At 44.9% G+C, this 121,896-nt stretch overlaps 3 protein-coding genes across 3 annotated transcripts; 1 reads left to right on the top strand and 2 right to left on the bottom strand.

Moving 5' to 3' along the window:
- Positions 1-23,674: 23,674 nt before the first annotated feature.
- On the bottom strand, positions 23,675-25,925 carry LOC124274660. The gene is made up of 4 exons (XM_046710015.1): positions 25,719-25,925; positions 24,482-24,610; positions 24,149-24,214; positions 23,675-23,781 (listed from the first exon to the last, which is right to left on the bottom strand). Exons 1-4 carry the CDS (start codon positions 25,900-25,902, stop codon positions 23,729-23,731), a joined length of 432 nt encoding a protein of 143 aa, XP_046565971.1. The 5' UTR covers positions 25,903-25,925; the 3' UTR covers positions 23,675-23,728.
- A 9,465-nt stretch (positions 25,926-35,390) lies between these two features.
- On the top strand, positions 35,391-50,067 carry LOC124274685 (sialin-like). Its single transcript, XM_046710050.1, has 10 exons — positions 35,391-35,400; positions 40,655-40,863; positions 42,020-42,257; positions 42,930-43,016; positions 46,077-46,204; positions 46,674-46,823; positions 47,461-47,593; positions 48,342-48,492; positions 49,384-49,474; positions 49,879-50,067. Exons 1-10 carry the CDS (start codon positions 35,391-35,393, stop codon positions 50,065-50,067), a joined length of 1,386 nt encoding a protein of 461 aa, XP_046566006.1.
- A 1,668-nt stretch (positions 50,068-51,735) lies between these two features.
- Positions 51,736-78,993, bottom strand: LOC124274683 (deoxyribonuclease-1-like). The gene is made up of 8 exons (XM_046710049.1): positions 78,941-78,993; positions 62,051-62,179; positions 60,873-60,950; positions 60,565-60,668; positions 59,710-59,828; positions 59,254-59,408; positions 53,792-53,882; positions 51,736-53,270 (listed from the first exon to the last, which is right to left on the bottom strand). The coding sequence occupies exons 1-8, from the start codon at positions 78,991-78,993 to the stop codon at positions 53,226-53,228; spliced, it is 774 nt and encodes a 257-aa protein (XP_046566005.1). The 3' UTR covers positions 51,736-53,225.
- Between the last annotated feature and the right edge of the window lie 42,903 nt (positions 78,994-121,896).

Below are 121,896 nucleotides of genomic sequence, written 5' to 3'. Positions count from 1 at the left end.
CGTTGTTCCTAATTTCAGAGACATAGCCATATTGGTCTAGTGAGATATAAGGTGCGGTGAGGGTCACATTGATCACCCATTTGGGTTCTATAAAGTGGTCGTGCAGACGGTACCGCACATAAACACCACCTCTTAATTGTAGGACGTATGAGCCACCTTCCTCACCAGGCTGATCGAATCCCTCCGTGTCCCCTAGGTCGTTAAGCGTAGCGTTGGGGCGGTGCCTAATCATTGCTATAATACTATTACGAGATAATTTCCAACTGGTTTTCTGATTATAGTTCAGGGGTGCACTTCACCCCCATGAAGTGTATGTTGTCGGGTAGGAAGATCTTGGTTAGTGATATCGTGTCTTCCACGGTCACGGTGACTCCCTGCAGACTGGTTTTGGAGTCGACACCCACCCGCACGTAAACGGTGCAAACGTGATACTGGTGTCTTTTCGCCCACCCGAGTTTGATCCCCTTCACGATTTCGACATCATCCCGCGATGGTTCCCCTAGGTAGACTTGGATGACCAGAGTGGCGTTCTCCGGTAGGCTCGTCAGGATGTTGACCACGCCTTCGAATTCAGACACCAACTGCAATGTCACGTCTTGCACTCCCGGTTTACTTGATAGCATGTGGGCTGCCATACTGGCGACTGGGCTGATGACTACGCTACGCCTCTGCGTCGGGATGTAAGCCACGAGCAGGGTTCCGTTGTTCACGACTTTGTTTAGGTAGTTGACTTTGTTCTCCGTGAACACGTAGGGGGAGCCGAGCCTAATATTGAGAAACCAGTCGCCTTTAGCGGGTAACAACACCCACTTGTCATCGTCGGTGAAGACGAGGGAATACTGCTTATTTTTGGTGATGGCCGTCACGTTGCTCTCAACATCTTCTAAGTCGAACAGTTTGCCCCCGAACGACGGGTATATTATCCATTTGTCATCACGGTGTTGACTAGGGTGTGCAGTGTTGACGGCGCTCTTGAGGTATCTACTATATCACTTAGGTTGCTAGTACCACCGATGGAGGGGACTTCAACGCGTTTGTAAATGTTGTTTTTCAGTTGCAAGGCGTACAATTTACTATCTACTCCGGGGTCGTCGAATCCACGTGTATCCCCGAGGTCGAAGATCCCCACATTGATGCATTTTTTCAACTTCATTCCGGGGCCTTGTGCGCTGGTCATTTTATGTGCAGCGTTATGCTGAGGTATCCTATATTCAGGGGATTATGATTTATATCTAACACCCGATATTATCAGCTCAGGGATGTTGCCTTGGGTTAACCTCTTATACTGCCAGCGGTGAAAACGGCTTCGGTTCTACCGTCGTTGTATTTCTCCGTTTTCACCGGCACTGCTCTCAGTATCGTGGAAGGGTGGCCCCTTAAATGTTGTCCGTTATTGCTCACCTGGCCGAGATGAATGCACAGCTCTCGGTACAGTACTAGGTCGGGTAACTTCATGCCTGTGACGGTAGTCGTTGGTTTTATCTCGTCAGGTGACATACCTAGTGTCCTCGCCAAAAGGCCGACCGAGCCTGAAGGAGTTTCTTCCGTTGTTGATTAACACCACTGTGCGTTTGAGTCGTTCATCTTGAGTTAGGCTCCCAGGGGCTGAAGACCTGGATTAAACCCAGCGAGCACTGCGCTGTAGTAGCCTTCAGTTATCTGGCTGCGAGTTCCACTGACGAACAGCTTATTGTTGCTGGTGTTGATGTTAGTCCATCGCGGTAGGTAGGTGATATCGCAGAGTCGCGACTTGAGTTGACCCGGCGTGTTATCGATCGGCGCGCGCGTCAGCTGAGCGGCCTGCGCCGCTCGTTATTCCTGGAAGTGTTATGTACATGTTAGAGTATATAAACTCATTATATAATAGTTTTAAAATGTACTCGGGGAGTGTTTTACCCTAAACTGGACATAGATTTCCCCACATGAAGATGCGTGGGTGGCTGATGGGATGTATTTGGCCCAGTTTATAGATGTGTTCAGCCGGTATAAGCTTTCTGTGACTAACGTCAAAGGGAGTCCACGCTTGGTTCAACAACCCGATGCAGTTCTGGCAGAATCAACTCAACTTCGCCGTGTGGTGCTACAATGGGGTGTGGTGTGGCATTAACTTGACACTTTCGGCGTGGACCGCTAAGTCAGTCTGTGTTCATGTTTCACGTGTACTACCAGGTCAGGCGGTATCCTCAAAGAGATCAGCCCCGCTCCCACAGGACAAAGTCGTGGGGCGCGGTAAACAACCAATGCGATGAGCGGGCCTCTGAACGTATTTTGCTTGAATTGAACTAAACCCGAAGGCCAGTTGGCATTTGCGGGACGAACCACAGGTTGGGTATCCCCATCGTTCTGGCATGCCCCGTGGATGCCAGCGAAGAAGATGAAAGAATGGGGTTTCAAGTCGTATCATCACCTCACAACGAACGAGGTGGGATGACCGTTACATGGCTTTTCAACAACAACAAAGGATTACCCGAGTCTGGAGAGGTTGAGCAGGGGGCAGCGGATGACTGTTGGGTGCGCCCAGGCATAAGCAGCGTTCCAACATCCTCGGTAAAGGGACTGCTACGGCGGCTCAAGAAACAGTTCGTTGTTAACGTTGAGGATACTATCAATTCTCAGTTGATCTCGAGTGCCTTTAAAGCTACCAGGCGTGTTGGAATCGCCAGGTCGAAAGTCGACTACGTCTTCGACGTGGGACTGTACATGGCTCGAAGTGATATGCAACTGAGAGTAAAAAAAGGCTGGTGGGCTACAACAACGAAATAGTCATAGCGGCGGCAGACCAAAAAGTTGAGGAGTCAATTTTGATAATCGGCGTCCCGGCGTCCCATCCATCGACGACCCGGTGAAGCGGGTATAGTGGCACCACCAGAGCCTAGGGTTCAACCAACACCCCTGTGGGGTCACCCCCACAATCAATCACCAGCACATCGACCGTAAAACAGCCCTGGTGGTTGGGCGGGGTTCTTGGTTTGGTTGGGAGCTCATTTGGTTAAAATTCCTTAGCGCTATGTACGCAAACCTGCCGCGGCGGCGATGGCTGCCCACAGGTTTTGACTGAGCCATGTGGCAGTTTTAGCCAGGCTCAGCAGCCGCGAGACGATGCTACCCAGGATGCGGGCAGGGCCTTGACCTTACCAGCCAGTTTAGCCAGAAGGCTCCCTAGGGATTTCAGGTGTTTTATCCAGGCTGACACCCCACCACTTGGTGGTGTGCGGTAGGTGTGGGGGTACCCTGTCAATGACACCACCAGGGTTGATATGATGAAGCCCAATGCAGTCAGAATGCTGGCGATGGTTATGCCTTGCTCTCGGAAGAGGATTCGGATCTGTCAGCTAAGCGTGGTGTCCTGGTAGAGGACTTCGATCAGCGGTTTCCGCACCACGGCTGATCTGGGATCGAAGCTGTTCTCGGAAGGAGGATGCCGTTTCCAGCCGGAGTATTCCTTTCCTCTTCCAAATTACGTATTTGTTCCTCGATGGTGGCTTTCAGAGACTCGTCCTCCAGTTTCACCGAGTTTGACCTTTTCATGGGCGATGTGGTCGTCTATATAAACTTCCAGTTTGGCTGTTGTCCACGAATGACCCACGAATGGTTTTGCATGGCCTTGTCCAGCCCCGCAGGTTCGAGCGGTAAAATTCGAACCGGTGTAAAGGTTTGTTATGGTAGGTGGCCAACAGCTTTCAATGTTATCAGTCATGTCTTGATCCGATGTGGCCCCCTGACGTCTTGCAGATCTTGAACAGGCCTCGGGGTGTAAGCTTAGGCCGTCGCCACGTAATCTATGAAGCCTAGTTCATCGCGGATAAAGTCACCCCATGGCGCTGCCGAGTGTTGATAAGGCAAGGGGTTCTCTCGTGCGCTTATTCATGAGATCGATCTCTGGGCGAGCCTTCAATCGCAGCGTGCCCTTACCATCAACAAAAACTTGGAATAGTCTCGCCCCACGGCTCAACGTAATTTTATCCCCTTTTAGCCATCTTAAAACCCGTTGACGGCCTGCTTCACGAGTTCGTTGCCTTGCGTGAATGTGGTGTCATCCTCCCGAATGCCTGGGCACTATCATCCACATATCATCCATCCGGGATGTCCTCATAACCGCCTTCAGCCATTATTTGAAGTATTAAAAACTTATATATTTCATTTTATATAACAATGTATGGTAGAAACTAGATCCTTTTCGAAGATCAAAGAGAGCCTCTAGGCGTCAGAGCCGTCACGTAAGTCGGTGACCATCACCAACAATCCCAGCAAGATAGACCAGAACCAAACGCTGCTGGTTAGATTCCCAAACCTTGGCGAGAATGACCTCATTGTACCAGGCGCGGTTCGACTGGCGTTCAACCTCACGCTTACCTCCAACAGCGATGAAGCGCGAGCTAGTCGCGGAGCGTGGAATTCGGGCCATCATCAAGAAAACCACCATCAAGATCAGTGGTAACGAGGTGCTGAGCATCGGCGACAGCGACATATTTTTATTGCTCAGGGGACCTCTGGAAGCGAGGAAGCAGCGATGTCAATGGCGTGTACCAGGGCATCAACCAAATCGACCCGGTCGGCGCGTGGGATCTGACTTCACGCCAAGACCAGTTAGACAAGATCCGCGGACGGTAAAAGGCCATCGCCCAAGCGTCACGGGGAACAGGTTCTCGCGATGCGCTTGACTTCGAGTTGCTCCACGGGACCGCAGCGTTTTACCAGGCGCGCTACTGGGTGAAATGGCGAATCACTGACTCCGTTTAGCGACTACAGCAAAGTAGATGCGTACGCGAGCGGTGATGAGGCCAGTTACACCATAGACAACATCTCTCTGGTCAGCCGGAGCTGGCCAGGCAGGTTGAAGCCAGTACTTTCGAGGAAGGTAGCCATCCTATACGATAGGGTCCTGAGGCATAGGCGATCAATCGGGATAAGGCGACGCAGCTGTGGAACATAAACCTAAACGTGCGTAGCGATCGATGAAAGGCAACCTGGTCGTCCCGTGGAGGATTACGAGCCGTTCGAAGGGACAGCGAAAAGTTTTTCAACCCGAGATTGAAAGGTGGAAGTGACCATCGGCGTGCCCAATCAGCTGTTCAGCGCCCGGTATGAGGCGCACCAGCAGTGGGATGAGATAATGAAACTACCGACCGGCACCAACACGTCATCAAGGACCTGGACCTATCCGCCCGTGCAGATCGGTGAGTACCTGACCACCAAATGCAGCGCTGTGGTTGGACATCGCGATCCGCGGATGATGATAAACTGCACGGTAGCGGTCGCCGCGCTCGACAACGGCGAGGGATAACAATCAGATCACCAAGAAGGCTCAACCGCTGGCAAGTTGAAATTATATCTATGCGTGATTATGGGCCAGCGCAGCTTATATATAGACAATGGGAGATTCGTGCAAAGCCATCTACTGAGGCCACTGCCTACTGATTTGCCCAGCGACCCACACTGCGCCATGGTTGTGTGGGCAGAACGGGCTATTGGGAGAACCGTTTTCATGTTGGATATGTTGGAGGGGTACTACAGGGATGTGTTGACAACATGCTCGTTATCATGTGCCCTACTCTGCAAATGAATAAAACTTACCGGGAAAAGACCTTGGGTGATGGCCGGACCGGAGGGCGTACACAGAAGTCGACCGGGGACGATCTGCAGGACTGGTTGAAAGCTTATCACGGGAAATTTAAAGGGGAGTCGACGCTGTTCATACTGGACGACTGCAGCGCTAATCGTGAGATAACAAAAAGAGACGTACTCATCGTACCTGGCCTTCTCCGGCCCGCACGCATCTAGCGTCTGGGTGCTAGCAGCGAAGTTCAACTTCGGTGTTGAAAGACCTCAGGGAGCAGAGCGGCGATGGGTGGCCTTATTTCCTGCAAAGGACGGGGATTCGTTCGAGGAGTGTTTGAGAGGTGAACGATGTGATGAGCAAATTAGAGCGAGAGCGGGTGAAGAAACAGCTTCGCTGAAACTAAACACGTAAGCTCGTGCTCAAGACCAAACTTCAACCCGTGGCCTATAGGGTGTTTTAAGCTTAGCAAATGCTTAGCAAATGTTAGCAAATGCTTAGCAAATGCTTAGCAAAGCAGCAAATGCTTAACAAAGCTTAGCAATGCTTAGCGTTTAGCACTTATCAGTTATAGTTATAGTTATGGTTGTTTTTGAAGTGTTAAGTGGTTGTGCAACAACCTTCATTTCTCTGTGTTACGCCTACACCGTATATTATATTGTTAAAACTAAAACTTGCTTGTTAAATTATAAGATGGAGTGTGATGAACTGCTTTCGAACAACTGTTGGTGCCACAATCACCACAGGTGAGTGACGATAGCGAGACTGGTGGCGTTGGCTGTTGGTGGCAAAATGCCAAACGTTACTTTGGAGACTACACTCGATAAAATTCACAAAATGTCAGCCAGAAGAAAATTGCGATAAGCTATGCTGGATAGATCTGAGTCTAGACTGGGGGCAGAGATGGCGAAAACTATAGGATCGGCTATGACCCGGATATACACTGGTATTGCGTCATGCTTCCTTCCATCCCGGACATGACTTTACCTGTGGGAGGCCGCTTGAGAAAGACCCTTTTTATTGAACCATTGCCTTGAGCTCTATCGGCTGCGTGCTGTACCACAAATCTACGGTATGTTTCTAGCCCGGTGGCGGGTGATTATCCACCAGACAAACATTTGCCAATTTAAGGAGGGAAAAATTATAATAATGAGTATAGATGGATGCTGCACGGGAGGAGACCACCACCCCAAACCCCCAGGGAGGGGCCCACAGCAACTGGTGAACCCTCCCGGGTGAACCCTCCTACAGTCACCAGGCAGAAGAATCCCTAAGAGAGTAGCTGCGGTAAAAAAGGTGGTGTCACCAACATAAAAGTATCACGGTGAACCCGACTCGACTCTTGTTGGTTTGCAGAGCCAGCTGCTGCGTGGCTATCTCATGGTTATATACGACACAGGGATCGAGAATTGGAGAAACCCCACAATTAGAGGTCAACCCACATATCATGTTATAAAATATATATTTGTATATCATATACATAATGTCTGAGGGAAAACGTTAGATCAGCGACGCATACCGCATACAGTGGTCGCCGAGTCTAGCCGTAGGTATGCGGCTCGGTTGACTAAAATGGTGCTTAAACAACCGACTATCAAGCTAGATTTCAACCTGCAGGATAATGGGTATGCTCATAATGAACCTTGGTATGGCGATGGCCACAAAAGGACATCCTAGTAAAACAAAGGGATACTACCTAGAAAATATTATGAAGTAAATATATATAGGATGGCTACGATTGCCATGATGGTCGGTGGGGCGTTAGTAAATGCCCTGGCATTTTCAGGGAGTAATTTCCTCTTCTCGAAACTACGAGAGTCACACGCGAGGCTGAGATTCAGGCAGAGCGTAAGAAGCATGACCTTGCCATGGAGAAATTACAATCGGCACAATCCGAGTACGCGAAAAAATTGTTCAGAGGATCGATTACGTTAACGAACAACTCAGATTAGTGAGAACCATGCCGTTAAAACATTCCACGATGGCCGATGGCCTTGGCGAGAATACTACCTACTAACAGGTAAGCAGCTGGAACCACTCAATAAACCCACACACTCGCTCAGTACTACACACCATCCAAGGGGCAAATGGACCCGTGAACTGGTCTTCATCAGCGCTGGGTATAGCGCGACTTCGTTGGTTGCAAAACAATTAGACTAAGTACTCATATAAATATACCAAAGATGAGACCTGCTCCGTGCCGATCACGAATACATACTTATTGGGAAGAAGAACCCTGTGGTAGGAGATGCAGGACTAAGGGTACTGTTGTTTCCACATGGGAAGCCCTAACTACGTGTTCTGTGTGTGGTATCGGGGTTAAAGGGCACTACTGTCTATGCAAAGCTCACGGGGCAAAGCGTGAGTCAGGCATCATCTCATCTACAGGAGAATAAAAGGCCTACATAAAGAACGTAGAAGCCTTCTCCAGGATAAGTCCCCAATTAGAGACTGTGCTGCACACCTAGGTATAACTATGTTTGTGGAAATTAGGCCAGGGAAAGTTACCTGAGAAGCTGGCAGATGGATGTGGGGAAAAGTATAGATATCAGTGTCCTCAAACCCATGATTGTTAGTGAACTATATATAGGGGTGCTCGTTTACAATCATGGTGAGAAGTAGTTTGATGTGCGTGGGCTGGAGCACACTTGGAATTACTTTGATGGGGCAGTAGATCGTGAGAGGAGATAGAATATACTTGTTGATGACTCGTTGCAAAATAATACAAAACACCCTACTATGCTGCGCATGTTCGAGATTGGGTCGAGGAATAATCGATAAGGCCTATCTAGATATTTACTAAAAGCGCTTCACTTTTTATCAGGTTCGCCCGGCAATTATGCCACGTTGACATCGATGAAACAGTTTAATGTGAATCGCCTATGATCTCTTTGGTGTTTGTAATAAAGGCTTGCCGGGCTTTTTGTATCCCCTGTTCTATGTACTTTTTTCTCGTCCTCGCTGATAGCAGACTTACGAGACTTGGATCGAATCTCTTGTTTCATTTTGTTATATTTTGTGAGTTCAGAGAGGATTGAACGAAACTCCTCCTCTGAGATCTTACTGTCAGTGAGTGCCGTGAAAATACGCCACTTACTGTGTTGCTTTGCTTCTGCCAGAACCCTGATCTCGTCGCCGTTTCCAACGCCTTTTACGATGCAGTCTGCGTGATGCAAACTTAAGCACCAACCCTAACACCCCTGTCACCCCAGCTGTTATTTCAATGCCTAGAACTATAGGTGCAGCCACGATGGTAGCTAACAACCCAACACCTGCCGCCCCTAGTCCCATGCTGGTTGCCATAAGGGCAGTATCAGTCCCATCCACGGCATTGAAAGCTCTATGGTACTTCTTATATAGTGCTTTCCGCGTGTCGCGGTCTTGTTCTAGTTGGTGTTTTACATCACGTAACTGTCTCAAACAGAATCCGTCAACGGTTTCCAGGGTCTTCGCTACTTCCTTTACGACTGGGTACAGCCCCATCCTGTGTGCCTATAATATATCTTATGAGATATTATTTAATTGGGCTTCAGTTAATAGTTGATCAACGTACCTAAGGCTTATAAAACTTAGATTCTCGTATGTGGAGATACGGGAAGGGTCAATAGGTAACTTCTGGTCTATATCAACATTATAGCAACCTTGTAATATGGGGGGTAGTAATCCCAGTTGGGGTTCCCCCAATCGTATAATGATACGGCAATATGCGAAATCTGGTGTGTCGGTGTCAACCCAACGCATTGTCACACCAGGTAAAGTTGCAAGTTTGGGGTGGGTCAAAGCCGTCCGAATCATCAAACTTACCCTTGTAAGCGACTTCTATGATGAGTGTGGATTCTGGGGCCATAGCCCTAACCCCTGCTATGGTATCGGGGTGGGTGGCTATTAACTGGGACCGCCTGGATGAAACTAACAGGTTGTCCCTCGGCCAATATGTTGAGTTAGAAACTGACATCCTTTCAGTTGGAATGAAAGACGTGATCAAGGTACCGTTGTTCCTAATTTCAGAGACATAGCCATATTGGTCTAGTGAGATATAAGGTGCGGTGAGGGTCACATTGATCACCCATTTGGGTTCTATAAAGTGGTCGTGCAGACGGTACCGCACATAAACACCACCTCTTAATTGTAGGACGTATGAGCCACCTTCCTCACCAGGCTGATCGAATCCCTCCGTGTCCCCTAGGTCGTTAAGCGTAGCGTTGGGGCGGTGCCTAATCATTGCTATAATACTATTACGAGATAATTTCCAACTGGTTTTCTGATTATAGTTCAGGGGTGCACTTCACCCCCATGAAGTGTATGTTGTCGGGTAGGAAGATCTTGGTTAGTGATATCGTGTCTTCCACGGTCACGGTGACTCCCTGCAGACTGGTTTTGGAGTCGACACCCACCCGCACGTAAACGGTGCAAACGTGATACTGGTGTCTTTTCGCCCACCCGAGTTTGATCCCCTTCACGATTTCGACATCATCCCGCGATGGTTCCCCTAGGTAGACTTGGATGACCAGAGTGGCGTTCTCCGGTAGGCTCGTCAGGATGTTGACCACGCCTTCGAATTCAGACACCAACTGCAATGTCACGTCTTGCACTCCCGGTTTACTTGATAGCATGTGGGCTGCCATACTGGCGACTGGGCTGATGACTACGCTACGCCTCTGCGTCGGGATGTAAGCCACGAGCAGGGTTCCGTTGTTCACGACTTTGTTTAGGTAGTTGACTTTGTTCTCCGTGAACACGTAGGGGGAGCCGAGCCTAATATTGAGAAACCAGTCGCCTTTAGCGGGTAACAACACCCACTTGTCATCGTCGGTGAAGACGAGGGAATACTGCTTATTTTTGGTGATGGCCGTCACGTTGCTCTCAACATCTTCTAAGTCGAACAGTTTGCCCCCGAACGACGGGTATATTATCCATTTGTCATCACCGGTGTTGACTAGGGTGTACCGAGTGTTGACGGCCGCTCTTGAGGTATCTACTATATCACTTAGGTTGCTAGTACCACCGATGGAGGGGACTTCAACGCGTTTGTAAATGTTGTTTTTCAGTTGCAAGGCGTACAATTTACTATCTACTCCGGGGTCGTCGAATCCACGTGTATCCCCGAGGTCGAAGATCCCCACATTGATGCATTTTTTCAACTTCATTCCGGGGCCTTGTGCGCTGGTCATTTTATGTGCAGCGTTATGCTGAGGTATCCTATATTCACGGGATTATGATTTATATCTAACACCGATATTATCAGCTCAGGGATGTTGCCTTGGGTTAACCTCTTATACTGCCGCGGTGAAAACGACTCGGTTCTACCGTCGTTGTATTTCTCCGTTTTCACCGGCACTGCTCTCAGTATCGTGGAAGGGTGGCCCCCTTAAATGTTGTCCGTTGTGCTCACCTGGCCGAGATGAATGCACAGCTCTCGGTACAGTACTAGGTCGGGTAACTTCATGCCTGTGACGGTAGTCGTTGGTTTTATCTCGTCAGGTGACATACCTAGTGTCCTCGCCAAAGGCCGACCGAGCCTGAAGGAGTTTCTTCCGTTGTTGATTAACACCACTGTGCCGTTTGAGTCGTTCATCTTGAGTTCGGCTCCCAGGGGCTTGAAGACCTCGTCGCTTAGCGAGCACACGCTGTAGTAGCCTTCAGTTATCTGGCTGCGAGTTCCACTGACGAACAGCTTATTGTTGCTGGTGTTGATGTTAGTCCATCGCGGTAGGTAGGTGATATCGCAGAGTGCGACTTCGAGTTGACCCGACGTGTTATCGATCGCGCGCATCAGCTGAACGGCCTCGCCGTTATTCCTGGAAGTGTTATGTACATGTTAGAGTATATAAACTCATTATATAATAGTTTTAAAATGTACTCCCCGGGAGTGTTTTACCCTAAACTGGACATAGATTTCCCCCACATGAAGATCGTGGTCGCTGATGGGATGTATTTCGACGCCCAGTTTATAGATGTGTTCAGCCGGTATAAGCTTTCTGTGACTAACGTCAAGGGAGTCCACGCTTGGTTCAACAACCCGATGCAGTTCTGGCAGAATCAACTCAACTTCGCCGTGTGCTGCGCTACAATGGGGTGTGGTGTGGCATTAACTGACACTCGGCGTGGACCGCTAAGTCAGTCTGTGTTCATGTTTCACGTGTACTACCAGGTCAGACGTATCCTCAAAGAGATCAGCGCCCCGCTCCCACAGGACAAGTCGTGGGACGCAGTAAACAACCAGTACGATAGACGGGCCTACGAACGTATTTGCAACGAATTCGAACTAAACCCGAAGACGGATTGGCATTTGCCGGGACCGAACCACAGGTTGGGTATCCCCATCGTTCACAACATGCCCCTCGTGGATGCCAGCGAGAAGATGAAAGAATGGGGTTTCAAGTCGTATCATCACCTCACAACGAACGAGTGGGATGACCGTTACATGGCTTTCAACAACAGCAAGGATTACCGAGTCTGGAGGATTGAGCAGGGGGCAGCGGATGACTGTTGGGTGCGCAGACGCAAACGCGTTCCAACATCCTCGGTAAGGGGACTGCTTACGACGCTCAGAAACAGTTCGTTGTTAACGTTGAGGATGCTATCAATTCTCCAGTTGATCTCCCGAGTGCCTTTAAACGCTACCAAGACGTGTTGGAATACGCCAGGTCGAAAGTCGACTACGTCTTCGACGTGGGACTGTACATGGCTCCGAGTGATATGCAACTGAGAGTAAAAAAAGTGGTGGGCTACAACAACGAAATAGTCATAGCCACGGCAGACCAAAAGTTGGGAGTCAATTTTGATGTCGACGTCCCCCGCGTCCCACCATCCACGACCGGTGAAACGGGTATAGTGGCACCACCCCCGGAGCCTAGGGTTCAACCAACACCCCCTGTGGGGTCACCCCCACAATCCAATCACCAGCACATCGACCGTAAAACAGCCCTGGTGGTTGGCGGGGTTGCGGTTTGGTTGGGGCTCATTTGGTTAAAAATTCCTTAGCCGCTATGTACACCAAACCTGCCACGGCGACGATGGCTGCCCACAGGTTTTGACTGAGCCATGTGGCAGTTTTAGCCAGAGCGCTCAGCAGCCACGAGACGATGCTACCCAGGATGCCGGGCAGGGCTTCGGCGGCCTTACCAGCCAGTTTAGCCAGGGCCTCCCCTAGGGATTTCAGGTGTTTTTTTATCCAGGCTTTGACACCCCCACCACTTGGTGGTGTGCCGGTAGGTGTGGGGGTACCCCCTGTCAATGACACCACCAGGGTTGATATGATGAAGCCCAATGCAGTCAGAATGCTGGCGATGGTTATGCCTTGCTCTCGGAAGAGGATTCGGATCCTGTCAGCTAGCGTGGTGTCCTGGTAGAGGACTCGATCAACGGTTTCCCGCACACGGCTGATCTGGGATCGAAGCTGTTCTCGGAAGGAGGATGCCGTTTCCAGCCGGGTATTCCTTTCCTCTTCCAAATTACGTATTTGTTCCTCGATGGTGGCTTTCAGAGACTCGTCCTCAGTTTCACCGAGTTTGACCTTTTCATGGGCGATGTGGTCGTCTATCGCTTCCAGTTTGGCGCTGTTGTCCACGAATGACCCACGAATGGTTTGCATGGCCTTGTCCAGCCCCCGCAGTTCCCGAACGGTAAATTCGAACCCGTGTAAGGTTTGTTATGGTAGGTGGCCAACAGCTTTTCAATGTTATCAGTCATGTCTTGATCCGATGTGGCGCCCCTGACGTCTTGCAGATCTTGAACAGCCTCCGGGGTAAGCTTAGGCCGTGCGCCACCGTAATCTATGAAGCCTAGTTCATCGCGGATAAAGTCACCCCCATGGCGACTGCCGAGTGTTGATAAGGCAAGGGGTTCTCTCGTGCGCTTATTCATGAGATCGATCTCTGGGCGAGCCTTCAATCACAGCGTGCCCTTACCATCAACAAAAAACTTGGAATAGTCTCGCCCCCACGGCTCAACGTAATTTTTATCCCCTTTTAAGCCATCTTAAAACCCGTTGACGGCCTGCTTCACGAGTTCGTTGCCTTGCGTGAATGTGGTGTCATCCTCCCCGAATGCCTGGGCACTATCATCCCACATATCATCCATCGGGATGTCCTCATAACCGCCTTCAGCCATTATTTAGTATTAAAACTTATATGTTTCATTTATATAACAATGTATGGTAGAAAACTAGATCCTTTTCGAAGATCAAGAGAGCCTCTAGGCGTCAGAGCCGTGCGTAAGTCGGTGACCATCACCAACAATCCCAGCAAGATAGACCAGAACCAAACGCTGCTGGTTAGATTCCCAAACCTTGGCGAGAATGACCTCATTGTACCAGGCACGGTTCGACTGGCGTTCAACCTCACGCTTACCTCCAACAACGACAAACGCGAGCTAGTGCGGAACGTAGGTCGGGCCATCATCAAGAAAACCACCATCAAGATCAGTGGTAACGAGGTGCTGAGCATCGACGACAGCGACATATTTTATTGCTACGGGGACCTCTGGAAAAGCGAGGGAGAACGCGTCAATGACGTGTACCAGGGCATCAGCAAATCGACCCGGTCGCGCGTGGGATACGGCTTCACGCAAGACCAGTTAGACAAGATCACGGACGGTAAAAAGGCCATCGCCCAAGCGTACGGGAACAGGTTCTGCGTGCCGCTTGACTTCGAGTTGCTCACGGGACACGCGCCGTTTTACCAGGCCGCACTGGGTGAAATGGCTTGAATACGAGCTCACGTTTAACGACTACAGCAAAGTAGTGCGTACGCCGAACGGTGATGAGGCCAGTTACACCATAGACAACATCTCTCTGGAGCCCGGAGCTGGCCAGGCAGGTTCGAAGCCAGTACTCGGGGAAGGTAGCCATCCTGTACGATAGGGTCCTGAGGCATAGAGCGATCAATCGGGATAAGAGCGACACGCTGTGGAACATAAACCTAAACGTGCCGGCGCGATCGATGAAAGGCAACCTGGTCGTCCCCGTGGAGGATTACGAGCCGTTCCGAAGGGACAGCGAAAAGTTTTTCAACCCCGAGATTGAAAAGGTGGAAGTGACCATCGAGGGCGTGCCCAATCAGCTGTTCAGCGCCGGTATGAGGGCGCACCAGCAGTGGGATGAGATAATGAAACTACCGACCCGGCACCAACACGTCATCAAGGACCTGGACCTATCCGCCGTGCAGATCGGTGAGTACCTGACCACCAAGTACGCGCTGTGGTTGGACATGCGATCCACGGATGATGATAACCTGCACGGTAGCGGTCGCCGCATCGACAACGGCAGCGAGGGGATAACAATCCAGATCACCAAGAAGGCTCAACCCGCTGGCAAGTTGAAATTATATCTGTACGTGATTATGGACGCGCAACTTCATATAGACAATGGGAGATTCGTGCAAGCCATCTACTAGGCCACTGCCTACTGATTTGCCCCGCGACCCACACTGCGCCATAGTGTGTGGGCAGACGGGCTGTGGGAAGACCGTTTTCATGTTGGATATGTTGGAGGGGTACTACAGGGATGTGTTCGACAACATCGTTATCATGTGCCCTACTCTGCAAATGAATAAAACTTACACGGAAAGACCTTGGGTGATGACGGACCCGGACGTACACAGAGTCGACCCGGGGACACGTCTGCAGGACTGGTTGAAAGCTTATCACGGGAAATTTAAAGGGGAGTCGACGCTGTTCATACTGGACGACTGCAGCGCTAATCGTGAGATAACAAAAAAGAGAGACATGCTATCGTACCTGGCCTTCTCCGGCCGGCACGCAAATCACAGCGTCTGGGTGCTAACGCAGAAGTTCAACTCGGTGTTGAAAGACCTCAGGGAGCAGACGCGATGGGTGGCCTTATTTCACTGCAAGGACAGGGATTCGTTCGAGGAGTGTTTGAGAGAGAACGATGTGATGAGCAAATTAGAACGGGAACGGGTGAAGAAACAGCTCGCTGAAACTAAACACGCTAAGCTCGTGCTCAAGACCGACCAACCCGTGGCCTATAGGGTGTTTTAGCTTAGCAAATGCTTAGCAAATGCTTAGCAAATGCTTAGCAAATGCTTAGCAAAGCTTAGCAAATGCTTAGCAAAGCTTAGCAATGCTTAGCGTTTAGCACTTATCAGTTATAGTTATAGTTATGGTTGTTTTTGAAGTGTTCGTCGTGTGCAACTTAACCTTCATTTCTCTGTGTTTCGCCTACACCGTATATTATATTGTTAAAACTAAAACTTGCTTGTTAAATTATAAGATGGAGTGTGATGAACTGCTCGAACAACTGTTGGTGCCACAATCACCACAGGTGAGTGACGACAAGCGAGAGAGACTGGTGGCGTTGTCTGTCGGTGGCAAAGCCAAACATTACTTTGGAGACTACACTCCCGATAAAATTCACAAAATGTCAGCCGAAGAAATCGATAAGCTGTACGCTAGATACGAGTCTAGACTCGGGGCAGAGATGACGAAAACTATAGGATCGGCTATGACCCAGATATACACTGGTATTGCGTCGTACTTCCTTCCCATCCCCCCGGAGCGCCGACTTTACCTGTGGGAGGCCCTTGAGAAAGACCCTTTTATTGAACACGCCTTGAGCTCTATCAGCTGCGTGCTGTACCACAAATACGGTATGTTTCTAGCCCCGGTGACGGCGGCGATTATCACGGCAAAACATTGCCAATTTAAGGAGGGGAAAAATTATAATAATAGTATAGATGGATGCTGCACAGGAGGAGACACCACCCCAAACCCCCAGGGAGGAGACCCCACCCCAACTGGAGGTGAACCCTCCCGAGGTGAACCCTCCTACAGTCACCAGGCAGAAGAACCCTAAGAGAGTAGCTGCCGGTAAAAAAAGGTGGTGTCACCAACATAAAAGTATCACGGTGAACCCGACTCGACTCTTGTTGGTTGCAGGCGTAACTGCTGCCGTGGCTATCTCATGGTTATATACACGACACAGGGATCCCGGGGAGCCCCCGGAGAAACCCCCACAATTAGAGGTCAACCCACATATCATGTTATAAAATATATATTTGTATATCATATACATAATGTCTGAGGGGAAAACGTTCGTCAACGACGCATACCACGCCACCGTGGTCGCCAGTCTAGCCGTAGGGTACGCTCGGTTGACCAAAATGGTGCTTAAACAACCGACTATCAAGCTAGATTTCAACCTGCAGGATATGGGTATGCTCATAATGAACCTTGGTATGGCGATGGCCACAAAGGACATCCTAGTAAAACAAGGGATACTACCTGAAAATATTATGAAGTAAATATAGGATGGCTACGATTGCCATGATGGTCGGTGGGGCGTTAGTAAATGCCCTGGCATTTTCCGGGAGTAATTTCCTCTTCTCGAAACTACGAGAGTCACACGCGGCTGAGATTCAGGCAGAGCGTAAGAGGCATGACCTTGCCATGGAGAAATTACAATCGGCACAATCCGAGTACGCGAAAAAAATTGTTCAGAGGATCGATTACATTAACGAACAACTCAGGCGTGAGAACCATGCCGTTAAAACATTCCACGATGTCGATGACGCAGCGAGAGAATACTACCTACTAACAGGTAAACAGCTGGAACCACTCAATAAACCCACACTCGCTCAGTACTACACACCATCCAAGGGGCAAATGGACCGTGAACTGGTCTTCATCGCGCTGGGTATAGCAGCGACTGCGTTGGTTGCAAAACAATTAGACTAAGTACTCATATAAGTATACCAAAGATGAGACCTGCTCCGTACCGATGCGAATACATACTTATTGGGAAGAAAGAACCCTGTGGTAGGAGATGCAGGACTAAGGGGTACTGTTGTTTCCACATGGGAAGCCCTAACTACACGTGTTCTGTGTGTGGTATCGGGGTTAAAGGGCACTACTGTCTATGCAAAGCTCACGGGGCAAACGTAGTCAGGCATCATCTCATCTACGAGAATAAAAAGGCCTACATAAAAGAACGTAGGCGCCTTCTCAGGATAAGTCCCCAATTAGAGACTGTGCACACCTAGGTATAACTATGTTTGTGGAAATTGAGCCCAGGGAAAGTTGCCTGAGAAGCTGGCAGATGGATGTGGGGAAAAGTATAGATATCAGTGTCCTCAAACCCATGATTGTTAGTGAACTATATAAGGGGTGCTCGTTTACAATCATGGTGAAAGTAGGGTTTGATGTGCCGTGGGCTGGGCACACTTGGAATTACTTTGATGGGGGGCGAGTAGATGCGCATGAGGAGATAGATATACTTGTTGATGACTCGTTGCAAATAATACAAAACACCCTACTATGCTGCGCATGTTCCGGGTGGGTCGAGGGAATAATCGATAAGGCCTATCTAGATATTTACTAAAGCGCTTCACTTTTTTTATCAAGGTTCGCCCTTGCCGGCGGCCCAATTAGAGATTGATATACCTAGGTGTGTACGCAACTATGACTACTATTCGTGAGCTCAAGCAGATCGCGAGGCAGAGGGGTGTGATTGGTTACTCTAGGATGAGGAAATCAGCCTTGTTGAGATTACTTAACATACAAGCACCTCCCACGGTAAAACGACTAAAAGCCCAAGCAAAAGAGCTTGGGTTCACGGGTTATTCCAACCTGGGGAGAGCCGGGTTAGTCGCATTGTTATCACATGACCCCGTACACCATCAGCTCCCCACTGTAAAACAATTAAAAGCTGAGGTACGCAATTTGGGGTTAGGCGGATATTCCCATATGAGGAAACCACAGCTTGTAGAACTATTACGGCAGAATAGAGCTATTGACCTACAGTTCATACCCACTGAGCGCGCTGTAGGCAACTATTTGAGAGGCTGGCGCATGCATGTTGATAGGAACATAGACATCACAGATATCAAGCCTCTGATAGCTGATAAAGTCGACCAGGAACTAAACAATCTGGGAAGTATAAAGTTTCAGATCACAGTGAAAATGTCACTCGATAAGAACGTGGGGGCTGGGGTCACTGAGTACATTCAGCCTTACTTCCGAGGTAAACAAGAAGTCGTCACGCATACAGAGACCATAGACGCATCAATTGATACCAGTTTTCAGCAGATACGAGAATACCTAGAACGCTACACACACTTGGGGTCCGGGTGGGTTGTTGATAAAATCGATAATGTCTATCTAGACATAGCTAACTACGTGCCGTTCAGAGGTGGGTCATACCTAGACTTGCCCCCCTACTATAAGAAAAAACATGCCATGGTCAACGTCAAGAATAGAGGAGACGATTGCCTGAGGGTAGCTATCAGGGCAGACTTGTATCCAGTTGACACTCATTCAGACAGGCTTTCTAGCTATCCCCAAGACGATGGGCTCAACTGGGATGGTATAGATGAACCAACCCCCATATCCCAGATCACCAAAGTAGAAAAACAGAATAACATAGCCATAAACGTCTTTGGGCAGGAAGGTAACACAACAATAGGGCACAGGGTCAGTCCAGTGTTGGGGGAGGAGGGTCGCCACGTTACCAATATATTCATGACCCAGCGAGGTGAAAAGTATCACTACATGCGGATAAAACATCTCAGCAGGCTATTGCACGACCAGTCGAAACACGTTGGGAAAAAACACTTTTGTGTGCGATGTTTGCACGGTTTCAGTCGAGCTGATTTATTAGAATCCCACCGGGAGGATTGCCAAGGTGTGGGGCAGACGGCCATACGAGTCGACATGCCTAAGGAAGATGACAATATCCTAAAATTCGGCAACCACAAGAACCAAATGTCTGTGCCTTATGTCATCTATGCCGACTTTGAAGCCTTGGTCAAACCAGTTGAGGTTGCCGGGGGTACGGCTGTTTGGGGGACCCCAACCACACAGAAAACACAAGAGCATGAGGCTTGTGGGTTTGGATACGTTGTCGTCCGGTGTGATGGGAAAACGAAAGCTCCCGTAGCTGAAAAGTTTCTAAAGTGTTTGCAGGAGGAAGAAAAAATTATTAGGAATGCACTGTATACAGTCGCTCCCATGCGTATGACCAAAGCTGACCGGCTAGCCCACGCCTGTAGCACTAACTGCCACGTGTGTGACTCACCACTTAACGGTGATTCGGTGAGAGATCACTGCCACGTCACTGGTAAGTATAGAGGCGCCGCTCACAGTGGGTGTAACCTCAAGCTTAGAATCAACCCCAAGACAATAAACATCCCCGTGGTCTTTCACAACTTGAGAGGGTACGACTCTCACTTTATTATGCAGGCCATCGCGAGGGTTGACGGCAACCTGACGTGCATCCCCAACAACATGGAGAGATACATTTCCTTCAGCTTGAATGGCCTGAGGTTCATCGACTCGGTTCAGTTCCTCCTGTCGTCACTCGACAGTCTTGTCAAGGCCAACGATACCTTCCCCATCACCGATCGATACACCGACGCCGAGACTCGACCCCTGCTGATGAGGAAAGGTGTGTACCCCTACGAGTACATGAATGGCTGGGCCAAGTTCGCCAAGACCAGACTACCCCCCATCAGAGAATTTTACAGCAACCTGACCGACTCGGCAATCACCCAAGACGATTACTCACACGCTATTAACGTATGGAATAAACTGGGATGTAAGAATCTGGGTGACTATCACGACCTATACTTGAGGACAGATGTACCGCTGTTAGCCGACGTGTTTGAGACGTTTAGGCGGACATGTTTCAAGCAGTATAAACTCGACCCCGCATGGTACTACACCAGCCCAGGTCTGTCGTGGGATGCCTTGCTGAAAAGTTAAGTTGGAATTGCTCACAGATTACGACATGCACCTATTCATTGAGAAAGGCTTGCGAGGTGGGATTTCCATGGCAACCAAACGATACGCGAAAGCAAATAATCAATACGTGAAGGGCTACGACCCGAGCAAGCCAACCAATCATATTCTCTACCTCGACGCCAACAACCTGTACGGCTGGGCCATGAGCCAGTATCTACCCACAGGGGGATTCGAATGGGAATCGCACGAGGTCGATGTTATGAGCATCGCACCAGATTCGAACAAAGGTTATATCCTCGAGGTGGACTTGGAATACCCCAAGGCATTACACACATCACACAACAGCTACCCCCTGGCCCCCGAACGTATGAGGGTTAACCCAGACTGGATGTCTGAGTACCAACATAACTTGTTAGGTGGGCGGGTGGCAGACGTTGAAAAACTCGTGCCCAACTTAATGAATAAGACCAAGTACATCGTTCACTATCGCAACCTTCAGCTGTACCTGTCGTTGGGTATGAGGCTGACCAAAATACACAGGGTGCTCGTGTTCAACCAGAGCCCATGGATGGAGCCATACATCAGAATGAACATGGACCTGTGAAAGCTTGCCACCAGTGACTTTGAGAAAAATCTCTACAAGCTCATGAACAACTCGGTGTTTGGTAAGACTATGGAGAACCTGAGGAAACGCGTGACCGTGAAGCTGGTTCGGTCGAATGAGGAAGACAAGCTCAGGAGGCTGATAGCCAGTCCGGCATTCAACCGTAGCAAGATATTCACCAACGACCTGGTTGCCCTACACATGAAGAAAAGCCACATAAAATTCAACCGGCCTGTTTACGTGGGGATGAGCATCCTCGATTTATCCAAACACCTGATGTACGACTTTTACTAAAACGAGCTGAAGAAACAGTACGACGACAGGTGTGAAGTGCTTTACACTGACACGGATTCCCTGCTGATGGAGATTCGAACCGAGGACGTGTATGAGGACATGAAAAAACGCCTCGATTTGTATGACACCAGTGACTACCCCAAGGGCCATGCCATACACAGCACGGTAAATAAAAACGTCCTAGGTAAGATGAAGGACGAGTGTGCTGGCACGTCCATAGCCGAGTACATAGGCTTGAGGCCTAAGATGTACTCCATCCTGAAGGCCGACAATGGTGAGATTCGGAAGGCGAAAGGTGTTAAGAAGTATGTGGTAAAACAACACATCAAACACGCCAGATTCAAGGAAGCCCTGTTCAAGACCCGTACCTTCAGGCATAAAATGAACACACTTAGAAGTGATGGGCATAGGATATATGGACTGACGATAAACAAGACGTCCCTGTCGCCGATGGACACTAAGCGTTGGATAGCTATTGATGGGATAAACACGTACGCGTACGGGCATGAGAAAATTGAACCAAGAACATAGGTGTATATAGGCGGCATGTCACGGAACCAGAGAAAGTTTGAGGCCATTTACTACAGCCCGCGTGGGTACTGGAAAGGAGCTAGCGCTGTACATAAGCTGGCTAAAATGGCGCGAGTACCCCGGAGGAGGCCAAAGCATGGCTTGAAAAACAAGCCCTGGGGCAGATCTATTTACCGGCACCACGCTACGTGCCTAGAAGGAAATTCTGCATTAACATACCCAATAGCGTTCACCAGGCCGACCTCCTATTCCTACCCCACGACAAGAGGTACAAGTATGCCTTAACCTTCGTGGATGTGGCCAGTCGCTACAAGGAAGCCGAACCCTTGACCGCGAAAGACTCGGCCCAGGTAGCCCGCGGATTCGAACGCATATACAAACGCAGTCCGCTGACGTGGCCAACAGAGCTGCAAGTTGACCCCGGGCGGGAGTTCATGGGTGTCGTGTCACACCTGTTAGACAATAACGATACAAAGGTCAGGCGTGGCACGGCCGGAGCCCATCGCAGCCAAGCCATAGAGATTCAATAGGACTTTGGCTGAGCGCTTATTCGGACATCAGTATGCGAGGGAGATGGCCAACCCGGGGAAGCGATCAACTGAATGGGTCGCGCGGCTACCTAAGGTGGTGTCGGCAATCAACCATGAAGCCACCCGTCTCACCGGCAAGAAACCGGCAGACGCTATCAAACTAAAATCAATAGTGGCAGAGTCGGCTGCTCCATTGCGTGGGAAAGAGAAACAGATACCAGACAGGGCCCTCGTGAGGTATCTATACCAGACGGGGGGAACACGAGGGCGATAGCCGTAAGCGAGCCACCGATCCTATATGGTCAGTCAAAACTTACAACATAGATAAAGTGGACATGAAAGCCGACGAGCCGCACAATAGTGCCACGTGTGGGCGGGAAATCAACGGGGCCTCAAAAGTAGTAGATGCAATGGTAGCAAGATCTAAGTGCCCGACAAAAGCCTTATTTGTGAAATAAGGCTTTGCAGAGGCTTTTTGTTGGACTAGGTTCAGGACTATCATTGTATATACTACTGTATGTTAGTGTTGATGAATGCATGTTAGTATGTGTAGTTCATTTTAATGTGGGCTAGTCTATGTTAGTATAGATGTATGTATGTTAGTGTGTGTTAGTGCATTTTAGTGTAGGCTAGTCTATGTTAGTATGGATGAATGTATGTTTTTGTGTGTTAGTGCATTTTAGTGTGGGTTAGTCTATGTTATAGTATCAGTAAGGAGAAGATATATGGATGAACAACTTCTTAATTTATTTTTGACAATCAGTTCCAATGTTTCGGTGTATATTCGGCGAAGTCATGTTGTCAGCTTTTAAGCTTGTTTAACCAAGGACCACACTCCTGGTATTTTGTTTCGTGTACGGTAACAATATTTAATGAATGTGGTATGTAGCGTGTATAATATCGTAACAATAGCGAGGGAAACTCAACGCACAGATCGGTGTTGAAAACATTGATTACATTTCGCCCATGTCATAACAACTTAAGGAAGTAATTGACGTATACCTTGCTATAGGACTTGGATATTTATATTGTTATTATATGGTGTGTCGCCCATTAGTGGACGCGGCCAAGGTGCAGTCCTTACACAGGGAACGAACGCTTTAACCACAAGGCTACCTCACCGCACCTTCTCGAAACAGAGTGAGTGAGTTGGGTTTTACGCTGCATTTAGTAAATATGCAGCAGTATCACGGCAGTAAACAGCAGAAATGGGCTTCACACAATGTACCCACATGGGGAATCGAACCGGGATCATCGATGTGACGAGCCAACGCCTTAACCACTGGACTAACCAACCGCAACTTCTCAAATTAAATCGAGCTGACATGAACATTGGTAAGGTGTCTTTTTGAAAGGTTTTTTTTTCAAACCACGACTCACCAAACAACGTGGGATGACATTTCACAGCACCTGCCTGCGAGGGTCGTAGACTAAATAGAGAGGACACAAAACATTAAATGTTTGCTGTGATGATTTATTTAAATCATTGAATCAACAAGTTGATCGTTAGCTTCATTCTGCGTCCTCTTCCACTGCAGTACTGTACTCTTCCTGCAATCCCGGATCTGAAAGGAGACAATGTACACCAATTAACGCAACCAGTTTCTCTGTTCAGAAAATAGATCGAATCAGTAAATTGTGTATTGGGTGGTCGTTTGGCACAGGGTCCGCTGAGCCTGGTTCGCTCTTTATTATGATCTTTATGATCCTTTATCCACTCCCCATTGAACCCACAACCCCTTCCCTCCTGGCCCACCTTCCTTTAATTCTCAACTACCTCTTTCACTCTGTAAGCAGCATTTAGAAGCTGGTATGATGAAGAGGAACGCTGTTTATGGATAGACAACTTCTTTGTTGCAGTAGGTGCGACGTTACGGTGTAGACCCTAACACCGTTATCTTTTACTCTAATCAAATTCCAACTTTCCATTACCTGAATCTATGGTCAGGAAGTCATCGATGCTTCTCGAGAACTCTTCCAGACTTACGTTCGAGTCTCCTGAAAATATGATTTGTCAATATGCATTCAAGACGTGATACGGATTTACCTTCTAATTTCCCCCTCTCACTAACAAACACACACACACACACACACACACCCAAAAAAAGAAAAAAAAAAAGAAAAACAATGTAAATAATAAATAAATAAATAAATATAAACTAAACAAAAAATTAAAAATTGATAATGACTTTAAAGATATAGATATTTATTTAAGTCTTAAAAAAGAATTGATAAGAGAAAGAATGAAAATATCGCATTTTTTACCATTTTCATCAGCAAGTGAAAGTAGATCCTCGGCTGCCCGTCTTTCCATTAATTTCTCAGCTTCTGATTGGTCAATGTTGCCATCCTTGTTCTGATCAAGATCATCGATACTACGCTTACCCAGGGCTCCTGTAATCAAAGAAAGGCATTTATCAACGGAATGCAGATCCACCGCATAACCCATGTTGGAATCATCTGACAAATACGTACACTTTGTACTCTTCGATGTAACTAAATTATTATTCCTTGGTCGTACGATGGTAACACGGTAGTTGCCTCCCATTTTCGCCCCAGGATCCGCTTTTCAATGAAGGGTCAAGGGAATATGACAGGCATACAGGTGCGTGCTGGGAGCATTACTACACGTGATCACATGACATTGTTTTATCTAGATATCACTACACTAGTGCTATTCACAAAACCCCAAGATATCTCCATCACATTTTACAAGAATATTTGATTACATTTGGAGGAATTAGCGCCTGCACTTTATTCTTAAAATATACTTCCATTATATTCGGATGTCCAGGGGGGCGACAGGGGTAACCTAGTTCATGGTTAAAGCGTTCGCTCGTCCTGTCGGAGACTCTGGTTCGATTCACTTTATGGGTACAACGTGTGAAGCCCAGTTCTGGTGTCCCCGCCATAATATTGCTGAATTATTGCTAAACACGGCGAAAACCTAACTCACTCACTTTGGGTATTCTGAGTGTCAGGATGGGGGAAATCTGAGTGGGTGTTGGCATGCGAAGAGTTTGCGGTTTGGGCATGAAACTGACTCAATGTAAACACATTGATACTGGATATCTATTTGTACAGCCTTGCTAAACTTTCCTAAGTAGGTTGTAAACTTTTCATTGACTTTCAGCAGTGCTACGGGGGCAAAGGAACTTTCTATGTTTGTGGATATGTAAAAGAAACTGCCCTTAAAAACATATAAAAAGATAAAGTAAAAAAAGAAAACAAATTTGGAGTTTCCTCTAAAAGGTACCTTAATATTTTGTCTTGTGGATAATGTTTTTAAAATGGTCTTGTCGTTAAACCTCTTGTAACTATTTTATCCGGTATTTATTTTAAAGGGGCGTTGGACCAAACGCATCGATTGTATGCATAACGTAGTTTTGGAATGAACAAGGAACTTTCATTGCGTTCATCATACTGTATGTAGCCTTATTGTTCTTCATGATTGTTACACTTTCCATTTCAACAAAATGTAGCTGGAAGTCTGACGACTCACCGATTACTGGGTTGATTATGCCTTTATGATCCCTGTAAAATCTGTAAATCCTTCCCGCGGTACGAAGAAGTCGACGACCCCTGAATCTGAACCACCTTCTTCTCCTCCTTCTCCTTCTTCTCCAGGCGTCGGAATCCGGCAACAGCACCAGGGCCACCAGCAGGAGGACAAGGAACATGCGCATCCTGATCAGCTGATATTATCTTCCTGGCATAAAGATCAATCTGCATATTACAAGTACAATCACCAGTGGAACAAACTAGAGAGAGAGAGAAGTGCTTCTCCTCAGTTTATCAACATGATTATTCCGATAGCTGATAACTTTGTAATATGTTTTATGAAAAACGCAAACGCGAGCGCTAAGGTGAACTTTCCACTGTGGTTAGTGGTTGAAAACCACGTTTCACGTAGGCCGGTGTAACATACCGAATCACCCCCTATAGGCCACTTCGGCCTAAGCCAGTCAATCCCGGCCAGGCCTTTCCCTCTCGAGTTACAGCGGGGAAGGTCCAGCCTTGGCCAGTTCTTTGAATGCACCTCTTATAATTCCAACCTCAGCCAGTTCTCCCCATCTTTCAGTTCCGGATCCCAACCAAGGCTGGGTCTTCCCCTCTTTTGATTCCAACCAAGGCTGGTTCTTCCCCCCTTTTGATTCCAACCAAGGCTGGCTCTTCCCCTCTTTTGATTCCAACCAAGGCTGGTTCTTCCCCTCTTTTGATTCCAACCAAGGCTGGTTCTTCCCCTCTTTTGAGTCCAACCAAGGCTGGTTCTCCCCCTCTTTTGATTCCAACTAATTTGCAAGGCCGGTTTTATACCTCTTTCAATCCCGTCTAAGGTTGGTTCTTCTCCTCTTTAGATTCCAACCAGGGCTAGCCCTTCCCCTAATTTGACTCCAACCAAGGCCGATTCCTCCCCAAACAACGAGAGAATGAAATATATGACCACCATTACTTCTGCTATCTATCATTGGTGGCAATAATGGCGTCATAACTGAACAATTTACATGCAACATATTTGAACATTTATCATTTATGCATTATTCGGGGGGTATAAAATGCATGTACATTCACGAAAATCAAAGACAGCGCAAATTCACATGTACATACATTGCATAACAGGGGCGGATACAGCTTTTTGAGAAGGGGGGGGGGGATGCACACTCTTGAGAAAGTTGGGGTGCACACTTCATTTTCACGAGAGAGTTTCAATGGTCATTTGATGAATGTAACGCCGCACACAGCAATATCTATATGATACTCAGCAATAGATGTATGGCAGAGGTAAGTAAATAATCGAGGCTCGACCAGACAATCCAGTGTCCATGACAATCCATGAGCATCTATCTATTTAACTGATTTTGCATTGGAATAGCTGTTACCATTCAATATAATTACGCAGTTAAATATCAAGAAGTTTGTAATTTTTGTCCAATTTTTTCAAACAATCGGACTCCGGTTAACACTACGCTTTATATAAACAAGTGATTTCTGCAGGTGTATAAGCAATAAATATATAAAATATGAGTCCAGATATTTCTTCTTGTCAAACATCCTTTATATCTGCACAAGATCTTTCGCCGTTCAACGGCTCTTCAGGTGTACAATGAAAGCTGAGTGTCGTCATAGTTATGTGTCGCCTAGTTTTCATACAAATATATAAATATATATGTATATATCTAACAAATCCTGCATCAGAAAATTTAACGAAAACAGTATCACAAAAACGCTACTTACCCAAAGCAGACAGATGAACAAGTATCTGCAGATTGGGGATACACAGGTTATATTTATACAGATTTACATGAAAAACGTGTGAAGAGAACAGTACGAACACCTCAAAACAACGATGATATCTTAGGGACAGTAGAACGTCCTCTGATTGGTGGATTTGTTGGGTATCTCTGTCATCACAGAACAGCCGGGAGAAGGATGTCAGGACTATTTTTGATGTATCGTCCTTGCAGGCGTGGTAACGGTTTGTGGTGTTAAAGCGTATTATGTTTGACCACACTTTCAACACTAGATTACGAGATATGAACTTTCCCATCCTGTATTGGTGACAACTTTGATGATAGTTACGCTTTGTTTTACGCAGTCGATAGTAACAGCTGTACTCGAGTGCATACTTTGTTATTGTGACAATAATAATAATTATGATAATAATCCAACCGCCTGGATGAATTCGGCTGGTCTTAAATGTGAAACTGAGAACTTTTTGTTTGCTTCTCACTTCCCACTCGCAATCCCCAAAGTGTGATTCTTAAACAAAATATCAATGTGAAATGTCGACTTTGCTATGAATATACAGGGACTGTGCACACCATGTCAGTGGATGCCCTTCCTTGGCACAGACAGCATATCATGGCTCGCTGCTTCTACCATCGTCTTCGCCAATCCTGGAGCTCCATCCACGGTACGACTCTGAACATGTCAAGGGCGTCATGGAAAATGATGTTTTTAAACTTCTTTGGAATAGGCCCATATACAGCCTCGGAAGAATTCCAGCTAACAAACCAGAACTTGTCCTTTTCATAAATGAATTTATTGACATCATTGAATTTTCTGTCCCGTTTGACAGCAACGCTTTTGGCAAGATTCATGACAAGCATGCTAAATATGCGGACCTCGCCTTCGCAATCCCAAGTACACATTCGTCAGGCTCCCCATTGTTCTGGGTGCACCTGGTTTGGTACCTCCTGATCTCTTGGCGCAGATCAGCAGAGTGCCCGGGTTCTCCACCGGGAGAACAGCCCTTCTGACACTCTGGGTAATGCAGAAGGCTGCAGTGTTGGGGAGCCTTCATATTCTCCGGAAAGTTCTTGGTGGGTTCGACTGAGCAGTGTTTCCTGGGAGAAGTCCCATTCGCTGTCTGGGCTGCGTGTAAGAGGGGGCAAGGGCCCTGAGCTGATGATGAGCCTTACCAGCCTGACTGTGCCAGGATCACCCGAACCCTCTCTGCTGCACACTATCTTTAACCTGTAAAACATACTATAAATCAAAATCGTCAGAAACGTTACCAAACCAGCAGTAAAACACGACATTGCTGTATTGCATTTTCAATGGGAGGATATTCATCGGTGTAAAATTAATGTTAAACCTTCACCTTTTGTAGAGATGTGTTTGGTTAATCTACACAGCATAAGTTAGGTTTGTGTTGGCTTTAACATGTCGACCTATATTCATTTTTAAAGGCGACTAACGGGATCGGGTGGTCAGGCTCGCTGACTTGGTTCACACATGTCATCGGTTCACAATTGCGTAGATCGATGTTCATGCTGTTGATCACTGGGTTGTCTGGTCCAGATTCGATTATTTACAGATCGTCGCCATATAGCTTGAATATTGCTGAGTGCGGCGTAAAACAAAACTCACTCACTCACCTAATGAAAATAAGTGATGACACATCTGAAGGCGTACGTAAGGCGTTAAGGAACCGGTTGTATCAATGCTAAATACTGGCTACATTTACCCATTAAGGGTTATTTGATTCTTAATTTTTGGGGGTATAAACGTGGATTGCACACTACTGTCATAAAGGGAATCTGAAACTTAAAGTTAAACGTTTACCTGCAAACAGTCAGTAAGAGAACTTGGTGCGAAACCAAAACCAAAAACAAAACAAACCAAGACACGTGCTGTAATTAACAGTGACTGAGTTCACAAATCAATACTTAAGTGGAACTAGGGGAGTATAACACAAGGGGTGGGACAAACTCAGAGGTAGTATAATAGAAGAGCCGTGATTAAAACAGAAAAATAACGTCAGTTCACCTTGTGACTGTACATAAAGAATTGCAGCATTAATAACAATATAAGTTTGATATTTAAATTTAATTTGATGTAGTTCAGTCACGTGACTCGGATAGTCACGGAAATCCTGCAATTTCATTTTCGGATAGAGCCATAGCAAATAAACATGATCTACATGTGTCGCTGGTTATTGAGTGTTCCATTATGACAACCGCTATTAGCAGACTGCAGTATCTGAAACTGTGTGTGTACTGCATAGTAGGGTGCACTCTGGATACACTAACGGGTGTGAAAAACGGAGTGGGGCGGAACGTGATCTGACACATGGCGGGGAAAACAACATTGGGTGTTTTGTTTGATTGCGATGTGCTGATAAATGCCTAACCCTGGATGCAACAGGTGCATGTGTGGTAACCGATGTTAAATGTTAGTTCATCCCCGTGGCCAGAGACAAACACGATTCCTGGGGAAAACACGCCAGCCCTAACCGATGTAATCAGCTGGAGCGTGAATCTCATATAGGCTATGTGTAACCAGCAATCACTGGTGAAATGGGTCCGACAATGCTGCGTATATACAACCATATATAACAATATTCGTAATCAGTGATGAAATGACTCTAACATATGCTATGTATGTATAATCAACCATATATAACAATCAACGTACTCAATGATGAAATGACTCTAACATATGATATTTATGTATAATCAACAATATATAACAATAAACGTAATCAGTGATGAAATGACTCTAACATATGCTATGTATGTATAATCAACAATATATAACAATAAACGTAATCAGTGATGAAATGACTCTAGCATATGCTATGTATGTATAATCAACCATATATAACAATAAACGTACTCAATGATGAAATAACTCTAACATATGCTATGTATGTATAATCAACAATATATAACAATAAACGTAATCAGTGATGAAATGACTCTAATATATGCTATATATGTATAATCAGCCATATATAACAATAAACGTAATCAGTGATGAAATGACTCTAATATATGCTATGTATGTATAATCAACAATGTATAACAATAAACGTAATCAGTGATGAAATGACTTTAACATATGCTATTTATGTATAATCAACAATATATAACAATACACGTAATCAGTGATGAAATTACTCTAACATATGCTATGTATGTATTATGAACACTCAATAACAATAAACGTAATCAGTGATGAAATGACTCTAACAATGATATTTATGTATAATCAACAATATTTAAAAATAAGCGTAATCAATGATGAAATGACTCTAACATATGCTATGTATGTATAATCAACCATATATAACAAGAAACGTACTCAATGATGAAATGACCCTAACATATGCTATGTATGTATAATCAACAATCTCTTACAATAAACGTAATCAGTGATGAAATGACTCTAATATATACTATGTATGTATAATCAACAATACATAACAATAAACGTAATCAGTGATGAAATGACTCTAACAATGATATTTATGTATAATCAACAATATATAACAATAAACGTAAAATAGTGATGAAATGACTCTAACATATCCTATGTATGTATAATCAACAATATATAACAATAAACGTAATCAGTGATGAAATGACTCTAATATATGCTATGCATGTATAATCAACAATATATAACAATAAACGTAATCAGTTATGAAATGTCTCTAACAATGATACTTATGTATAATCAACAATGTATAACAATAAACGTATTCAGTGATGAAATGACTAACATATGCTATGTATGTATAATGAACAATGTATAACAATAAACGGAATCAGTGATGACATGACTCTAACAAACCCAATGTATGTATAATCAACAATATATAACAATAAACGTAATCAGTGATGAAATGACTCTAACATATGCTATTTATGTATAATCAACAATATATAATAATAAACGTAATCAATGATGAAATGACTCTAACATATGCTATGTATGTATAATCAACCATATATAACAATAAACGTACTCAATGATGAAATAACTCTAACATATGCTATGTATGTATAATCAACAATATATAGCAATAAACGTAATCAGTGATGAAATGACTCTAATATATACTTTGTATGTATAATCAACAATATATAACAATAAACGTAATCAGTGATGAAATGACTCTAATATATGCTATATATGTATAATCAGCCATATATAACAATAAACGTAATCAGTGATGAAATGACTCTAATATATGCTATATATGTATAATCAGCCATATATAACAATAAACGTAATCAATGATGAAATGACTAACATATGCTATGTATGTATAATCAACAATATATAACAATAAACATAATCAGTAATGGAATGACTCTAATATATGCTATGTATGTATAATCAACAATACATAACAATAAACGTAATCAGTGATGAAATAACTCTAACAATGATATTTATGTATAATCAACAATATATAACAATAAACGTAAAATAGTGATGAAATGACTCTAAGATATGCTATGTATGTATAATCAACAATATATAACAATAAACGTAATCAGTGATGAAATGACTCTAACATATCCTATGTATGTATAATCAACCATATATAACAATAAACGTAATCAGTGATGAAATGACTCTAATATATGCTATGCATGTATAATCAACAATATATAACAATAAACGTAATCAGTGATGAAATGACTCTAACAATGATATTTATGTATAATCAACAATGTATAACAATAAACGTAATCAGTGATGAAATGACTCTAACTCATGCTAGGTATGTATTATGAACAATCAATAACAATAAACGTAATCAGTGATGAAATGACTCTAACAATGATATTTATGTATAATCAACAATCTATAACAATAAACGTAATCAATGATGAAATGACTCTAACATATGCTATGAATGTATTATGATCAATCAATAACAATAAACGTAATCAGTGATGAAATGACTCTAACATATGCTATGTATGTATAATCAACAATCTCTAACAATAAACGTAATGAGTGATGAAATGACTCTAACATATGCTATGTATGTATTATGAACAATCAATAACAATAAACGTAATCAGTGATGAAATGACTCTAACACTGATATTTATGTATAATCAACAATATATAACAATAAACGTAATCAATGATGAAATGACTCTAACATATGCTATGTATGTATAATGAACAATGTATAACAATAAACGTAATCAATGATGAAATGACTCTAACATATGCTATGTATGTATAATCAACCATATATAACAATAAACGTAATCAATGATGAAGTGACTCTAACATATGCTATGTATGTATTATGAAGAATCAATAACAATAAACGTAATCAATGATGAAATGACTCTAACATATGCTATGTATGTATAATCAACAATCTATAACAATAAACGTAATCAATGATGAAATGACTCTAGCATATGCTATGTATGTATAATCAACAATATATAACAATATACGTAATCAGTGATGAAATGACTCTAACCTATGCTATGTATGTATAATCAACAATATATAACAATAAACGTAATCAGTGATGAAATGACTCTAACATATGCTATGTATGTATAATCAACAATATATAACAATAAACGTAATCAGTGATGAAATGACTCTAACATATGCTATGTATGTATTATGAAGAATCAATAACAATAAACGTAATCAATGATGAAATGACTCTAACATATGCTATGTATGTATAATCAACAATCTATAACAATAAACGTAATCAATGATGAAATGACTCTAGCATATGCTATGTATGTATAATCAACAATATATAACAATATACGTAATCAGTGATGAAATGACTCTAACCTATGCTATGTATGTATAATCAACAATATATAACAATAAACGTAATCAGTGATGAAATAACTCTAACATTTGCTATGTATGTATAATCAACAATATATAACAATAAACGTAATCAGTGATGAAATGACTCTAACATATGCTATGTATGTATTATGAAGAATCAATAACAATAAACGTAATCAATGATGAAATGACTCTAACATATGCTATGTATGTATAATCAACAATCTATAACAATAAACGTAATCAATGATGAAATGACTCTAGCATATGCTATGTATGTATAATCAACAATATATAACAATATACGTAATCAGTGATGAAATGACTCTAACCTATGCTATGTATGTATAATCAACAATATATAACAATATACGTAATCAGTGATGAAATGACTCTAATATATGCTATGTATGTATAATCAACAATATATAACAATAAACGTAATCAATGATGAAATGACTCTAACCTATGCTATGTATGTATAATCAACAATATATAACAATATACGTAATCAGTGATGAAATAACTCTAACATATGCTATGTATGTATAATCAACAATCTATAACAATAAACGTAATCAATGATGAAATGACTCTAACCTATGCTATGTATGTATAATCAACAATATATAACAATATACGTAATCAGTGATGAAATGACTCTAACATATGCTATGTATGTAAAATCAACAATATATAACAATATACGTAATCAGTGATGAAATGACTCTAACATATGCTATGTATGTATAATCAACAATCTATAACAATAAACGTAATCAGTGATGAAATGACTCTAACATATGCTATGTATGTATAATCAACAATATATAACAATATACGTAATCAGTGATGAAATGACTCTAACATATGCTATGTATGTATAATCAACAATATATAACAATAAACGTAATCAGTGATGAAATAACTCTAACATATGCTATGTATGTTTAATCAACAATCTATAACAATAAACGTTATCAGTGATGAAATGACTCTAACAATGATATTTATGTATAATCAACAATATATAAAAATAAGCGTAATCAGTGATGAAATAACTCTAACATATGCTATGTATGTATTATGAACAATCAATAACAATAAACGTAATCAGTGATGAAATGACTCTAACAATGATGTTTATGTATAATCAACAATACATAACAATAAACGTAATCAATCATGAAATGACTCTAACATATGCTACGTATGTATAATCAACAATCTCTAACAATAAACGTAATCAGTGATGAAATGACTCCGACATATACCATGCTATGTAAAATTAGCAATACATAACATTAAACGTCTCTGACAATTCTATTCTATTCTGTGTATAATCGGCAATATCAACAGATGTAGTAATGTGTTGAAACTAAACTTGAATTCAGTCCGTAAAAGAATATATTGTGATACCAACAAAGGAATATGATACAATTAATAATTGTATTTTAAAGTTAAATATGTTTGGAGTTTACAAAGTAATACAAATCACTACCAAGGTATTCCGGTGACAGTACAAATTCAAATCAGCAACACAAAGCAGTTATAGTAAGACAACGGTTGCGATACCTGACTTCAACAACGTTCAATTTTCGAAATTAGGCTGAGCATCCAGGATAAGAATGATTTCAACACAACTGAGATGATAGGCAATAGTTACCTCCCCTTATATACATATATCCATTAAAGAACATTCGAAAGGAAAGCATCCCAAATAAATACTTAATTCGACCTTCGGTACAACAATTATTTCGCCTTGGCAACCACAAACTATCAAGATTAAAAATCATTTATGCTATACTTAAAATATGTCTCTTCAGACATCCTCTATCACAACGCAAATTTGTTAATCTAATGTCTTCATCAAATATAAATGTCTATTTTTATATAATGTTAGAAAAAAAATTAAATTCTGTTGTTTGTGTTTAAAACTCATGCAAAATATATATTTATGAATGTATTTTGGGCCAGTGGCCTTTTTACTGAATAAAATGTCTGTCTCTCTGTCTATCTGTCTGTCAAATAGGCCTATACACACTGGATCTAAGATGCCGCTGGTAACGCACGTTACCAGTATCCCAACATGGCGGCAGGTAAGATCGCTTGGCGATTATTCCCCTCGAATTAGCAGCCTTCCACGTGCATACGATCAACATTATTTAGCACACTGATAAACTTTGATGGTGGAAATGCATTCAATGCTCTGAATTTGCTTATTAATGCCTATGTGTTGAAGAATAAGCATTTTTAAAATCGCGCGAGAATGTCGGTAACTCAAACTCTGGATGTCGGTAACTTGCAATGAATGATGCTGGTAACACATACTGTCTTGCTTTAGTCGAGTTATATTAAACACAAAGGAGACACAAATATCAGTTGTTATGTTTTACACAGATGTGTACTGCTGCTACATTAACAGTATGAGCGATATTTTCTGTACACCGGAGAGTTGTTGCTTGTCTTGAAGCAGGTGTGTTTAATCACACTAGTTATGTGGCGTTTTATTGAACTTGAACGGATTTAGATGTGTTTGCCCATTGTTCATTACGCTGAAAGCTTTTTCTCTGTCCCTCCGCATTTCGGACATTTGACATGTTGATTTCGTTGCAATGTAGGCATTTAAAGTACATTTTACATGATGCATTTATTGGGTAGGCCTGAATATATAAAGCTAAATAGTCTGTCAACTTAACTTTAGGGACTGCATATTTTAGCAATATTTTTGTTGTTATTCGTTTCAGTGTAAAAGTGTTTACATGTACCCTCATGTTTCTCCGTGACCTCAGGAACCTATTATCAATATCACGGTGATCGCCTATTAAAAAAGTTACCTATATAACTATCTTTCTTTTATCCTGATTGTTTTGGTCAACTCAGTCTGGACACGGGTTCAATTGCTGTCTGACCGGTGACAGACACCTGCAGGTGCAAAATATGCACTCCCTAAAGTTAGGTTGACGTCTAGACATTTGTTTATTGATTGTTTCGAGGTGCATTTTCTGAAAATGGTGTCCTAAATCATATTTCATTCTGAGCATGCATTCATAACAACCCACATATACGTGGACACAATTTGAATGAAACACTCGCTCCCTACTGCTGAGTGGACGTGAGCAGCATCTACAGACACATAGTTTCCAGAAGTTGCTGACGACGAACCAATATGGCGCCGGATGTTGTCGAGCAACGAAAATGTGAGTGGAAATATCGTTAAAACATTTACTTTCTACGTATATTTAACTTTATTTTCAGTCTATTCTGAGTTTTTCTCATCTCTGATTTTTTGTGAAATACAAGAACCTGGTTAAGCATATGACCGACATACATCACGTCGTCTCAACCGCCAGTACTGCTGTAGCCAGGGAAACCCGTGTCGAGCCAACACCCCGCTCCCTGGCGAAGTCCTTCAGTCTTCATACAAATTGTGAACTCATCGTGGACGGTGTTCCCCTTATTACCAGCTTCAGGAGTGAGTCTCTCCCCCAGATACCTGTATGCTACATGTCTTTGATTGGGAGTTACATAAGTGTCACACGACCTCACTACGCCAGTACATGCATGGTTATGACTAGTGAAATATCACGGAAACCGTGTCAGTATTACAGCTTCTGTTTATGGTTCTTATATACGTGGGGCGGTGGGGTGGCCTAGTGGTTAAAGCGTTGGCTCGTCACGCCGAAAACCCGGGTTCGAATCCCCACATGGGTAGTGTGTGTGAAGCCCATTTCTGGTGTCCCCCGCCGTGATGTTGCTGGAATATTGCTAAAAGCGGCGTAAAACCAAACTCAGTCAGTCAGTCTTATATACGTTGTATAACGGGGATTAAACGCCACCATGAACATCACACCATACCAGAATAACGTGCTTAGAAATCCAAAGCTTCAAACGTCGCGGTTATTCCTTGTTTACAAATCCCTTTCCAACAGTGGTGATACAAGGTTATAAGTGCTGAAAGTCTCCTGACAAATCGGGTGCGTATGTCACAAAATTATGCAAAGGGAAGAAACTCACTTTATCATGTGGTACAAGTCAGGTAACGGGTGGATCGGGTGGTCAGGCTCGCTGACTTGGTTGACACATGTCATCGGTTCCCAGTTGCGCAGATTGATGCTCATGCTGTTGATCACTGGATTGTATGGGCCAGACTCGATTATTTACATACCGCCGGCATATAACTGGAATATTGCTGAGTGCGGCGTAAAACTAAACTCACACACTCACTACAAGTCAGGTTAAGCGAGTGAGTGTTTGAGTTTAGTTTTACACCGCGTTTAACAATATTCCAGCAATATCACGGCTGGGGGACACCAGAAATGGGCTTCACACATTGTACCCATGTGGGGATTGGAACCCCGGGCCTTCGGCGTGACGAGCGGACGAGTCAAGTTAAAGATTGCATAGGAATTGCAAATTTGGAAAAGCATTCCACACGTCTACAATACTACCTTAGAAATATGAATATTGTAACCTCGATCAAATAAGAAACATGAATACTGTAACCTCGATCAAACAACTTGAACAAGAGTCTATGAAGCTTTTTGAAATCACGGAAAGAGAATGTTGGATTGTACCTGGAAATCTGTGAATGGGAAGTGGTTATTGGACCATTAATATTCTAGATTACACCCGAAGGCTAGAGCGTAAGTTATACATGTATTAAGACAAAGATCTAAGGTACACCAATGGAACAGCGTTGGTATGCATTGCCGAAATGGCTTATCCCCCGAATCAACACGGATGTTATCTCATACCGTTGGGTACCCTAGTGTTTGCTCGTCGCGTAGAAGACCTAGGTACGAGTTCCCACACATGGGTACAACGTGTGAAGCCCATTTCTAGCGTCTCCCGTCGTGATATTGCTGGAAATATTGCTAAAGGCGGCGTAAAACCACACTAGTTCCCTTGCTCTGCGTCCTTGACCAGGGGCCCCAAGTTTAGACGGTTGAACAGGTGAAAGCTTTTGTTTAGTGCTGTTTCCACCCGTGTGGTAGGATATACTTAGCTACCGTCACAGTTAATAGTCATTCATAAACACATCTCCAAAATATAGTCGGAATCTAATTTGAATTGCCGGAAGAGAGGGCATTTCTGTGTGTAGAAAGCTCGCTTTGAAATATTCTTTCCCCAATGCTTTTGTCACCAAGGCTGTCATTAACAGAGAAGAGTTTTTGTTTGTTGGTAAAGGGTATCTGTCAGTTAAAGGTGACATTTTTACCCTTTACCGTTTTGAGGGATACTGGTGCTCTTCCAACTCTGATTTTAATATAGTGATTATGATTAGTCACTTTCTGAGGAGTCAGCAGCTCACTCTGAGGTTTTGTACGTGGGTTCATGTTGTTTACCAGTGTGCATCTCATCTCCATTTTGTGAATTTGAACCTGACCTGACTTGTGTCTATGTTGGTTAAGGTGGGGGTAGTAGAAACTCTCCCTCTCGAAGGTATTCTTATTGGGAATGATTTAGCAGATCCGGTTGTTTGTCATGAGCACTTCGGAAAGTACAAACATCTTAAAAGAGAAACTCCAGGTATTCTTCCTTCATGTGTTATAAGTAACTTATTACTCGTGCTGAGGTGGACTCATTTCATCTGAAAATAATTCCAGTTATGATTTTTCGCTGGCACGTTATGGATCATTTTCGTGAATGATTGAGAATACTCAAATTCTTGGCAGGGAGCAGGTGGTTCATTTGCAGGGAGAAGACCCAGAACGTAAAGTCCTGCCAACAGGACACTCTCCCCAGAAGACGCTGACAAGGTTCCATTTTGCTGTTATTTCAGGGATAGTGTTTTGATAAGGAAATGGAGCCGCCAGATGTACCTGTTGATAATGAATGGAGAGTTTTTTATCAGATTGTTTTCTGTCGACAATATGTTACTAGTTTGGTACATGAAACTCCTTTGGCAGGTCATTTTGGCGTGAACGTAACTTGTGTCCAATTATATTTGGCCTTATTTGTGGCATGATGTGCCATGTATGTCAAATGCTTGGCCAACCTAATCAAAAATTCCCAACGGCACCTTTGAAACCAAGTCCCGCTATTGAAGCGCCTCTCTGCAATGTCAGCATTGATTGTGCTGGTCTTTAGCCTGAACCAGTACATGTTTGCCATCACGTATGTCCACCGGCTATTCCTTTAGGAAAATTACGGCTGGGGGCTTTGGTGAAGTTCTTTACAATTGATTTTTGCCGCAGACGCTTCAAACAGTTACAGACTCACGTTTCATGTCAGGTGTACTCCAGCAGGCTATGCGTCAGTTAGACATAACTCAGGTTAAGTCTAGTGCATATCACACTGAATCTCAGGGCGCTTCGGAAAGACTAAATCAGTTTCATAAGGACATACTACGGACTGAGAGGGACTATGATGAAGACATTCATTTGTTGTTGTTTGATATTTAAGGGAGTCTTTAAAACACTTGGTTTTCTTTTTGGTTTGTTTAACGCCAAACTCTGCAGACCTAGCGTGCCAAGTGTGTTTTGGGACTACATCTGGACTTTATCAATATGTCAGTGTTTCAAGTTTGGGTTCAAAAACGCTCAAGTCAACTTCCAGCTCCTCAGCAACGACATAACCGGCAATCACGAGGGAGTTGGCGCCTACATCGACGTTACCATCACTCATTGCATGGAATAGGAGGGACACCTGAACAGTTCCGTACTTTTTTTGAAGCCAAGCCAAGGCTGAAATTTGTGAATTTGCACAGGCACATGATTCACAGGCCATGGCATAGAGCAAGTAGAGCTACAGCAAAGGTGGAATCTATTTCATAATTCCCCCTTCTCCCAAACAAAGAGGATCTTACCAGAGTTGTAGGAATGGCTGGTTACTACCGTAAATGTCGTCAAACATTTTCACTTGTGGCAACCCTTCGCACTAATTTCTTGGTGAAAGAGTCAAATTAGTCTAAGACATCAGGTTGCTTTTGAGAAGATCGAAGCAATCCTCGTGAATTTTCTGTTCTCCATGTACCGAAGTGGAAACACCTTTGGAACCAGCAGTAGATGCTAGAGGCATTGACCTGTTGCAGGAAGATGCGTCAGGCTTTGTTATTTGACAAACTTCACAGAAATTATTCTGAATACACTGAATAATAAACACACAATGTCCTTTGAAAACAGCTTTGGACCTGCATGTCATTATGCTTTTAGAACATCTAAAACGTTGATTGAAACATTGGTGTATTTTCGCGAATCGTGTTGTGTTTCCCGTAACATGTTCGTGAATGGATTATGTATTTAATAAGTTACACCCATTCCTTCAAGCTTCATGGCTAGGTCTGTGAATCTCTTTCGTGGTAAGATATTTGTAAGCAATTTCGTTCGAGTTCCATTATTTGTTGTACAGGTTGTCGGTCTGCGTTCCCCCAGAGATGGACGCTGGCCATCATGGGTTTTGGGGCCATGTTTTGGGTGTCTGCCATGCGGGACCAGCTGGGCATTGCCATCGTCTGTATGGTTAAGGGAGAGGGCGTTCTGACATATCCTTGGCACAACACCACATCGTCTCCTTCCAATTCAACTGTCTCCCATGAAACGGAGGCTGTGTATAAAGAGGTAATATAATAATAATATAATAGCTTATTTGTGTGTGAGTGAGTGAGTTCACTCAGCAATATTCCAGCTATATGGCGGCGGTCTGTAAATAATGGAGTCTGGACCAGACAATCCAGTGATCAACAGCATGAGCATCAATCAGCGCAATTGGGAACCGATGACCACCCGATCCCGTTAATCGCCCCTTAATAATATTTACTAAAAATCGTAGCATGGTAATTTTCATTGTTGTCGTCGGATTCCTCGTTATCGTTGTGATACGCGGTGTATTAGGACAGCCTCCAGCAACTTATGCTGGTCACACGAGGCGACTTAACGCGACTTTGTTGACTGCATGCCAGCGAGATCCGGATCGTGCCGATAATACAAATCACTTCATTGCCCTTGCCAGAATCGTTAATGTCCAGACCTAGTTAACATAGATGACAGATCACTGATAAACAAACAGAGATCCCTCAGAAAACATGACTCTCCTTTGTCGGAATAGCATTATCTACTTTTTTTTAGCGAATATTTCTTATAAACCCGATCCGTTAGTCGCCTGTTACGACCAGTATGGGTTGCTGAAGATCAATTCCAACCCGTGTCTGAACAGGTAGAAGGCATTTTGATGTTTGTATTTAGATTATATTACCAGTGAAGCTGTTTTCCTACACTCCGCTTTGAACAGCATCACGACCTACCAGATGGACAGAAATCTCAAGTGTTAAAGGACGTAGGCGTCTAAGTTAGTGGTACAGACATATCACAATAACGATAACATCATAACTGGCAGGGCGGTGGAGAAGCCTAGTTATTTGAGCGTTTGATCGTCACGCCGAAGGCCCGGGTTCGATTCCCCACATGGTTACAATGTGTGAAGCCCATTTCCGGTGTCCCGAGCCGTGATATTGCTGAAATATTGCTAAAAGCGGCGTAAAACTATACTCACTCGGTCACTCCTCACTCATCAATGACCAGGATTCATTGGATAAGGGACGCAACTCTGAACATCGAGGGACGGGTAATCTCCCCTTGAACGTCTCGCCGCCACACACAAACACACTCGCATCCATGCACGCACACGCAAACACGCACGCACGCAAACACACACACTTACTCACTCACTCACCAGACGTCTTGTCATATATTGACATCGACGATGTTTACATTTCAGAGCGACGGCCTTCCCTGGAACAAGACGGAGCAGTCTCTCATTCTCGCCATGTTTTTCGCGGGGTTCTTCTCGAGCACGTTCCTGGGTATCTGGTACTTGAAGCACGACGTCATCAGGTACTATGTGGGCGGCGGCCTGATGCTCGCAGGCGTGGCGACCATCATCATCCCGTACTGCCTGACGCTGGAGCACCGCCTCATATACGCCCTGAGGCTCATCGCTGGCTTAGGCGGGGTAGGTAATCAGGACCTGTACTCAAATGTTTGTTTGTTGTTGAACGCCGCACCCAGCAATATTCCAGCTATATGGCGGTAAATACTTACCGTGAACCGATTTGGATATAAGACATGAATATGATGACGCTTCTTTGTTTCTAAATGACATATCCTCTACAGATCGAGGTATACCGTTGTCATGCTCAAGTTCATAGTAGTAGTAGTAGTTGTAGTAGTAGTAACAGTAGTAGTAGAAGTAGTAGTAGTAGCAGTAGTAGTAGTAGTAGTAGTTGTAGTAGTAGTAGTAGCAGTAGCAGTAGTAGTAGAAGTAGTTGCCCAAAAAAGTAGTAGTAATAGTATTTCTTCCAGTTGTAGAAGAAATAGAAGTAGTTGAACAAAAAGTAGTAGTAATAGTTCTTCTTCCAGCAGTAGTAGTGGCAAGTGTAGTTGTTGTTGTAGCAGAAGTTGTGATATTAGTTCCAGTAGTAGTAGTAGTAGTAGTAGTAGTAGGAGTAGTAGTAGGGAAGCCGACTAAATGATAGATTTTAAAGCAATATTAACGAACTAAGAGCTAACGGCTAATACTTCACTACAATGACGAGGAAGACGAAAACGAGGTAGTTGTCAGTTGTAGAAGTAGTAGTTGATTATGATGATGATGATGATGATGATGATGATGACGATGCGTCTTCCAGGCGATCTTGTTTCCAGGGATCCAGAGTATGTGGGCAAGTGGGCGCCCCGGAATGAACTGGCCACGCTGACCACCATCAGCGCCAGCGGTGAGTCGTCCTGGGCTTCATCACATACCAGAATGTTACACGTCAAGCCCACTAACAAACCTCACTCTGTTCGTTGCCAGTACAAACGATCATAGTTTCAAATCGCTGTTATTGGTTTGTATTACAAGGGGGTAAGCGCAATAGTTGGAACAGTGAAACAAATGCACGTGCGGTACGTGATGAGCGTTAACTTAGACTACCGTAGAAACCAACCCGTCTTGTTCTCGGGGTTTCATTTAATGTGCATACCCCCTTGTAATACAAACCAATAATGGCGATTTGAAACTATGATTGCTTGTTAAACACCTTTTATCCAAAGTTGAATAAAATTCTGAGGTTTAAATGTTCATGTGGCAAGGTAAAGTGAGGATTCGCAATCTTAATTTCACTTTATTTGATTTACTTTTTGGCTTAAAGTGAAATTCATCGGTACGTTTTCACTGCAAAAAGACTATAGTTTGGGACAGTATTTAAGGGAGAATTAACAAACCCAACTTTGTTACAGGTCGCTTTATTGGGACAGTTGCAGCCTTTTCCCTCACTGGAATCTTATGCAGCGCAATGTCGGACGGCTGGAAGCTCAGCTTTTACATATCAGGTATATGTATATAGGTGCAGGTCTACTTTGTCTCTGAATTCTCGAAAATATGTTTCACAGGAAATCTCATCTGTTGTCCCTTGAGATCACCTGTTGTCCCTTGAGATCACCTGTTGTCCCCTGTCGTCCCTTGAGATCACCTGTTGTCCCCTGTCGTCCCTTGAGATCACCTGTTGTCCCCTGTTGTCCCTTGAGATCACCTGTTGTCCCCTGTCGTCCCTTGAGATGATCTGTTGTCTCTTGAGATCACCTGTTGTCCCTTGAGATCACTTGTTGTCCCTTGAGCTGTCGTCCCTTGAGATCACCCGTTGTCCCCTGTTGTCCCTTGAGATCACCTGTTGTCCCCTGTCGTCCCTTGAGATGATCTGTTGTCTCTTGAGATCACCTGTTGTCCCTTGAGATCACTTGTTGTCCCTTGAGATGATCTGTTGTCCCTTGAGATCACCTGTTGTCCCCTGTCGTCCCTTGAGATCACCTGTTGTCCCCTGTTGTCCCTTGAGATGATCTGTTGTCCCTTGAGATCACCTGTTGTCCCCTGTCGTCCCTTGAGATCACTTGTTGTCCCCTGTTGTCCCTTGAGATGATCTGTTGTCCCTTGAGATCACCTGTTGTCCCCTGTTGTCCCTTGAGATCACCTGTTGTCCCTTGAGATGATATGTTGTCCCTTGAGATCACCTGTTGTCCCCTGTTGTCCCTTGAGATCACCTGTTGTCCCTGGAGATCACTTGTTGTCCCTTGAGATCACCTGTTGTCCCTTGAGATCACTTGTTGTCCCCTGTTGTCCCTTGAGATCACCTGTTGTCCCTTGAGATCACTTGTTGTCCCTTGAGATCACCTGTTGTCCCTTGAGATCACTTGTTGTCCCCTGTTGTCCCTTGAGATCACCTGTTGTCCCCTGTTGTCCCTTGAGATCACCTGTTGTCCCCTGTTGTCCCTTGAGATCACCTGTTGTCCCCTGTTGTCTCTTGAGATCACCTGTTGTCCCTTGAGATCACTTGTTGTCCCTTGAGATGATCTGTTGTCCCTTGAGATGACCTGTTGTCCCTTGAGATGACCTGTTGTCCCTTGAGATCACCTGTTGTCCCTTGAGATCACTTGTTGTCCCTTGAGATGATCTGTTGTCCCTTGAGATCACCTGTTGTCCCCTGTCGTCCCTTGAGATGATCTGTTGTCTCTTGAGATCACCTGTTGTCCCTTGAGATGATCTGTTGTCCCTTGAGATGATCTGTTGTCCCTTGAGATCACCTGTTGTCCCTTGAGATCATCTGTTGTCCCTTGAGATCACCTGTTGTCCCTTGAGATCACTTGTTGCCCCTTGAGATCACCTGTTGTCCCTTGAGATCACCTGTTGTCCCTTGAGATCACCTGTTGTCCCTTGAGATCTTCACCTGTTGTCCCTTGAGATCACCTGTTGTCCCTTGAGACCTTGAGATCACCTGTTGTCCCTTGAGATCACTTGTTGCCCCTTGAGATCACCTGTTGTCCCTTGAGATCACCTGTTGTCCCTTGAGATCACCTGTTGTCCCTTGAGATCTTCACCTGTTGTCCCTTGAGATCACCTGTTGTCCCTTGAGACCTTGAGATCACCTGTTGTCCCTTGAGATCACTTGTTGTCCCTTGAGATCATCTGTTGTCCCTTGAGATCACCTGTTGTCCCTTGAGATCACCTGTAGTCCCTTGAGATCACTTGTATCAACACGAGTAGATAAAGTTGTCGAGTGTGAGATTCTATTGATCATTCAGAATCATCTTGCAAGTTTATCTATAAAACTTTGTTGATGTTCTTCATGTGAACACTTGTGAACAGAACGCTGAAATGCACAAACTATCAACTCGATCTTTGTACCTACAGCAGATTTACTGCAGAATCGTTTTGTCGCAACTTCTTCAACTGTTTGGCTATATATGATAGACCACTTGATCAGTGATGACATTTGAATCCGCCACGGGTTCATTAACGACTTTGGAAATGATTTCGTGCCGTCGACGATGACGTCGGACATTTGACAACTGGGGTATGGGTGGGACTAAAAACACCGCTTGACACTCTTCTGACAACACGAGTCTTAGTAGCGTACAATGTAAGGGTGTTTTTCTGGCAGCACATCTATGTGTCCAACAGACTATCAGGGGAAGGCGGCGACGTGAGGCTGACCCATGGGCAGGAGATGGCTGGATTGGCTGGACAGTGTTCGCCCCTCTTTGTCCCTGGCTTGTCCCTGGCTTGTCCCATGCGGGTCTGAACACGCTCTTCCCGCTGTCTGCCGACTCCATCTCTGCTTGCCTATCCTGTCTGCTTTTAAAATAACAATCTGCTTATGTCGGCCGTTCTTATGGACATTAGCTGGTCATATTTCTGACAAATGTACACAAAATAATATGTCAACTTTCACTTAGCGGTAACACGTCAGCCTAATGCATAGAGACTGGGCATCCTTAGTTCATGTAATTTGATTGTACAGGTGCGGGAGGCCTCATCTGGTTCGTTCTGTGGCAGTTGTTTACCGCCAACAACCCCGCCAGCGACCCCCGTATCTCCCGTCGGGAGCGCGAATACATCGTGGCCAACATCGACGTCTCATACGAAGAGGTTTGTTTTTTGACAGGTCGTATTACAACCGGATCCTGGTCTACGCTGACTCTGTGCTTATGTTCAGAACGTTCAACAATCTACATATACGATAACTAAGGTCATGTGACAACTTTTAATAGTACGAGCTATGTCATTGTGAGTTCTCTCCCTTGCCAGTGTTACTTTGAACTTGTCGCCCTTCTGAATATTTTACAGCTTCCGTTATCAGGATTTACGTACAAGTTTTCATGTTTTGAAGCGATCTTAAGTTTTGTTAATATTGAAAACTAAACCATTAAGTTTTCTCTTTCAATATAAATATACGTCTAAGACAAGCATATCCACTGAAATTGGTTCATGTGGGCACGGCAGGCAAACTAATGGTGACACTTCCGTGCCTGGATCACTGATCATCCGTGATGACACCGGGTGTTCGCGAACACAAGCCATTATCCATTATGCGTGATTGACGAGGCTTGTGTTTCAGAATGTTGCAATCCCTTGGCGAGCAATCCTGACGTCCAAGCCGGTGATTGGTTGTCTGGTGATCCACATGGTTTCCGATTGGGTGGACTACAGTTTAACCACAAGTGGCCCCACCTACATGCATGAAGTCCTGCATCTCAACATATATGAGGTAACTGGTCACGTGGGAGGTTCCGATTGTGGTTTGGTACAGTATGAGAACTTAAGAGTGTGCTGATAAAGAGGGTTCCACGATAAGACGAAATTTGCATGGTGCATGGTACATGGTACATGGTACATGGTACATTCGGATTAGAAGTGTTACGGAAGGATGTATACGACATAGTAAGTAAGAAGTGATGTGCACGTGGTGGTGTAGGCATGGGCGGATCCAGGAATTTTGAAAGGGGGGAGGGTGTTCGAACCCCTGAACCCCCCACTGGCTCCGCCAACGCAAAAAAAATCTTCAATGTGGTCTTAAGTTATTTTCAAAGGGGTGTGTGTGTGTGTGTGTGTGTGTGTGTGTGTGTGTGTGTGTGTGTGTGTGTGTGTGTGTGTGTGTGTGTGTGTGTGTGTGTGTGTGTGTGTGTGTGTGTGTGTGTGTGTGTGTGTTGACACACACACCCTCTGGTTCCGCCAATGGGTGTAGGGTATGGTAAGATATGGTGTGTTAAAGGAAAGTATTGTGGGGTGAGAAGTGGGACAATGTGTGGCGCTGTCTACAATGTATTATAGAGACATATATTGACCACTCCAGCACTCCCAGGTGGACGTAGAACGTGGTTATTGTTGAAGGGCTTGTTGTGCAGAATGGGTTGCTGTCGTCCGTCCCACACCTCGCGAGGGGAATGGCCACGGTCCTGGTTGGTTTGCTGGCGGACTTGCTGGTCAAGCGGAAAATCCTCTCTGTATACTGGACTCGGGTCATCTTCCAGACGCTGTGTAAGTACATTCTGCAGGGACGCCTGTACCTTTCCATGTTCGAGTCAGTGGACACCTAGTGCGGATACGCTGACATGGTCGATGTTTGTCAGTTTGATTCTTAGTGTCACTGGATTGTCTGGTCCAGATTACCGCCGTCATATAGCTGGAATCTTGCTGAGTTCGGCATTAAATAATAAACAAACAACTTCAGGGTGTCCCAGGCACCCTTATCACATGTGTCACTCTTCCCTTGATTGTCGAAGATGTTCCAAATGTCTTATTTCTGCATACATGTTCGCAAAGCGTTGTGTGCGAGGTGGTGTGTCAGCGACATATTGGAAAACAACAAACACTGACATTCATGACTGAACGTGTATTTCTTAGTGAAATAAAAATGTCAGTAATGAAGATTATGAAGTGTATACGTCTAATGTCTGTTAATGATCCAAATTTCCATAAAGTTGATGCACTTCCAGAACTCGCAAAGTTCATTATTTGCGCCCGTTATCATTTGTGTGTGTGTGTGTGTGTGTGTGTGTGTGTGTGTGTGTGTGTGTGTGTGTGAGAGAAATATTCTCACAATGTTGATCACTATCAAATATGATTTTATATATATATCAAATAAGAACCAACTTAGGGACACTCTGGAAATATAAGTCGCCATGTAGCTGGAATATTGCTGAGTGCAGCGTAAAACTAAACTCACTCACTCACTGGAAATATAAACAATAAATTCCTCTGTTTCATTATGCTTGTTTCCTCACAGCTAATGTTGGTTCGGCCGTGTTCCTGGTGTGTCTGGGTTTCGTGTCGGCCGACCAGCGTGCCCTCGCCGTCTTCTTCTTCACTGCAGTCATGTGCATGCAGGCTTTCGCCGAGTCCGCCTATCAAATCAATGAAGTTGAAATAGCGCCAAAGTAAGTGGGCACTTAACTATGCATTTTGACAAGCCTGAAAACGACCCAGAGTTGCCTTTCCCACCGACCAAAATGCTTCCGTCATTTATAAATGAACAGTATTTGAAATTGGTAGGCCTTGATCTGAAATTGAGACAAGCCATGTTCGTTGACTGTTCCAGTCGAGGGTGATATTTTGGAGAAATCTGCTTGGCTTTGCATGATAGTGAGTGAGTGAGTGTCTATTCATGATAGTGAGTGAGTTAATTTAGTTTTACGCCGCTTTTAGCAATATTTCAGCAATATCACGGCAGGGAACACCAGAAACTGGCTTCATCCATAGTACCCATGTGGGGATTCGAACGCTTTAGCCACTAGGCTACCCTACCGCCCCTATTTACGAGAGACGGAGTTGGGGTGTGTGAGACCCGACTCAAGGTCGTAATGGACCTAAGATGAGCGGATCCCACGCAATTCGTCAAATCCATGGCAGCTAGCGTAGTTGTAAAATGGCACGGATTGTCAGACTGGGTTACTTGTCCCAAGTCCGCGTCTGCGGATAATCAAGGGATTAATCATCGGATTATCTGGTCTACATTCGATTTGTTACTGACTGCCGTCGTATAGCTAGAACATTGCTGATTGAGACGGTCAACACAAACCGTAACGAAATCAAGATAATTTGGTGAATAACAGTGATTGGGTGGGTATAGTTTTACTCCTCATTTAGAAGTATTCCAGCAATAATAAGGCGGGGTAACCAGAAATGGGCTTCATACATTATACCCATACGAGGAATCGTACGCAGGTATTCGGCGTGACGAGCGAACGCTTTGACCACTAGGTTACCCTACCGCCCCTCGTTGAAAGCAGAAGAGTATGGTACAATTGATTTGTGTTTTGTGTTTGTAGATTCGCGGGGACCATCACCAGTATGGGAAACAGTCTCAGCGGAGTGGCGGGAGTGCTGGCGCCCATCATCACGGGTGCCATGACGCCAAATGTTGGTAGCTTAAGTCATACAATGTTTATATTTGGTTGGGAATCCTGGGAATGGTACCCAGCATGCATGTATGAAACGTTTAAGTAGGGGCATGTTATCTGGTCTGGTTTACAAAGCTATTTACATACAGACCCGTGAAGATCCGGGTTAGAAATTTAATTGATCTAGTACATGTTTGTCGTAAGGGTGACATACGGGATCCGTTGGTCAGGCTCCCTGACTTGATTGACATGTCATCGTATCCCAATTTCGTAGATCGATACTCATGCTGTTGATCACTGTATTTTCTAGTCCAGACTCGATTATTTACAGACCGCCGTCATATAGCTGGAATATTGCTGAGTGCGGCGTTAAACAACAAACACACACATAATAAATTTAGATTTTATTTTGCACGATTGCAGAAAACCCAGGAGGAATGGAGGAACAGCTTCATGGTGATCGTGGGTCTTTGTGCGGTCAGTCTCGTCGTGTACCTGGCCTTCCTGAGGGTGACGGTCCAGCCCTGGGCCAAAGAAACAAAGAAGAAACCCACCGTTGCCCACGTTGTCAACTTCGGTACAGAGGCAGACGACTCGAAACAAGGACAATAGCCCTTGGTCAACTCTTGTCTTGTCACAGTCTAGTTCAATGGGTTTGCTTAAGAACGAACAAGGTTCTCTGGGTATGCTGCAGTGTTCCTTCAAAGCTGGCGTTACACAAGGTCAGTGAAGCGCCAGCGCAGCATACCCAGAGAACCGGTCTGGTCTTGGCATCCCTTGTTCACTGCACACACATGGCGTTCGTGCTTCATTACTTTACCATGTCGTCACCGTCACGGAGTTATACACTTTAATGATTTATGAATTAATACATGTCTTGTAGTTTTAATTTGTATCTATTTCACATATCTCTTGAAATTTCTGCTGAATGCTTTCAAATGATTCGTCAGCGCCTTTTCAAACGCCATGTTATTATCATAAATATCATTATGATGGGGGTGGGGTGGGGGGTTTCACAAAATTGTTTCACTAAATTTTTTCGACAGCCAAAAGAGGAGAAACTGGAAATGACAAATTTAACAAAATTGTTGATCTGAAGTGTGAAACGAAACGGCTTTTCTTATCCTTGAATCACTGCCTGCTTTAAGTCTCGCCTGTGTGTAAATATGTAATATAGTTTAAATACGTTATGACTGGCTAGTAACCGTTCTGCACAGTTATTTCTCAAGTTCACCGTACAAGCTATTGAAACAGACAATTGCATGTATCCACACTATGTTGTCACGAAAATATTATATATGTTAGAAACGTCTTTAGATCTCACACTTTTAGATTTATGAAATCCAACACAAGACACACGTCATAGTTGTGCTTGCTCATGTGAGTATTTCTCAGAGCATCTGTTACAACCGCAGTGTTATACACAAGAGGAGGTGTACCTTTCAGTATTACTTTAAAACTGCCTTGTCTTTGCATGTGTTTATGACAAGTGCCGGTTTGTGAGATAACACCTGTTATCATCACCGTTCCATAAAGATTAATAATACTTAGGATATAGTCGGGACCGTACAATAGACTCAAGGTTTAACAGACTTTCTGTGATTATTGATACATTATTACACTATATTTATGTTGTAATGAATCCGTTGGATTAAATGCTACTTGAAGGTATTTTCTCATTGTGGTAAGGGTTTTGTCGATATTATGTTGTTGTCCACTGTTTCAATAAAGAAATCTTTCCCAATACTGCCTGAGTTTCAAGTCTATCCGTGTATGATGGATCCACGAAGGTCTTACAATGGTCAAGATAATCTGGAAAACAAGACACCTCTTTTCCAATGATTGAACATTTTATGTCGCCCATTTTGTATGTTATATGTTATATTTAATCGGAACAACTGTTGATGGTGACATGCTTCAAATAACCACATGAACGTGTAATACTGTTAAACCACATAATCCGTGATATTTAGACACCCTTGGCAGTGCTTCTTTAAATCGAATAATAAAAATGTAATAAATTGTCTGCATTGGTAATAAAAAGCATGGGGAAAAATACAAGGTGTCCTTTGTCCAATTATTTTAAATACATATCTCCCTCGTATATCCATTTAAATGCAAACCGGAAACAAATGTTAGCGGCGATATGAACATAACCGAATGAACATGCAACACGCTTAATCCATGATATAGAGTGAACATTAAGCTACGATTGGGAACCCAGTCTCATAACGACCGTAAAGAAGACACTGTTTGGGGAGAAATTAAAACAGACAGGCATTCAGTTGTTAAATATTTATGGAATATTTACAGTTTGAAGTAAAGTTTTATCATTTCTGCCGCAGAGAGGCGTAACTTGAACCGTAATGGTGAATGCCCTCTAAAAACGCTGGAAAGTCGGATCGATCATATTGTAATAAATACATTGGAAGATGTATTACTACAGCTTACGATAAATAACTAGTCGCTTGAACTTTTGAGACATGGTTCGTAGTGCATGACTAGTCTCTTGAATCTATGAGACAAGTTAAGTGATCAATGACTGGTCCCTTGAACCAGACACCATATACCGGTGTATGGTCTATGCTTGAACCTATCAGACACGTTTCGTGATCAATGACTGGTCCCTTGAACCAGAGACCATATACCGGTGTATGATCTATGCTTGAACCTATCAGACACGTTTCGTGATCAATAACTGGTCCCTTGAACAAGAGACCATATACCGGTGTATGGTCTATGCTTGAACCTATCAGACACGTTTCGTGATCAATGACTGGTCCCTTGAACCAGAGACCATATACCGGTGTATGATCTATGCTTGAACCTATCAGACACGTTTCGTGATTAATGACTGGTCCCTTGAACAAGAGACCATATACCGGTGTATGGTCTATGCTTGAACCTATCAGACACGTTTCGTGATCAATGACTGGTCCCTTGAACCAGAGACCATATACCGGTGTATGGTCTATGCTTGAACCTATCAGACACGTTTCGTGATTAATGACTGGTCCCTGGAACCAGAGTCCATATACCGGTGTATGGTCTATGCTTGAACCTATCAGACACGTTTCGTGATCAATGACTGGTCCCTTGAACCAGAGACCATATACCGGTGTATGGTCTATGCTTGAACCTATCAGACACGTTTCGTGATTAATGACTGGTCCCTGGAACCAGAGTCCATATACCGGTGTATGGTCTATGCTTGAACCTATCAGACACGTTTCGTGATTAATGACTGGTCCCTTGAACTAGAGACCATATACCGGTGTATGGTCTATGCTTGAACCTACCAGACACGTTTCGTGATCAATGACTGGTCCCTGGAACCAGAGTCCATATACCGGTGTATGGTCTATGCTTGAACCTACCAGACACGTTTCGTGATCAATGACTGGTCCCTTGAACCAGAGTCCATATACCGGTGTATGGTCTATGCTTGACCCTATCAGACACGTTTCGTGATTAATCATTGGTCACATTTCTTGACTGGTCCCTTGACCCTTTGAACCCTGTTTCACTATGAATGACATTCCCCTTGAATCTACGAGACGCGGTTATTGATGAAGGACTGGTCCCTTGACCCTTTGAACCCTGTTTCACTATGAATGACATTCACCTTGATCTATGAGACGCGGTTATTGATGAAGGAATAACAGCTGGTGCTATGAAATATGTTCAGTGTCAATTGACTGGTCCCGAAGTCCGCCGCTTTCCTCAGACATTCATTTATAAGTAGCTGGGCAGGAATCAGACTATGGCGCCTATAGTTCCACTTCCACGGGATAGTGGTCGCTGACCCTGCTGGTCTGAAATGTGAAGCCAAGAAACTACTTTGTGTTTAGTTATTCCAAAAACCATGCTTTAACTAAAATGTACATATAACTAAGTTAAAAACGTGGAATTTGATAAACGCTTTAAAGCATTCTGAAGGAAAAGTGTTCCTCACATCGGCCTGTGGATTTAGAGGTTTGTTTGTTTATTGTCTAACGCCGCACTCAGCAATATTCCAGCTATATGGCGGCGGTCTGTAAATACTCGAGTCTGGACCAGACAATCCAGTGATCAACATCATGAGCATCGATATACGCAATTGGGATACGATGACATGTGTCAACCAAGTCCGCGAGCCTGACCACCCGATCCCGTTGCCGCCTCTTACGGCTAGCACGGGTTGCTGAAGACCATTAATATCCCGGGTCTTCACTAGTCTTTATTTAGAGAAAATTCATTTAAAATTACAACGGACGTGCAAAGGTCACATAACTGAGCAACTTCAAACAGGGAAAATATAAAAATGGATAACCAAATATCTTCGTATATTACTTACTAATGTCGGATCGAGGCCCAGCTCCAGGTCATACGGGTAGACTCTTGAAGACTGCACGGCACTGATGAGGTCATTTCCCGTGGCGACGATCCTGTAGACAGATGGTGGTTCAGTAACGAATACTAGAAACCATGACCCTAATGCATACACAGTACCATGCCAAAAGTGTTGCAAGAAAAATGGCTGCCACTGTATTTGAGCTGAGATGGCCGTTAGGTATTTGGATAAAATACATCCAAAGATATAGTTTGGTATAGGATCATATTTTAGGGGTTACTTTTTTACCTAGCACCTACAGGAAGTAGGTGGAGCAGACGACATCCTACAATGGAGATGAAATCATGGCGGCTGTCAGAAGAGAATTGACTCCCAGGTTGAAACAAAGGTTAATAGTTTTGAAACAGACTGGAGAAAAAAAATTACAACATTGCTAAGATTTTGGGGATACATGAATCTACTGTCTGTAGAGTCTGGAAGACATTTTCTGCCTGCGGGTCGTTAGAAAACAAGGCTAGAAGTGGGAGGCCCAAATTGTCTGACCAGAGAAGTGATCGTCGACTTTGTCGTACGGTGCAATGTAATCGTAGGCGGTCTTTGACAGATTTGACTCATGAATTCAATAATGTACACAATCAAGTATTATCTAAAAGACCTGGGTGCCGTTCCACTAACCGATCTTAGCCCTATGCCAATCGTAAACCCCTAAAATCCCAATCTTAGCGTGACGTTACGATCGGCATACCGTTCCACTAACCAATCTTACCTAAGTCAATCGTAAAGTTAAGATTCAAAGTCTAAGTTGCTCATGAACAACTTAGGATAGCTAAAATCAATCGTAGAGAAACCAAAATGGTGACTTTCCTTTTTCTTTGTGAAAAATAAGAGCGAGCATTTCACCGTAAGCGTCCCCTAAAGTCCCCCATGAAATGAATTTGTATATTTCTGTGATGTAAACAAACACTGCACTGAAGCCTTACAAATGTCAGGCCAGTCTGACCACTGTCGTCATGGGAACACAACCGAGCGAGTCGGTGTAACACATTTATTTGTACAACAATATTGCAACGTCATGGTTAAGAATAGGGACAGCCGTGAAGTGAACAATGTTCTGAAGCAAAAAGATACAAATATGTTTGATTTCACTGCGCATATTTGGTGTGGGATTCTAAAGACAGGCCGCGTGTTATTCAAGACCACTGACAGATTCTACATACGTTATATATAGCCTCGTCACGTCTTTGTGTATTCTGATTGACAAGGTTCAGGCACATAGTAAAAGCTCTGACACAATTGACATTTTTAAAGTCCAGACTTAAAACCTGTTCTCAGTATATTACTTATAATCTCGGCTGTAAATATTCTCGTGTAAATTATCTGTACACAGCGCTTTGAGCATGCCCAAGGATGTGGAATAGGCGCACTATAAATATGCATTTATTATTATTATATTATACTTGATACCCAGCGTTCTCACGCACTTGCACCTGAAACCAAGGTGCTCACTACCCTAATATTTTGCTCTAGGTTTTTTTCTCCACGTTTACACTTGGTTGGAAAAATACCCATGAAGGCCCGGGTTAGAATATTGAACTTCAATAACCCATGCCTGTCGTAAGAGGCCACTAACGGGATCGGGTGGGACCCAGAGGGGTTATATCACCAAATACTAGTCAAAACAAGGTAAGAAAAACATTATTTTAAAGTCGTATTCATTGCTTGAAAATTTCAGGTGAGAACTTCTACTTAAAGCGGCGGCCATTTTTCTTACAAACACTTTTGGCACGGTGCTGTAGTTCATGTTCCACTTTTATTGAGAAGAAGTTGTGCGAAAGCAGTGTGAAAAACACCCAACATGCAAAGATTAGTTCGCACCACTCGCCCTTTCATTCGTCATCACTCGCCCCTTTCCGTAACTTCCAAGAAGGGCTTGTCCCGGAATAACACGAGTTGGCCACGAATGGAACAAATCGCAGGGCGGAATATGTGTTCAACTACGAGAACAAATTGCGTCAGAGTGTCTTATAATCAATAATTTTGCCTGTTTGACAAACCACATCGACTTAATAACTATTTCACTAATCACTAACATGCCATTCGCTAATACACATGAAACATCGTCCCAGAATTCAACTCTGAGGAAATATTTTCAAGATATTTATAACACATATTTGCGAATGATGAAATGATGTTGGTAATACAAGAGGGACGAGCCTTTCTGTTACCCGGGTAAAGACGGAACCACATACGAACATTGATACAGCAAATGAAAGATTGACAAGTAAATACAACGACCAATAAAGAATGTTTGTATTAACCCATCCTATAAAACACCAATTTCAAAGATGTTTTGTTTGGAATGGCCACATGCAAGGCTGTGGTAGTGTTTACCAGGAAATTATGTTGATATTAGTTGAAAGACAAAGCGTTCTGATGTGTCCGGTCCGTGCAGAGATGATTAATACTAAACAGAGGCTGACACGGTCACAGTTGGTAGTACATCTGGGCCTGTATAACCCAGACACGTGCTACGTGTAATGTTGTACATTTCCAGTCCTGCTCCATGACTGTGGAATATTTACATATACTGCTCAAAGTGTGCTAAGGATCGGAGTTTGATGAAAAAGAATCATGCAACATATAAGGAAAGAAATATCCCGGTACCGCGATTGGGCAACCCAACATGGTCTCACCTTCATGATGAACGACAGATGCATGCAGCCATGGGAATAACTTTCGTACTTGTCGTACTTGTGGTACCTGTCACACTTGTCACAACACTCATTACTGTCTTTACCTGTCCTAACGCCATATTTGTCGAACCTTTCGTACCTGTCGTTTTTGTTGTACCTGTCGTATTTGTTGTACCTTTCCCACCTGTCGTAATTGTTGTAGCTTTCGTACCTGTCATAACAGTACCTGTCGTATTTATTGTACCTTTCCCACCTGGCGTAATTGTTGTAGCTTTCGCACCTGTCATAACACTCGTGCCTGTCGTATTTATTGTACCTTTCCCACCTGTCGTATTTGTTGTAGCTTTCGCACCTGTCATAACACACGTATCTGTCGTATTTGTTGTACCTTTCCCACATGTCGTAATTGTTGTAGCTTTCGCACCTGTCATAACACACGTATCTGTCGTATTTGTTGTACCTTTCCCACCTGTCGTTATTGTTGTAGCTTTCGTAGTCATAACACTCGTACCTGTCGTATTTGTTGTACCTTTCCCACCTGTCGTATTTGTTGTAGCTTTCGTAGTCATAACACTCGTACCTGTCGTATTTGTTGTACCTTTCCCACATGTCGTAATTGTTGTAGCTTTCGCACCTGTCATAACACACGTATCTGTCGTATTTGTTGTACCTTTCCCACATGTCGTAATTGACACCCAACATGCAAAGATTAGTTCGCACCACTCGCCCTTTCATTCGTCATCACTCGCCCCTTTCCGTAACTTCCAAGAAGGGCTTGTCCCGGAATAACACGAGTTGGCCACGAATGGAACAAATCGCAGGGCGGAATATGTGTTCAACTACGAGAACAAATTGCGTCAGAGTGTCTTATAATCAATAATTTTGCCTGTTTGACAAACCACATCGACTTAATAACTATTTCACTAATCACTAACATGCCATTCGCTAATACACATGAAACATCGTCCCAGAATTCAACTCTGAGGAAATATTTTCAAGATATTTATAACACATATTTGCGAATGATGAAATGATGTTGGTAATACAAGAGGGACGAGCCTTTCTGTTACCCGGGTAAAGACGGGAACCACATACGAACATTGATACAGCAAATGAAAGATTGACAAGTAAATACAACGACCAATAAAGAATGTTTGTATTAACCCATCCTATAAAACACCAATTTCAAAGATGTTTTGTTTGGAATGGCCACATGCAAGGCTGTGGTAGTGTTTACCAGGAAATTATGTTGATATTAGTTGAAAGACAAAGCGTTCTGATGTGTCCGGTCCGTGCAGAGATGATTAATACTAAACAGAGGCTGACACGGTCACAGTTGGTAGTACATCTGGGCCTGTATAACCCAGACACGTGCTACGTGTAATGTTGTACATTTCCAGTCCTGCTCCATGACTGTGGAATATTTACATATACTGCTCAAAGTGTGCTAAGGATCGGAGTTTGATGAAAAAGAATCATGCAACATATAAGGAAAGAAATATCCCGGTACCGCGATTGGGCAACCCAACATGGTCTCACCTTCATGATGAACGACAGATGCATGCAGCCATGGGAATAACTTTCGTACTTGTCGTACTTGTGGTACCTGTCACACTTGTCACAACACTCATTACTGTCTTTACCTGTCCTAACGCCATATTTGTCGAACCTTTTTTGTTGTACCTGTCGTATTTGTTGTACCCCACCTGTCGTAATTGTTGTAGCTTTCGTACCTGTCATAACAGTCATAACAGTACCTGTCGTATTTATTGTACCTTTCCCACCTGGCGTAATTGTTGTAGCTTTCGCACCTGTCATAACACACTCGTGCCTGTCGTATTTATTGTACCTTTCCCACCTGTCGTATTTGTTGTAGCTTTCGCACCTGTCATAACACACGTATCTGTCGTATTTGTTGTACCTTTCCCACATGTCGTAATTGTTGTAGCTTTCGCACCTGTCATAACACACGTATCTGTCGTATTTGTTGTTGTACCTTTCCCACCTGTCGTTATTGTTGTTTCCCACCTGTCGTATTTGTTGTAGCTTTCGTAGTCATAACACTCGTACCTGTCGTATTTGTTGTACCTTTCCCACATGTCGTAATTGTTGTAGCTTTCGCAGTCATAACACTCGTGCCTGTCGTATTTGTTGTACCTTTCCCACCTGTCGTAATTGTTGTAGCTTGTCGCACCTGTCATAACACACGTATCTGTCGTATTTGTTGTACCTTTCCACATGTCGTAATTGTTGTAGCTTTCGCAGTCATAACACACGTATCCTGTCGTATTTGTTGTACCTTTCCAACCTGTCGTATTTGTTGTAGCTTTCGTAGTCATAACACTCGTACCTGTCGTATTTGTTGTACCTTTCCCACATGTCGTAATTGTTGTAGCTTTCGCACCTGTCATATAACACACGTATCTGTCGTATTTGTTGCACCTTCATAACCACATGTCGTAATTGTTGTAGCTTTATTTGCACCTGTCATAACACACGTATCTGTCGTATTTGTTGTACCTTTCCCACCTGTCGTAATTGTTGTAGCTTTCGCAGTCATAACACTCGTACCTGTCGTATTTGTTGTACCTTTCCCACCTGTCGTATTTGTTGTAGCTTTCGTAGTCATAACACTCGTACCTGTCGTATTTGTTGTACCTTTCCCACATGTCGTAATTGTTGTAGCTTTCGTAGTCATAACACTCGTACCTGTTGCATTTGTCGTACCTGTCACACACGTCATACCTGTTTTACCTGTCATACGTGTCATACCTGTCATAGGCACAGTTGGACCTCCCGGTTGTGGTGTCTGCGTCTGAGCCAATCAGTGAGAAGTACCCCGGATGTTGGAACATCCCTGTAACCATCTGGTGTGACACAGGGAGGTATCTGCAATCGGCGTTCATGTCCCCCAGGTACAGCAAGTTCTGTGGAATATAGTACCGATAAGTATCCTGTGCCGTGGGCTGTGTGACCATATGACAGATGTGATGTGTCCCCTTGATATTATTTGTCTTCGTTTTATCGTAAAATGGCGGCGGTCTGTAAATAATCGAGTCCGGACCAGACAATCCAGTGATCACAACATAAGCATCGGTCTACGCAGTTGGGATATGAATTTGAGTTATGAACTCTGGACAGTGTTCCTTGTAATAAGACACACCATGGCTGAAATATTGCCAATATGACGCTAAATGACGCCACTTTCTCACTATCAAGATAGCTGACCTGCGTGTTCCATGTGAGCTTGACCTCTGCCTCGACCTGGTGAAAGAGGTGTTGTAGTTCCTCAACAGCGTTTGTGGGTTTCGCGTGCAGGCCAATCAGAGCCAGCCGCCATGGCCCCGCTGAAACACCAGCATTCCGTGAGTGTATTTTTCTTGTTAAGCTTTACAACATAAATTATATTTGAAACGCACATTTTCACACATCCACTCGCATGTTCAGTAATCATTACGTTCTAACTGACTCCCAAGCTCACTAAACTTCACATTCTCACTAAACTTCATATTCGCACTAAACTTCACATTCTCACTAAAGTTCACATTCGCACTAAAGTTCACATTCTACTAAACTTCCCAGCCGCACTCAACTTCACATTCGCACTAAGCTTCATATTCGCACTAAACTTCACATTCGCACTAACTTCACATTCTCACTAAACTTCATATTTCAACTAGGCTTCATATTCGCACTAAACTTCACATTCCCACTAAACTTCATATTCGCACTAAACTTCACATTAGCTATAAACTTCACATTCTCACTAAACTTCACATTTTCACTACACTTCATATTGGCACACACTCCAATTCTCACATTCCCACTCACTTTAAGATATGTAAGCTCACACACAGTCTATTCCTAACACTACTACATTTGGACTGGGTCTAACAGCATGTGGCCCCTTCAGCGATACATCCTTATTCATATATACATTAGCTCTGCAGCGATGTCAACTACCTCTGACACCACTCACAGCCAACAGGATATCTAGACTTGCTTCATTTAGGGCTTTAACATTGGCGAAAGGCGGAAGGGAAAATAAAGCGGTTCAGGGACTGTGAGACAGTGTACACTAACCCTGGCCGGGGATGTTGAGTAGTAAACAGAACGGCTCTCTCTCGAACACGTCTCCTCCGCTCTCCGTGAAGAGGTGGCTGGCAACAACGTTGACCCTGTCTGACCTGATGACCACAAACACCGAATTACTTTTCCAAATTAAACACACAATTCATGAGTGCCTTATGTATCATTAGTAAAGTACAAAGATAGGCATATTCTTCATTTCCATTCTTTGTGTTCCTTATTCTGGAATTCTGCTACCATTTTAGGTCCAAAAGCTCATTAGATACGAGGATAACATATCTCAGTTGTTGAAGAACACAAACCTGTAGAAAAAAGCGTACTGTTCTTTATATCTCGTCCTCCCAAGCCTTGGGCTGATCTTGTAGGAAAAACACGCGGACCTGGTAGGAAACAACCACACACAACCAATCAGGTAACGGGGAGAAAGGTTTCGACCAACCAACTCCTAATATATGACATTTATTGTGGCGGTAGTTGTACTAGCTATTCAATGTGGGTTAAATCAAGTATATCGAGTTTGTTGTTGATGAAAGAACACTCCGTCATAACTTACACTGACAAGGGCCGATATTAAACAAGTCCGCTCTTACCACAAACGTTACTGGTTGACGTTTACCAGCGTATCCCAAATGCGTTGATTGTGCCCATAATGTCAGTCACTGGATTGTCTGGCCCAGACTCGATTATTACTACTTGGATATTCCTGAGTGCGGCTTTAAGCAATAAACTTACGCCAAGCACAGAGTGAGTGAGTAAGTTTAGTTGTACGCCGCACTCAGCAATATTCCATCTATATGGCGGTGAGGGTAATTGTGTAGCAGGGAGTGGTGGTATCCCACATGTGACATTTGGCATGCTGACAGGGCAAATATCTTTGATCGTGTGGATAAGACTAACGGGATCGAGTGGTCAGGCTCGCTGACTTGGTTGGCACATGTCATCGTATCCCAATTGCGTAGATCGATGTTCATACTGTTGATCACTGGATTATCTGGTCCAGGCTCGATTATTTACAGACCGTCGCCATACAACTGGAATATTGCTGAGTGCAGCGTTAAACAACAAACCAATCAACCAATCATGTGGACTACCTCCAGTAAGAAGGTACAAGGTCCTATGAACGAGACTCTGAAACATAATTGCAGCTACTCTTTGAACCCCAGCTGGGACATGGCCAGTATTGTGTACACTTGGTATAACCTTTGTCAAGCATGAATGCAACCTGCCGTTAAACTGTGAGGTCGCATTTTTTTAAAAAAAGCACAAAGTAACGCCCCGGTTCCACTGAGAGGAAAACACCGGGTGTTCAAACACCGGTCACCTCTATACCCAAGGTATTCACGAGCGATGGAGGAACGCAGTGATTACAAACACGTGAGACACTGAACATGTCGCAGAAACTCGTCCGAAGCTGTTGTAGTATTCAACTGATGCGTTAAATTTAGTTATTTTTCAAACTTTGTATATAAATGGTACTAACGGATTCGCAGCTCTGACATGCGCAGAAAGGTTACCGTGCAGCTCATTGACGGACGTGTTGGTAATGTCCCGTATTTCCTGGATGAGAATGACGTCATAGCGACTGACGATCTGCAAAATATGACAGTCGCTTGTTAACAGAACCAAAACGCGATTTCGAGATATGTACAGAGTCGTGCAAAAAGTATTCGGACACTTGACGTAACTTCCATAGACTAACATGTTAATTTAGTGCAGCGTAAATCATTTTCATGAATTTAATTTTCGTAAGATCCAAGTCAAATTTTTCACATTTGTGAGAAATCATCTTACCTACAATCGCATAATTTCTGTTTAATTTTCCGTTGCTTATTTATCGAATGGCAACAATGTAATCAACATATGTACAGTGCCATGAACTCCTTAACATGGCGGCCCATGGGATTGCGCATTGTGGAACCATACGTAAGTTGATAAATCCGATGTCATTTGTAAAATAGTGGTCGGAAAATTGAACCAAACTTATGTGCACAGAGCAGAGATGATTTCAGATTTGCCTGTAAAATTTTACAAAGATCCATCCTAAACTCACTCAATGAAAATTATTTATGCTACACTGAAATAACATGTAAGTCTATGGAAATTACGTTAAGTGTCCGAATACTTTTTGCACGACTCTGTATATATGTTCCTTGTGTGTGGACAAGATGGCGGCACATCCGGTCCCCATGGGCGCCGCCATCTTGATCAAGATGGCGACCCACGGGGACCGGATGTGCCGCCATCAGGGGAGATCACTCGTGTTCCGGTTCCGGTGCTTCCGGTTCCGGTGGGTGCGCACGCATCGCGATGACGTCACGACCGGTTCCGGTGGGTGCGCGCACATGACGATGACGTCACCTCCGGGCCAAGATGGCGGACGCGTTTCAAGATGGCGTCCCATCCGGTGGGATCGGGTGAGATCTCGCGGGATCTCGTGGATTCTCGCGGGATCTCGCGAGCGTAGACGCCTTTCAAGATGGCGGAACGGACGAGCGGCGGACGGGACGGGACGGAGAGGGAAGGGAAGGGAAGGAGAGGAAAAGGAGAGGGAAGGAGGGAGAGAGGGGGTGAGGCGGACACGATGGCGTGGCTAGACAAGTGTTAGTGTGTGTGTGTGTGTGTGTGTGGTTAAAACAACATTGGATGGAGCATTCTTTCGAGCCAGGTGGGTGGCCCTGAAAAGGGCCGTTGTGATGGTATGGACGGAAAGGTGAGACCTCACTTTGTGGTGGCGATGGTACATAGACAGAGCAGGTCGAGGCCCCGGAAAATAAATTTCCCGGGGCAGACTTCGTCGTGGAGATGGTTAGCCCCTTTGCGGACGCCGCCCCCGCAGTAGGTACACACGTAGTACGGTGCACCTGGGGCGACATCGAATTGGTTGGACGGCAAGGCTTTCCAACACGTTTGGCATATAATGAACTTCCAATTGGGTGGTAGACATTGCCATGCCGGTGGCGGAGGTGGTACTGCCGTGGATGGTGGGGCTGCCGCTGCTTCTGTCTCTTCCCTTTTGATGTCAGCCTTCCCTTGTAAGGTAGGGCTGCATCGTAGGCATTGCTGCCTACCACAATTTTTCCTGTAAGGCGTCGGTCGCATGACTTCTACTTTTCTTGTATTCATGTTGCATGAAGATAGCTCTCACTGACCCATGCTGGAGTTTATATATGGGCGACCAGACAGCGATGACGTGTCGTCGATGACGTGGTATCGATGACGTGGTATCGATGACGTCATGGTCGCGCGTGAGGGTAATGACGTAGTATCGATGACGTCATGGTCGCGCGTGAGGGTCATGACGTGGCACCGCTGACGTCATGATCGTGAGCTCTCACTATATAGGATGAGCGGAATGACCGAAGCAGTGTTACAATGGACAGAATGGAGAACTGGGAGTTAGAGCTGATACCCTTTGGAGGCACCATCGCCACCCCCTTACCGGCATGGCAGTGCCAACGATGTCATGGCTGCCTGCCTGTTTACGCTAATGGGACTGATGACTATCGTGGTACCTTCCAATGTGTATACTGTGGCACTGTCTTGAAGGACACGTACATCCGGCGCTTGACCCATGGGAGCAAGTGCCCCGTCAAGACAAAGATGACCATCCATCCCTGCCAATGTATGACCCCACTGTGGTCCCTGGAGTGAAGTACACTCCGAAAAAACGGCCCTTTTCAGGGCCATCCATCTCTCTCAAAAGAAAGGTTCGTTTCAATGCCAACAACAATAATAACAACATTAGGTTGACATTTTTCAAACGTTTTATTTCCCCCGCTAACAAGAACACTTTGACAAAAGAGACAGGATTAGGGGCGTCCCTGATCTTTTGTTTACAAACGGTATGAACTGTAACATTAGAACTGTAACATCAGAACTGTAACATCATCACATCAGAACGATAAGGTTGTGTCCTTTGGCAGGGGTGTGGATCATGGTCAGCGTTGTTGTTGTTGTCTGTCAGGCGTGCGGGTTGAAACCAACGTCTTACACGTTCTTCATTGACGAGGGTATCGTAGGGATCAAACTGTTCCATCACTTCGTCAAAAGACCATCCACGGGCACGATGAGCCAGTACATACAAACAGTACATTCCACAAGAGGCACTGAACCAGGGTTGAAGTGATTGACCATTCCACCGTTGTTGGAGCCATCCGGCGAAGGTCATGACATTTCGAAAGTCTGGATGCTGTTGATAGGGATGAAGTCCATAACTGTCAAAGTAGTCCATGGCACCTGGTACTGGACGATACACGCACACCCAGTGTTGTCCTGGGAGATGGCTGGGGTCCGTGTTGACAATGTAGGCTTTAGGATAATGTCCCTCCTGCTGTTCACACAGCACGGTGGTGGCAAAGTGATCTCGGCAAAGGTACCTTGGTAGAGGGGTCGCAGCAGGGGATCCTGTTGTACGTAGGCGCTCAAGTGCCTGGTCGCCAAGCCACTGTCGTCGCCGTCCCATCCTTAGACCATCAGAGCGCTATGAACCGATCAATTTCCAAAACGCCAGATTCCTCGTAGCAGACGAGCGTGACGGGCGTGGTAGGGTTCTGCAAACTGAAGTTCAAGTCCCAACTTGCCCGTCTGTCGTGGGTAGTTATACCCTTCATCTGCACCCAGATCCGCCGTCAGATCCACCACCCACACGGTGAATCCGTTCCTGAATTCGTCCAGGGTGAGGTTGCAGGGATGTTCTTGCCACAGGTGTCCCGTGGTTATGAACAGGTTCATGTACAACTGTTTGAGCGAGGCACTGTTGTCCTGAAAGTCGCTTTTGATTTCGGTGCCATGCACTTCTTGCCCATTGAGTTTCAGCTTGAGACTGGTCACGTTGTTGTGCTTGAAATGGTAGGGGTTCTTTTCCTTGCTGCCGGCAAAAGCATCATTGTCCACCAATCCCAACACCACTCGTTTGGGCAGTTGGCCTCCAATCAGTTGATCTTTGTGGAAATCGCGTCCTCCTCCTGAAATGTCGTGGGCTGTGACTTGACTCGGGTCAAAGGATATTTGGCCGCGACTCCTGGTGACATGTGTTTCACGTGTTGTTCCCGTATGGCAGGATCAATGTTGACTTGGCGCACGTAAAACTCGGCTTTGGTCAGTTCAAATCGGCACTCGACGCCTCCAGCACTCATCAAGTAGAAATCACTGGCTGCTTAATCAGTTCTAGTTTCATGGGGACTCCATCCACCAGGTACCGGGTCTTGGAGAAACAGGTCACAGTGGAGACGTCCTGTCAGTTCCACGCCTCGGTGGGTAGAATGGCCCCTTGTCGCGCGACAAGTCCGGCGCTGGCATTCTGGGCCCAGCATTAAAGTGATCCATTTTTCCAGCTTCATCGGTGTACCATCCTGGACACTGGAGATGGGTCCCTTTGGCTGCCTTCCCATAACTCAGCAACGTTTCCAAATAGGCTCGGTAGGGATAGGTACCCATGGAAGGAGTAATTTCCAGCTGGTTGTGTCCCACTTGTACACGCACTTCACGAAAGAGGGAATGCATCATGTTGTTCACCGTGGACACGGCGAGTGCGTGATCGCCATCATGAACTGCATTCGTACCATCTGTATTCTTGATTTTGAGGCAGATGCGGAGGTAACACTGGCTCAAATCGATGTAGGCATTGACAGGGTTAGCAATGTTAAATTGGAGGGGGCCCGCAACCGAAGGGGGTGCCAGAGGGCTGTATCGAATCCACTGACCTTCTTGGACGGACGTCACCACAGGGGGCACAGAAAAGAGATCCAGTTGGGCCTTGGAGCATTCACAGGCATCTCGGCGCATCATCTTGACAGCTGATCTGGACCGCAGGTCTGCACCACAGGTCTGCACAACACGTCTTGACCCTACGGTGTCTGGTGTTGAACTGAACCCCTCTTTCATCTGGACGGCCCTTTATGCTGCCTGATCAGGGACATCTCGACCCCAACAACTACAGGTGGTTGCTGGTGGTGTACTGTGTTCAAAGCACGTTGCTCTTCTCTTGCATTCTTCTTCTTCTCCTTTGGCCACCAGTTGTCTGTAGTTGTCATTGATTTCCTCCTCAGGACAAAACAGGCACAAGTATTCACAAGGGACTTCGCATGCTTCAGGTGTTCTCGCCAGGGTTGGTCTGTGGCTTCCCATCGATGAATTTTCAGGCCGCAACAATAACAGATCACACTATCACCTCGTCCATGATAGAAATAGCCAGCCATGGCCATGTCATAAGGACACTGGGCCATCTGTATAGGCCATGTTCGAAACGACCTCGCACGTTGATAAAACTTGGCATACTCGGGTGAGTAGGATTCTTCAAGCTGTATCCAGGTTGTGTCCATGAGGATGACAGAGGAGAAGGAATATCCTCTGAGGGTCTCCATGGGGATATATCCACATACAACTTCTTGTGCCTGATCTTTGAGACACCCATTCCGTATCGGGACATCGAATGCACTCATGCTGATACGTCTGCACTGTCCAACGACTTGAAGCCAAATGACGCCTTCTCTCAAAACAAGGGTTTACGCTTCTTGGTGGATCCCACGGACTGTTTCCGCTTTCGTTTGCGAGCCGGTGATCCTGGTGGTGGGTGCTGTCGCAAGGTGTCGAGTAAGGCTTGTTTTCCATGATGTTTCAAACTGTCCCCACACACTTCGTGTCCTGAACTGATATCTTGCACCAATCCCGCAACATCTTGACGCCTGATTTGAGAGCTGATTTTCCCACCGCCTTGAGGATGGAGAGTGCTGAACGTCCCAAGTTTCCCAAGATGTTACCAAACCTCTCCCTCGTTGATGAATGCGTCCTCGGTACACGGTTAAGCCGCCTCCTCGCTGCTGTCCACCCAAACCGCTGCCGCTGTGGTATCTGATACACTGGTGGCCTACCATGTTGAGTCTCAGTACGTACCCAGGCGACGGGGACGATAATGAAGTGTCACGATGGCCTTCCCACTCTGAATGGCACAAGACGTCCTACGTCATCCGCTAAATAGATTCGAATGGTATCCGTGGTTCCCTGACGCAATCCCATGTAGCGTAGGTGCTGAGGGGTTTTGATCACGACGCTGTCTTCCATCATCTGGCGCGACACGGGGACATACATCAGTAAGGGAGCCATGGTATCCCCGACGATTTGATCTTCCACCGCATCCGAGTAGACGTACACGGTATCAAAACCAGCCAGATGGTGTGCTTCCTTTACACCCACGACGAGAGGACGGTCAAACACAGCCACCTGGACAGGCTGAGCAGAGACTTGGCTTATTTCTTCTGCTTCGTCCACCATGGGCAGCTGTATGAATCCCAGCATACGTACTAAAGGAGCAGGCAACACCAATCGGGTGGTGTAGGCAGACTTGAAGGCATCGTGGCCAGGTAGGTTTGAGGTTCTGCAGGGGGAACCCGTCATGGCTCTGCACATGTCTTTCGGGTGGGAGCATGAAAGTTGACATGCGCTTTTGCCACGCATGTCAAATCGGAGGTCTTCTTTGGGGTAGTTCACGGTGACGGTGAAACGACCTCGATCATCTGCTAGGTATACTCCTCGAACATCTGCTGTATGCTTTTCCAACAGTTGTGTACAGGTGCGTTGAAGCAAGATGTTCAGTCTCTGGACCAGTTGGCGGCTGGTATACGCTCCTTCTGGAATAATGACCTTTTCGCTGACGGCTTTGATGATGCCTGGGTTCTCTTCTGTCACGGTCGCATCCTGTGCTGTTGAACTGTAAGTCCGGGTCATGCGTTCCAAGTTCACATGAAGGACAAACCAGTTGAAGGGGTACGACACATTGTACCATGTCATGGGGAAATGAAGTTCACTGACGGCGACTTCCCACTCTTGGCGATTCACTTGAATGGGAAAGGGTAGTTTGACTTCGTAATGATTCACTCTGTTGTCGGGATGAACATCCATGGACGCATCGCTGGGTAAGGTCACGTAAAAGTCCCGCTTTGGAAAACACAGACACCGACATCTCTCTTAGGGAACCAGACTGGATACAGAGGGGGTTGGAGATGCAGTCGAGGAAGGTGGCAACGTGGATGATGACGACGACGACGACGACACCAACGTGGGTTGTGGGAGCAAGTACCCCAAGCTACTGGCCAACAAAGCTGTCCACAACTGTTTCTCACCGTTGTCCAATGCCAACTGAACCATGCTCATGATGACCACGCCATATATCAGAAACACTTGGGAGAAAAACACCACTTCACTTCGTGGCAAGTCCATGCCAAAGCAACACCAGCGTGGGGATGGCTTGCCGCTCTCCTTGCACCTTGAGATCGGTTCACTCTGCATGATGGTGGAGGCTCCACTGACGGTGGGAGACTGGAGGCCACGCTATTTAAAGACCAGATGAGCCGCAGGGATCCATGAATCAAAGCTGGCAGGGTATCCTGACCATCTCACCAACACTTCATCCTTTTTTTGACGACGTCGTCGTTTCAGGACCTGATCCACTGTGTACACATCATCCGTTTTCTGAATGGGTTGCAGTTCTTGCGGGTAAAAGGTGCCTTGCAGCACTTCTCCATGATCATCTTTCACTTGGTAGACAGGAGGAACACGCCCTTTCACCACCCGATCCACGGTGAACAGTTCGGTGGTCCAGTTGGGAAGGTACCCTTTGTCAAACGTGCCCTTGGTCTTGTTCAAACGGACACGGGTCCCGGGTAACAAGAGAGGGTACTTCTTCTTCTTCTTCTTTGTCTTGAGTTGGCGCTGCTTCTGCTTCTTCTGCCGTTCCATGTGATCCAACACCCGAATTTCATCGTAGGGAGCGTTAGGACGTACATCCACGGGGCGTTGTCCAATCGTACGATGGACACGATGATTGTAGGAATGCATCAGTTGGGGTAAGGCCTTCAGGTAGTGGCGCGTGTCCCTTTGTTGGGTGAAGTAACGCCACATACGGTTTTTCAACGTCCTTTGAAAACGTTCCACCACAGAGGCTTTGGTTTCTGGGTTTTGACTGGTGTAGAAATGAATACCCCGTTTCTTGAGGAAGGCTTGAAAAGGGGCATTGACAAATTCAGTCCCTTTGTCTGTCTGTAACTGGGATGGCACACGTCCTTTGGCTTGTTTCAGGATCCGTTGAAAGGCCTCTATCAAAGTGGCACCGGTCTTGGCTTTCATGGCTGCACCCAAGCCATTTTGGAGAAAACATCGATGACACACAGCAAATACCGGTTGCCTTGGTTCTCTTCTGATACGCAAGGAGATCGCCAGATCGGCTTGCCACAATTCATCCACGCCACCCACACGGTAATGATCCCTGGGAAACGAGCGTCGGGCTGGTTTGTGCAAGGTGTACGTGTCCTGGTTTTCAACCATTGCCGCACCTGGCGCTGGGGCCTGGGCCTTGGCCCCGTGTTTTGCTTCCCCTTCCTGGGTCCTGCTTTGGCTTGATGTCCTGCTTTGCTTGATGTCCACAAGGCAAGCCACCCTCCATAGCCTGCTGGGTGTTTGGGATCGTAATAGGTGTGGTGGAGCCATCGTGTCCATGCAGGTGACAAAGACGATGATGATGATGATGCTTTTTGCTGATGTTGTTTCTCTTGACGTCTCATGATGACACTGTCGTTGACATCCCCCTCTGCTCCCTTTATTAAAAGTGAATCCACTGACGCACCCGGTTGAGAGGGAGGAGGGGTCTCTACAGCTTTTTTCTTCTTCTGGGGTTCCAGAGGAAGGTTGGATGCAGGGGTGTGTCAAAACAAGTCAGCGGGTGGAGGGTGTGGACGCTTCACGGGGGTGTCAGGAGGAGGCTGGGTGGATGACCCTTTGGTTTTCATCATCCAGGACCAACGTAGAGGGTTACCAATCAGTTCATGGGGTACATTGCTGGAAGCGAGATACTGACCCAGAATATTCCAACCCCGCGGAGGGCCTAATTTGGTACGCTTGTCGAACAAGATCATTGATGAGATCCACCATGTGCGTCCCAGGCATGGGTTCCCTTCCACCACGAATTGACCCGCCTCATTCCAACCCAAGTCGGGATGAGCACGAATACGGGCCATCAACTGCCTGGCCTTGGTCTGTAGCGTTTTGGGAACCGTTTGCACGACTTCATTCAGAATGGCTTCGCATCATCGGGTTCTGAAACAAAAAGAACAAACAAACCATGAGCCACTGTTTCTACGACCGCTTCGCGGACTCCTTCTTAGGAAGGCGACCTCTACGCTGACATGTAGATACACGACTCAGTAAGTCAACCGTATTTACGGTGAGGAGATCCAGTCCTGGGGTGCCAACCCTGGGAGTGCCAACCCTGGGGTGCCCGTGGCCTCTAAAGGTCGTGGTTTGACAGCCGCTTGGTCTTGAAACGCCAAGGTGTGTTGCAACAAGGTGTTATACTGCTGCTCTCGGTCCCTAAAAGGAACCGTGTCATCACGGACGAGGGTATCCATATCGTGAAGCGTGTGCACACGTTTCTGTTCCAACAGGTTGGACTTGAGCAAATGTCGCTGACGTTTTTCTTCTTGCAGACTTTGCCATACCTCTTCTGGGACCATCACCATCTTCCGTGCATGCTTCATCTTGGTGGTAGGACGGTGCAGATGCAACTAACGCCAATCTAGGATGTGTCCTCTATTTATGATCTTCCTTGAGGATCTTCCTTGAGGATCTTCCTTGAGGATCATCTACCCAACAGGCCAGACACCAAGGGACCCACCACCGATGCCAAGGCAGACAAGAGACCTAATCCCCTTCCTTTCTGCTGTAAAGTTGACGTTTCTTGGACACAGACACCTTCTTTTCATCAACGTATGCATCAGTGACCCATGCTTTGTAAACGTTGACGTTGCTGTGCTGTCATAGGAATGTTGCCTCCATACAAATTCACCACGCATTCACAGATGGCTTGAATCAGTTCCGATGGGGCCTGTTTCAAAATAGCCTGTCGCATGGCTGGTGTCGCAGAAGGACTACACACATGACAGAGCTTCTTTGTGACGCTTCAAACGTGCCGACATGATGATGATGGTGTCGTCCCTGCAGCTGCTACCATTGAACTGACCAGGATGGGGTGGGAGGCCTCTATTTATGGTAATGTCGCTGGAGGGAGTGGGGGTAATGCCGCCGTTGTGGTCTTCTTCTTCTTCTTTGACTTCGTGAACACCATCCGGGTCAAGGCTGCACCTGGGGCTGAGGGTGAAGTGACCCTTTCTTCTTCTTCTTCTTCTTGTTCTCTTGTCGGTGGGTGACTTGCGACGCCCCTGGGTTGCTTAGGGCACGGGCGGCGACGGCGAGGTGCTGAGGGCTTCTGCTGTTTTTCCTGTAGGTAGGACTGCCAGTTCAGCAAGATACGGGTCAACACACCAGCCAACGCACCACTTCCACTGCGCTTCATCAGGTAACTCAGGCGCTCATCCAAAGGTAGTCGTGGATTCGCAATCTTGGTCAGCATGTCTTGGTGTCTCAACAGCCAGGTCTTGTGCTGCGCCTTCAAAGGAACACGCCCTGCTCGCAGATTTCACGGCAATGACAAACCATTGCAACAGTCGATGACGCCCTTTGACAGCCACGCCTTCGCCGGCAAGGGAGTCGCTTCTTCACGATGATGGGTTTGACTTTTCTGCGCGGCGGGCATGCTTCTGTGGCTTCCTTTGCGTGGGTGCCCGGCTAGGGCGTTTAGCACCCGTGACGCTTTTGCCGGTGCGCTTGGTGCTGGTGGTACCGCTGGGTCAAGGGTTGAAAGGGTTGAATCATGGTGGGAGAGAGGGGAGACGATGGGAATGAAGGGGGAGAGGCCGGAAAAGAAGAAGGGGGAGAGAAGGCAGCAGGAGAGGCACGATACGTACTGACAGGGACAAACGTGTTGTTCATGGTGGGTGCTGTGGGGTACAACTGCTTTAAGGAACGTCTTTGTTTGGAGGAGGAGGAAGCAGAGGGAGGAGGAGCACTTAGACTTTCGTACAGTCGTTGCACACCTGACCGATGTTGTTCGGTGGGATCACGACCCAAGGTGGTCAGGAGTGTTTTATGGATCGGTTTAAACAACCCTGTGGCAACAGCACGCTTATGGGCTGGGTCTGTTTCCGCCTGTCTCCCATGGCAGCTCTGGGTCAACTGGCCGTAGGGTAGACGCCATCTCTATTTATCACGACTTGGGAATGTAAAGGATGGTGGGGTTACGAAAGAGATGGGACCGCATTACGGTGCTCTTTGGCCGTGGTCGGTTTCAAGTCCAGAAACAAATAGGAATAAGGAGCCAAAGTGGCATCCTCATAGGCTTCCCGGAAGGAAGGCCGTCTGTCCTGGAAAGATTTGTCTGGCCAAGTGATCCATTTGCGAGGCGTCCCTCGGTTTTTAAACAGCACCATGTAGTGGGCATTTAAACTAATGGTGCGATGATGAGGCGATGAAGCAAAGAGGTTTTATGTCAAGTACAACACGGACGTGTATGGCGATGATGACTTTTCTTGGTAAACCATCGCAGAACTTCGGCTTCTTCCTCTTTGGTATTGTCGCCCAGCAAATCATCAATGATCAACCAATGGGGCGTAGGCAAACCCTTCTCGGTCTTAGCCCCAGACCCTGCAGGTAACTGCGTGTTGGCTTCCCCATCGTTTGCACAAAACGTCAGGGGTATCCCTAACCTCGAAGTCAGAACTTCCAAGTCCTCATGCATGGGTTGCCATTCACTGTACACCCACACGATGCCCTGAGGTGGAAGATCAAGGATCCCCGGTTGAAACACATGTTCCATGAAGGCTTTGACAAACGATGTTTTACCTGACCCTGTAGGGCCTGCAATTAACATGGTAAAGGGATGACGTAACGTGAGTGGGGTGACCATGGCCTCCACCAGGTCTGAGTCTAACACTGTCCCTGATAGTGTCCCTGACATACTGACACACGTCTTACCACCTTGCGGGTTGCACCGAAATGACCTCTAAGAGCTAAGATCCCTGAAGATATAGAAGACACAACCCTTTGAAAATGGAATTCACAATTTATTGAGGAACAACATCAACATGGCAAACAGATCAACAATAATAATGATGCATTAACAGATCAACAACAACAGGTCATCCACAGATCACCACCAGTTCAGGTGATCATTGGGATTGCAAGTCGAACACCGTAAAAAGTCCATTTGACCGGGATGAAAATGGTTTTCATCGTTAAACATGGGAATGTCGGCAAAAGTCTCTGGCTCCTCCTCTGGAGCCGTCACTGAAGCCATCACCAGATCCGTCTCTGGAGCCGTCACTGAAGTCATCACCAGATCCGTCTCTGGAGCCGTCACTGAAGTCATCACCAGATCCGTCTCTGGAGCCGTCACTGAAGTCGTCTCTGAGCCCTCTCTGCTCTCACTCTCTGCTCTGCCCTTGTCTGCTCTGCTTCCATGGTGATAGCCATCGGGAGTAGATCATACAAGTCTTGCAGATCTGGAGGTAACTCTCCCTCTGATAGCCCCAGGACTGATCCCTTGACCCTTCTCGCTCTCCCACAAGTCAGTCATCTCCAACTGTTTCTTTGGAGTCTGGGGTGCTTTGAGACTCTTAGGCTTGGGGGGTGCCTTCTTGGTGAGTGTCTTGGGAGGGGACGTCTTCTTGGTGACTGTCTTGGTGGGGGCCTCCTCCTTCTTCTTCTGTTTCTTTGGAGAAGTCGTGGCCAGGGTCCCCTGGGGAGGTGACGTCATCTTGGTGGGTGCCTTGGGAAGGGCGGGTGGAGACCTTCTTCTTCTTCTTCTTTGGAGAAGTCTTGGCAGGCGGGTCTTGGGAGGTATTCTTTTCGAGGCACGGGCTTGGGCGCCATGTCGGTGACCTCTGGATCATTGGAGAACAAAGGTAGAGTGCAGGTGGCATATCGAAGATCATAGCTGGGTGGGTGAGGCCAGAGTTTCACCTGGAGTTTGGCCAACAGCTTGCTGTACAGCACACCATGGTCATAGGTCATAGGACGTCCATTCCTCAACTTGAACACGATGTGGAACAGCTTGTTGAGGAAGGTCTCCCCTGCATTTTCCTTGGCATGTGCATCGCTGATACCGATGAGGATCAAGCTTAACAGAGTTGTTGGCGCTTGTCGGAGAGGATACGCAAGTGGTCTTGGTGATACGCCATCCAGTAATAGTCTTCCTCAGTCAACTCACAGAAGCGACCCATCATGCCATACAGTGTTTCTTTTCGGCTGAATATCTGCCAGCTTGCGGATGATCGACGGCAACTTTTGTTCCATCACACGCAGCCGGGTCCTGGAGATCCATGTAGTTGGTCTTGTATAACTGGCTTTGAGTCATCATGGTGTTGTGGAGATGGGCCATGTCAGAAGCGAGGTCCTTTGCCCGCGGCCAAGTTGACGGCGAAGAAGGGAGGTTGCCTGGAGATGCCATCTGCAACGACTGAACTGATGCAACTGATGACCCGCCGATCGATCCTGCGTTTTTATAGGCAACACCAACAGCGCGAGCTATGACGCCACTTCAAATGACGCCACTTCAAATGGCGTCACGATCGTGTTGTTTCTGGATGGCCTCTTGCACGGCTTTTCTGAACTGTTCTATAAAGTGTCTCTTTCTAGATAGGTGGCAAGCACAAAGAGCAGCGTGAACAGCATGATGACGAATCACGATGGGGTCAGAGTCTTTTTATAGAGATACACAGGATGACGTCACGTGGCGCGTGCATGGATGACGTCACGTGGCTCGTGCATGGATGACGTCATTGGAGTTGGTCCATGGATGACGTCACTCACAACAACAACAGCGTGTCACGAAGATGCATGAGCTTTTCCCAACTTGTTTTTCCCCGACCATGTCCAGGGTTTGTCAATATTCGGATGAGATACACCCATTCCTATTCCCCATCGTTGATCGTAGGGGCTAGCTTCAGCTAACGACTTTGGGTAGGATTGAATCAATCTCTGTTTCAAGTCCTTGTTCTGGGAAAATTTAGCCGCGATCGCCTTGGTCATCACTTCCAGACTGACCGTGTCCCACACTGTTTGAGTGAAACCTTTCACACATCGCCCCAGACGTTTTGCTTTGCTGGAACAGCCTCGCAGCAAATACGCTGCCGCACTGTCGTAATCTCCAAAGTACATGGCTTTAGAGTACATGTAACACTGTTCAACACAATTAAATGTAACACCATCCAAGGTAAACACAGCTGGATGAAAGTTGCTGAACGGTGACTGGATTCCATAGAAGAATAGCCAGGGAGTGTCACTTGTGACTGTGCCTTGTCCGTGGGAGTCTTGAGACCCAGCAAGGTCATGGCTTCTGTTTCTCCACATTCCTCCAAAGCTTTGCAGAAGAGGGAGTAAGCTTGGGGTCCACGTCGGGAAGCATGTCTAACAATTCTCTGACACGGTCAAAGGAGGTCCGAGGTTTTTCGATAATCTCTGCCTTCATGAGGATGGTCAGGACTTTAAACGCCATCAGTTTGTCGACCACGGCTTCGACCTGCTTGATAGCTTGCAGCACGAGACCACAACGATTCTCCCTAAGCCTATCGCAGTGAACGGATTCCATCCTTCTTTCTTAGACAACAGAATCTGTAATGACTCTGACAGAAACGTCTCTTTATATAGACACACAGGGTCGTGATGACGTCATAGGGTGTGTGACGTCAACGTGACCGTGGTCTCCACCAGGTCTGAGTCTAAGAACAGGGTACAACAGGATTGAGGGTGACCATGGACTCCACCAGGTCTGGCCCTGAAGAGAGAGAGAGACGACATAACACAAGAGTACAATACAATCACAATTTATTGAATGATAGAACAACAAATGAACAAGGCAATCACATTTTATGGGTTAAACATCAATACATCAGAGCATGTCTGCATCAAAAGTCCATGGAGGGATGGGTTCACTCTTTATAGCCATAGGGGAGAGTTTCCCTGGGGACGCCTTTGGGGGTCGTACTGCACTCGGCGTTTGGTGTAGACCAAGCGATAGGTTTTGGTGGTGTCCTTGGACAGCAACACGCTGCCCTGACGAAGTCCTCCGCGAATGATGCGGTGTGGGTACGGGACCGTGATGTTGGCTTGATCCTCTGACAGACGAGGTTCTTCATGCTGTCAAAGTGGACATGTTGGCTCGCCCCAGATTTAAAGTAAATCCTCGGACCTTGCTGATGCCCACACTGCCGTCAGATTGAGGATGGCGCAGCTTGTAGCCATAATTTTGGGTCCTGCCGAGACAAAGGTTTGAATGCTGTTGCCCCCTCCCAGTTCATCAGTCAGCTCTCCCAAGGTATCTCCCAGTGGCGGGTTGTAACTTCGTGGACGGTGAATGTAAATGATACTGTCCGTATCAAAATAGAGGACACGTCGATCCAACGGTTGCAAATAAGAATACAACTTGAGACGGGCTTGTGCTGTCACCCAGGCTGCAATGGCCACATTGTGGGCTGGATGAGGGTCGTGAAAGTCTGCCTGAGGTTCATGAGTGACACAGATGAGGTCTTCATTGATGATGTTAATGTCTTTCACCACACGGCGCTCATCCCGAGGAGGGCAAAGTACCTCTCAGGGGAACTGATATATTCCGCCTTGGCAAACCCAACGCTGCTGACCAAACTTGCCCCAGTGATTTGTTCAGACAGGCCTTGGCTAAGGCACGTAGTCCTGGGTTTTGTGAATGCGAGCAGGATCCAAGGTGACTCCTCTTCTGCTGTATCTCGTGGATGTAGGCGCTTGGGTCTGGACAACCTTCGGGTAGCCACTGGCCTCTTGCTTGATTTTGAAGAAATTGTTGACATACTTGGCAAACAGTCCTCCCTCTTGGGTGTCAGGGTCGTAGGTGGCAAGCGTGTCAAAGTGCCAAGCCTCAAAGATGTGAAGCACTTGATAGCCGCACTTTTCAACAGCAAACTGAAGCTCTTTGCTGACGTAGGTACCGATCCATGCCCGGTCTTCATCCCCGTGGGGGCAGGAGCATCCAACTGCTCTTCAGCACACGTACGGCACAGCGGAAAGAGCAGTTTGCCTTGACACTTGTAAGGAAGAACAGGATGATAGAGGTCGGTGGGTGGCAAGACTCGGCACTGGATCAGGCCGTGGAGCTCAAACAAGTCAGACACGGAGGATGATCTTTGATCTCGGGTGTCCCACGGAAAAGTACCATACTTGCAGATGTAAGGGTACAGCGAGCAAACGTCCACATATTTGATTTCTTCATCTTCTTTGGCTTCAGTAGTACAGTTTGGTGGCGTTGGTACGACCTCCAAAGAAAGCATCTCTAGGATTCAACGGATCAGGCATGTAGGCATGGGGTCCTTGCAGGGTAGTCAGGAAGGCTCTCAGATCACCGTTGTCTTTCTGTTGTTTCAGAAAATCGCATTCCCAGAGGGTCACCACTTGGTCGATGTCGGGATGTTGACGTAACACACCCAGGCGGTACATGGTATGATGGTATCGTTCCCAAGGGGTGGTACCCAAGCTAGTATGGCGTTCACATCGGTCCGTCTTGTAACAGCGAGTACATCCATGCCAGAAACAGCCCAAGTATTCATACACGGTACGTGTCTTGGCGTCGTAGCCATCTGCCATGTAACGACTTCCGTCAGCACAGTCAAAGCCTACTTCTCCACCATTCCGAGCATGTTGATGTGGACCCCAGGGTGTTGATGCATGACCCAGTTGAGCCAGTGGAGACACTGAAGCGAGTAGCGACGCTGGGGACGATAACCTTGAGTAGGTAGGATGGCGATGGTACGGGGTTCCAAAAACTGTTTTCGGAAGGTGAGCATGCAAGCCATGGGTAGAGTCACTGCTTCATAGAAAGGGTCCACGTTGTTCTGTTGAATGAATATGTTGCGGAATGCAGCACAGCCTCGACGCAAAATGTCCACATCACTCTGACAGTAGGTCAACAATTCTTCATCCAGATCAAACACAGTCCCTTCAGCCACCCGTGCATCGTACCAGGCCAAGAAAGCTTTGCGTTCGGCAGAAAACATGCTGTCAGGATCGTAAGTAGACACGGGAGGATAAGGACCCACATAGCCTTGGTGAGCTTCGGTGTTGAAGAAGTGAGGGAAGTAGCCTTTCTTGAGTTCCGTCAAGGCAAACGTTTTTGGAAACTGCTTCAGAGCCATCGTGAGGAAGTTGAGGGAATCCTTGAAAACAAGACGTCCCACGGTCATCTGCAAGATGTGATTCCCACGTAGTGTGACCTGGGGTGCTTTCACGAGATGTTGATGGAAGTACTGTTGGAGCAAGTGTCCATCATACCCTCGGTAGTTGTGAGCAATGACCAACACGTCGTCATCATCAAGGGTAGGGGAAATGTCGCCTTCGCCGCCTTGTTCTTTGTCGCCGTTGTCTTGTTCTTCATCATCATCATCATCATCGGTTTCTGGTGATACCAGTTTGGGTTGTTTCGAGGCACGGCCTGACGGCTGCTGCTGCTGGGATGCCTTACGTTTCTTCTTCTGCTTCTTTCTTTTCCACCAGGGACATCAGCCAGTCGCCCATGTCCTTCAAGGTCGTCGATCCTCGAAACACTTTGATGCGGCTAGGCCCTTCTCCTTCCTTACGCCAGGGCACTTGTCACACAGCTGATCCGAGGCCTCGAAATACATTTTCCACATCCTAGATGCACCACACACAAGTTGGGAACATGAGTTCCTTTGATCTTGAGTACATTCAAAGTCATAGAAGATGAACTGACGCTGTTGTCGTTCTTTGTCTTCATCCATTTTTTCACCGTCTTCATTTAGTTTCGGTGGTTCGATGACGGACATGTAACACTGGTGGTTGGGTTTCAAGGGTTCTTTGCAGATCTTACAGTCCCAATTCGTGCCACACTGGTGGTTGGCCATGCCCTGAATTTTCCTCACGTTGACTTTGGCATAGCAACGATGACAGGTGTGGATGGTGGAGCAGGTGCTGGGATGGTTGGCGGAGGCCGTCCGATGGCGTTCAAAGCAGGTAGGGTTTCGGAACCATCCGCCACATTGGAGACAGGAGAGCCCTCCCCTGACCACGTCGCCACAGTATCCAAGACATTGGCACCAGTAACATCGAAATTCTCGGGTGCAACGATGATCTTCAGCGTGGGCGTAGCCTTGGTCACACGTCTCACAGTAGTAGGGATACCCTGTGAAGGCAGTCATGGAGGTAATGACATCGTAATGGTGATGGTGATGATAGAGGTGAAGGATCTTGGTGGGTTGAGGCACTTCACTCTTGTACAGGAGGCGATTCAACACCTCTTGGGAGTAGACTTTGAGCTGATAGTAAGGGGCCAAACGTTGACTGAACAACTCCCACGTGGCACGCCCTGTACAAGGACCTTCGGGGATCTTGAGTTGGCGAAACAAGCCCTTGGCAGCCTTCAGTTGCGCTGGTCTTTCTGCCTTACGTATGTACCGCCATTCCTTGGTCCATTCCTTGGTCACAGGATCGGGTTGGTGTGCGTGGTGACTGGCCACGACCAGGGCACGGGCAAAGCAGAGCTGATCCTCATTCTTGATTTGAACGATGCATTGTTTCTTTTCCAGGAAGGCGTTTAAGCCAACGAGGTGTGTTGGCCGGCCGTGTCCCTCACCGATACGATCAGGATCCTCTACATGCAGTAAGAAAATGTCCATGGTGTCATCGATATGTAAGTCGTGGTTGCTTTGTTGTACTTTTTCCACTTCGCCCATGATGTGTTCCCCCTGGAGGTCACCCATCCGCCGAAACGTGATTCGGATGTCTGTATCCAGGGCGGGGTGTTCCAGGGCCAATCCCACGCGATCACCATCCTGGCCACCCACATCGTCTCTCAAATCTGCTAACACGGCATCAAACTGTTCTCTGAGAACGACGGGAAGGTCTTCAGGCTGTTGACGCTGCAACCAAACAGGGTTGAACTTCAGGTGGTAGCGCTGAGTACCAGTCCGGAATTTCTTGGTGGTTTTTTGAGTCGTCCGCTCCAACTCGTAGGGCACAGGCTCCTCTTCAAGTTCATCTTCGTTCATTCGTGGTGACGACATGGTGAGAACTGGTCAGACCCACGCTGAGCCTGGTTTATATACATCACGTCACCCTATGACGTCACAATAGGCCGTGCCAGTGCGCACCATGAGCTCATGTGTTATTTATAGGAATGATGTCATACCCCATGACGTCACACTAACCTGTTGAGTCAGGAGGAGAGTGGTGCGAACCGGATGCAACCGGTGCGAACCAGAGGCGTCAAAGTGACGTCATCAACCCCAGCTATATAAATTCAAGGTTTTCCAGCACTCCTCATCAGTTGCTCACTGAAACTGGAAGCATGCAGTCGTCTCCCGCCTCCGCCTCCGCCTCCTTCCGTTGCCGCCTGTGCGAAACAGATGACCACAGTTATCTACACTGTCCCAAGGTGACCTGTACCGAGTGTGGTGATCAAGGTCATCGCTATTACGTATGTCCCAAGAAGACCAAGGACAACAACAAGCACGATAACAACACCTGCTACAACTGTGGAAGAAACGAAGGTCATCTCAGTTACGCCTGTCCACATCCCTGCCGTCACTGTGGTGAAGAGGACCATAAGAGTATGTACTGCTCTAACAAGGGCCAGAAACGTCCGGCTCCCCCCACCTACCAGCCAAGTGAACCGCCAAAGAAAGTGAGTAAACGTGAAAGCCAACATTTACTGGCTCTACTCCATGACAAGGTTCTCCTCGTTCAAGATCGCATAGACACCATGTACTCTCTACTTCAACGCATCTTGGAGTTTGTCGAACCCATGGACGATTCCAGTAGCAGTGCCTCCAGTGCACCACCATCACCACCATAGATACCTCGGTGATCTCTCACCCACTCATACCAACGGCCCTTTTCAGGGCCACCCACCTGGCTCGAAAGAATGCTACATCCAATGTTGTTTTAACCACACACACACACTAACACTTGTCTAGCCACGCCATCGTGTCCGCCTCACCCCTCTCTCCCTTCCCTCTCCTTTTCCTCTCCTTCCCTTCCCTTCCCTCTCCGTCCCGTCCCGTCCGCCGCTCGTCCGTTCCGCCATCTTGAAAGGCGTCTACGCTCGCGAGATCCCGCGAGAATCCACGAGATCCCGCGAGATCTCACGCGATCCCACCGGATGGGACGCCATCTTGAAACGCGTCCGCCATCTTGGCCCGGAGGTGACGTCATCGTCATGTGCGCGCACCCACCGGAACCGGTCGTGACGTCATCGCGATGCGTGCGCACCCACCGGAACCGGAAGCACCGGAACCGGAACCCGAGTGATCTCCCCTGATGGCGGCACATCCGGTCACCGTGGGTCGCCATCTTGATCCAAGATGGCGGCGCCCATGGGGACCGGATGTGCCGCCATCTTGAAAAAGACCCCAGGGTGACGTTGCACACTACTAACGTGACGTTGCACGACACTCGTATCAATGAACTGAGTCGGTCCGTGTTGATCAGACGTATTTTGAAAGAGAATGACGCCCTGATGTCACAGGACAGTGCATGGAACGCGGTAAACAATCCTTACGATAGACGTGCGTACGAACGCGTTTGTGGTGATGTTACCTGAGGGTGTCGGGGTGTTCTACCCTTCTCCCTAGGCAATCTGGCTATCCACTCTGGTTCTGGGGATGATGTAGCTAAGATGGATAGTCAAAGATAAGTCCGGTATGTTGTTCATGTCCATTTATTTTGGCATGACTTCTCGCACAAAGGTCCTCAGATATTGCCTAGCATTCCTGGTCTACACTGACTGACTGACTGAGTTTAGTTTTACGCCGCTTTTAGCAATATTCCAGCAATATCACGGCGGGGGACACCAGAAATGGGCTTAACACATTGTGCCCATGTGGGGAATCGAACCCGGGTCTTCGGCGTGACGAGCCAACCCTTTAACCACTAGGCTACCCCACCGCCCCTCCTGGTCTACACACAACATTAGATCACAAACTTTCTGGAAGAACTTGTTGGTTTCTTGCACAGCTCCTCAAGTTACAAGTTCATCTGAGCCCTTCTCTCAATATTCAGAGAGAACCTCTCAAGTAAACGGTGGGGCCTAGAATCCCTTCTCTCTCCCTCGACATGTGACAAAACTGTTCTCTTACAATTTGGGCTCCTCCCACCGAAATAATATCCTCCTACGTCATACACAAATGACTCATATCCAATCATAATAAGTAGTTACTTCCATTAGTCCCTTTAGGATACTTTATTTGGTACCATCAAATTCTTCTAGTCATGAAATGACATTGCCAGTTATTCTTAAGCCATACATCAACCAAACGTTGACATATCTAACTGATATTTCAGACTGGTAGGCGTCAGAAGATTCATAATCAAATCATTTCAGATCCTATGCGTGCCCCTTTAGTGACAAACTGACCAAACTGACCATCTGTATCCCAAATTTCCATCCACCCAATTGTGTGGAAACACCAGTTTGAACCTATCACCCTCATTAATGTCAATTCAGAGAAATTGTTATTCCCCAAGAAAAGTGAATCAATAAGAGTTTTGTTAGCTTGGTCAATGCACTTTCCCAGTACATTCACCCTTCTTAACTTGACTTCAAATTTTCCTTAAATATTTATAAAATGTATATAATGTTTTCAACTCTAAATATCCTGGTTATACATGCCCCACCTGTTTTAGAGCATGTCCCATGCGACTGATAAATGGCTTAAGCTCCAACATACATACAAATATATCAAATACATAACAATTGTAAAGATTTGTATACACATCAATAAGTCAAGAATACAATATCAATGAGGACTAACAATTAAGTAACTATATATCAGAGGACAAGAAAACGCAAAATTCAAATACAGAAAAATGTCTCAGATAGGATCTGTCTTAGGTTGTACCTATCTGAGAAATGTAACAGACAGGTTAGAGCAAATAACATTTTTAACAATTACTGATTGAATATAATAGATGCAAACAGTATTGGTATTAAAAATCAAATCAAATATCGAAAGTTTGGAATCTTGAACATTTTCTTCTTTTTTTTCTTTACAAATCATGATAGTTTTACAACACCATATTATACACCCAGATTATAAATGTACAAAGCATGCAACATCAGAATACAATATGGAATCATTTAAAGATGAGGACACTAGTCTGTCTGAGTTCACATAAGTTTGTAAAATGAATTAGATTATTCAAAGTCACATCAGCTTTTCAACGGAAGTCATTACAATGTTCTCCTGTCTTGAAGGAACTTGACATTTTATCTTGTTTGAGTTACTGTTGTACAAGGTGGTGGAGCAGGAAGTCAACCTGACTCATTAATAAGCATTGGATGTTGTTCATATCTATGTATCAGTGAGACAAACATTAATAAAATTATGAGTCCAAATAAGCATCCCTATTTGACATAAGAAGTTCCTGATAGCCATTGCATTTCCCATATCTAGTTATTCATTGAGATAGGGTCAGTTGGTATATGTAAATTATCTTATTCTCTTTTATTAACTTTATGGCTCTTGAAAACACTCTCTCGAATGACTTTTCTTGATAAAGTGGAGTGTTCTGTCATTGGACGTTACTGGTAACATCATAGAGACATAGTAGTATTATAATGTCTGTACTTTAGAAGCTGTGTAGTATTTGAGTATTTCTATCCTTTGGAAGTCAATTCTATTACCAATGTATGCTACTGCGCCTGTTCATACGTCACGATTTCTCCCTTATAATTACTAAAGGTAGTAAGCCAAAGAAACCCATAGGTATCTAAAACGCATGTTGTCAGTGGTATTGAGTTCCACCTCGTCAGTAGTGTCATCATCACCTGAAGTGTGAAGCTGAAAGGTCCTGTAGAATATCAACAATCGAGTAATTCAAATACTCTGTTCCTGCTCCTGATCATAAGGTGTCAATAGCTCTCCCTAGTGAAGGAATATCCAACAATCCCAAATGGTCGTCACCAATGTACCATACAACATATAACTCTCCCCCAAGGGATGTTTACCACATCAAATAGACTGCAGAACAGCGTGCATTGCTCATACAGTCTCTGTACATGAGAAAATAACATGCAGTACTCGTGGGTCAGTCAGATATTTCATATTAAAGGCCTTGTTAAACTGTTTCAATCACTTACTCTGTTCAGTCCCAGTCATAGGTAGTCATTCCTATGTTAATCTATTCTATTCATATTCAGCTGAATCCTCTGTACTTCTCATATCCACAAAGGCCTCTGACCAGGCTCTTTGAGCTTTTTCACGAAAGCAGTCCCTCTGCTTCGTATACAAAAATTTTCATGAACGCGGTCCCTCTGCTTCATATTCATCAATTCTCACAATTGCAGGAATGTCCCTCTGCTTCATATTCATCAATTCTCACAAATGTGGTCTCTCTGCTTCATATACATCAATTCTCATAGGCGGGCATGTCCTCCGCGACTTTTCCATAACAATTCTCATAACTTTTGGGGACCCATATAAATTGACACGTGTCATAATAAAGTGGGACTTAAAACTATGCTTACTATCTTATACTCAGAGATTCAGGAACATTTAGATCAGGAGTCTTATCGTTTGGTCTTGTGCTTCCGTTTCGCTTTTCCTTTCATTGTCCTGATGATGTGGAAGTCTTCCACTATTTCTGCTGGGAGAAATGCCCTTATGACCTATTCACTTTCTGTGACACCTACATACCGGACCTCGTACAATTCACCCCTGTAATCCAACATGCATTATCTATTGCTTCAATTTCTCTGTCCTCTGTTGCAGGACTGGTTCCAAAGAATGGACCCTGCCCAGATTTATTATGTTCTTTACTTAACCCTTTTCGTCCCTAAAAACAACTATTTGGTTTGTCTGTCATGTCACTTACAGCAGACATTAAATTGTCAAAATCGGACTGAGGTAGGTATCTGGAAACATACCTGGGTAGGTGTAACTACACCTGTGGTACCACCTGGAACACCTCGTGGTGTACCTGTGGACATACCTGAACACTCACCTATAGTCATGGCAGTGTCACCCGATGACTCACCTGTAGTCATATCAGTGACACCCGATGACCTACCTGTTTTGATTTAAACATTTTTATTCAAGAGAATGGATTGGGTACAAGTTATGCCAACTTAGTGAAACCCTCTCCTATTTACAGTGCTTACATGCAAAAGTGAAACAAACTATATGTACAGGGATATAAAGATATATACAAAATGATATATACAATACAATGAATACATGAATTATTTAGATCATACACATTATATCTGATCACTGAACCTTTTGGAATTTGATATATATTTTTGAACTTCTTTAAAAATGTGAATATTGTCACTATACGGAAGATCTGCACTGCCATTTAATAGTACGTCTAGGTTTGTTGGTGCTTTCATGTTACAAATTCTGCTAATATTTTGAAACATTTCCTGTCTGATAACAGAATACAAATAACATTCCATAAAATAATGTTGAGAATTTTCACAGGTAAATTTACAATTACATTCGGGGTAATGTCACTTACAGCAGACATTAAATTGTCAAAATCGGACTGAGGTAGGTATCTGGAAACATACCTGGGTAGGTGTAACTACACCTGTGGTACCACCTGGAACACCTCGTGGTGTACCTGTGGACATACCTGAACACTCACCTATAGTCATGGCAGTGTCACCCGATGACCTACCTGTGTCATCACCAGGTACAATGTGTATGTGTACATCATTAAACAATCTGACGTTGTCACCTGCACCATTAACAGGGTACACAGATAGATGGGCCATGAATAGGTGAGCCAACCTGTAACGACGGGTCACTTTGTTTATCCGACATGGAGGCTAATTACCATGTGTACCTGAGTGCATGGCCAAAACCATATCAGGACATGTCACATAGTCTTCAACACTGTCAGTCAAATAAAACTGACACTCGAGTCCTACTGTCAGTCAACTTGGTGAAAAGAAGCCTGTCATCTGTGTCGACTTGTATAATGTGTGTGCTGTTTCCAGTATTGGTCTCACCATACATATTATCAAAGACAGCTTTCAGTATTTCCCATATCTCTACCAAAGCATGTATTTTTATTTCTCAACTGGTAGTGTTTATCAATCTAAATGATGCTATTTGATTTATAGGTGAAATGATACCTCTAGTACCTAACACATGTAAAACAATGGTAACAGACTCAATTGGTTCAATGACCAGTAATTCAGTGTCTTGGTCATTCACATAAACATGTAATAGTGTCTCTATACTGGACACTGGAATTAGCAAAAGTAAGCAATGAACTTTGTCTCTGCAAGTCCTTAAGTGTAAGTTACTGAGTCAATCCATTGCGACTTACGTCAATGGTCATGTCTGTCTCTGTAAAAAAAATGTAAACCTAACAATGCATCAACAGATATGTTGAATGTACATGAAATGCTTGATCAATGCTTGAGATATACCTAAAACATTTAAGTGATTCCAATCTGCTCCAACCAATGCCCTTGCACCTTGTTTTGTAATAGGAAATTAGTTCTCATTCTTGTTAAATGAGAAAACATCTGATTTCATGCAGCTCAAACTGGCACCTGAGTCACAAAGCACATTGTATGATTTCCCTGAATCTTAACCCTAACATTGCTATGTGGTAGTCCCACACTACATGTCAAAATAACAACATCACTCAAATCACTATTCTTACTGTGACTTGGGTCTTGATCATCTTCAATTGTAAATGTGTGCCTACCGCTTTTAATGGCATTATCATGAACGTATGCTAATTTGTCAGCAGGCTCACGCCCTCATTTAGCATCACACTGTGACTTTGGCAAAAGTATGGCTCAGAAAAACAGAATCAGCTAATGTGGCCTATCCTACCACATCAATAACATTGTAATATTCTAGCAAACTGAGACATACTAAAATGTGTCCTCCTGCAACCTCTGCATATCCTCCTAGGATGTGGCATCTCTGTACCATCCATATGGTTCATATTTTTCACATGGTCCATAGAACCCAAGTCTGTCTATGGACCTAGACCTCTGATACGGAGATCCTGATTTTTGTCCCTGAGAGCTATAAAAGTTCTGTGTCCAACTAGGCTCTTGGGGCTCAAATCCTGAATTGTCCCGAATGTCACTCTGGAATGTCACTCATCAAGGAGAAGCACTTTGCCGTCTTCCAATATAAATTGTCTCTATAGTCCTGTGCATCCTCCCTTGATGTCAAGGATAGTATGTGTCTCTTAAGGTCCTCTATAACAGCCACAATATTGTCTGAGGAGAGCGACATGCTACTAAAAGCAGCATCCGCCATCCTTGCACTCTGGAGTACCTGGTGCTTTGTATCGTGAGGCCTAGTTAGGATAAACTGCTTTATCTGATGCCTGGAATTCCTGATTAACGCGTCCTTAACAAAGTTGTCATCAAAACGATCAAGACTCCTTGCCTCAAGTTCAAGGTCTTGTAGGAAGTCCTCAAAATTCTCAGAGTCTTTCTGCTCCCTACTGTACAACATATCTAACCTATCATAAAATTTCACAGAATTTTGCTTGTACCTAGCAAGATAGGCAGCTTTTACTTCCTCCCAAGAATCATCCTCAAAGTCTTTTGCCTCAAACCATTTAAATGCTTTGCCATCTAGCCACAAAATGAAAGCTTCTTTCTTGCCCTCATCAGAATAATTGTTCAGAGGGGTAAACCTTTCATAACGTTTCATCCAAGCACTGGCCTTAGCTGATTGACTACCATCAAATTTCTCAAGATTGATGTGACCAAGGGCCAAAGTATTAGCCAATGTACAAACACTTCTATTTAGTCTGTCTGGGTTATCCTCACAATACTATGAAAAGAAACTAGACTGACCCTGTTTCTTAACTTTGGTTGCCCCACACTCCTCATTCTCGTATGACATTTTGAAATTTACAGTTGTGTCTGCCGTAGACTCGTCAAAACGACCTAACTCTCTCTGAGAAGTTGGTGAAATGAAGGATGCACCTCTGTCTCTAATAGGAGATCTAACAACTGGATTAGTTAAAGTAGCAAAACTTGGTGAGAATGCTGGCAAATCAAGAGAGGCATTGGAATGGTTAATGGGAGTAGAAAACTTAACTACTGTACCCTCATCATCAGATGACATAACGTGGTATAATACATAATTGGAGCTGACAATATTCACAAGGTAAAAAGTTAGTAGCACACCCTCACGATATACAAGTTAGACAGCCAATGTCCACAGAAAAGTTATTGAACACCTAACGAGGCTACTGAGGGAGTCTGTCCCACTGAAACGGTCCAACACTAGAAAATCAATATCGCAGTTCTGGTAGTGACCACACTGTCCTGGAATCAATAAGTCCCGGGGCCCACAGAGTTAATGTTCACTGTCAGGCTTGGGAGAGGTTCTCACACGGTTGAAGGGCAAAATGCACCCTTTTCAGTAAATCAGGACATAACCTACCATGAATGGCAACAGTCTCTTCCAGGTCCACATAGCACATACCCATAGCAGGAGATGGAAACAGCTCACGTACCTCTCCTCATTAGTTGCAAGTCCAACAGAATCATAACTTTTCACACCAGGACAAATTTGAGCACGGTACTGAGAACTTAAAGCATCTCAACCATCTGTTACCCGATGGTGTCGGGGTGTTCTACCCTTCTCCCTAGGCAATCTGTCTATCCACTCTGGTTCTGGGGATGATGTAGCTAAGATGGATAGTCAAAGATAAGTCCGGTATGTTGTTCATGTCCATTTATTTTGGCATGACTTCTCGCACAAAGGTCCTCAGATATTGCCTAGCATTCCTGGTCTACACACAACATTAGATCACACACTTTCTGGAAGAACTTGTTGGTTTCTTGCACAGCTCCTCAAGTTACAAGTTCATCTGAGCCCTTCTCTCAATATTCAGAGAGAACCTCTCAAGTAAACGGTGGGGCCTAGAATCCCTTCTCTCTCCCTCGACATGTGACAAAACTGATCTCTGACAATTTTGGCTCCTCCCACCTAAATAATGTCCTACGTCATACACAAATGACTCATATCCAATCATAATAATTAGTTACTTTCATTAGTACCTTTTGGAGACTTTATTTGGTACCATCAAATTCTTCAAGTCATAAAATGACATTGCCAGTTATCCTTACGCCACACATCAACCAAACATTGACATATCTAACTAATATTTCAGACTGGTAGGCGCCAGAAGATACATAATCAAATCATTTCAGATCCTATGCGTGCCCCTTTATTGACAAACTGACCAAACTGACCATCTGTATCCCAAATGTCCATCCACCCAATTGTGTGGAAACACCAGTTTGAACCTTTCACCCTCATTTATGTCAATTCAGAGAAATTGTTATTCCCCAAGAAAAGTGAATCAATAAGAGTTTTGTTAGCTTGGTCAATGCACTTTCCCAGTACATTCACCCTTCTTAACTTGACTTCAAATTTTCCTTAAATATTTATAAAATGTATATAATGTTTTTAACTCTAAATATCCTGGTTATAGTGAATTCAAACTAGACCCGAAAACGGTTGATTGGCGTTTGCCAGGTCAAAACCACGGTGCATTCCCATCGTTCACAACAGGTCTCTCATGAAAGCCAGCAAACAGCTGTTGAAAGATTGGGGTTACAAGTCATATCATTACGTCACGAGTAACGATTACCGCGTTTGGAGGTTTGAGCAGGGACCCGGTGACGATTGGAAAATGTTCATGCTTGACACTTCGAAAGGGTTTACTTGTGCCGGTGTCGTCAGATTGAACAATTCGATTCGAACGTACGTGTGGGTCTTGCTGGGCGCGCAGACGTAAACGTGTTCCGGCATTATGGGTCATGAAGGAATGGCTTATGACGCGCAGAAACAGTTCGTGGACAATGTTGAGGATGCCATCGCATCTCCCGTCTCCCGTGTGCCATCGAACGCTATGAAATTGCACTTGAATACGACCGGTGGAAAGTCGACTACGTGTTTGGCGCTGGACTGTTCATGGCTCCGAGCAACATGCAACTGGCTGTCAATAATGCAAGTCGAGTCGTGCAGCATTACAAAACAGGAATCGTGGCACTGGCACCTGAAGTAGAACCACCACCACCACCACAGCAGCAGCAACAGCCTCCGAAAGTGCTGGCAAACAATCAGCGGCACGTCGATCGCAAAACAGCTCTGGTGTTTGGTCGGATCGCGGTAGGGCTGTGCCTCATTTGGTTAAAAATTCCTTAGCTGTGATGTTCACCATACCTGCCATGGCGACAACGAAAGCCCACAGGTTTTGACCCAGCCACGTGACGGTTTTTGACAAGAAGCCTAACAACAAGGAAACGATGCTGCCCAGGATGCCAGGCAGCACTTCGGCGGCTTTGCTAGCCGAGCGATTTCAACTGTGTTTTTTATCCAGTCTCTGAAGTCGCTGCCGCCCCCACCTGATGGGGCTGGGGTTGGTCTTGGTGATGTGCTTCCACCTCCACCTTTCAGCTCTAGGACCAGGGTCAATATGATCAAACCCAAAGCCATTAGAATGCTGGCGATGGTAACCCCTTGTTCTCTGAATAACGTTTTAAGCCATTCGGCTAATGTGGTGTCCTCCCTGAGGACTTGGTCGATGGTTCTGACTGATCTGGGTTGGAAGCGCTTCTCGGTTGTACGACGCTGCTTCTAATCAGGTCAATCTTTCATCTTGCAAGTGAAGTGGCCTTGTTTCAATCCACTGTCGGCTGAAGTTGTCATCGTCATCTGCTTGTTTGAGTTTGGTTGTCTCGTAAGCGATACAATCATGGAGTTCTTTCAGTTTGGCCATGTTGTCCATGAGCAACTCACAAATGGTTCACAAGGCCTGGTATAGCCCTCGCAGTTCCCGAAGGGGAAATTAGAAACCGGGCAAGGGTTCGTCCATGTACGTGGCCAATATTTTTTCGATGTCCTACGAGGCTTCTTGCGCTTGTTGTGGTGCGTCTTGTAAATCGTTTTGATCGATTGTGTTTGCTTTGGCACTCAGATGTTTAATCGATCTCAGACAAAGGGGGCACCCTGCCGACTGGTCAGTGTGAACAAGGCGAGAGGTTTTCTCGTGTGTTTGTTCATCAGATCGACCTCCGGAGCCTCTTTCAGCCGTAGTATCCCTCGATCATTGATTTCGAACTTTAAAAAATAGCGATAAAGAAGGGTGAGATTTTCCTTTCGCCTTATGGTATCAAAATAATCATCAACGGCCGTTTTCAACATGGTATCACCTATGTTTTCATTTGTGAACGAGGTGTCTGCGTAATCATCATCATCGAGCAAGGGGGTTCTATCACCCCCCAAATCGTCCATCTTCATAACAACCTTCGGCCATGGGTCTATTAAAGATATGAAAATATACTTTCAATATGAAAGATGTCGTTGGCCTACGGACGAAAATTAGATCCTTTCCAAAGATTGAGAGAACCCCTGGCGGTCAAAGGCATGCGTCAGCCAGTGACCATCACCAACAATCCGAGCATGATCGATCAAAATCAAACGTTGCTGGTTCGATTCCCTAACTTAACGACATCATCGTCCCTGGCACAGCCCGACTGGCTTTTCAGATCACGTTGGAGTCCACGAATGACAAACGCACGATCATGCACAACCTGGGTCATACTATCGTCAGGAAAACCGCCATCAAAATCAGCTGAAACGAGGTGCTGAGCATCAATGACAGCGACGTGTTTTACTGTTACACGGACTTCTGGAGAACCATCAATGAACGCAACAACATGTTGCATCAAGGACTTTGTTGGGCTACCTGCAAATCGAATGACATCCGCGTCAGAAAAGCTTTCACGCAAAGACAAGCTCGATGAGATGCCGGCAGGGTACAAAGCTGCGTCACCATGCGATTGTGAGAAGAGCGACATGTTGTGGAACATCAACCTGAACGTGACGGCTTGATCAATGAAAGGCATCTTGAAGGGTACTATCGGGAGGTGTTCAATCATATCGTGATTCTTTGCCCTACTATACATGTGAATAAAACGTACACTAAGAGAGCATGGGTGATGAATGAGGCGGAGGTGTATAAAATCGACCCGGGAGTATCGACTGGTTGCGAGCCTTTCACAAGAAGTTCGAGGGATAATCGATGCTGTTTATCCTAGATGACTGCAGCACGTATAAAGAGATCACCAAAAAAAGAGAGATATGTTATCGTAACTGTGGTTTTCAGGACGTCATATGAAACACAGCGTTTAGGTGCTAACGCAAAAATTCAACTCGGTCCTGAAAGACCTCAGGGAACAAACGCGATGGGTCGGCCTGTTTCACTGCAAGGACAGGGATTTGTTTGAGGAATGTTTAAGGGAAAACGACGTCATCCCCTCCAAACCCGAGTGAGAACGTGTGAGAACGTGTGAGAACCTTGTTAGCCCAAACAAAACACGCCAAACTCCTATTGAAAACAGACCAACCCATAACTAATGCGGTGTGCTAGCTTAGCAACACTTAGTAAATAGCTTAGCAATGCTTATCAAATTAAATGTATAGCCTTTATATACAAAAGAAAACTATGGCGATGTTTGAAATTGCTGTGTTGTTTTATCTGAAATTCATCTCGTTCTGTTTGGGTTATGCCTGATTTCATTAAACCTGATTGATGTATTATAAGATGGAGTTGGACCACATGCTCGAACAAATGATATCTGAGGAGGAGAAGGAGAGTGAAGATGCATTCTCCCGCGTTGGGGATAAGCGTGAAAGACTCATGGCCCTTGTCGTTGGTAGGAAGGTGAAACAATACTTGGGTGAAAACATCACCACCGATAAAAGTTGAAAAATGTTTGAGGGCGACATAGATAAACTGTACACGAGATACGAAGCCGGATTCTGCGCTGAAATGACGAAAACCATAGGGTCGACTCTAAAGCAATTCTACACCGTTATATCTTCGTCTCTGCTTCCCATTCCACCGGAACGTCGACCTTACGTGTGTGAAGATCTCGACAAAGATCCGTTTATCGGTCATGCCTTGAACATCCTCAGTTGTGAGTTGTATCACCAATATGATGTGTTCTTAGCTCCCATCGACGCGGCGATCATTATGACGAAGCACTATCAATTTAAACATAAATGCCTGATTAATGATATACAAGATGATGGAGAAGAACATTGAAACGACTTCGACAGCTGTATAGAAAGAAACCCCTCAGCAAGCAATTTTATACTGTCAAGAAGAAACCCAAAAATCCGAAAAGAGTAGCAGCCGGTAAAAAAGGGGTATTAGCTAGGCATCAGAAATTGATTCCTACCCAACCACGGATTCCTTACGTCGTGGCAGCCACTGTCGTGGGTGTGTGCTTGTATCAACAAAACAAAAAGACGACACAACCCCCACCACCACCGATGGTCCCAACCATAACAAAACAATTAAACGTAAACCAACACATTTTGCTATAATCATGTCTACTGCCGACGGAAAAACATTCGTCAATGACGCGTATCTCCCCGTCGTGGTCAGTGGTCTAGACATGGGCATGCAAGACATGGGCATGCTCATGTTCGACTTGGGACTGGCGATGGCTACCAAAGAAATGCTAGTCAAGCATAAAAGTATATATATATAAATGGCCACAATCGCGATGGTGGTCGGCGGGGCATTAGTCAACGTCCTGGCCTTTTCGGAGAGCAATTATCTCTTCTCCAAATTACGCACATCCAATGCTGCTGAGATCGAAGCAGAACAGAAATAACACAATTTAGCCTTGGAAAAATTACAGGCCGTGCAAGCCTACTACGATAAAAATTGCATGCAGAGAATCCATTTCATCAACGCCTCTCTGCGGCGAACCCATCCTGTCTCAGTATTACACACCTTCCCTGGAACAGAAAGACCGGGAACTGATCTTCGTGGCACTGGGCCTAGCCGCGACCATGTTGATCGCCAAAGAATTAGACTAAAAATATATTTATGTGTATACATAAAGATGGGATGACGTGCGCTGTATAACTGCAAGTACGTGTTGCTCTGAAAAACCGAAACCTGCGGCAGGAAATGTATCGGCAAATATTACATAGACATGATGTCCATACGAAAAATATTTCGTGAATTACATCTGCAAAGTGTGCGGCGTGGGCGTGAAATGCCGTGATCCCCTTTGCAAAGCCCACAGAGCGGATGTGGTAACTCAAACTCCAAGCGAAGGAATGTGGGCTCAGAGGTTATTCACACATGAGGAAAGCCGAGCTAGTCGAACTGCTGGAGGGACACAAACTGGTCAAATTACGGTTCGCACAGACACAGCACAGCATAGGTAAGTATCTGAGAGGCAGGAGGATGGACGTCGACAAAACATGGACGTAGACGACATCAAACCGCTGGTTGCCGACAAATTCGACGAGGAACTGAACGATCTGGGAAGCCTCAAATTTCAACTAGAAAAACAGCAGACGGACGGTAGCACCGAGCACGTCCAGCCTTATTTCAGAGGCAAGCAAGAAGTCGCGACACAACCAGAATCCATCGACGCATTCATCGACACCTAGTTGCAAAAAATACGAAAATTCATGGAAAGCTACACACATGGGATCGGGTTGGGTCGTGGGAGGAATCGACACGGTCTATCTGGATGTAGCGAACTACATGTAGTATACCTGGACTTGCCACCATACTACAAGAAAAAATCAAGCCATTGTCAACGTCAAAAACAAAGGCGTCAATTGCATGAGGGTTGCAATCAGATCGGCTTTGTTTCCGGTCAACACACATTTGGACAGACCTTCGAACTATCCTGAAGACAACAGGCTCAACTGGGACGGAATAGACGAACCCACTGCCATCTCCCATCTCCCCAAATCGAAAAACAGAATAAACTCATAGCATCAACGTCTTCGGACACGAAGGAAACACAACGATCACGCACAGGATCAGCCCCCTACTGAACAGACGCAAGACGATCAATTTATTCATGATTCAGCAAGGGGACAAGTGTCACTACGGGTGGATAAAAAGTCTCTGTTGTACGATCAATCGATATTCGACAGGAAAAAACACTTCTGCGAATAGTGCCTACACGGCTTCACGCAAGCCGACCTGCTGGAAGCGCACCGGGAGGATTGCCGAGGCGTGGGACAGACGGCCGTCCGAATCGACATGCCCGACGAAAATGACAACATCTTGAAATTCGTCAACCAAATGCCCGTGCCTTACGTCATCTACGCCGACTTTGAAGCCCTCATCAAAAACGTCGACATTGTCGCTCCATCCCCGGAAAAAAAGTTTCACTCACAAAACACAAGAGCATGAAGCCTGCGGATTCGTTTATGTGGTCGTTCAATGCGTCGGGAAAACGAACGTGGTCTACCGAGGTCACGACGCGGCTGAAAGATTTCTCACGTGTTCATCAGCAAACATGTGTACACCATCATCCCCATGCTCATGATGAAGGATGACCGGCGAACTCATAACACTCATAACTCTCACGTGTGTGACGAACCCCTGAACGGGGACGTCGTCAGAGATCATTGCAACGTCAGTACAGAGGTGCCACTCACAAAGCGTGCAACTTGATGCTCAAAATCAATCCCAACACCATAAAATTCCCCCTTGTGTTTCACAATCTTAGTGGTTACGATTCTCACCTGATCATGCAGGCCATCACGAAGGTTGATGGCAACATAACGTGCATCCCCAACAACATTGAAAATAACATCTCATTCTCGTTAGACGGTCTGAAATTTATCGACAGAGTTCAGTTCCTGCTGTCGTCTCTAGACAGTCTTGTGAACGCCAACGACCTGGACGACTTCGAAATCACCAACCGATACACTGATGCCGAGACACGAGACGCAACCTCTGCTGCTGAGGAAGGGCGTCTACTCCAAAGAATACATGGACGATTGGTGTAAGTTCAACGAGATGCGATTAACTCCCATCGACTTTTTTTACAGCAACTTGACCGATTCGACCATCATCCCGGACGATTACGAGCACGCCCTCATCGTGTGGGACAAACTAGGCTTTACGTGTTTGGGCGACTACCACAACCTGTACTTAAAAAACGACGTGCTGCTGCTGGCCGACGTGTTTGAGATATTCAGAAAAACGTACTCGAAACAGTACGGCCTGAACCCAGAGTGGTATTTCTCATCCACCGGTCTCTCTTGGGACGCCTTGTTGAAAAATATCGGCGTGGAACTGAAACTACTGACGGATTACGACATGCACCTGTTCGTAGAGAAAGGTCTGTGAGGCAGGATTTCCATTACCTCCAAACGCTACTCCAAAGCCAACAACAAGTACGTTCTAGGTCACGCCCAGAGCAAACCGACCAAACACATCCTCTATCTCGACGCCAACAACCTGTACGGCTGGGCCATAAATCAGTATCTACCACCGGGCGATTCGAATGGGTCTCATCTGATATAGACGTCGATAGTATGGCGCCTGATACAAACAAAGGCTACATACAAGAAGTGGACTTGGACTATCCCGCAGAACTACACGAATCGCACAACAGCTGTCTGCTAGCTCCCGAACGATTAACGGTGAACCCGGATTGGATCTCTGAATATCAACGGAACTTGCTCGGGAAAAATAAGCCGGCTAACGTCGAAAAACTCGTACCAAACTGAAATATTGCCGATGTGACGTTAAATATTAACTCACTCACTCACTCACTCACTCGTACCAAACTTGATGAGCAACTTGATCGTTCACTATCGTGACCTGCAGCTGTACTTGTTGCTGGGTATGAAACTCACGAAATTCATAGGGCGCTCGAGTTTGATCAAAGTCTGTTGATGGAGCCCTATATCAGAATGAACACGGATTTACGGAAGCTTGCCACCAGCGATTTTGAAAAAAACTTGTACAAACTCATGAACAATTCTGTGTTCGGCAAGACAATGGAGAATTTGAGAAAATCAGTTAATGTGAAACTGGTCTGATCCAGCGAGCAAGAAAAACTTAGGAAACTGATAGCCAGCCCGATATTCAACCGAAGCAAGCTATTCAATAACGACTTGGCAGCGCTACACATGAACAAAAGTCACATCAAATTCAACCGACCCGTTTACGTGGGGATGAGCATCCTCGACAAATCCAATTGATGCATGACTTTTACTACAACAAGTACGGTTACAAGTGCGAAGTGCTGTACACAGACACGGATTCGCTGTTGATGGAAATTCGCACCGAATTCATGGGAGCCGTGTCTCAGCTGCTGGCCAAGCACAAAATTCAGGTGAGACGAGGTGTAGCGGGAGCTCATCGCAGTCAAGCCATAGTCGGGAGATTCAATCGCACCTTAGCCAAACACCTGTTCTCACATCAGTACTCACGGTATTTAATGGATCCCAAAAGCAGAAACATGGAAGAGGTCGTACACTTGCCACGAGTGGTGGGTGCCATCAACAACGAAGTCACCAGACTCTTGGGCAAGAGACCCTTTGAAGCCATCAAAATGAATGTGTCGCTACTTAATCGGTGGCAGCACATCGCGATAAAACAGAGAAAACATCACCGGAACTGTCTTTAGCCATCTTTAGGTATTTGTACCAGCCTGGCGAATACGAGGGTGACAGCAGAAAACGCGCCACCGATCCGATATGGTCCATGTAAACGTACAACGATGACCTTGCAGACATCAAAGACGGTGAACCAAACTTGTACTACTTGAAAGACGGGCAGCCGAGAGCATTGGTCAGAGAGGAGTTGATGATCGTACCTCACGACACAGTCCGTTACAGATCTCCACTGTTGAATAATTCTCGTGATTTGTCAGTTTTGTGTGTGTGCTATTAGTTGTAGTATGATATGTTACTGTGACGGTAAACACAAAGTTAACGCATGTATATGTCAGAGTTGTATTTCTCGTGATATCGGCCATCACTTTCATAGCCTAAATTAGCATCTAAGTGTGCGTCAAACATTCTTGTATGGACGTGTGGTATACATCAACTCCTGTCGATATCACATCCAGGTCGTAAAACTTTCAACTGTTACTGCGTGTCAAACTCGGGACTCAGAATTGTAAATCCAGCTCTGTTACCTTCACACTATGAAGACCTCTGAGAGTGTTGTGCGAATAAGTGCTACTTATCAGTCTGAGCTGTACACATAGCGATAGCGAGGGAGAGACAATCCACCATCACACACACACACTCCGACTCGCCCACAGCGCCCGCTCAGTGCTACCGAGACGGCGGCGAGGCAACTCGGGGGGACTGCTGAGAGCTGCTGTATGATTTAGCTTCAGGCAGCTCTCGCCTCGCTACGTTAAAAGAAGTACGTAAATACGTTGGATAGTTAGCCTTTTAGCGGACAGACCCCATGCTCACTAAAAAGAGATTATTTCCAAAACTATCCGACAGATTTTCGTGAAATTTTGCATGCATCTCAACAGTTGTACACACTATAACAGAACGGGATAAGGACACTTTCGAAGACTTCATTAGGTTAATTTAGACTTAATTACGACAATACCTAGAACATTTAGCCTTTTGCCAGACAGACCCCATGCTCACTTAAAAGTCAGTATGTCCCGAACCGTTACACCGATTTTCTAGAAATTTGGCATGTACATCCGCGAGATTACGGGATTGGGGACCTTTGGGGTTCATTGACTGGTCCTTCTATTACTCATACTGATATAGTATGTCGTAATTTCAAAAAGATCGATACAGTGTCTTTCTCGACTTGTTAATGATGCTCCAGAGGCTCTGGATGATTTGTGTCAAGCTTCTAATGGTACTCTGAAGAGGCTTCTAGATAAGCATGGCCCTCCCGTTACAAAGCAGAGGACAAGCACTCCATGGTATACACAGGATGTTCTGGAGAAAAGGAACAAACGTCGTAAAGCTGAGCTTCAATGGAGAAAGTCACAGTTGGAAGTTCATAAACAGTGCTATAAAAAGCTAGAAATGTAGTTACTCAACAAATAAGTAAATCAAAAAGTGACTATTGTGTTACAAAGGTAGCTGAATGCAAGAGCTCAAATGCGCTATAGAACTTTGTTTGCGCTGATGGTAAGAAGAAGGATGTTGTTCTTCCCGCAGGTGAGTCTAACGGTGCTCTTGCTGAAAAGTTCAACTCATTTTCTATTGAAAAGATTCTGACAATCCGTCAAAAGTTACTGGATAAAACTCCGCCTCAAGACACAGACGTCCTCTACAAGGAGTTTGATGGCAAAAACTTTGCAACTTTTGAAACCTTTTCAGAACGACAGATGCTAAAATTGATCAAAGACAGTAAACCAACTACTTGTAGTTTGGACCCTATTCCAACCAAACGTCTTCCAGAATACATTAACGTACTACTTCGTGTCATAACTCTCATTGTAAACCGGAGTCTGCAGGAGTCTTGAAGGAGGCCATTGTGAAGCCACTCATTAAGAAGCGAGGCCTTGATGACTCTGCTCTGAACAATTATCGCCCCGACTCCAATCTTAGTTTCCTCTCAAAACTTATTGAGAGGCCTGTGAAGATAAGGCTTACATTGCACCTTTCGGACCATTCTTTGCTTGATAAGTTTCAATCAGTTTACTGATCAAAATACAGCACCAAAGCGGCCCTGGTGCGTGTTTTAAGTGACTTGACTTTATTATGTGACAACGGGCAAGTAGGGTTACAAGTAATTGTGCAGTTAGATATGTCTGCGGCCTTTGACACGATAGATCATGAGAAGCTAATTGGTACTCTGGAGCAAGTGATTGGGATTGATGGAGTAGCCCTGTAGTGGTTTACGTCATACCTATCCAACCGATACCAAGCTGTTGTTGTCCAGAATGCGAGCTCAAGTAAGACACTTCTCAAGTTTGGAGTGCTGCAAGGATCTGTCCTCGGGACTATTTTATTTACTTTATACACATCTGTCCTGGAAATCTAATCTCTATAATGAATGTGGGTCATCACAGTCACGCTGATGATATTCAGTTGATGAAAGCATTCTTTCCAAGGGATTCTCAGTCTGCCGTTGATCAGATGAAGATTTGCACAAACAGGATTCAGTGTTGGATGGATGTTAACGTGCTGAAACTCAACACTGATAAAACGGAAGCCATGTTAGTCGGGACTTGTAAGAACAGGAAGACAGCAAATATATCAGCAATATGTGTTGGAGATTCTCACGTCCAGGTATCAGACTGTGTAAGGAACCTGGGAGTCCTTCTCGACAGTGATCTATCAATCGAGCATCATGTTAGTATGATCAGCATTGCATGCTATTTTCATCTGAGAAATATATCTCCTGACCACTAACGCTGCTCACATGCTGGTCAGAAGCCTAGTCCTATCGAAACTGGACTACTGTAATAGTCTGCTGGTTAACATCTGACAAGAACAGTTCTCAAGACAACAGAGGATACAGAACATGGCGGCAGGGATTGTATCCAGCACAAATAAGTCAGCGCATATAACACCTGTGCTCATAAATTTACATTGGCTTTCTGTACAAGCATGTGTGCAGTTCAAGCTATTGGTATTGGCATATCAATGCTACCACGGATCAGCCCCATCATATCTTGTCGAACTCACACAAGTGTATAAACAGTCTAGAGTCCTTCGTTCTGCAGACCAGCATCTCTTTCACATTCCAAAGAATAACTTGAAACGATTTGGCCAAAGACCTTTCAATTATAATGCTGCAGTTCTATGGAACAAACTCTCAACTGAACTCAAAGAACTTGAAACACTCTCGCTTTTCAAGTCTCAGCTAAAAACATATCTCTTCCGACAGTCGTACCTAAATCTAATGCCTTGTGATTTGTGTCCCAATGACAGAGTGAATATTGTAGTATATTTGTAGCGCTATGAGCATACACATAGTGTATGGAGTTGGCACGATATAAATGGACTCATTATTATTATTTATTATTAGCACGAAGTCTTGTGGGACGCCACTCCTGAGATCTGTGGGACTTGATGTATTGCTCTCAATCTTAACTACTTAGTGTTGTTTCAGTGGAATGGTTTGGTCGATATGCAGATTGATGTTTGTCAAGCAGCTTTATGTTTCTTCAGATGAGGCGGGTACACACTGCCTTTTCTAACACTTTAGAGACGAATGAAAGGTTAGATATAGGTCTGTAGTTGTTCCGAGTATTTTTGTTCAGGTTACTTTTCTCCAGAAGGGGTCTTACCACAGCTTCTTTAAAGGTTTCAGGGAACTCGCGGGATGATATTGAAGTTGTTGATGCCTTGTGTCTTCCAGGCATGACAATTGCAATACTCTCTATGTTAATTTAGTCAGTAAATCTTCGAAATAAAGCCGTAGTCAAGTCAAAGTGACTTCGGAATTCTGCAGCTAGATACTTACCAAAGATTCCAAGAGCTGAACACATCACTCCTGCTTTCGAAACCTTGCACTCTCGAATTATCTTCAATATCTGCATTATCACCCAAAGACTGCCTCAACAATGATAACTATGCATTTTCACAATTCAATAACAAAAATAGATTCATTAGCTTTGTCAAATAGGACAAGATCAGGTTTGTTGTGTGGAATTCTTTGAGGCTGTATATGGGCCTATTCCAAGGAAGTCTAAAAGCCTCATTTTCCTCTTTATTATCATTGCGGCTGTCAGAATGCAATGATCAGTCGTGAGGTACAAATATGTGCCATGGAGGACATGCATTTCAGTGGAGGATTTGTGTGAAACTGGTTGTAGTGACAAAAACAAAAGTTTTAGACTGCATTTCAAACAAGGTTTCTACTCAATCCGTTACACGTATTACACTTTGTAGTCTCAATAGAAATGTTCGGTCTGTCAGAGTACCGAAAACAACTATTTTCAAGTTGCAATTACATTACGAAGATAATTCTGCTCTCCCTTTTTTACACAGTCGGTTAGATTTTTGGGTTCATATTTTGCTTTCCTTGCTAGAAACTGATCTTAGATATTCCTTTCTCATATCATGCAATAAATAACGCTCCAATGTATGCTGAAACTATTAATTTCAATGTTTACAAAACCCTTCCAATTTTGTCAAGTGATTATGAAACTGTTGACTTCCATAATATTACAGAAGTGTGCAAAAGTACCATGGCATTTTGTCTTTCTCTGTCTCGACTAACTGAAATATTCTGATGAATAAGTTGGTTCTACGTTGGTGCCAGGTACCAACGTTAGGTAATATAACATATAGACATGATACATTAGCATTATCGATTTTTAGGTATTGGTGACAATTGCTGTATCTTATATTTAACTTGCCTTATCTTGTTTTCAATTTTCACTGTCCCTAAAATTTGATGCTTTCAGCGTTGGCGTACCATGTAGTTCTCACCCATCTGGATCAAGAAGACGATGTCTTCAAAGAACCAAACAATATACACCAACTGTTCAGGTCGAAGAAAGTACAGGAGGCTGTGAATGGGATGTCGGAGGAAATAGGAGTACCACCGAATCAGATCAGCTTTGTCCGAAACTACACCCATGAAACGGCTTCGGACATCAAGGCCACAGTAATGTTTCTTCATGCCTTCAAACAGATTGCCATTACTGCGTGTGACCAGGAGGAAAAAAGGGCTGTATTGGCAGCAGATCAGTAGCTGATCAAACTATACTGCACAATCAGTCAGTTAGATTTGCATTTTGTATTCTTTCTGTAAAATATATCTTAAAGTTGTTGCCATGATATGTATTTGCTTGCATACATATTGAAAACAGTTATTATGAATTGAACTCAATGGCGACAGGTCTTTAATATTGCACAGATTATTATAATGACTTCTCCCCAAGGCGCCATGGTCAATCTGAAGATTCCTGTTATTTGCTATTTTATTCTCTTCGCATAGTGATTAAATGTATTCGTGAATGACCATGTTAATACGCCCAGCTGTCAGTGAGCGTGGTTTTGACCCAGTCTAACTTTGCGCCTCATTTTCAATGAACTTGCCAGTTCTTTCTTTGAATGTCATGTTAATGTTTCCTTACGGTTGTTTGTCTTCACACAAACCCTGGGCAATAGTCGCCTTCAAAGGTACAGCTTCGATCAGTTGCAATCTTTTAGGTAGCGGTCCATATATAAAACTCAAACCTGAAGACATTGTAGAGTTAACGTGACAATCCACAAGTGGCATGGATTAGGATGCATCCCCTTTTCTCTTTGTGTACAGTTGTGAAATTACATGAAGTAAATGTGGGTTTTTTCAAACTTACTATCAAATGATACGGAATTATGGATTTTATTAATAAATTTGATGAAATCTGCATCTTCATTTTAAAGAATAATCCTCTGTAATTTATCTGAATTTTAAGAATGTACCGTAATTTTTTTACAGATCTTTGATGAATTTTATAGTCGGGTTCGATTCCCCATATGGGGACATTGTGTGAAGCCCATTTCTGGTGTCCCCCGCAGTGGTATTGCTGGAATATTGCTAAAAGCGGCGTATAACCCAAAATCACTCACTCACCACAATGCTTGTTGTCATTGTCTTATCTGGATATTACCGTTTTCCCATATACATTGTGTCGGTAATTCCGCAGGGCACTTTGTATGCAGTGATTGTGCAAACAATGATGCCATGATTCATAAATATCTTTGTCTTTGCATTTCTGTTCGACCACTTCTGCCTTTTGTTGAAACTGAATCCATAGTAGCATGGGATTTCCATCGGTGTTTGAAAACATGATTCTGTCTCATCCGTCTAATATTATTTTTGTGTGCAAATTGCGTAGAGGTAATTATTATGAATTGAGCAAATCTATGCCTTTTACACCTTTAGTTTCTTGCAGCATATGTGCAAGAATTGTTGCTCATATGAGAAATGTGTATGCCTGCATTATGTCGTAGCTAAAGAATTCTGACGAAAATCCATTTACCAGACCAATTGACGTATGTTATTATTTATCCATTTGGAACGGCTTTCCATATCTATCAATATTAGCTTTGACATATTTTAATAAAGTGGATTAATTTTCTTGATGATGTTTTTATTTATTTCACTGACGAAGAATGTGGCGTTAACTTCATTATCTACTTAGTCTAACATAATAGTAACATTCTTCGTTGTTCAAAACCTTTCTTAACAATATTACACCAGTAGGACATGTACTGGGCATATTAGATTTGGATTACTTATATAACAAACATTACTCATTTACATGACGAATAATGACACACAAACCGCCTATGGGATATTTGACAATCACGTTTAATTTGGCAATTGGTGCCAAACACTTGACTGAAATGAATGAATGCATATTGCTTTACGTCGGATCAGCAATGTCCCAGGTATTCCCGGCGAGAACCAGTCAATAATAAAAATACGATATCAAAGACCATATAGCATATCAGTCCTACATCGCATCATGTGGTGCAGTGAAGTAGCCTTGTGGTTAAAGCGTTCACTCGTTACGCCTAAGACCCGAATTCGATTCTCCACATGGGTACAATTTATGAAGCCTATTTCCGGTGTCCCCGCCTTGATATTGCTAGAATATTGCTAAAATCGACGTAGAAACTTAATCGCACTCGCACAAGTCATGTAAAAACTAATAATTTTGCTAAAAGTTATATCATTTCATAAGGATCACTATCTTTGAAAAAATGATATCTTATGGCTATGGCTATACTTTCAAAGTAAATTTATACTTACCTGATTTGTATACGTAGTATTTGTGTTATTTTAAATTATGGCTAAATTTTCCTATAAATCACCAGCGGCTGAAGGGATGCTGTAAATCCAACTAGGGTCTATGCAGGTAGCAAAGGTACTGAAGTCCCCATATGCATGGACTCTAGTATGGTGATGTACCTTCAGTTGCTGGAGAACTATAGCCCATTTTCATGTTGTAATGTCCTAAATAGCATATCATTAGTTGCATGCTAGTTTTAAATCTCTAAATGTGATATACTAGTTGTTTTACTGTCCTTTGGCCTTATATAAAATAAGATGATAAAGTATTTTCTATTTTAGTCACGATATGGCACACATATTGCCGAAAGTGACTTTAAATTTTAACTCACTCACTCACCTATCAATCGTCTGGTCACGCCATGTCCTCTGCATGGACAACATTCCTATGCAATTATTTTACATTTTTGACAATGAAAGTTTGTATTTCAAATCATATTATATATGTTTGCCTAGAGTCCTATGCCAGAAGGCAGTGGCAGAGACTGGGAGAATGAGTTGAGTTGAGTTGGGCTTTACATCACATCGGCATTATTCCAGCCATATAGTGACGAGAACAAGTCTGCATTAATATACATTGTAAGTACAAAGTGGTTTCGTTTCAAAGACACACATTCATTACATTGTCATTTTGGAACAGAATGTCATAGCACTAAATTGAACAGCAGGTAAATTCGTTAGTGACATTACACAGTTACAATTTATGATATAGATCAACTTCCCTCAGGTAGTTCAGTATCAGATGAGCGCTCACGCTGGAGAACAGATCTTTCAGATTGGTTGCGTGATAATGCGAGTCCCTTGCAGATGTAAAGTCCATACAGTCAAGCAGAATATGCTTGACGGTGAAAGCCTCATCGCAGGAGAGACATATGGGGAGTCCATCCCCATCCGTTTTTAGCAGATAATCATGTGTAAATCGCCGTAAAATTACTTCATCACGTCTTGACTGGCAACCCAAGTAGGTATAACCGATTGTTGGCTTCAGTTCATGGAGTTTGTTTCTTCCTACTTGAATGTCCTACCTTTTTTGCATCAGGTCCCGAGTATAGCTTCTGGTAGTGGGTTTGAAATCACTGTACGGGATTAGCAGTGGAGATAGGGGCTTTTCAAGAGCTGCTTTTGCTGCAACATCGGCCTTGGTGTTACCTGCTATGCCGACGTGACCCGGCAACCAGCAGAGGACGATGTCATATTAACCCGATAGAAGGTCGTTGTACAGTTCTAGTATGTCCAGGATGATTGGAGGTGCCTTGAAGTCACGTTTAGAAGTGCTTGAAGGCAGGATAATGAATCTGTAAAACGATGAAGTTTTGGACTGATTTTGCTGTTGAATGTAAGGTCAAAGCTGAAGATAGCTTTGGCTTCAGCGGTGAAAATGGAACTGTTGTCGGGGATCCCTAGCGGAGACAGTCTTGGCTCCAATGGCTGTAGCGCTGGCAGCTTGGCCATCGTTCTTGGATCCGTCTGTGAAAATGGGATCTGTAGGTGTTATACTTAGGGCACGTAACTGGTTGTATTCCTGTTGGGAACACCAAAGGGATTTGTTTCAGACTGTTTGAGTTTGGTGAGGGGTAAGATCGAAGCCTGTGGTTTCACCATTTGCCATGGTGGTAAGGACAGAAGTCGGTATGGTGCAATGATGTTGAGATCAATTTTAGCTGCAGATATGTGTGGTTTGATCCTGATTCCAAGTGGTGGAACCAGGCTTGGCAGTTTAGGAAATACGTTTTTCATAAATGGGTTGAAAACACAATTGTATGCCTGGATTGGACTCATTTGAACGTAATTTAGTGATATACTGCAGTGAGGAGTTTAATGCGGCGTTGTTCAAGGGAGAAGGTTCATTGGCCTCCGCATATAGACTGTCTACCTACCGGAGAGGAGTCCCTAAAGCTCCCGGAGGCAGGAGCCTCAGCCCTTGGTGGTGGATAGAGTCTAACTTTCTAAATTGCTTTTGCGAGGCTCCACCGTAGACAATGGAGCCATAATCTAGTTTCACTGTGAACTAATAATCTGTACAAGTGAAAGGAGGGTGGTCACAGGTCCCCTCCCCACTCTGTATTTGAGACTACTTTTAGCAAGTCTCAAGCACTTTGTTTTCAAATATTTTATGTGTGGTAAGAATGTCAGGTGGCGGTCGAATAATAGTCCCAGGAATTTGGCCTCTTCTACTACCTTGATGGGAGTACCATCTAAAGTTAGATCTGGATCCTTATTGGTTTTGTATTTCGACAAAAGTGAATACAATTTGTTTTGGATTTTGAAAACTTAAAACTATTTTCATTGGCCCATTTTTGGATTTTGTTAAGGCAGAGTTGTAGCTGCCTTTCTATTGCGTGCATGTTCTTACCATGACATGAAATATTGAAGTCATCCACGAAAAGGGACCCGTCAACGCAACTGTTCAGAACGTTAGTCAGGCTGTTAATCTTGATGATAAAAAGTGTGACAGACAGGATGCTGCCTTGGGGGACGCCCTGATCTTGGTGGAAATAGTCAGACAGTGTGGAACCCACCCGAACTTGAAATTGTCTGTTATTAAAAACTGAGATATGAATTGAGGTAGTCTACTCCTCAATCCAAACTCGTGTAAATCTTTTAGGAATCCATGTTTCCACGTTGTATCATATGGTTTTTCTAAGTCGAAAAAGATAGATACGGTATGTTTTTTGTTGACAATGGAGTTTTTGATGAATGATTCGAGACGCACCAGATGGTCAATGGTACTTCGGTTTTTTGGAAAACCACATTGGAGGTCACTGAGGAGGTTATTGGTCTCCAAGTACCAGATTAATCGATTGTTGACCATGCGCTCCATGGTTTTGCAAACGCAATGAGTTAGTGATATAGGACGGTAGCTTGAGGGATCAAGTATGATCGCGACCGGGTTTTGTATAGGGATGATAATGGCATTGTGCCACGAAGGGATGTCCGGATGTCAGATGTCATCAAATATATTTAGGAGTGTTTCCAAGCCTGTGTCAGGGAGGTGTTTCAGAAGCTGATAATGGATTTCATCAACTCAGGCCGCAGTGTCGGGAGCTTGTCCTAGGGCAGTACGTAATTCATGGAGGGAAAACGTTTCGTTGTAATCCTCCCCATTATCAGAGTTAAAATTGACTGGTTTCTTTTCTTGTTGGGTTTTGGTATTTCTGGAACTGAGGGTTATAATTTGATGAGGAGGAGTGGTTTGCCAAAGTTTCATAGCCAAGTTTGTTTGCAATTTCAGATTTATTTGTTAGGAGGGAGTCACGATCTTTCAGGTGGTGAACTCCTGATTTTGACTCTTTGCCCTTAATCTTTTGAATCATGTTCCACACCTTGGACATTGGTGTGCGGGAGTTGATTTTTGACACATATTTCCTCCATGACCGGCGTTTAGTTTGTTTGAAGGTACGTTTTGCCCTGGCATATGTTATTTTAACAGCATTCAGGTTATGCACTGTAGGATGTTGTCGGAAATATTTTCCACCTTCTTCCTATTTTTCTAAGCTTGTTTTGCAGTTTGTATCAAACCATGGTTTGCGTATGTGCGGGTTTGCAGAGGACTTTGGAATAGTTTTGTCTCCGATGGCATTTAGGACGTCTGAAAATAGTTCCATCCATGGAGTCAGGGACATTGCTGAAGTTGTCCGGATTAAGTTTTTCTGAACATAGGGTTTGGAATAAAGGCCAATTGGCCTTAGTAAAATTCCATCTTGTTGATGGTGGTTCATCCGTGGGGTTGATAGGAGTAAGAGTTGTTGGGAAGTGGTCGCTTCCACAAAGGTCGTCATGGACCGACCATTCGGACTCATTTAAAAGATTAGAATCTGTAAGTGATAGATCAAGAGCAGAGTATGATCCAGTGGCAGGATGGAGGTAGGTGTTTGATCCATCGTTGAAGATGCATACATCATTATTGGAGAGAAACTCTTCAAGGACCTTTCCCTTACTATTTGTATCAGTACTCCCCCATAGGGGTTATAGCCCGTTAAGTCGCCCATGATTATGCAGGGCTTCGGGAGTTGATCATATAAGTTCTGAAGATCTGATAGGCGGACAGTTGAGGTGGGAGGGAGATAGAGGGAACATAGTGTAAACCCTATGTTCACAGTCATGCGGACAGCAACAGTTTGTAGGTTGGTTGTAAGTCGAACAGGACTATGAAGGACGCCCTGCCTCACCAGGATAGAAGTGCCTCCTGTAGCTTTTACACCAGGAGGAAAAAAGGAGTGGTAGGAACTGTACCGACGGATGTCAAATTTATCGGTCCTTTTTAGGTAGGTTTCTTGGAGACAAAACGCGGATGGTTTGAAGTCTTGAATCAATAACTGTAATTCATTATAATTATTCTTAAGTCCTCCATTGGATCATGTTTTGTCGATTCATGGTGCTTCCACTGGTGACATGTCACGTGAACGTGAGAAAGCGTTTGATGAACTCTTATTGGTGTGAGGTGGAGTTGGAGTTACCTCCATGTCCAGAGGGCCAAAGGAGTTATGGACCTCGATGGGGACCTCTGAAGGACAGGTTTTGTGTTTGGCAGTTGTTCAAGTTGTTTTAGTCTCTCTAGCCTCGTTTTTCCCCTTTTTCCGCGTGCAGTTTCTGTTTCTGGTTTTGGCATTTGTTCTGGTGTTTGTGATTCAGAGGTTTTAACTTTTGGCGTTGGAGATGGAGTTGCTGAGATAGGCTGGGTTGTGTTGAGTTCAGTTGGCTGAGAAGACATGATCCATGTCAGGTCGGTCTGACATTAGATGGTTGCAGTAGTGATAGTAGGACGGGAGATAGCGGAAGAGTAGGTGATGGTTGAAGGGGCTGCAGTTAAACTTGCAACTCTCTTCTTTGCTTCGTGAAAGGAGATATTTTCTTTGTGCTTGATCTTTAGTATCTCGGATTCGCGTTTCCACACTGGACAGAACTTGGAAGAGGCCATATGGTTACCACCGCAGTTTGTGCACTTCACTTCCTTACTACAGTCGTTGCCCTCATGCTTGTCACCACAGCGGTAACAAACAGCAGAGGAACGGCAGGACTTGGATCCATGTCCGAACTTTTGGCAGTTGTAGCACCGGAGTGGATTGGGGACATACACCTCCACACCAATGCTACAATAACCAGCTCTAATCGAGTCAGGAATGTTTGCTCGCGCGAACGTGAAGAGATAGGGGTTCGTTGGTTGAACAACACCATCCTTTTTTAAGGTAAATCGTTTTATGGCTGTGACGGTTTGCTGAGAGAGTTCCTTGACAATTTGTTCTTCAGTCATGTCAGACAGGCATCGAGCTTGTTTGCAGTTTGTATCAAACCATGGTTTGCGTATGTGTGGGTTTGCAGAGGACTTAGGAATAGGGCTATGAAGGATGCCCTGCCTCACCAGGATAGAAGTGCCTCCTGTAGCCTTCACACCGGGAGGAGAAAAGGAGTGGTAGGAACTGTACCGACGGATGTCAAATTTATCGGTCCTTTTTAGGTAGGTTTCTTGGAGACAAAACGCAGATGGTATGGAGTCTTGAATCAATAACTGTAATTCATTATAATTATTCTTAAGTCCTCTGCAATTCCATTGGATCATGTTTTGTGGATTCATGGTGCTTCCACTGGTGACATGTCACGTGAACGTGAGAAAGCGTTTGATGAACTCTTATTGGTGTGAGGTGGAGTTGAGCAGTTACCTCCATATCCAGAGGGCCAAAGGAGTTATGGACCTCGATGGGGACCTCTGAAGGAGAGGTTTTGTGTTTGGCAGTTGTTCAAGTTGTTTTAGTCTCTCTAGCCTCGTTTTTCCCCTTTTTCCGCGTGCAGTTTCTGTTTCTGGTTTTGGCATTTGTTCTGGTGTTTGTGATTCAGAGGTTTTGACTTTTGGCGTTGGAGATGGAGTTGCTGAGATAGGCTGGGTTGTGTTGAGTTCAGTTGGCTGAGAAGACATGATCCATGTCAGGTCGGTCTGACATTAGATGGTTGCAGTAGTGATAGTAGGACGGGAGATAGCGGAAGAGTAGGTGATGGTTGAAGGGGCTGCAGTTAAACTTGCAACTCTCTTCTTTGCTTCGTGAAAGGAGATATTTTCTTTGTGCTTGATCTTTAGTATCTCGGATTCGCGTTTCCACACTGGACAGAACTTGGAAGAGGCCATATGGTTACCACCGCAGTTTGTGCACTTCACTTCCTTACTACAGTCGTTGCCCTCATGCTTGTCACCACAGCGGTAACAAACAGCAGAGGAACGGCAGGACTTGGATCCATGTCCGAACTTTTGGCAGTTGTAGCACCGGAGTGGATTGGGGACATACACCTCCACACCAATGCTACAATAACCAGCTCTAATCGAGTCAGGAATGTTTGCTCGCGCGAACGTGAAGAGATAGGGGTTCGTTGGTTGAACAACACCATCCTTTTTTAAGGTAAATCGTTTTATGGCTGTGACGGTTTGCTGAGAGAGTTCCTTGACAATTTGTTCTTCAGTCATGTCAGACAGGCATCGAGCTTGTTTGCAGTTTGTATCAAACCATGGTTTGCGTATGTGCAGGTTGCAGAGGGACTTAGGAATAGGGCTATGAAGGATGCCCTGCCTCACCAGGATAGAAGTGCCTCCTGTAGCCTTCACACCGGGAGGAGAAAAGGAGTGGTAGGAACTGTACCGACGGATGTCAAATTTATCGGTCCTTTTTAGGTAGGTTTCTTGGAGACAAAACGCAGATGGTATGGAGTCTTGAATCAATAACTGTAATTCATTATAATTATTCTTAAGTCCTCTGCAATTCCATTGGATCATGTTTTGTGGATTCATGGTGCTTCCACTGGTGACATGTCACGTGAACGTGAAAAGCGTTTGATGAACTCTTATTGGTGTGAGGTGGAGTTGGAGTTACCTCCATATCCAGAGGGGCCAAAGGAGTTATGGACCTCGATAGGGGACCTCTGAAGGAGAGGTTTTGTGTTTGGCAGTTGTTCAAGTTGTTTTAGTCTCTCTAGCCTCGTTTTTCCCCTTTTTCCGCGTGCAGTTTCTGTTTCTGGTTTTGGCATTTGTTCTGGTGTTTGTGATTCAGAGGTTTTGACTTTTGGCGTTGGAGATGGAGTTGCTGAGATAGGCTGGGTTGTGTTGAGTTCAGTTGGCTGAGAAGACATGATCCATGTCAGGTCGGTCTGACATTAGATGGTTGCAGTAGTGATAGTAGGACGGGAGATAGCGGAAGAGTAGGTGATGGCTTGAAGGGCTGCAGTTAAACTTGCAACTCTCTTCTTTGCTTCGTGAAAGGAGATATTTTCTTTGTGCTTGATCTTTAGTATCTCGGATTCGCGTTTCCACACTGGACAGAACTTGGAAGAGGCCATATGGTTACCACCGCAGTTTGTGCACTTCACTTCCTTACTACAGTCGTTGCCCTCATGCTTGTCACCACAGCGGTAACAAACAGCAGAGGAACGGCAGGACTTGGATCCATGTCCGAACTTTTGGCAGTTGGAGCACCGGAGTGGATTGGGGAACATACACCTCCACACCAATGCTACAATAACCAGCTCTAATCGAGTCAGGAATGTTTGCTCGCGCGAACGTGAAGAGATAGGGGTTCGTTGGTTGAACAACACCATCCTTTTTTAAGGTAAATCGTTTTATGGCTGTGACGGTTTGCTGAGAGAGTTCCTTGACAATTTGTTCTTCAGTCATGTCAGACAGGCATCGAGCTTGTTTGCAGTTTGTATCAAACCATGGTTTGCGTATGTGCGGGTTTGCAGAGGACTTAGGAATAGGGCTATGAAGGATGCCCTGCCTCACCAGGATAGAAGTGCCTCCTGTAGCCTTCACACCGGGAGGAGAAAAGGAGTGGTAGGAACTGTACCGACGGATGTCAAATTTATCGGTCCTTTTTAGGTAGGTTTCTTGGAGACAAAACGCAGATGGTATGGAGTCTTGAATCAATAACTGTAATTCATTATAATTATTCTTAAGTCCTCTGCAATTCCATTGGATCATGTTTTGTGGATTCATGGTGCTTCCACTGGTGACATGTCACGTGAACGTGAGAAAGCGTTTGATGAACTCTTATTGGTGTGAGGTGGAGTTGGAGTTACCTCCATATCCAGAGGGCCAAAGGAGTTATGGACCTCGATGGGGACCTCTGAAGGAGAGGTTTTGTGTTTGGCAGTTGTTCAAGTTGTTTTAGTCTCTCTAGCCTCGTTTTTCCCCCTTTTTCCGCGTGCAGTTTCTGTTTCTGGTTTTGGCATTTGTTCTGGTGTTTGTGATTCAGAGGTTTTGACTTTTGGCGTTGGAGATGGAGTTGCTGAGATAGGCTGGGTTGTGTTGAGTTCAGTTGGCTGAGAAGACATGATCCATGTCAGGTCGGTCTGACATTAGATGGTTGCAGTAGTGATAGTAGGACGGGAGATAGCGGAAGAGTAGGTGATGGTGAAGGGGCTGCAGTTAAACTTGCAACTCTCTTCTTTGCTTCGTGAAAGGAGATATTTTCTTTGTGCTTGATCTTTAGTATCTCGGATTCGCGTTTCCACACTGGACAGAACTTGGAAGAGGCCATATGGTTACCACCGCAGTTTGTGCACTTCACTTCCTTACTACAGTCGTTGCCCTCATGCTTGTCACCACAGCGGTAACAAACAGCAGAGGAACGGCAGGACTTGGATCCATGTCCGAACTTTTGGCAGTTGTAGCACCGGAGTGGATTGGGAACATACACCTCCACACCAATGCTACAATAACCAGCTCTAATCGAGTCAGGAATGTTTGCTCGCGCGAACGCCCCACGTGAAGAGATAGGGGTCTGTTGGTTGAACAACACCATCCTTTTTTAAGGTAAATCGTTTTATGGCTGTGACGGTTTGCTGAGAGAGTTCCTTGACAATTTGTTCTTCGGTCATGTCAGACAGGCATCGAGCTTGTTTGCAGTTTGTATCAAAACCATGGTTTGGCGTGATGTGCGGGTTTGCAGAGGACTTAGGAATAGGGCTATGAAGGATGCCCTGCCTCACCAGGATAGAAGTGCCTCCTGTAGCCTTCACACCGGAGGAGAAAGGAGTGGTAGGAACTGTACCCCACGGATGTCAAATTTATCGGTCCTTTTAGGTAGGTTTCTTGGAGACAAAACGCAGATGGTATGAAGTCTTGAATCAATAACTGTAATTCATTAAAATGATTCTTAAGTCCTCTGCAATTCCATTGGATCATGTTTTGTGGATTCATGGTGCTTCCACTGGTGACATGTCACGTGAACGTGAGAAAGCATTTGATGAACTATTGGTGTGAGGTGGAGTTGGAGTTACCTCCATATCCAGAGGGCCAAAGGAGTTATGGACCTCGATGGGGACCTCTGAAGGAGAGGTTTTGTGTTTGGCAGTTGTTCAAGTTGTTTTAGTCTCTCTAGCCTCGTTTTTCCCCTTTTTCCGCGTGCAGTTTCTGTTTCTGGTTTTGGCATTTGTTCTGGTGTTTGTGATTCAGAGGTTTTGACTTTTGGCGTTGGAGATGGAGTTGCTGAGATAGGCTGGGTTGTGTTGAGTTCAGTTGGCTGAGAAGACATGATCCATGTCAGGTCGGTCTGACATTAGATGGTTGCAGTAGTGATAGTAGGACGGGAGATAGCGAAAGAGTAGGTGATGGTTGAAGGGCTGCAGTTAAACTTGCAACTCTCTTCTTTGCTTCGTGAAAGGAGATATTTTTTACTTTGTGCTTGATCTTTAGTATCTCGGATTCGCGTTTCCACACTGGACAGAACTTGGAAGAGGCCATATGGTTACCACCGCAGTTTGTGCACTTCACTTCCCATTACTACAGTCGTTGCCCTCATGCTTGTCACCACAGCGGTAACAAACAGCAGAGGAACGACAGGACTTGGATCCATGTCCGAACTTTGGCAGTTGGAGCACCGGAGTGGATTGGGGAACATACACCTCCACACCAATGCTACAATAACCAGCCTCTAATCGAGTCAGGAAATGTTTGCTCGCGCGAACGTGAAGAGATAGGGGTTCGTTGGTTGAACAACACCATCCTTTTTTAAGGTAAATCGTTTTATGGCTGTGACGGTTTGCTGAGAGAGTTCCTTGACAATTTGTTCTTCAGTCATGTCAGACAGGCATCGAGCTTGTTTGCAGTTTGTATCAAACCATGGTTTGCGTATGTGCGGGTTTGCAGAGGACTTAGGAATAGGGCTATGAAGGATGCCCTGCCTCACCAGGATAGAAGTGCCTCCTGTAGCCTTCACACCGGGAGGAGAAAAGGAGTGGTAGGAACTGTACCGACGGATGTCAAATTTATCGGTCCTTTTTAGGTAGGTTTCTTGGAGACAAAACGCAGATGGTAAATGTAAGTCTTGAATCAATAACTGTAATTCATTATAATTATTCTTAAGTCCTCTGCAATTCCATTGGATCATGTTTTGTGGATTCATGGTGCTTCCACTGGTGACATGTCACGTGAACGTGAGAAAGCGTTTGATGAACTCTTATTGGTGTGAGGTGGAGTTGGAGTTACCTCCATATCCAGAGGGCCAAAGGAGTTATGGACCTCGATGGGGACCTCTGAAGGAGAGGTTTTGTGTTTGGCAGTTGTTCAAGTTGTTTTAGTCTCTCTAGCCTCGTTTTTCCCCTTTTTCCGCGTGCAGTTTCTGTTTCTGGTTTTGGCATTTGTTCTGGTGTTTGTGATTCAGAGGTTTTGACTTTTGGCGTTGGAGATGGAGTTGCTGAGATAGGCTGGGTTGTGTTGAGTTCAGTTGGCTGAGAAGACATGATCCATGTCAGGTCGGTCTGACATTAGATGGTTGCAGTAGTGATAGTAGGACGGGAGATAGCGGAAGAGTAGGTGATGGTTGAAGGGGCTGCAGTTAAACTTGCAACCCTCTTCTTTGCTTCGTGAAAGGAGATATTTTCTTTGTGCTTGATCTTTAGTATCTCGGATTCGCGTTTCCACACTGGACAGAACTTGGAAGAGGCCATATGGTTACCACCGCAGTTTGTGCACTTCACTTCCTTACTACAGTCGTTGCCCTCATGCTTGTCACCACAGCGGTAACAAACAGCAGAGGAACGGCAGGACTTGGATCCATGTCCGAACTTTTGGCAGTTGTAGCACCGGAGTGGATTGGGGACATACACCTCCACACCAATGCTACAATAACCAGCTCTAATCGAGTCAGGAATGCTTGCTCGCGCGAACGTGAAGAGATAGGGTTCGTTGGTTGAACAACACCATCCTTTAAGGTAAATCGTTTTATGGCTGTGACGGTTTGCTGAGAGAGTTCCTTGACAATTTGTTCTTCGGTCATGTCAGACAGGCATCGAGCTTGTTTGCAGTTTGTATCAAACCATGGTTTGCGTATGTGCGGGTTTGCAGAGGACTTAGGAATAGGGCTATGAAGGATGCCCTACCTCACCAGGATAGAAGTGCCTCCTGTAGCCTCACACCGGAGGAGAAAAGAGTGGTAGGAACTGTACCGACGGGATTTCAAATTTATCGGTCCTTTTGAGGTAGGTTTCTTGGAGACAAAACGCAGATGGTATGAAGTCTTGAATCAATAACTGTAATTCATTAAAATTATTCTTAAGTCCTCTGCAATTCCATTGGATCATGTTTTGTGGATTCATGGTGCTTCCACTGGTGACATGTCACGTGAACGTGAGAAAGCATTTGATGAACTATTGGTGTGAGGTGGAGTTGGAGTTACCTCCCATATCCAGAGAGCCAAAGGAGTTATGGACCTCGATGGGGACCTCTGAAGGAGAGGTGGCCTTTGGTTTTGTAGTGTTTGGCAGTTGTTCAAGTTGTTTTAGTCTCTCAGCCTCTTTTTCCCCTTTTCCGCGTGCAGTTTCTGTTTCTGGCTTTTGGCATTTGTTCTGGTGTTTGTGATTCAGAGGTTTTGACTTTTGGCGTTGGAGATGGAGTTGCTGAGATAGGCTGGGTTGTGTTGAGTTCAGTTGGCTGAGAAGACATGATCCATGCCAGGTCGGGTCTGACATTAGATGGTTGCAGTAGTGATAGTAGGACGGGAGATAGCGGAAGAGTAGGTGATGGTTGAAGGGGCTGCAGTTAAACTTGCAACCCTCTTCTTTGCTTCGTGAAAGGAGATATTTTCTTTGTGCTTGATCTTTAGTATCTCGGATTCGCGTTTCCACACTGGACAGAACTTGGAAGAGGCCATATGGTTACCACCGCAGTTTGTGCACTTCACTTCCTTAGTACAGTCGTTGCCCTCATGCTTGTCACCACAGCGGTAACAAACAGCAGAGGAACGACAGGACTTGGATCCATGTCCAAACTTTTGGCAGTTGTAGCACCGGAGTGGATTGGGAACATACACCTCCACACCAATGCTACAATAACCAGCTCTAATCGAGTCAGGAATGTTTGCTCGCGCGAACGTGAAGAGATAGGGGTTCGTTGGTTGAACAACACCATCCTTTTGAAGGTAAATCGTTTTATGGCTGTGACGGTTTGCTGAGAGAGTTCCTTGACAATTTGTTCTTCGGTCATGTCAGACAGGCATCGAGCTTGTTTTGCAGTTTGTATCAAACCATGGTTTCATGTAGTGCTTGGGTTTGCAGAGGACTTAGGAATAGGGCTATGAAGGATGCCCTGCCTCACCAGGATAGAAGTGCCTCCTGTAGTCTTCACACCGGGAGAAAAAAGAGTGGTTGGAACTGTACCGACGGATGTCAAATTTATCGGTCCTTTTTAGGTAGGTTTCTTGGAGACAAAACGCAGATGGTATGAAGTCTTGAATCAATAACTGTAATTCATTAAAATTATTCTTAAGTCCTCTGCAATTCCATTGGATCATGTTTTGTGGATTCATGGTGCTTCCACTGGTGACATGTCACGTGAACGTGAGAAAGCATTTGATGAACTATTGGTGTGAGGTGGAGTTGGAGTTACCTCCATATCCAGAGAGCCAAAGGAGTTATGGACCTCGATGGGGACCTCTGAAGGAGAGGTGGCCTTTGGTTTTGTGTTTGGCAGTTGTTCAAGTTGTTTTAGTCTCTCTAGCCTCGTTTTTCCCCTTTTTCCGCGTGCAGTTTCTGTTTCTGGTTTTGGCATTTGTTCTGGTGTTGGTGATTCAGAGGTTTTGACTTTTGGCGTTGGAGATGGAGTTGCTGAGATAGGCTGGGTTGTGTTGAGTTCAGTTGGCTGAGAAGACATGATCCATGTCAGGTCGGTCTGACATTAGATGGTTGGAGTAGTGATAGTAGGACGGGAGATAGCGGAAGAGTAGGTGATGGTTGAAGGGGCTGCAGTTAAACTTGCAACCCTCTTCTTTGCTTCGTGAAAGGAGATATTTTCTTTGTGCTTGATCTTTAGTATCTCGGATTCGCGTTTCCACACTGGACAGAACTTGGAAGAGGCCATATGGTTACCACCGCAGTTTGTGCACTTCACTTCCTTAGTACAGTCGTTGCCCTCATGCTTGTCACCACAGCGGTAACAGACAGCAGAGGAACGACAGGACTTGGATCCATGTCCAAACTTTTGGCAGTTGTAGCACCGGAGTGGATTGGGAACATACACCTCCACACCAATGCTACAATAACCAGCTCTAATCGAGTCAGGAATGTTTGCTCGCGCGAACGTGAAGAGATAGGGGTTCGTTGGTTGAACAACACCATCCTTTTTGAAGGTAAATCGTTTTATGGCTGTGATGGTTTGCTGAGAGAGTTCCTTGACAATTTGTTCTTCGGTCATGTCAGACAGGCATCGAGCTTGTTTGCAGTTTGTATCAAACCATGGTTTGCGTATGTGCAGGTTTGCAGAGGACTTAGGAATAGGGCTATGAAGGATGCCCTGCCTCACCAGGATAGAAGTGCCTCCTGTAGTCTTCACACCGGGAGGAGAAAAGGAGTGGTAGGAACTGTACCGACGGATGTCAAATTTATCGGTCCTTTTTAGGTAGGTTTCTTGGAGACAAAACGCAGATGGTATGAAGTCTTGAATCAATAACTGTAATTCATTAAAATTATTCTTAAGTCCTCTGCAATTCCATTGGATCATGTTTTGTGGATTCATGGTGCTTCCACTGGTGACATGTCACGTGAACGTGAGAAAGCATTTGATGAACTATTGGTGTGAGGTGGAGTTGGAGTTACCTCCATATCCAGAGAGCCAAAGGAGTTATGGACCTCGATGGGGACCTCTGAAGGAGAGGTGGCCTTTGGTTTTGTGTTTGGCAGTTGTTCAAGTTGTTTTAGTCTCTCTAGCCTCGTTTTTCCCCTTTTCTGCGCGCAGTTTCTGTTTCTGGTTTTGGCATTTGTTCTGGTGTTTGTGATTCAGAAAGACATGATCCATGTCAGGTCGGTCTGACATTAGATGGTTGCAGTAGTGATAGTAGGACGGGAGATAGCGGAAGAGTAGGTGATGGTTGAAGGGGCTGCAGTTAAACTTGCAACCCTCTTCTTTGCTTCGTGAAAGGAGATATTTTCTTTGTGCTTAATCTTCAGTATCTCGGATTCGCGTTTCCACACTGGGCAGAACTTGGAAGAGGCCATATGGTTACCACCGCAGTTTGTGCACTTCACTTCCTTAGTACAGTCGTTGCCCTCATGCTTGTCACCACAGCGGTAACAGACAGCAGAGGAACGACAGGACTTGGATCCATGTCCAAACTTTTGGCAGTTGTAGCACCGAGTGGATTGGGGACATACACCTCCACACCAATGCTACAATAACCAGCTCTAATCGAGTCAGGAATGTTTGCTCGCGCGAACGTGAAGAGATAGGTGTTCGTTGGTTGAACAACACCATCCTTTTTGAAGGTAAATCGTTTGACGGCTGTGACGGATTGCTGAGAGAGTTCCTTGACAATTTGTTCTTCAGTCATGTCAGACAGGCATCGAGCTCTGTCCCGTACAATGCCTCTACACGAATTAAGGGTTTTGTGTGCTGAGACAGCGACCTTGATATTTACAAATTCTTGTATTTTGAGAAGATTTAAAGATTGGTGTTTCCGGGTACATTCTATCAGGAGAGAGCCAGATCGGAGCTTTGTGACATTGGCAACCTCTCCGCAGATACCAGCGATACCTTTGGAGATTGCAAAAGGGTTCAATTGCAAAGGTTGCTTGTCACAAGCCTCAATAATCAGGAAGCGTGGCCAGTAGTCAGGTCGGGGGCGTACTCGTCAGACGAGGAATTGTCGGTATCCATGTGTCTTCGTTTTGAACCGGGGTATTGGGAAGCCATGTCGTGGGTAATGTGGTTCGGCATCCCTCTCCCACCCACCGTGGAGTGTCAACAAGGACGATCTTATATTGCAGCGGATCTCCGCTGCAAAGACCAGGGATAAGGGGATGTTATACTCCAGCGAATTTGACATGAAATGCTGTAGCTGCCTACCAGATTAAAGGTCAGGATGGTTCTGTCCATGACAATCAATTGGAGACGTACAGAAATCGGAGGTCAGCATCACCAGATTGGCCCATGAGCCACCGCCTTCTGTGCATGGGTCTGCGAGGCTAATTTGTTTCGTAGAATATTTGTTAACATTTTGAACATGGTCAAAAGTGTTATGTAATACCACGTTTTGTATAGACATTCCATGCACAGGGCAAAGCAGGCGTGACCAGCCGATTGGTAGAATCGGGCCTATTCTACCACCCGTCTAGGCAAAGTTAGGGTCGAAGTGGTGTGTTGGATTAGTGAACACTATTGCCGGTTCCGTCATCCTCAACCACCAGACTCCCTTCCTCTGCCGACACAGGGATGCAACCCACGGCAAACGGGTTGCCCAATTTGGTCGCCTCTTACGACCAGCAATGGGGTGCTGTGGACCTATTCGACCCCGGGTCCACACGGGGGCGAAGAGCCATTGGCGTTACCCAGCACCCACCACGAGGAGGTTGCTCTTCAAGGGGTGCCGTAAATAAAATGAAACAGTGGATGGATGCACATTAAAGTGCCTGGCAATTATCACATCTGAAGCACCTTGGCTGACCATACCGATAACCTGATTCCTTTCGTCTTGTGTCAAGTCTTGTGTCTTGTGACATTTTCTCAAAGTGATTGAGTTCGACAATTCCTTGTGCTTTTACAGGGCATGAGTGCAGGTAATGCATGTGCACAACGTGTTTCATGAATGTGGTTGTGTTTACGAGAAATGTCAAAGGTTCAGTTTTAAGTATCAAAGTTCATGTGAGAGAAATGCTCCGGGACTCGAACTCGAAATGGGCCAGAATAACAGCCTTCTATCCCTACATCCTCTGTATCGCAGGAAAAAATCTTCAACAGAGCTATTGTAAGTTTCAGGACAACAAATACCAATTGCGTTTTTAATGGCTTTTAGTATATATAGCTGTTATCGGGTTATCTAGAAGATAGTGTTCTGGATCCAATGACAGTGGCACACAAGCAACCGCTCCGCCGTCCTTGGATCCATCTCTAAATTTAGATTTGTCAGTTTTATATTTCTTTCTTAATTGATTATATTCTTGTCGGTATTGTAATTCATTTGTTTCAGATTTCTTTAATGAGGTCAGTGTTCAGTCTACTTGTGGCCTAACCAATTGCTAAGTAGGAGAATAAAACAGGTGTCAAGAAGATATATTATTTAGGTTCATGTTAGAAGCAGAAAGAAACGGGTTTATTCTTATTCCAAGATCTGGTGTAAATTTAATACCTAGTACATCAAATTCAACAGTTGCCCATTCAATTTTCGCGACCCTAACCAGACGAGCCAAGAATATCTGTTCAACACCCCAATCTTTTAGTGCCGAGCTGGACCACCTCAGATATGTTTTCACTAAATACAATGAATACCCTGCCCCCTTTGTCAACCAGACCATCAACAGCACCCTCGGCCCAACAACCCTACCACCCCGACAACAAACAGCCCCCTTCACCATCACACAAAAAATTGGTGATTTCCAAAAAATTCCAATTTGGAAATATCATATATCCAAAAACAT

This window comes from Haliotis rubra, unplaced genomic scaffold (genome assembly GCF_003918875.1).
Source record: "Haliotis rubra isolate DU_JTF1 unplaced genomic scaffold, ASM391887v1 Scf193, whole genome shotgun sequence".
NCBI classification, from domain to species: domain Eukaryota; kingdom Metazoa; phylum Mollusca; class Gastropoda; order Lepetellida; family Haliotidae; genus Haliotis; species Haliotis rubra.
This window is presented reverse-complemented; position numbering and strand designations above follow the sequence as displayed.

Coding starts and splice junctions, on each gene's coding strand:
- LOC124274660 (XM_046710015.1), bottom strand. CDS start 25,902: ATGCGCATGTTCCTTGTCCTCCTGCTGGTGGCCCTGGTGCTGTTGCCG. Junction 24,215..24,481: donor TTCACTTGCTGATGAAAATG/GTAAAAAATGCG, acceptor TCATATTTTCAG/GAGACTCGAACGTAAGTCTG. Junction 23,782..24,148: donor CTTCCTGACCATAGATTCAG/GTAATGGAAAGT, acceptor GTCTCCTTTCAG/ATCCGGGATTGCAGGAAGAG.
- LOC124274685 (XM_046710050.1), top strand. Junction 46,205..46,673: donor TCGACGTCTCATACGAAGAG/GTTTGTTTTTTG, acceptor CTTGTGTTTCAG/AATGTTGCAATCCCTTGGCG. Junction 48,493..49,383: donor GAAGTTGAAATAGCGCCAAA/GTAAGTGGGCAC, acceptor TTGTGTTTGTAG/ATTCGCGGGGACCATCACCA.
- LOC124274683 (XM_046710049.1), bottom strand. CDS start 78,993: ATGGGCGACTGGCTGATGTCCCTGGTGGAAAAGAAAGAAGCAGAAGAA. Junction 60,669..60,872: donor CAGTACGCTTTTTTCTACAG/GTTTGTGTTCTT, acceptor TGTGGTCATCAG/GTCAGACAGGGTCAACGTTG. Junction 59,829..60,564: donor ACTCAACATCCCCGGCCAGG/GTTAGTGTACAC, acceptor CTGGTGTTTCAG/CGGGGCCATGGCGGCTGGCT.